This window comes from Pristiophorus japonicus, chromosome 14 (genome assembly GCF_044704955.1).
Source record: "Pristiophorus japonicus isolate sPriJap1 chromosome 14, sPriJap1.hap1, whole genome shotgun sequence".
NCBI lineage: Eukaryota > Metazoa > Chordata > Chondrichthyes > Pristiophoridae > Pristiophorus > Pristiophorus japonicus.
The window spans coordinates 105028014-105167825 of record NC_091990.1 but is presented as its reverse complement, the minus strand read 5'-3'; the positions used below and the strand labels follow the sequence as shown (position 1 = coordinate 105167825).

Here is a 139812-nt window from a genome sequence, read left to right as displayed (position 1 = left end):
TATGTATGTAACTAGGTAATACTTGTCACCAGAGGGTGCGACTGTTTGCGTCCTAATGGTCACCTGCACACACACTAAGCACTAAGGTCACACTATGTTTAGCTTACAGTACTCAGCCTCGTAGAGTTCTTCTGTACATAACAATTGGTGACGAGTAACAGAATATGAACCTTCATGCAACCATGGCTGCTGTTGGAATATTAGAGAGATTCGTAGAGGGTGATGATTGGGAAGCCTTCGTCAAGCGTCTCGACCAGTACTTCGTGGCCAACGAGCTGAAAGGAGACACTAACACGGTCAAGCGCAGGGCGGTTCTCCTCACCTCTGTGGGCCCAAAAAATAAGGCCTCATCAAGAATCTGCTCGCACCGACAAAACCAATGGAGAAGGATATACAGAGTTGTACATGCTGGTTCAGGACCACCTCAAGCCGAAGGAGAGTATCCTCAGGCCAGATATCGTTTTTACATGCACCATTGCTCCGGGGGCCAGGACGTGGCGGATTATGTCGCCGACCTGCGAAGCCTCTCAACATCGAAGTTCACTGGCAAGTACTGCGCATAAAAAGACGTTGTTAGCAGGCCGAACTGCATATGGCAGGGCCTATACATCTGCGGCTGCAAGACCTGTGATGACTCAGAGTCCACCATCGGGGGTGAATGTGAATTCATAAGCACCGTGTTGGCGCTGCGGGGGTAATCATCGGGCCCATCAATGTCGATTCAGGCACTACGTGTGCAAAGACTGTGCAACAATGGGGCACCTCCAGCGAATGTGCAAACGTGCTGCGACACACCGTGTGGCAGAGGATTATCGATTCGCTGCGGATCACACAGCACAGACAACTCAACCCGAGGAAGAAGTGTATGGGGTACATATCTTCAGCACCAAGAGCCCTCCTATAACACTGAAAGTCAAATTAAATGGAGTTCCAGTATCCATGGAGTTGGACACGGGGGCGAATCAGTCAATAATGAGCCAGAAGGCTTTCGAGAAACTGTGAGGCAATAAGGCACAAAGGCCCAAACTGAGCCCGATTAATGCAAAGCTGTGTACCTACACCAAAGAGCTCATACCAGTCAGTGCGGCAGTGAAGATATCGTATGATGGAGCTGTGCATGACTTATCATTGTGGATTGTTCCACGCAATGGCCCAACACTGTTCGGCAGAAACTGGCTAGAAAAGATTCGATGGAATTGGAACGACTTCAAAGCACTATCTTCAGTGGATGATGCCTCATGTGTTCAAGTGCTGAGCAAGTTTCCCTCGCTATTCGAACCAGGCATCGACAACTTCACAGGCGCCAAGGTACAGATCCATCTAGGCCCCAATGCACAGCCCGTCCATCACAAGGCTCAGGCGGTTCCGTACATGATGAGGGAGAAAGCCGAGATCGAACTGGACAGACTCCAACGCGAAGGAATCATATTGCCAGTCGAGTTCAATGAGTAGGCCAGTCTAATTGTTCCGGTGTTGAAAAGCGATGGCACGGTCAGAATCTGCGGCGACTACAAGGTAACGATTAACCAAGTCTCACTACAGGACCAGTACCTGTTGCCCAAGGCGGATGACCTGTTCGTAACGTTAGCAGGGGGGAAGTCGTTCACCAAGTTGGGTCTAACTTCCGCCTACATGACACAGGAGCTGGCTGAATCTTCGAAGAGACTGACGTCCATCAACACACACAAAGGACTGTTTATATACCACAGATGCCCTTTCGGGATTCGCTTGGCTGCAGCCATTTTCCAGAAAAACATGGAGAGTTTGCTGAAATCTGTTCTGTGCACCGTTGTGTTTCAAGACGATAGCCTGATCACTGGTCGTGACACTATCGAACACCTACTCAACTTGGAAGAGGTTCTAAGTCACCTAGACAGAGTGGGACTCAGGCTGAAATGCTCCAAATATGTTTTCCTGGTGCCAGAATTTTTGGGGCGAAAGATTGCAGCAGACGGCATCAGGCCCACGGACTCAAAGACAGAGGCCATCAAGAATGCACCCAGACCTCAGAATGTGACGGAGCTGCGTTCATTCCTGGGACTTAACTATTTTGGTAACTTTCTACCCGGGTTGAGCACATTGTTAGAGCCTTTGCACATGTTGCTATGTAAGGGTGACGACTGTGTTTGGGGCAAATCTCAAGACACAGCCTTTGAGAAGGCCAGGAACCTGCTATGTTCAAATAAGTTACTTGTACACTATAACCCATGCTAGCTTGTGACGCCTCATCGTATGGGGTCGGCTGTGTGTTACAGCAAGCCAATGTATTGGGCAACCTCCAACCGGTTTCATATACGTCTAGAAATCTGTCTAAGGCTGGGAGAGCCTATAGTATGGTCGAGAAAGAAGCATTAGCATGTGTATATGGGGTTAAGAAAATGCACCAATACCTATTTGGACTTCAGTTTCAGCTTGAAACTGACCACAAGTCGCTCATTTCGCTATTTTCAGAGAGCAAAGGTATAAACACCAATGCTTCGTCCCGCATCCAAAGATGGGTGCTAACATTATCCGCTTATGACTATGTTGTCCACCACAGACCAGGCAAGGAGAACTGTGCCGATGCTCTCAGCCAGCTACCATTACTCACCACCGGGGTTGAAATGGCGCAGCCTGCAGATTTGCTCCTGGTCATGGATCCTTTTGAGAGCGAGGGGTCACCCGTCACGGCTCGTCAGATCAGGACCTGGACCAGCCAGGATCCTGTGCTATCACTTGTAAAAAGTTGTGTCCTCAATGGGAGCTGGTCAGCTGTTCCCGGGGAAATACAAGATGAAATTAAGCCGTTTCACCAACGCAAAGCTGAAATGTCCATCCAGTCGGATTGTCTCTTATGGGGTAATCACGTGGTTTTGCCAAAAAAAGGCAAGGAAACGTTTATATGCGACCTACACAGTACCCACCCAGGCATTGTCATGATGAAGGCTATTGCCAGGTCACATGTTTGGTGGCCCGGCATTGACTCGGTCTTGGAGTCATGCGTACATCAGTGCAACACTTACTCGCAACTGAGCAATGCACCAAGGGAGGCTCCACTGAGTCTGTCGTCATGGCCTTCCAAACCGTGGTCCAGGATCCACATAGATTTTGCCGGCCCCGTTCTAGTAAAGATGTTTTTAGTAGCAGTGGACGCTTACTCCAAATGGATTGAATGCGTAATCATGTCATCCAGCACGTCCACAGCCACCATTGAAAGCCTCCAGGCCATGTTCGCCACCCATGGTTTGCCCGACGTCCTTGTCAGCGACAATGGGCCATGTTTCACCAGCTCGGAATTCAACGAGTTTATGACCCGCAATGGCATCAAGCATGTCAAGTTTGCTCCATTTAAACCTGCGTCTAATGGTCAAGCGGAGCGGGCAGTCCAAACTATCAAGCAGAGCATGAAACGCGTGATGGACAGCTCCCTGCAGACCCGCTTGTCTCACATTCTGCTCAGTTTCCGGAATCGACCCCACTCACTCACTGGGGTTCCCCTGGCAGAATTGTTAATGAAGAGAGCCCTCAAAGCCAGGCTCTCCCTAATCCATCCAGATCTCAATGATCACGTGGAAACCCGGCGACACCGGCAGAACATGTACCATAATCGTGCTGCTGTTTCACATGACATTGATGTTAACGACCCTGTGTTTGTCCTGAATTACGGTCATGGTCCCAAGTGGGCTGCTGGTACTGTTTTGGCCAAGAAAGAGAATAGGATGTTTATAATCAAACTGTTAAATGGCCAAACGTGCAGAAAGCATTTAGATCAGACCAAATTGCGATTTACTGACAACCAAGAACGACTTGAAGAGGATATCACCATCGACGATCCACCAAAACACACCCAACCAGCAATCGACCTCGCTGTCAATCACGAGGATGAACCCAGCGTTCCTGACAGTCCAGTCAGACCAGCCATGGTGCAGTGCAGCAATGGTCTGACCAACTCACACACGCCAGGGTTTGAACTTAGACAATCAACCAGGGAGCGAAGGGCTCCGGATCGTCTTAACTTGTAAATAACTTGTACCGAAGACTTTGTGGGGGAGAGTGATGTTATGTATGTAACTATGTAATACTTGCCACCAGAGGGCGCGACTGTTGGAGTCCTAATGGTCACCTGCACACATGTGCGGGGCCAGTATAAAAGGTTGGCTGCCATGTTGTTTAGGCACTCTGGAGTTGTAGTAAAGAAGACTAAGGTCACACTAAGTTTAGCTCACAGTACTCAGCCTCATGGAGTTCTTCTATACATAACACTAACATTGTCAGGGCTGTATTGTAATCCCCCGTTAATGTGCTGTATCATGTATAACATTGTGATACTGCTGTATAATTTAAAACCCAAGATAATTATAATCTTATTTCCCTTGCTTGTGATTCTGACGGATGAGCAGAGAATGTGCTCTGTCTGTGACAGGTGACGCAATGTGAAGGACGAGTGTTGTAACCTATTACTTTACCATATAATTGAAGGCTTCACAACGTTAGTTAAATACAGTGTCGCCAGCATTGCTCGGTGTCTGCCCATAACAACATGGTCCCATCAGCCCCACACCCCAGTAAGCCCAGTCCCAGGTTTAAACTGAGGTGGCTGCTCCCAGCCTGACTTGCAGTGGAACTGCCTGTGACTTGGTGGGGGGAGAGCGAGGCGGGTGGCGGGGGTAGAGAAATCAGTCCGAAGTGTTGCTGCTCCTCATCCTATCCCCTCGATTGAGGAGAGGGTGGGTTTGGGCTGGGTTTTAATAAATCCCCCTGATCAAACAGTTTGACCCTTGCAGTTTGGATTTACGACGTGCATTTATACAAGGCCTCTAATGGCCAAGGTGCTTCGCAGAAAATATTGACAGCAAGCCAAAGATGGAGAAATCAAGAGGGCAAACAAGTAGGTTTTAAGGAGGGTCTTGAAGGTGGAAAGAGAGGTAGAAAGGCAGTGAAGTTTAGGCAGGGAGTTTCAGAGCTTGGGGCCTAGGTAACAGAAGGCACGGCCATCAATGGTTGAGCGATTATAATCAGGGATGCTCAAGAGGCCAGAATTGGAGGAGTCAATGAAGAGCGGCAAGCACAGGGGTGATGAGTGAGCGGGACTTGTTGCGAGTTAGGACACGGGCAGCCGAGTTTTGAATGGGCTCAAGTTTATTGAGGGTGGAAGATGGGAATCTGGCCAGGTGAGCATTGGAATAGTCACATCTAGAGATATCAAAGGCCTGGATGAGGGTTTCAGCAGTAGATAAGCTGAGGCAGGAGCAATGTCGGGTGATGTTACGGAGGTGGAACTAGACGGTCTTAGTGATAGGTGGTCGAAGGCTCATCTCGGGGTTAAATAGGATGCCAAGGTTATGAACAGTCTGGTTCAACTCGTGGCCAGCAAGAGAGATGAAATTGGTGATCAAGAAATGGAGTTTACGTCAGAACATAAGAACATAAGAAATAGGAGCAGGAGTAGGCCATACGGCCCCTCGAGCCTGCTCCGCCATTCAATAAGATCATGGCTGATTTGATCATGGACTCAACTCCACTTCCCCGTCTGCTCCCCATAACCCCTTATTCTCTTATCGTTTAAGAAACTGTCTATTTCTGTCTTAAATTTATTCACTGTCCCAGATTCCACAGCTCTCTGAGGCAGCGAATTCCACAGATTTACAACCCTCTGAGAGAAGAAATTTCTCCTTGTCTCTGTTTTAAATAGGCGGCCCCTTATTCTAAGATCATGGCCTCTACTCATTTGAATTGAGAAGAATGAGAGGTGATCTTATCGAAACGTATAAGATTATGAGGGAGCCTGACAAGGTGGATGCAGAGGAGACATTTCCACTGATGGGAGAGACTAGCCTAGTGGAAACATCTTCTCTGCATCCACCCTCTCAAGCCCCCTCATAATCTTATACGTTTCGATAAGATCACCTCTCATTCTTCTCAATTCCAATGAGTAGAAGTCCAACCTACTCAACCTTTCTTCATCCCCAGAATCAAGCTAGTGAACCTTCTCTGAACTGCCTCCAAAGCAAGTATTCCAGGTGTGGCCTCACCAATACCTTATATAAATGTAGCAAAACTTCCGTGCTTTTATACTCCATCACCTTTGCAATAAAGGCCAAGATACCATTGGCCTTCCTGATCACTTGCTGTACCTGCATACTATCCTTTTGTGTTTCATGCACAAGTACCTTCCATTTTTGTATCATGAGCAAACTTGACTAAGTTACACTCAGTCCCTTCTTCCAAGTCGTTAATATTGATTGTAAATAGTTGGGGTCCCAGCACTCATCCCTGCGGCACCCCACTAGTTACTGATTGCCAACGCGAGAATGAACCATTTATCCCGACTCTCTGTTCTCTGTTAGTAAGCCAATCCTCTATCGATGCTAATATATTACCCCCAACCCCGTGAACTTTTATCTTGTGGTAATCTTTTATGTGGCACCTTGTCAAATGCCTTCTGGAAGTCCAAATACACCACATCCACTGGTTTCCCTTATCCACCCTGCTCGTTACATCCTCAAAGAATTCCAGCAAATTTGTCAAACATGACTTCTGTTATGTATGCAACACCTTGTAACCAGCATTCTACCGCTACCAGAAGGCGCATCTGTTGGAGTCCCAAGGGATCCCAGCATCCCTTGGGAGTACTGCATATAAGCAGGCCTCCCATGCTGTGCCAGCACTCTGGAGTCAGAATAAAGAGACTAAGGTCACACTTAGTCAAGTCTACAATACTCAGTCACATTGCTTTATTTGAGACATAACAACTTCCCCTTCATAAATCCATGCTGACTCTGCCTGACCGACGTTTGTTTTTCCAAATGTCCTGCTATTGCTTCTTTAATAATGGACTCCAGCATTTTCCCAACCACAGATGTTAGGCTAACTGGTCTATAGTTTCCTGCTTTTTGTCTGCCTCCTTTTTTTAAATAGGGGCGTTACATTTGCAGTCTAAAGTGGCAAGGTCAAAAGATAATGGCTTCAGTGTTCCCAATATTTAATTGGAGAAAATTGCAGCTCATCCAGTGGAGCCACTAGAGAAGCTGGGGTTCTCCTTAGAGCAAAGAAGGTTAACACTCCAGTGCAGTGCTGAGGGAGTGCTGTACTGTCGGAGGGTCAGTACTGAGGGAGTGCTGCACTGTCGGAGGATCAGTACTGAGGGAGTGCTGCACTGTCGGAGGGTCAGTACTGAAGGAGCGCTGCACTGTCGGAGGGTCAGTACTGAGGGAGCGCTGCACTGTCGGAGGGTCAGTACTGAGGAAGGGCTGCACTGTCGGAGGGTCAGTACTGAGGGAGTGCTGCACTGTCGGAGGGGCGGTACTGAGGGAGCGCTGCACTAGCAGAGGTGCCGTCTTTTGGGTGAGATGTTAAACCGGGGCCCTGTCTGCCCTCTCAGGGGGGTGTGAAAGGTCCTGTGACCATTATTTTGAAGAAGAGCAGGGGAGTTATCCCCGGTGTCCTGGCCAATATTTATCCCACAACCCATATTACGAAAAAGATTATCTGGTCATTATTATATTTCAGTTTGTGGGAAATTGGCTGCCGCATCTCCTACATTACAACAGTGACTAAACTTCAAAAGTACTTCATTGGCTGCAAAGCATTTTGAGACGTTCTGAGGTGGTGAAAGGCACTATATAAATGCAAGTTCTTTCTTCCTTGATCAGCTGGACTCAAGGATAACCGCAATGTAGTAATGTTTTATGACATGTGCTGTTGTGGATTTACCATGTAGCCCTCAGTCAGCACACCCAGGCCCGGATTGCTGGGCTGTGTGGGCATATCCAGGCTCCGCTCTCCGGAATGCGCAGTATTTGCTCTCACACCCGTTACCACATGGCAGTAACAGGCCGGGGCTCATGTCGAAGTGCCCCACATCAACTCGAGGCGGCGGGAGCCTTTAACCCGCTCGTACTGACCAGGGGCAAACACGTTCCATTCTACGCTAGATACGGAGTCGGACCACCACACTTCCATCAGACCTCTCCCTAGTCCTCGACGTGAATGTCTGTGTTACAGAAACTCAGTACTGTCCATCCAACAGTGCAGCGCTCCCTCAGTACAGTCCCTCTGACATGCAGCGCTTCCTCAGTACTATCCCTCTGACAATGCACCACTCCCTCAGTACTGCCCCTCCGACAGTGCAGCACACCCTCAGTACTGCCCCTCTTACAGTGCAGCACTCCGACAATACTGCCACTCCGACAGTGCAGCGCTCTCTCAGCACTGCCCCTCCAACAGTGCAGCGTTCTCTTAGTACTGCCCCTCCAACAGTGCAGCACTCCCTCAGCACTGCCCCTCCGACAGTGCAGCGCTCCGTCAGTACTGCCCCTCCAACAGTGCAGCACTCCCTCAGCACTGCCCCTCCGACAGTGCAGCGCTCCGTCAGTACTGCCCCTCCAATAGTGCAGCGCTCCCTCAGTACTGCCCCTCCAACAGTGCAGCATTCCCTCAGTACTGCCCCTCCGACAGTGCAACGCTCTCTCAGAACTGCCCCTTCAACAGTGCAGCGTTCTCTCAGTCCTGCCCGTCCGACTGTGCGGCGCTCCCTCAGTACTGCACAGCGAGTGTCAGCCTGAATTGTGTAAGTCTCTGGAGTGGGACTGGAACTCACGATCTTTTGACCCAGAGGTGAGAGAGTGCTACGGCTGATACCACTGCCCTTGGGGTGACATGAATCCCCATCTGGCGATCTGAAGTCTCCCTCTCCATTGTTTGATGTATAATAGCGGAGAGGAATGTTAAATTTGCTCGTACGCTGATACTCCCGGGATCAGCTCGGGCCTTTAAACTGTTTGACTGTATTAAGTGTTGGGTCTGCCCGCCTCTGTTCTGTTCGTGATAAACGTATTCCTCGCCAAGGCGACCAAAACTGGATCAGAATGTCACACAATGCAGGGCTGGCGGGATCTCTCACAGCCTCTCAGCCAACTGAAACTGGCCCAAATGATCCTTTGCATTATTTAAAGCAGCCTTTGAATGTTTGTGTCTGCAGCATTCAACCTGGAATTATATCCGGTTAATCCTGCCCCTCCGCCTCACCACATTCACAGGCATTCAATACAAATTTACATCCTCTGCCCCCGAGTGTCACAGGCACTCGCAGCAATACACTATTTATCCCTCAATCACAATCACTAATAACAGAATATCTGGTTAATATCACACTGCAGTGTGTGGGATTTTGTTGTGCGCAAATTGGCTGCCCCGTTTCCCACATTACAGCAGTAACTGCACTTCAAACTTAATTGGCTGTAAAGCGCTTTGGGACGTCCTGAAGGTGTTGTTAAAATGCAAGCTGGTTCTGACAGCACTTCAGGCAGGGCCGTGTTAAGGTGATCGCATCAGCAACTCTCCTTACAAATCGCACTCTGATGTGACGGCTAATCTGTTGGCATTCATCGGCGTTCCGGCCAGAAATGGAGTAAAGCACAGGAGAAACAGTGATTCACAAACAGAAGATCCCTGCAAAGGAAAAGGAGAAATTAGCGGGGCTGTGGGGAAAGAGCAGGGCGGGACTAATGGGATCTCCTTTTCACAGAGCCAACACAGGCACGATGAGCCGAATGGCCTCCTGGGCTATAAGATTCTGTGGTGCAAAGGCAATACATTGAAAAGAAGACTTTAACCAGTAGCTGCTCTCTGCCCTCTCCTTGACTGCGATTATATTTTCCACGATTGGAGTTACTCTAATCCTGACTGTGAACTACGGCCACACTGAAAAAAATATTTGCCTTTCTACTTTTCACCTTTCACCGCCTCAAGGCGTCCCAAAGTGTAGTCACTGTTGCAATCTGGGAAACACAGCAGACTATCTGCGCACAGCAAGCTCCCACAAAGAGCAATGGCCACATAATCTGTTTCACGAATGTTGATTGAGGGATAAATATTGGCCCCAGGACACCGGAGAACTCCCCTGCTCTTCATTGAATAATGCCATAGGATCTTCAACATCCAGCAATTTAACATCTCATCCAAAAGTCGGCACCTCTAACAATGCAGCCCTCCCTCAGTACTGCCCCCGACAATGCAGCCCTCCCTCAGTACTGCCCCTCTGACAATGCAGCCCTCCCTCAGTACTGCCCCTCTGACAGTTCCCTCAGTACTGCCCCTCTGACAGTGCAGCACTCATTCAGTACTGCCCCTCCAACAGTGCAGACCTCCCTCAGTACTGCCCCTCCGACAGTGCGGCGCTCCCTCCATACTGCCCCTCAGACAGTGCGGCGCTCCTTCAGTACTGCCCCTCCGACAGTACAATGCTTCCTCAATACTGTCCCTCCGACAGTGCAGCCCTCCCTCAGTACTGCCCCTCTGACAGTTCCCTCAGTACTGCCCCTCTGACAGTGCAGCACTCCTTCAGTACTGCCCCTCCAACAGTGCAGACCTCCCTCAGTACTGCCCCTCTGACAGTTCCCTCAGTACTGCCCCTCTGACAGTGCAGCACTCCTTCAGTACTGCCCCTCCAACAGTGCAGACCTCCCTCAGTACTGCCCCTCCGACAGTGCGGCGCTCCCTCCATACTGCCCCTCAGACAGTGCGGCGCTCCTTCAGTACTGCCCCTCCGACAGTACAATGCTTCCTCAATACTGTCCCTCCGACAGTGCAGCCTTCCCTCAGTACTGCCCCTCTGACAGTTCCCTCAGTACTGCCCCTCTGACAGTGCAGCACTCCTTCAGTACTGCCCCTCCAACAGTGCAGACCTCCCTCAGTACTGCCCCTCCGACAGTGCGGCGCTCCCTCCATACTGCCCCTCAGACAGTGCGGCGCTCCTTCAGTACTGCCCCTCCGACAGTACAATGCTTCCTCAATACTGCCCCTCCGACAGTGCAGCGCTCCCTCAGTACTGCCCCTCCGACAGTGCAGCGCTCCCTCAGCACTTACCCTCTGACAGCGCAGCGCTCCCTCAGTACTGCCCCTCCGACAGTGCGGCGCTCCCTCAGTACTGCCCCTCCGACAGTGCAGCGCTTCCTCAGTACTGCCCCTCTGACAGTGCAGCGCTCCCTCAGTACTGCCCCTCCGACAGTACAGCCCTCCCTCAGTACTGCCCTTCCGACAGTGTGGTGCACACTTAGTACTGCCCCTCCGACAGTGCGGCGCTCCCTCCATACTGCCCCTCCGACAGTGCAGCGCTCTTTCAGTACGGCCCCTCTGACAGTGCAGCCCACCCTCAGTACTGCCCCTCCAACCGTGCGGCTGTCCCTCAGTACTGCCCCTCCGACAGCGCAGCGCTCCTTCAGTACTGCCCCTCCGACAGTGCAGCATTCCCTCAGTACTGCCCCTCCGACAGTGCACCACTCCCTCAGTACTGCCCCTCCAACTGTGCGGCTCTCCCTCAGTACTGCCGCTCCGACAGTGCAGCACTACCTCAGTACTGCCCCTCCGACAGTGCAGCACTCCCTCAGTACTGCCCCTCCCACAGTGGCGACCCTCCCTCAGTACTGCCCCTCCGACAGTGCAGCGCTCCCTCAGTACTGCCGCTCCGACAGTGCAGCGCTCCCTCAGTACTGCCCCTCCGACAGTGCAGCCCTCCCTCAGTACTGCCCCTCCGACAGTGCGGCGCCCCCTCCATACTGCCCCTCCGACAGTGCAGCATTTCGTCAGTACTGACCCTCCGACAGTGCAGTTCTCTTTCAGCACTTCCCCTCTGACAGTGCAGCCCTCCCTCAGTATTGCACCTCTGACAGTGGAGCCCTCCCTCAGTACTGCACCTCCAACCGTGCAGCCCTCCCTCAGTACTGCCCCTCCGACAGCGCAGCGCTCCTTCAGTACTGCCCCTCCGACAGTGCAGCATTCCCTCAGTACTGCCCCTCCAACAGTGCAGACCTCACTCAGTACTGCCCCTCCGACAGAGCAGCCCTCCGTCGGTACTGCCACTCCGACAGTGCGCCGCTCCCTCAGTACTACCCCTCCGACAGTGCGGCTCCTTCAGTACTGCCCACCCGACAGTACAATGCTTCCTCAGTACTGATCCTCCGACAGTGCAGTCCTCTTTCAGTAGTTCCACTCTGACAGTGCAGCTCTCCCTCAGTACTGCCCCTCCGATAGTGCAGCCCTCCCTCGGTACTGCCCCTCCGACAGTGCAGCGCTCCCTCAGTACTGCAGCTCCGACAGTGCAGCGCTCCCTCAGTACTGCCCCTCCGACAGTGCAGCCCTCCCTCGGTACTGCCCCTCCGACAGTGCAGCGCACCCTCAATACTGCCCCTCTGACAGTGCAGCCCACCCTCACTACTGCCCCGCCGACAGTGCAGCCCTCCTTCAGTACTGCCCCTCCGACAGTGCAGCGCTCCCTCAGTACTGCCCCTCCGACAGTGCAGCGCTCCCTCAGCACTGCCCCTCTGACAGCGCAGCGCTCCCTCAGTACTGCCCCTCCGACAGTGCAGCGCTCCCTCAATACTGCCCCTCTGACAGTGCGGCGCTCCCTCAGTACTGCCCCTCCGACAGTGCAGCGCTTCCTCAGTACTGCCCCTCTGACAGTGCAGCGCTCCCTCAGTACTGCCCCTCCGACAGTACAGCCCTCCCTCAGTACTGCCCTTCCGACAGTGTGGTGCACACTTAGTACTGCCCCTCCGACAGTGCGGCACTCCCTCCATACTGCCCCTCCGACAGTGCAGCGCTCTTTCAGTACGGCCCCTCTGACAGTGCAGCCCACCCTCAGTACTGCCCCTCCAACCGTGCGGCTGTCCCTCAGTACTGCCCCTCCGACAGCGCAGCGCTCCTTCAGTACTGCCCCTCCGACAGTGCAGCATTCCCTCAGTACTGCCCCTCCGACAGTGCACCACTCCCTCAGTACTGCCCCTCCAACCGTGCGGCTCTCCCTCAGTACTGCCGCTCCGACAGTGCAGCGCTCGCTCAGTACTGCCCCTCTGACAGTTCCCTCAGTAGTGCCCCTCTGACAGTGCAGCCCTCCCTCAGTACTGCCCCTCCGACAGTGCAGCGCGCTCTCTGTACTGCCCCTTTGACAGTGCAGCACTCCCACAGTACTGCCCCTCCGACAGTGCAGCACTGCCTCAGTACCGCACCTCAGACAGTGCGGCGCTCCCTCGGTACTGCCCTTTTGACAGTGCAACGCTTCCTCGGTACTGCCCCTCCGACTGTACAATGCTTCCTCAATACTGCCCCTCCGATAGTGCAGCCCTCCCTCAGTACTGCCCCTCTGACAGTGCAGCGCTCCCTCAGTACGGCCCCTCCGACAGTGCAGCCCTCCCTCGGTACTGCCGCTCCAACAGTGCGCCGCTCCCTCAGTACTGCCCCTCCAACAGTGCAACCCTCCCTCAGTACTGCCCCTCCGACAGTGCGGCGCTCCCTCAGTACTGCTGCTCCCAAAGTGCGAGCCTCCCTCAGTACTGCCCCTCCGACAGTGCAGCATTCCCTCAGTACTGCCCCTCCGACAGTGCACCACTCCCTCAGTACTGCCCCTCCAACCGTGCGGCTCTCCCTCAGTACTGCCGCTCCGACAGTGCAGCGCTCGCTCAGTACTGCCCCTCTGACAGTTCCCTCAGTAGTGCCCCTCTGACAGTGCAGCCCTCCCTCAGTACTGCCCCTCCGACAGTGCAGCGCGCTCTCTGTACTGCCCCTTTGACAGTGCAGCACTCCCACAGTACTGCCCCTCCGACAGTGCAGCACTGCCTCAGTACCGCACCTCAGACAGTGCGGCGCTCCCTCGGTACTGCCCTTTTGACAGTGCAACGCTTCCTCGGTACTGCCCCTCCGACTGTACAATGCTTCCTCAATACTGCCCCTCCGATAGTGCAGCCCTCCCTCAGTACTGCCCCTCTGACAGTGCAGCGCTCCCTCAGTACGGCCCCTCCGACAGAGCAGCCCTCCCTCGGTACTGCCGCTCCAACAGTGCGCCGCTCCCTCAGTACTGCCCCTCCAACAGTGCAACCCTCCCTCAGTACTGCCCCTCCGACAGTGCGGCGTTCCCTCAGTACTGCTGCTCCCAAAGTGCGAGCCTCCCTCAGTACTGCCCCTCAGACAGTGCGGCGCTCCTTCAGTACTGCCCCTCCGACAGTACAATGCTTCCTCAATACTGTCCCTCCGACAGTGCAGCCTTCCCTCAGTACTGCCCCTCTGACAGTTCCCTCAGTACTGCCCCTCTGACAGTGCAGCACTCCTTCAGTACTGCCCCTCCAACAGTGCAGACCTCCCTCAGTACTGCCCCTCCGACAGTGCGGCGCTCCCTCCATACTGCCCCTCAGACAGTGCGGCGCTCCTTCAGTACTGCCCCTCCGACAGTACAATGCTTCCTCAATACTGCCCCTCCGACAGTGCAGCGCTCCCTCAGTACTGCCCCTCCGACAGTGCAGCGCTCCCTCAGCACTTACCCTCTGACAGCGCAGCGCTCCCTCAGTACTGCCCCTCCGACAGTGCGGCGCTCCCTCAGTACTGCCCCTCCGACAGTGCAGCGCTTCCTCAGTACTGCCCCTCTGACAGTGCAGCGCTCCCTCAGTACTGCCCCTCCGACAGTACAGCCCTCCCTCAGTACTGCCCTTCCGACAGTGTGGTGCACACTTAGTACTGCCCCTCCGACAGTGCGGCGCTCCCTCCATACTGCCCCTCCGACAGTGCAGCGCTCTTTCAGTACGGCCCCTCTGACAGTGCAGCCCACCCTCAGTACTGCCCCTCCAACCGTGCGGCTGTCCCTCAGTACTGCCCCTCCGACAGCGCAGCGCTCCTTCAGTACTGCCCCTCCGACAGTGCAGCATTCCCTCAGTACTGCCCCTCCGACAGTGCACCACTCCCTCAGTACTGCCCCTCCAACTGTGCGGCTCTCCCTCAGTACTGCCGCTCCGACAGTGCAGCACTACCTCAGTACTGCCCCTCCGACAGTGCAGCACTCCCTCAGTACTGCCCCTCCCACAGTGGCGACCCTCCCTCAGTACTGCCCCTCCGACAGTGCAGCGCTCCCTCAGTACTGCCGCTCCGACAGTGCAGCGCTCCCTCAGTACTGCCCCTCCGACAGTGCAGCCCTCCCTCAGTACTGCCCCTCCGACAGTGCGGCGCCCCCTCCATACTGCCCCTCCGACAGTGCAGCATTTCGTCAGTACTGACCCTCCGACAGTGCAGTTCTCTTTCAGCACTTCCCCTCTGACAGTGCAGCCCTCCCTCAGTATTGCACCTCTGACAGTGGAGCCCTCCCTCAGTACTGCACCTCCAACCGTGCAGCCCTCCCTCAGTACTGCCCCTCCGACAGCGCAGCGCTCCTTCAGTACTGCCCCTCCGACAGTGCAGCATTCCCTCAGTACTGCCCCTCCAACAGTGCAGACCTCACTCAGTACTGCCCCTCCGACAGAGCAGCCCTCCGTCGGTACTGCCACTCCGACAGTGCGCCGCTCCCTCAGTACTACCCCTCCGACAGTGCGGCTCCTTCAGTACTGCCCACCCGACAGTACAATGCTTCCTCAGTACTGATCCTCCGACAGTGCAGTCCTCTTTCAGTAGTTCCACTCTGACAGTGCAGCTCTCCCTCAGTACTGCCCCTCCGATAGTGCAGCCCTCCCTCGGTACTGCCCCTCCGACAGTGCAGCGCTCCCTCAGTACTGCAGCTCCGACAGTGCAGCGCTCCCTCAGTACTGCCCCTCCGACAGTGCAGCCCTCCCTCGGTACTGCCCCTCCGACAGTGCAGCGCACCCTCAATACTGCCCCTCTGACAGTGCAGCCCACCCTCACTACTGCCCCGCCGACAGTGCAGCCCTCCTTCAGTACTGCCCCTCCGACAGTGCAGCGCTCCCTCAGTACTGCCCCTCCGACAGTGCAGCGCTCCCTCAGCACTGCCCCTCTGACAGCGCAGCGCTCCCTCAGTACTGCCCCTCCGACAGTGCAGCGCTCCCTCAATACTGCCCCTCTGACAGTGCGGCGCTCCCTCAGTACTGCCCCTCCGACAGTGCAGCGCTTCCTCAGTACTGCCCCTCTGACAGTGCAGCGCTCCCTCAGTACTGCCCCTCCGACAGTACAGCCCTCCCTCAGTACTGCCCTTCCGACAGTGTGGTGCACACTTAGTACTGCCCCTCCGACAGTGCGGCACTCCCTCCATACTGCCCCTCCGACAGTGCAGCGCTCTTTCAGTACGGCCCCTCTGACAGTGCAGCCCACCCTCAGTACTGCCCCTCCAACCGTGCGGCTGTCCCTCAGTACTGCCCCTCCGACAGCGCAGCGCTCCTTCAGTACTGCCCCTCCGACAGTGCAGCATTCCCTCAGTACTGCCCCTCCGACAGTGCACCACTCCCTCAGTACTGCCCCTCCAACCGTGCGGCTCTCCCTCAGTACTGCCGCTCCGACAGTGCAGCGCTCGCTCAGTACTGCCCCTCTGACAGTTCCCTCAGTAGTGCCCCTCTGACAGTGCAGCCCTCCCTCAGTACTGCCCCTCCGACAGTGCAGCGCGCTCTCTGTACTGCCCCTTTGACAGTGCAGCACTCCCACAGTACTGCCCCTCCGACAGTGCAGCACTGCCTCAGTACCGCACCTCAGACAGTGCGGCGCTCCCTCGGTACTGCCCTTTTGACAGTGCAACGCTTCCTCGGTACTGCCCCTCCGACTGTACAATGCTTCCTCAATACTGCCCCTCCGATAGTGCAGCCCTCCCTCAGTACTGCCCCTCTGACAGTGCAGCGCTCCCTCAGTACGGCCCCTCCGACAGTGCAGCCCTCCCTCGGTACTGCCGCTCCAACAGTGCGCCGCTCCCTCAGTACTGCCCCTCCAACAGTGCAACCCTCCCTCAGTACTGCCCCTCCGACAGTGCGGCGCTCCCTCAGTACTGCTGCTCCCAAAGTGCGAGCCTCCCTCAGTACTGCCCCTCCGACAGTGCAGCATTCCCTCAGTACTGCCCCTCCGACAGTGCACCACTCCCTCAGTACTGCCCCTCCAACCGTGCGGCTCTCCCTCAGTACTGCCGCTCCGACAGTGCAGCGCTCGCTCAGTACTGCCCCTCTGACAGTTCCCTCAGTAGTGCCCCTCTGACAGTGCAGCCCTCCCTCAGTACTGCCCCTCCGACAGTGCAGCGCGCTCTCTGTACTGCCCCTTTGACAGTGCAGCACTCCCACAGTACTGCCCCTCCGACAGTGCAGCACTGCCTCAGTACCGCACCTCAGACAGTGCGGCGCTCCCTCGGTACTGCCCTTTTGACAGTGCAACGCTTCCTCGGTACTGCCCCTCCGACTGTACAATGCTTCCTCAATACTGCCCCTCCGATAGTGCAGCCCTCCCTCAGTACTGCCCCTCTGACAGTGCAGCGCTCCCTCAGTACGGCCCCTCCGACAGAGCAGCCCTCCCTCGGTACTGCCGCTCCAACAGTGCGCCGCTCCCTCAGTACTGCCCCTCCAACAGTGCAACCCTCCCTCAGTACTGCCCCTCCGACAGTGCGGCGTTCCCTCAGTACTGCTGCTCCCAAAGTGCGAGCCTCCCTCAGTACTGCCCCTCCGACAGTGCAGCACTCCCTCAGTACTGCCCCTCCGACAGTGCGCCGCTCCCTCAGTACTGCCCCTCCGACAGTGCAGCATTTCCTCAGTACTGCCCCTCCGACAGTGCAGCATTTCCTCAGTACTGCCCCTCCGACAGTGCAGCCCTTCCTCAGTACTGCCCCTCCGACAGCGCAGCGCTCCTTCAGTACTGCCCCTCCGACAGTGCAGCATTCCCTCAGTACTGCCCCTCTGACAGTACAGCCATCCCTCAGTACTGCCGCTCTGACAGTGCAGCGCTCCCTCAGTACTGCCCCTCCGAAAGTGCAGCCCTCCCTCGGTACTGCCACTCCAACAGTGCGCCGCTCCCTCAGTACTGCCCGTCCGACAGTGCGGCGCTCCCTCCATACTGCCCCTCCGACAGTGCGGCGCTCCTTCAGTACTGCCCCTCCGACAGTACAATGCTTCCTCAATGCTGCCCCTCCAACTGTGCAGCACTCCCTCAGTACTGCCCCTCCGACAGTGTGGTGTTCCCTCAGTACTGCCCCTCCCACAGTGCGACCCTACCTCAGTACTGTCCATCCGACAGTGCAGCGCTCCCTCAGTACTGCCCCTCCAACAGTGCAGCCCTCCCTGAGTACTGCCCCTCAAACAGTGCAGCCCTCCCTCATTACTGCCCCTCCGACAGTGCGCCGCTCCCTCAGTACTGCCCCTCCGACAGTGCAGCATTCCCTCAGTACTGCCCCTCCGACAGTGCACCACTCCCTCAGAACTTCCCCTCCAACCGTGCGGCTCTCCCTCAGTACTGCCCCTCTGACACTGCAGCGCTCGCTCAGTACTGCCCCTCTGACAGTTCCCTCAGTACTGCCTCTCTGACAGTGCAGCACTTCCACAGTACTGCCCCTCTGACAGTGCAGCACTGCCTCAGTACCGCACCTCAGACAGTGCGGCGCTCCCTCGGTACTGCACTTCCGACAGTGCAACGCTTCCTCGGTACTGCCCCTCTGACAGTGCACTTCTCCCTCAGTCCTGGCCTACCGACAGTGCGGCGCTCCCTCCATACTGCCTCTCCGACTGTGCAGCGCTCTTTCAGTACGGCACCTCTGACAGGCAGCCCACCCTCAGTACTGCCCCTCCAACCGTGCGGCTCTCCCTCAGTACTGCCCCTCCGACAGCGCAGCGCTCCTTCAGTACTGCCCCTCCGACAGTGCAGCATTCCCTCAGTACTGCCCCTCCGACAGTGCACCACTCCCTCAGTACTGCCCCTCTGACAGTTCCCTCAGTACTGCCCCTCTGACAGTGCAGCCCTCCCTCAGTACTGCCCCTCCGACAGTGCAGCGCGCTCTCTGTACTGCCCCTTTGACAGTGCAGCACTCCCACAGTACTGCCCCTCCGACAGTGCAGCACTGCCTCAGTACCGCACCTCAGACAGTGCGGCGCTCCCTCGGTACTGCCCTTCTGACAGTGCAACGCTTCCTCGGTACTGCCCCTCCGACTGTACAATGCTTCCTCAATACTGCCCCTCCGACAGTGCAGCCCTCCCTCAGTACTGCCCCTCTGATAGTGCAGCGCTCCCTCAGTACGGCCCCTCCGACAGTGCAGCACTCCCTCAGTACTGCCCCTCTGACAGTGCAGCCCTCCCTCAGTACTGACGCTCTGACAGTGCAGCGCTCCCTCAGGACTGCCCCTCCGACAGTGCAGCCCTTCCTCGGTACTGCTGCTCCAACAGTGCGCCGCTCCCTCAGTACTGCCCCTCCAACAGTGCAGCCCTCCCTCAGTACTGCCCCTCCGACAGTGCAGCACTCCCTCAGTACTGCCCCTCTGACAGTGCAGCCTTCCCTCAGTACTGCCGCTCTGACAGTGCAGCGCTCCCTCAGTACTGCCCCTCCGAAAGTGCAGCCCTCCCTCGGTACTGCCACTCCAACAGTGCGCCGCTCCCTCAGTACTGCCCCTCCAACAGTGCAACCCTCCCTCAGTACTGACCGTCCGACAGTGCGGCGCTCCTTCAGTACTGCCCCTCCGACAGTACAATGCTCCCTCAGTACTGCCCCTCCGAAAGTGCAGCCCTCCCTCGGTACTGCCACTCCAACAGTGCGCCGCTCCCTCAGTACTGCCCCTCCAACAGTGCAACCCTCCCTCAGTACTGCCCCTCCAACAGTGCAGCCCTCCCTGAGTACTGCCCCTCAAACAGTGCAGCCCTCCCTCAGTACTGCCCCTCCGACAGTGCGCCGCTCCCTCAGTACTGCCCCTCCGACAGTGCAGCATTTCCTCAGTACTGCCCCTCCGACAGTGCAGCGCTCCTTCAGGACTGCCGCTCCGACAGTCCAATGCTTGCTCAATACTGCCCCTCCGACAGTGCAGCACTCCCGCAGTATTGCCCCTCCGACAGTGTGGCGTTCCCTCAGTACTGCCCCTCCCACAGTGCGACCCTCCCTCAGTACTGCCCATCTGACAGTGCAGCGCTCCCTCAGTACTGAACCTCTGACAGTGCAGTGCTCCCTCAGTACTGCCGCTCCGACAGTGCAGCGCTCCCTCAGTACTGCCCCTCCGACAGTGCGGCGCTCCCTCCTTACTGCCCCTCCGACAGTACAGCGCTCTTTCAGGACTGCCCCTCTGACAGTGCAGCCCTCCCTCAGTACTGCCCCTCCGACAGTCCAATGCTTGCTCAATACTGCCCCTCCGACAGTGCGACGCTTCTTCAGTACTGCCCCTCCGACAGCACAATGCTTCCTGAGTACTGCCCCTCCAACAGTGCAGCATTTCCTCAGTACTGACCCTCCGACAGTGTAGCCTTCCCTCAGTACTGCCCCTGCGACAGTGCGGCGCTCCCTCCGTACTGCCCCTCCGACAGTGCAACACTCCCTCAGTACTGCACCTCTGACAGTGCAGCCCTCCCTCAGTACTAACCCTCCGACAGTGCACCACTCCCTCAGTACTGCCCCTCCAACCCTGCGGCTCTCCCTCAGTACTGCACCTTCGACAGTGCAGCACTCCCTCAATACTGCCCCTCTGACAGTGCAGCGTTCCCTCAGTACTGCCCCTCTGACAGTGCAGCCCTCCCTCAGTAGTGCCCGTCCGACAGTGCAGCGCTCTCTCTGTACTGCCCTTCCGACAGTGCAACACTTCCTCGGTACTGCCCCTCTGACAGTGCAGCGTTCCCTCAATACTGCCTCTCTGACAGTGCAACCCTCCCTCAGTACTGCCCCTCTGACAGTGCAGCTCTCCCTCAGTACTGCCGCTCCGACAGTGCGGCTCTCACTCCACACTGCCCCTCTGACAGTGCAGCCCTCCCTCGGTACTGCCACTCCAACAGTGCGCCGCTCCCTCAGTCCTGCCCCTCCAACAGTGCAGACCTCCCTCAGTACTGCCCCTCCGACAGAGCAGCCCTCCCTCAGTACTGCCCCTCCGACAGTGCGGCTCTCCCTCCATACTGCCTCACCGACAGTGCAGCTCTCCCTCAGTACTGCCCCTCCGACAGTGCAGCGCTCCCTCAGTACTGCCCCTCTGACAGTGCAGCTCTCCCGCAGTACTGCCGCTCCGACAGTGCGGCTCTCCCTCCACACTGCCCCTCCGACAGTGCAGCTCTCCCTCAGTACTGCCGCTCCGACAGAGCAGCCCTCCCTCAGTCCTGCCCCTCTGACAGTGCAGTGCTCCCTCAGTACTGCCCCTCCGACAGTGCGCCGCTCCCTCAGTCCTGCCCCTCCAACAGTGCAGACCTCCCTCAGTACTGCCCCTCCGACAGAGCAGGCCTCCCTCAGTACTGCCCCTCCGACAGTGCGGCTCTCCCTCCATACTGCCCCTCCGACAGTGCAGCTCTCCCTCAGTACTGCCGCTCCGACAGTGCAGCGCTCCCTCAGTACTGCCCCTCTGACAGTGCAGCCCTCACTCGGTACTGCCACTCCGACAGTGCAGCCCTCCCTCAGTACTGCCCCTCCGACAGTGCAGCTCTCCCTCAGTACTGCCCCTCCGACAGTGCAGCGCTCCCTCAGTACTGCCCCTCTGACAGTGCAGTGCTCCCTCAGTACTGCCGCTCCGACAGTGCAGCCCTCCCTCAGTACTGCCCCTCCGAGAGTGCGGCGCTCCCTCCATACTGCCCCTCCGACAGTGCAGCTCCTTCAGTACTGCCCCTCCGACAGTACAATGCTTCCTCAGTACTGCCCCTCCAACAGTGCAGCATTTCCTCAGTACTGACCCTCCGACAGTGCGACCCTCCCTCAGTACTGCAGCTCCGATAGTGCAGCCCACCCTCACTACTGCCGCTCCGACAGTGCAGTCCTCCTTCAGTACTGCCCCTCCGACAGTGCAGCGCTCCCTCAGTACTGCCCCTCTGACAGTGCAGCGCTCCCTCAGTACTGCCCCTCCGACAGTACAGCCCTCCCTCAGTACTGCCCTTCCGACAGTGTGGTGCACACTTAGTACTGCCCCTCCGACAGTGCGGCGCTCCCTCCATACTGCCCCTCCGACAGTGCAGCGCTCTTTCAGTACGGCCCCTCTGACAGTGCAGCCCACCCTCAGTACTGCCCCTCCAACCGTGCGGCTGTCCCTCAGTACTGCCCCTCCGACAGCGCAGCGCTCCTTCAGTACTGCCCCTCCGACAGTGCAGCATTCCCTCAGTACTGCCCCTCCGACAGTGCACCACTCCCTCAGTACTGCCCCTCCAACCGTGCGGCTCTCCCTCAGTACTGCCGCTCCGACAGTGCAGCGCTCGCTCAGTACTGCCCCTCTGACAGTTCCCTCAGTAGTGCCCCTCTGACAGTGCAGCCCTCCCTCAGTACTGCCCCTCCGACAGTGCAGTGCGCTCTCTGTACTGCCCCTTTGACAGTGCAGCACTCCCACAGTACTGCCCCTCCGACAGTGCAGCACTGCCTCAGTACCGCACCTCAGACAGTGCGGCGCTCCCTCGGTACTGCCCTTTTGACAGTGCAACGCTTCCTCGGTACTGCCCCTCCGACTGTACAATGCTTCCTCAATACTGCCCCTCCGATAGTGCAGCCCTCCCTCAGTACTGCCCCTCTGACAGTGCAGCGCTCCCTCAGTACGGCCCCTCCGACAGTGCAGCCCTCCCTCGGTACTGCCGCTCCAACAGTGCGCCGCTCCCTCAGTACTGCCCCTCCAACAGTGCAACCCTCCCTCAGTACTGCCCCTCCGACAGTGCGGCGCTCCCTCAGTACTGCTGCTCCCAAAGTGCGAGCCTCCCTCAGTACTGCCCCTCCGACAGTGCAGCACTCCCTCAGTACTGCCCCTCCGACAGTGCGCCGCTCCCTCAGTACTGCCCCTCCGACAGTGCAGCATTTCCTCAGTACTGCCTCTCCGACAGTGCAGCATTTCCTCAGTACTGCCCCTTCGACAGTGCAGCCCTTCCTCAGTACTGCCCCTCCGACAGCGCAGCGCTCCTTCAGTACTGCCCCTCCGACAGTGCAGCATTCCCTCAGTACTGCCCCTCTGACAGTACAGCCATCCCTCAGTACTGCCGCTCTGACAGTGCAGCGCTCCCTCAGTACTGCCCCTCCGAAAGTGCAGCCCTCCCTCGGTACTGCCACTCCAACAGTGCGCCGCTCCCTCAGTACTGCCCATCCGACAGTGCGGCGCTCCCTCCATACTGCCCCTCCGACAGTGCGGCGCTCCTTCAGTACTGCCCCTCCGACAGTACAATGCTTCCTCAATACTGCCCCTCCAACTGTGCAGCACTCCCTCAGTACAGCCCCTCCGACAGTACTGCCCCTCCGACAGTGCAGCGCTCCCTCCATACTGCCCCTCCGACAGTGCAGCGCTCTTTCAGTACGGCCCCTCTGACAGTGCAGCCCTCCCTAAGTACTGCCTCTCCAACCGTGCGGCTCTCCCTCAGTACTGCCTCTCCTACAGCGCAGCGCTCCTTCAGTACTGCCCCTCCGACAGTGCAGCATTCCCTCAGTACTGCCCCTCCGACAGTGCACCACTCCCTCAGAACTGCCCCTCCAACCGTGCGGCTCTCCCTCAGTACTGCCCCTCTGACACTGCAGCGCTCGCTCAGTACTGCCCCTCTGACAGTTCCCTCAGTACTGCCTCTCTGACAGTGCAGCACTCCCACAGTACTGCCCCTCTGACAGTGCAGCACTGCCTCAGTACCGCACCTCAGACAGTGCGGCGCTCCCTCGGTACTGCACTTCCGACAGTGCAACGCTTCCTCGGTACTGCCCCTCTGACAGTGCACTTCTCCCTCAGTCCTGGCCCTCCGACAGTGCGGCGCTCCCTCCATACTGCCTCTCCGACTGTGCAGCGCTCTTTCAGTACGGCACCTCTGACAGGCAGCCCACCCTCAGTACTGCCCCTCCAACCGTGCGGCTCTCCCTCAGTACTGCCCCTCCGACAGCGCAGCGCTCCTTCAGTACTGCCCCTCCGACAGTGCAGCATTCCCTCAGTACTGCCCCTCCGACAGTGCACCACTCCCTCAGTACTGCCCCTCTGACAGTTCCCTCAGTACTGCCCCTCTGACAGTGCAGCCCTCTCTCAGTACTGCCCCTCCGACAGTGCAGCGCGCTCTCTGTACTGCCCCTTTGACAGTGCAGCACTCCCACAGTACTGCCCCTCCGACAGTGCAGCACTGCCTCAGTACCGCACCTCAGACAGTGCGGCGCTCCCTCGGTACTGCCCTTCTGACAGTGCAACGCTTCCTCGGTACTGCCCCTCCGACTGTACAATGCTTCCTCAATACTGCCCCTCCGACAGTGCAGCCCTCCCTCAGTACTGCCCCTCTGATAGTGCAGCGCTCCCTCAGTACGGCCCCTCCGACAGTGCAGCACTCCCTCAGTACTGCCCCTCTGACAGTGCAGCCCTCCCTCAGTACTGACGCTCTGACAGTGCAGCGCTCCCTCAGGACTGCCCCTCTGACAGTGCAGCGCTCCCTCAGTACTGCCCCTCCGACAGTACAGCCCTCCCTCAGTACTGCCCTTCCGACAGTGTGGTGCACACTTAGTACTGCCCCTCCGACAGTGCGGCACTCCCTCCATACTGCCCCTCCGACAGTGCAGCGCTCTTTCAGTACGGCCCCTCTGACAGTGCAGCCCACCCTCAGTACTGCCCCTCCAACCGTGCGGCTGTCCCTCAGTACTGCCCCTCCGACAGCGCAGCGCTCCTTCAGTACTGCCCCTCCGACAGTGCAGCATTCCCTCAGTACTGCCCCTCCGACAGTGCACCACTCCCTCAGTACTGCCCCTCCAACCGTGCGGCTCTCCCTCAGTACTGCCGCTCCGACAGTGCAGCGCTCGCTCAGTAGTGCCCCTCTGACAGTTCCCTCAGTAGTGCCCCTCTGACAGTGCAGCCCTCCCTCAGTACTGCCCCTCCGACAGTGCAGCGCGCTCTCTGTACTGCCCCTTTGACAGTGCAGCACTCCCACAGTACTGCCCCTCCGACAGTGCAGCACTGCCTCAGTACCGCACCTCAGACAGTGCGGCGCTCCCTCGGTACTGCCCTTTTGACAGTGCAACGCTTCCTCGGTACTGCCCCTCCGACTGTACAATGCTTCCTCAATACTGCCCCTCCGACAGTGCAGCCCTCCCTCAGTACTGCCCCTCTGACAGTGCAGCGCTCCCTCAGTACGGCCCCTCCGACAGTGCAGCCCTCCCTCGGTACTGCCGCTCCAACAGTGCGCCGCTCCCTCAGTACTGCCCCTCCGACAGTGCGGCGCTCCCTCAGTACTGCTGCTCCCAAAGTGCGAGCCTCCCTCAGTACTGCCCCTCCGACAGTGCAGCACTCCCTCAGTACTGCCCCTCCGACAGTGCGCCGCTCCCTCAGTACTGCCCCTCCGACAGTGCAGCATTTCCTCAGTACTGCCCCTCCGACAGTGCAGCATTTCCTCAGTACTGCCCCTCCGACAGTGCAGCCCTTCCTCAGTACTGCCCCTCCGACAGCGCAGCGCTCCTTCAGTACTGCCCCTCCGACAGTGCAGCATTCCCTCAGTACTGCCCCTCTGACAGTACAGCCATCCCTCAGTACTGCCGCTCTGACAGTGCAGCGCTCCCTCAGTACTGCCCCTCCGAAAGTGCAGCCCTCCCTCGGTACTGCCACTCCAACAGTGCGCCGCTCCCTCAGTACTGCCCGTCCGACAGTGCGGCGCTCCCTCCATACTGCCCCTCCGACAGTGCGGCGCTCCTTCAGTACTGCCCCTCCGACAGTACAATGCTTCCTCAATGCTGCCCCTCCAACTGTGCAGCACTCCCTCAGTACTGCCCCTCCGACAGTGTGGTGTTCCCTCAGTACTGCCCCTCCCACAGTGCGACCCTACCTCAGTACTGTCCATCCGACAGTGCAGCGCTCCCTCAGTACTGCCCCTCCAACAGTGCAGCCCTCCCTGAGTACTGCCCCTCAAACAGTGCAGCCCTCCCTCATTACTGCCCCTCCGACAGTGCGCCGCTCCCTCAGTACTGCCCCTCCGACAGTGCAGCATTTCCTCAGTACTGCCCCTCCGACAGTGTAGCATGTCCTCAGTACTGCCCCTCCGACAGTGCAGCCCTTCCTCAGTACTGCCCCTCCGACAGTACAGCGCTCCCTCAGTACTGACCCTCCGACAGTGCGGCACTCCCTCAGTACTGCCCCTCCGACAGTACGGCGCTCCCTCAGTACTGCCCCTCTGACAGTGCAGCGCTCCCTTAGTACAGCCCCTCCGACAGTACTGCCCTTCCGACAGTGCAGCGCTCCCTCCATACTGCCCCTCCGACAGTGCAGCGCTCTTTCAGTACGGCCCCTCTGACAGTGCAGCCCTCCCTAAGTACTGCCTCTCCAACCGTGCGGCTCTCCCTCAGTACTGCCTCTCCTACAGCGCAGCGCTCCTTCAGTACTGCCCCTCCGACAGTGCAGCATTCCCTCAGTACTGCCCCTCCGACAGTGCACCACTCCCTCAGAACTGCCCCTCCAACCGTGCGGCTCTCCCTCAGTACTGCCCCTCTGACACTGCAGCGCTCGCTCAGTACTGCCCCTCTGACAGTTCCCTCAGTACTGCCTCTCTGACAGTGCAGCACTCCCACAGTACTGCCCCTCCGACAGTGCAGCACTGCCTCAGTACCGCACCTCAGACAGTGCGGCGCTCCCTCGGTACTGCACTTCCGACAGTGCAACGCTTCCTCGGTACTGCCCCTCTGACAGTGCACTTCTCCCTCAGTCCTGGCCTACCGACAGTGCGGCGCTCCCTCCATACTGCCTCTCCGACTGTGCAGCGCTCTTTCAGTACGGCACCTCTGACAGGCAGCCCACCCTCAGTACTGCCCCTCCAACCGTGCGGCTCTCCCTCAGTACTGCCCCTCCGACAGCGCAGCGCTCCTTCAGTACTGCCCCTCCGACAGTGCAGCATTCCCTCAGTACTGCCCCTCCGACAGTGCAGCCCTCCCTCAGTACTGCCCCTCCGACAGTGCAGCGCGCTCTCTGTACTGCCCCTTTGACAGTGCAGCACTCCCACAGTACTGCCCCTCCGACAGTGCAGCACTGCCTCAGTACCGCACCTCAGACAGTGCGGCGCTCCCTCGGTACTGCCCTTCTGACAGTGCAACGCTTCCTCGGTACTGCCCCTCCGACTGTACAATGCTTCCTCAATACTGCCCCTCCGACAGTGCAGCCCTCCCTCAGTACTGCCCCTCTGATAGTGCAGCGCTCCCTCAGTACGGCCCCTCCGACAGTGCAGCACTCCCTCAGTACTGCCCCTCTGACAGTGCAGCCCTCCCTCAGTACTGACGCTCTGACAGTGCAGCGCTCCCTCAGGACTGCCCCTCCGACAGTGCAGCACTTCCTCGGTACTGCTGCTCCAACAGTGCGCCGCTCCCTCAGTACTGCCCCTCCAACAGTGCAGCCCTCCCTCAGTACTGCCCCTCCGACAGTGCAGCACTCCCTCAGTACTGCCCCTCTGACAGTGCAGCCTTCCCTCAGTACTGCCGCTCTGACAGTGCAGCGCTCCCTCAGTACTGCCCCTCCGAAAGTGCAGCCCTCCCTCGGTACTGCCACTCCAACAGTGCGCCGCTCCCTCAGTACTGCCCCTCCAACAGTGCAACCCTCCCTCAGTACTGACCGTCCGACAGTGCGGCGCTCCTTCAGTACTGCCCCTCCGACAGTACAATGCTCCCTCAGTACTGCCCCTCCGAAAGTGCAGCCCTCCCTCGGTACTGCCACTCCAACAGTGCGCCGCTCCCTCAGTACTGCCCCTCCAACAGTGCAACCCTCCCTCAGTACTGCCCCTCCAACAGTGCAGCCCTCCCTGAGTACTGCCCCTCAAACAGTGCAGCCCTCCCTCAGTACTGCCCCTCCGACAGTGCGCCGCTCCCTCAGTACTGCCCCTCCGACAGTGCAGCATTTCCTCAGTACTGCCCCTCCGACAGTGCAGCGCTCCTTCAGGACTGCCGCTCCGACAGTCCAATGCTTGCTCAATACTGCCCCTCCGACAGTGCAGCACTCCCGCAGTATTGCCCCTCCGACAGTGTGGCGTTCCCTCAGTACTGCCCCTCCGACAGTGCAGCATTTCCTCAGTACTGCCCCTCCGACAGTGTAGCATGTCCTCAGTACTGCCCCTCCGACAGTGCAGCCCTTCCTCAGTACTGCCCCTCCGACAGTACAGCGCTCCCTCAGTACTGACCCTCCGACAGTGCGGCACTCCCTCAGTACTGCCCCTCCGACAGTACGGCGCTCCCTCAGTACTGCCCCTCTGACAGTGCAGCGCTCCCTTAGTACAGCCCCTCCGACAGTACTGCCCTTCCGACAGTGCAGCGCTCCCTCCATACTGCCCCTCCGACAGTGCAGCGCTCTTTCAGTACGGCCCCTCTGACAGTGCAGCCCTCCCTAAGTACTGCCTCTCCAACCGTGCGGCTCTCCCTCAGTACTGCCTCTCCTACAGCGCAGCGCTCCTTCAGTACTGCCCCTCCGACAGTGCAGCATTCCCTCAGTACTGCCCCTCCGACAGTGCACCACTCCCTCAGAACTGCCCCTCCAACCGTGCGGCTCTCCCTCAGTACTGCCCCTCTGACACTGCAGCGCTCGCTCAGTACTGCCCCTCTGACAGTTCCCTCAGTACTGCCTCTCTGACAGTGCAGCACTCCCACAGTACTGCCCCTCTGACAGTGCAGCACTGCCTCAGTACCGCACCTCAGACAGTGCGGCGCTCCCTCGGTACTGCACTTCCGACAGTGCAACGCTTCCTCGGTACTGCCCCTCTGACAGTGCACTTCTCCCTCAGTCCTGGCCTACCGACAGTGCGGCGCTCCCTCCATACTGCCTCTCCGACTGTGCAGCGCTCTTTCAGTACGGCACCTCTGACAGGCAGCCCACCCTCAGTACTGCCCCTCCAACCGTGCGGCTCTCCCTCAGTACTGCCCCTCCGACAGCGCAGCGCTCCTTCAGTACTGCCCCTCCGACAGTGCAGCATTCCCTCAGTACTGCCCCTCCGACAGTGCACCACTCCCTCAGTACTGCCCCTCTGACAGTTCCCTCAGTACTGCCCCTCTGACAGTGCAGCCCTCCCTCAGTACTGCCCCTCCGACAGTGCAGCGCGCTCTCTGTACTGCCCCTTTGACAGTGCAGCACTCCCACAGTACTGCCCCTCCGACAGTGCAGCACTGCCTCAGTACCGCACCTCAGACAGTGCGGCGCTCCCTCGGTACTGCCCTTCTGACAGTGCAACGCTTCCTCGGTACTGCCCCTCCGACTGTACAATGCTTCCTCAATACTGCCCCTCCGACAGTGCAGCCCTCCCTCAGTACTGCCCCTCTGATAGTGCAGCGCTCCCTCAGTACGGCCCCTCCGACAGTGCAGCACTCCCTCAGTACTGCCCCTCTGACAGTGCAGCCCTCCCTCAGTACTGACGCTCTGACAGTGCAGCGCTCCCTCAGGACTGCCCCTCCGACAGTGCAGCCCTTCCTCGGTACTGCTGCTCCAACAGTGCGCCGCTCCCTCAGTACTGCCCCTCCAACAGTGCAGCCCTCCCTCAGTACTGCCCCTCCGACAGTGCAGCACTCCCTCAGTACTGCCCCTCTGACAGTGCAGCCTTCCCTCAGTACTGCCGCTCTGACAGTGCAGCGCTCCCTCAGTACTGCCCCTCCGAAAGTGCAGCCCTCCCTCGGTACTGCCACTCCAACAGTGCGCCGCTCCCTCAGTACTGCCCCTCCAACAGTGCAACCCTCCCTCAGTACTGACCGTCCGACAGTGCGGCGCTCCTTCAGTACTGCCCCTCCGACAGTACAATGCTCCCTCAGTACTGCCCCTCCGAAAGTGCAGCCCTCCCTCGGTACTGCCACTCCAACAGTGCGCCGCTCCCTCAGTACTGCCCCTCCAACAGTGCAACCCTCCCTCAGTACTGCCCCTCCAACAGTGCAGCCCTCCCTGAGTACTGCCCCTCAAACAGTGCAGCCCTCCCTCAGTACTGCCCCTCCGACAGTGCGCCGCTCCCTCAGTACTGCCCCTCCGACAGTGCAGCATTTCCTCAGTACTGCCCCTCCGACAGTGCAGCGCTCCTTCAGGACTGCCGCTCCGACAGTCCAATGCTTGCTCAATACTGCCCCTCCGACAGTGCAGCACTCCCGCAGTATTGCCCCTCCGACAGTGTGGCGTTCCCTCAGTACTGCCCCTCCCACAGTGCGACCCTCCCTCAGTACTGCCCATCTGACAGTGCAGCGCTCCCTCAGTACTGAACCTCTGACAGTGCAGTGCTCCCTCAGTACTGCCGCTCCGACAGTGCAGCGCTCCCTCAGTACTGCCCCTCCGACAGTGCGGCGCTCCCTCCTTACTGCCCCTCCGACAGTACAGCGCTCTTTCAGGACTGCCCCTCTGACAGTGCAGCCCTCCCTCAGTACTGCCCCTCCGACAGTCCAATGCTTGCTCAATACTGCCCCTCCGACAGTGCGACGCTTCTTCAGTACTGCCCCTCCGACAGCACAATGCTTCCTGAGTACTGCCCCTCCAACAGTGCAGCATTTCCTCAGTACTGACCCTCCGACAGTGTAGCCTTCCCTCAGTACTGCCCCTGCGACAGTGCGGCGCTCCCTCCGTACTGCCCCTCCGACAGTGCAACACTCCCTCAGTACTGCACCTCTGACAGTGCAGCCCTCCCTCAGTACTAACCCTCCGACAGTGCACCACTCCCTCAGTACTGCCCCTCCAACCCTGCGGCTCTCCCTCAGTACTGCACCTTCGACAGTGCAGCACTCCCTCAATACTGCCCCTCTGACAGTGCAGCGTTCCCTCAGTACTGCCCCTCTGACAGTGCAGCCCTCCCTCAGTAGTGCCCGTCCGACAGTGCAGCGCTCTCTCTGTACTGCCCTTCCGACAGTGCAACACTTCCTCGGTACTGCCCCTCTGACAGTGCAGCGTTCCCTCAATACTGCCTCTCTGACAGTGCAACCCTCCCTCAGTACTGCCCCTCTGACAGTGCAGCTCTCCCTCAGTACTGCCGCTCCGACAGTGCGGCTCTCACTCCACACTGCCCCTCCGACAGTGCAGCTCTCCCTCAGTACTGCCGCTCCGACAGAGCAGCCCTCCCTCAGTACTGCCCCTCTGACAGTGCAGCCCTCCCTCGGTACTGCCACTCCAACAGTGCGCCGCTCCCTCAGTCCTGCCCCTCCAACAGTGCAGACCTCCCTCAGTACTGCCCCTCCGACAGAGCAGCTCTCCCTCAGTACTGCCCCTCCGACAGTGCGGCTCTCCCTCCATACTGCCTCACCGACAGTGCAGCTCTCCCTCAGTACTGCCCCTCCGACAGTGCAGCGCTCCCTCAGTACTGCCCCTCTGACAGTGCAGCTCTCCCGCAGTACTGCCGCTCCGACAGTGCGGCTCTCCCTCCACACTGCCCCTCCGACAGTGCAGCTCTCCCTCAGTACTGCCGCTCCGACAGAGCAGCCCTCCCTCAGTACTGCCCCTCTGACAGTGCAGCCCTCCCTCGGTACTGCCACTCCGACAGTGCGCCGCTCCCTCAGTCCTGCCCCTCCAACAGTGCAGACCTCCCTCAGTACTGCCCCTCCGACAGAGCAGGCCTCCCTCAGTACTGCCCCTCCGACAGTGCGGCTCTCCCTCCATACTGCCCCTCCGACAGTGCAGCTCTCCCTCAGTACTGCCGATCCGACAGTGCAGCGCTCCCTCAGTACTGCCCCTCTGACAGTGCAGCCCTCCCTCGGTACTGCCACTCCGACAGTGCGCCGCTCCCTCAGTCCTGCCCTCTGACAGTGCAGTGCTCCCTCAGTACTGCCCCTCCGACAGTGCAGCGCTCCCTCAGTACTGTCCCTCTGGCAGTGCAGCCCTCCCTCAGTACTGCCCCTCCGACAGTGCGGCTCTCCCTCCACACTGCCCCTCCGACAGTGCAGCTCTCCCTCAGTACTGCCCCTCCGACAGTGCAGCGCTCCCTCAGTACTGCCCCTCTGACAGTGCAGTGCTCCCTCAGTACTGCCGCTCCGACAGTGCAGCCCTCCCTCAGTACTGCCCCTCCGAGAGTGCGGCGCTCCCTCCATACTGCCCCTCCGACAGTGCAGCTCCTTCAGTACTGCCCCTCCGACAGTACAATGCTTCCTCAGTACTGCCCCTCCAACAGTGCAGCATTTCCTCAGTACTGACCCTCCGACAGTGCGACCCTCCCTCAGTACTGCAGCTCCGATAGTGCAGCCCACCCTCACTACTGCCGCTCCGACAGTGCAGTCCTCCTTCAGTACTGCCCCTCCGACAGTGCAGCGCTCCCTCAGTACTGCCCCTCTGACAGTGCAGCGCTCCCTCAGTACTGCCCCTCCGACAGTATAGCCCTCCCTCAGTACTGCCCTTCCGACAGTGTGGTGCACACTTAGTACTGCCCCTCCGACAGTGCGGCGCTCCCTCCATACTGCCCCTCCGACAGTGCAGCGCTCTTTCAGTACGGCCCCTCTGACAGTGCAGCCCACCCTCAGTACTGCCCCTCCAACCGTGCGGCTGTCCCTCAGTACTGCCCCTCCGACAGCGCAGCGCTCCTTCAGTACTGCCCCTCCGACAGTGCAGCATTCCCTCAGTACTGCCCCTCCGACAGTGCACCACTCCCTCAGTACTGCCCCTCCAACCGTGCGGCTCTCCCTCAGTACTGCCGCTCCGACAGTGCAGCGCTCGCTCAGTACTGCCCCTCTGACAGTTCCCTCAGTAGTGCCCCTCTGACAGTGCAGCCCTCCCTCAGTACTGCCCCTCCGACAGTGCAGTGCGCTCTCTGTACTGCCCCTTTGACAGTGCAGCACTCCCACAGTACTGCCCCTCCGACAGTGCAGCACTGCCTCAGTACCGCACCTCAGACAGTGCGGCGCTCCCTCGGTACTGCCCTTTTGACAGTGCAACGCTTCCTCGGTACTGCCCCTCCGACTGTACAATGCTTCCTCAATACTGCCCCTCCGATAGTGCAGCCCTCCCTCAGTACTGCCCCTCTGACAGTGCAGCGCTCCCTCAGTACGGCCCCTCCGACAGTGCAGCCCTCCCTCGGTACTGCCGCTCCAACAGTGCGCCGCTCCCTCAGTACTGCCCCTCCAACAGTGCAACCCTCCCTCAGTACTGCCCCTCCGACAGTGCAGCCCTCGCTCAGTACTGCCCCTCCGACAGTGCAGCCCTCCCTCAGTACTGCCCCTCTGACAGTGCAGCACTCCCTCAGTACTGCCCCTCCGACAGTGCAGCGCTCCCTTAGTACTGCCCCTCTGACAGTGCAGCGCTCCCTCAGTACTGCCTCTCCGACAGTGCAGCCCTCCCTCAGTACTGCCCCGCCAACAGTGCAGCCCTCCCTCAGTACTGCCCCTCTGACAGTGCAGCGCTCCCTCAGTAATGCCCCTCCGACAGTGCAGCGCTTCCTCAGTACTGCCCCTCCGACAGTGCGGCGCTCCCTCCATACTGCCCCTCCGACAGTGCAGCGCTCCCTCAGTACTGCCCCTCTGACAGTGCAGCACTCCCTCAATATTGCCCCTTCGACAGTGCGGCACTCCCTCAGTACTGCCCCTCCGACAGTGTGGCGCTCCCTCAGTACTGCGAATCCGACAGTGCGGCACTCCCTCAGTACTGCCCCTCTGACAGCGCAGCGCTCCCTCAGTACTGCCCCTCTGACAGTACTGCCCCTCCGACAGTGCAGCCCTCCATCAGTACTGCCCCTCCAACAGTGTGGTGCACCCTCAATACTGCCCCTCCGACAGTGTGGCGCTCCTTCAGTACTGCCACTCCGACAGTGCAGCGCTCTTTCAGCACTTCCCCTCTGACAGTGCAGCCCTCCCTCAGTACTGCCCCTCTGACTGTGCAGCCCTCCCTCAGTACTGCCCTTTCAACAGTGCAGCGCTCCCTCAGTACTGCCCCTCCGACAGTGCAGCGCTCCCTCCGTACTGCCCCTCCGACAGTGCAGCATTCCCTCAGTTCTGCCCCTCCAACAGTGCAGCACTCTCTCAGTACTGCCCCTCTGACAGTGCAGCCCTCCCTCAGTACTTACCCTCTGACAGTGGAGCCCTCGCTCAGTACTGCCCCTCCGACAGTGCAGCCCTCCCTCAGTACTGCCCCTCTGACAGTGCAGCGCTCCCTCAGTACTGCCCCTCTGACAGTGCAGCGCTCCCTCAGTACTGCCTCTCCGACAGTGCAGCCCTCCCTCAGTACTGCCCCTCCGACAGTGCAGCCCTCCCTCAGTACTGCCCCTCTGACAGTGGAGCCCTCCCTCTGTACTGCCCCTCCAACCGTGCGGCTCTCCCTCAGTACTGCCCCTTCGACAGCGCAGCGCTCCTTCAGTACTGCCCCTCTGATAGTGCAGCCCTCCCTCAATACTGCCCCTCTGACAGTGCAGCCCTCGCTCAGTACTGCCCCTCCGACAGTGCAGCCCTCCCTCAGTACTGCCCCTCTGACAGTGCAGCGCTCCCTCAGTACTGCCCTTCCGACAGTGCAACGCTTCCTCGGTACTGCCCCTGTGACAGTGCAGCGTTCCCTCAATACTGCCCCTCTGATAGTGCAGCCCTCCCTCAGCACTGCCCCTCTGACAATGCAGCATTCCCTTAGTACTGCCCTACCAACAGTGCGGTGCTCCCCCAGTACTGCCCCTCCGACAGTGCAACGCTTCCTCGGTACTGCCCCTCTGACAGTGCAGCCCTCCCTCAGTCCTTGCCCTCCGACAGTGTGGCGCTCCCTCAGTACTGCTGCTCCCAAAGTGCGAGAATCCCTCATTACTGCCCCTCCGACAGTGCGACCCTCCCTCAGTACTGCCCCTCCGACAGTGCAGCGCTCCCTCAGTACTGATCCTCTGACAGTGCAGTGCTCCCTCAGTTCTGCCGCTCCGACAGTGCAGCGCTCCCTCAGTACTGCCCCTCCGACAGTGCAGCCCTCCCTCAGTACTGCTCCTATGACAGTGCGGCGCTCCCTCCATACTGCCCCTCCGACTACAATGCTTCCTCAGTAATGCCCCTCCAACAGTGCAGCATTTCCTCAGTACTGACCCTCCGACAGTGCAGTCCTCTTTCAGTAGTTCGAATCTGACAGTGATACGCTCCCTCAGTACTGCCCCTGCGACAGTGCAGCCCTCCCTCAGTACTGCCCCTCCGACAGTGCGAAGCTCCCTCCAGACTGCCCCTCCGACAGTGCAACACTCCCTCAGTACTGCACCTCTGACAGTGCAGCCCTCACTCAGTACTGCCACTCCGACAGTGTGGCGCTCTCTCAGTACTGCCCCTCCCTCAGTACTGCCCCTCCGACAGTGCAGCGCTCCCTCAGTACTGCCGCTCCGACAGTGCAACGCTCCCTCAGTATTGCCCCTCCTACAGTGCAGTCCTCTTTCAGTAGTTCCACTCTGACAGTGATACGCTCCCTCAGTACTGCCCCTCCGACAGTGCAGCCCTCCCTCAGTACTGCCCCTCCGACAGTGCGACCTTCCCTCAGTACTGCCCCTCTGACAGTGCAGCGCTCCCTCAGTACTGACCCTCTGACAGTGCAGCACTCCCTCAGTACTGCCGCTCCGACAGTGCAACACTCCCTCAGTACTGCCCCTCCTACAGTGCAGCCCTCCCTCGGTACTGCCCCTCCGACAGTGCGCCGCTCCCTCAGTACTGCCCCTCCAACAGTGCAGCCCTCCCTCAGTACTGCCCCTCTGACAGTGCGGCGCTCCTTCAGTACTGCCCCTCCGACAGTACAATGTTTCCTCAGTACTGACCCTCCGACAGTGCTGCGCTCTTTCAGGACTGCCCCTCTGACATTGCAGCCCTCCCTCAGTCCTGGCCCTCCGACAGTACGGCACTCCCACAGTACTGCCACTCTGACAGTGCGGTGCTCCCTCCATACTGCCCCTCCGACAGTTCGGCGCTCCCTCAGTACTGCCCCTCCGACAGTGCAGAATTTCCTCAGTACTGCCCCTCCGACAGTGCAGCCCTACCTCAGTACTGCCTCTCCGACAGTGCAGCATTCCCTCAGTACTGCCCCTCTGACAGTGCAGCACTCTCTCAGTACTGCCCCTTCAACAGTGCAGCATTCTCTCAGTATTGCCCCTCCGACAGTTCGGCGCTCCTTCAGTACTGTCCCTCCGACAGTGCAGAATTTCCTCAGTACTGCCCCTCCGACAGTGCAGCGCTCGCTCAGTACTGCCCCTCCGACAGTGCAGCCCTATCTCAGTCCTGCCCCTCCGACAATGCAGCACTCCCTCAGTCCTGCCCGTCCGACTGTGCGGCGCTCCCTCAGTACTGCACAGCGAGTGTCAGCCTGAATTGTGTGAGTAAGTCTCTGGAGTGGGACTGGAACTCACGATCTTCTGACCCAGAGGTGAGAGAGTGCTACGGCTGATACCACTGCCCTTGGGGTGACATGAATCCCCATCTGGCGATCTGAAGTCTCCCTCTCCATTGTTTGATGTATAATAGCGGAGAGAAATGTTAAATTTGCTCTTACGCTGATACTCCCGGGATCAGCACGGGCCTTTAAATTGTTTGACTGTATTCAGTGTTGGGTCTGCCCGACTCTGTTCTGCTCATGATAAACGAGCCAAGGCGACCAAAACTGGATCAGAATGTCACACAATGCAGGACTGGCGGGATCTCTCACAGCCTCTCAGCCACCTGAAACTGGCCCAAGGGATCCTTTGCATTATTTAAAGCAGCCTTTGAATATTTGCGTCTGCAGCATTCAACCTGGAATTATATCCGGTTAATCCTGCCCCTCCGCCTCACCACATTCACAGGCATTCAATACAAATTTACATCCTCTGCCCCCGAGTGTCACAGGCACTCGCAGCAATACAATATTTATCCCTCAATCACCATCACTAATAACAGAATATCTGGTTAATATCACACTGCAGTGTGTGGGATTTTGTTGTGCGCAAATTGGCTGCCCCGTTTCCCACATTACAGCAGTGACTGCACTTCAAACTTAATTGGCTGTAAAGCGCTTTGGGACGTCCTGAAGGTGTTGTTAAAATGCAAGCTGGTTCTGACAGCACTTCAGGCAGGGCCGTGTTAAGGTGATCGCATCAGCAACTCTCCTTACAAATCGCACTCTGATGTGACGGCTAATCTGTTGGCATTCATCGGCGTTCCGGCCAGAAATGGAGTAAAGCACAGGAGAAACAAAGTGATTCACAAACAGAAGATCCCAGCAAAGGAAAAGGAGAAATTAGCGGGGCTGTGGGGAAAGAGCAGGGCGGGACTAATGGGATCTCCTTTTCACAGAGCCAACACAGGCACGATGAGCCGAATGGCCTCCTGGGCTATAAGATTCTGTGGTGCAAAGGCAATACATTGAAAAGAAGACTTTAACCAGTAGCTGCTCTCTGCCCTCTCCTTGACTGCGATTATATTTTCCACGATTGGAGTTACTCTAATCCTGACTGTGAATTACGGCCACACTGAAAAAAAGATTTGCCTTTCTACTTTTCACATTTCACCGCCTCAAGGCGTCCCAAAGTGTAGTCACTGTTGCAATCTGGGAAACACAGCAGACTATCTGCGCACAGCAAGCTCCCACAAAGAGCAATCTGATAATGGCCACATAATCTGTTTCATTAATGTTGATTGAGGGATAAATATTGGCCCCAGGACACCGGGGAGAACTCCCCTGCTCTTCATCGAATAGTGCCATAGGATCTTCAACATCCAGCGATTTAACATCTCATCCAAAAGGTGGCACCTCTAACAATGCAGCCCTCCCTCAGTACTGCCCCCGACAATGCAGCCCTCCCTCAGTACTGCCCCTCTGACAATGCAGCCCACCCTCAGTACTGCTCCTCCGACAATGCGGCGCTCCCTCCATACTGCCCCTCCAACAGTGCGGCGCTCCTTCAGTACTGCCCCTCCGACAGTGCAGCACTCCCTCAGTACTGCCCCTCCGACAGTGCAGCATTCCCTCAGTACTGCCCCTCCAACAGTGCAGCGCTCCCACAATACTGCCCCTCTGAAAGTGCAGCCCTCCCTCAGTACTGCCCCTCAGATAGTGCAGCGTTCCCTCAGTACTGCCCCTCTGACAGTGCAGCGCTCCCTCAGTACTGCCCCTCCGAAAGTGCGACGCTCCCTCCATACTGCCCCTCCAACAGTGCAGCCCTCCCTCAGTACTGCCCCTCCGACAGTACGGCGCTCCTTCAGTACTGCCCCTCCGACAGTACAATGCTTCCTCAGTACTACCCCTCCGACAGTGCAGCACTCCCTCAGTACTGCCCCCCCCCCCACCGACAGTGCGACGCTCCCTCAGTACTGCCCCTCCAACAGTGCAGCACTCCCTCTGTTCTGCCCCTCCTACAGTGCAGCCCTCCCTCAGTCCTGGCCCTCCGACAGTGCAGCCCTCCCTCAGTACTGCCCCTCCGACAGTGCGGCACGCCCTCCGTACTGCCCGTACAACAGTGCAACGCTTCCTCAGTACTGCCCCCCTGACAGTGCAGCACTCCCTCTGTACTGCCCCTCTGACAGTGCATCGCTCCCTCAATACTGCCCCTCCAACAGTGCAGCCCTCCCTCAGTCCTGGCCCTCCTACATTGCGGAGCACCCACAGTACTGCCACTCCGACAGTGCAGCGCTCCCTCCAAACTGCACCTCCGACAGTACGACGCTCCTTCAGTACTGCCCCTCCGACTGTACAATGCTTCCTCAATACTGCCTCTCCGACAGTGCAGAATTTCCTCAGTACTGCCTCTCCGACAGTGCAGCGCTCCGTCAGTACGGCCCCTCCGACAGTGCAGCCCTCCCTCAGTACTGCCCCTCCGACAGTGTGGTGCTCCCTCAGTACTGCCCCTCCCACAGTCCTGGCCCTCCGACAGTACAGCGCTCCCACAGTACTGTACTCCGACAGTGCGGCGCTCCCTCCATACTGCCCCTCCAACTGTACGGCGCTCCTTCAGTACTGCCCCTCCGACTGTACATCGCTTCCTCAATACTGCCACTCCGAGAGTGTAGAATTTCTCAGTACTGCCCCTCCGACAGTGCAGGCGCTCCCTCAGTACTGCCCCTCCCACAGTGCGGCGCTCCCTCAGTACTGCCCCTCTGACAGTACAGCATTCCCTCAGTACTGCCCCTCTGACAGTGCAGTGCTCCCTCAGTACTGCCCCTCCGACAGTGCAGCGCTCCCTCAGTACTGCCCCTCCAAACGTGCAGCCCTCCCTCAGTACTGCCCCTCCGACAGTGTGGCGCTCCTTCAGTACTGCCCCTCCCACAGTGCAGCCCTCCCTCGGTACTGCCCTTGCGACAATGCACCACTCCCTCAGTACTGCCCCTCGAACAATGCAGCCCTCCCTCAGCACTGCCCCTCCGACAGTGCGGCGCTTCTTCAGTACTGCCCCTCTGACAGTACAATGCTTCCTCAGTACTACCCCTCCGACAGTGCAGCATTCCCTCAGTACTGCCCCTCTGACAGTGCAGCATTCCCTCAGTGCTGGCCCTCCAACAGTGCAGCCCTCCCTCAGTACTGTCCCTCCAACAGTGTGGTGCTCCTTCAGTACTGCCCCTCCGACAGTACAACGTTTCCTCAGTGCTGCCCTTCGACATTGCAGCACTCCCTCAGTACTGCCCTCACGACAGTGCGGCGCTCCCTCGGTACTGCCCCTCCGACAGTACAATGCTTCCTCAGTACTACCCCTCCGACAGTGCAGCATTCCCTCAGTACTACCCCTCCAAAAGTGCAGCATTCCCTCAGTACTGCCCCTCCAACAGTGCAGCACTCCCTCTGTACTGCCCCTCCGAGCGTGCGGCTCTCCCTCAGTACTGCTCCTCCGACAGTGCGTCGCTCATTCAGTCCTGCCCCCCCGACAGTTCAGCACTCCCTCTGTACTGCCCCACCGACAGTGCAGCACTACCTCAGTACTGCCGCTCCGATAGTGCAGCACTGCCTCAGTACTGCACCTCAGACAGTGCGGCGCTCCCTTGGTACTGCCCCTCTGACAGTGCAACGCTTCCTCGGTACTGCCCCTCTGTCAGTGCAGCATTCCCTCAGTACTGTCCCTCCGACAGTGCGGCGCTCCTTCAGTACTGCCTCTCCGACAGTACAATGCTTCCTCAGTACTGCCCCTCCGACAGTGCAGCACTCTTTCAGGACTGCCCCTCTGACAGTGCAGCCCTCCCTCAGTCCTGGCCCTCCGACAGTACGGCACTCCGACAGTACTGCCACTCCGACAGTGCGGTGCTCCCTCCATACTGTCCATCCGACAGTTCGGTGCTCCTTCAGTACTGCCCCTCCAACAGTGCAGAATTTCCTCAGTACTGCCCCTCCGACAGTGCAGCGCTCCCTCAGTACTGCCGCTCCGACAGTGCAGCATTCCCTCAGTATTGCCCCTTCGACAGTGCAGCCCTACCTCAGTACTGCCCCTCCGACAGTGCAGCACTCCCTCAGTACTGCCTCTCCAACAGTGCAGCATTCCCTCAGTACTGCCCCTCCGACAGTGCAGCGCTCTCTCAGTACTGCCCCTTCAACAGTGCAGAATTTCCTCAGTCCTGCCCCTCCGACAATGCAGCACTCCCTCAGTACTGCCCGTCCGACTGTGCAGCGCTCCCTCAGTACTGCCCCTCCGATAGTGCAGCACTGCCTCAGTACTCCACCTCAGACAGTGCGGCGCTCCCTCGGTACTGCCCCTCTGGCAATGCAGCATTCCCTCAGTACTGGCCCTCCAACAGTGCAGCCCCCCCTCAGTCCTGGCCCTCCGACAGTGCGGCGCTCCCACAGTACTGCCACTCCGACAGTGCGGCGCTCCCTCCATACTGCACCTCCGACAGTACGGCGTTCCTTCAGTACTGCCCCTCCGACTGTACAACGCTTCCTCAATACTGCCCCTCCGACAGTTCAGAATTTGCTCAGTACTGCCCCTCCGACAGTGCAGCGCTCCCTCAATACTGCCCCTCCGACAGTGCAGCGCTCCCTCAGTACTGCCCCTCCGACAGTGGAGCCCTCCCTCAGTCCTGGCCCTCCGACAGTACGGGGCTCCCACAGTACTGCCACTTCGACAGTGCGGCGCTCCCTCCATACTGTCCCTCCGACAGTACGGCGCTCCTTCAGTACTGCCTCTCCGACTGTACAAAGCTTCCTCAATACTGCCCCTCCGACAGTGAAGAATTTCCTCAGTACTGCCCCTGCGACAGTGCAGCCCTCCCTCAGTACGGCCCATCTGACAGTGCAGCCCTCCCTCAGTACTGCCCCTCTGACTGTGCAGCCCTCCCTCAGTACAGCTCCTCCGACAGTGCAGCACTCCCTCAATACTGCCCCTCTGACAGTGCGGCCCTCCCTCAGTACTACCCCTCCGATAGTGCAGCACTCCCTCAGTACTGCCCCTCCGACAGTACTGCCCCTCCGACAGTGCGGCTCTCCCTCAGTACTGCCCCTCCAACAGTGCAGCCCTCCATCAGTACTGCTCCTCCGACAGTGCAGCCCTCCCTCAGTACTGCCCCTCCGACAGTGCGGCGCTCCCTCCATACTGCCCCTCTGACAGTGCGGCGCTCCTTCAGTACTGCCCCTCCGATAGTACGACGCTTCCTCAGTACTGCCGCTCCAACAGTGCAGCCCTCCATCAGTACTGCTCCTCCGACAGTGCATCCCTCCCTCAGTACTGCCCCTCCGACAGTGCGGCGCTCCCTCCATACTGCCCCTCTGACAGTGCGGCGCTCCTTCAGTACTGCCCCTCCGATAGTACAACGCTTCCTCAGTACTGCCCCTCCGACAGTGCAGCATTCCCTCAGTACTGCCCCTCCGACAGTGCAGCATTCCCTCAGTACTGCCCCTCCGACAGTGCGCCGCTCCTTCAGTACTGCCCCTCCGACAGTACAACACTTCCTCAGTACTGCCCGTCCGACAGTGCAGCATTCCCTCAGTACTGCCCCTTCGACAGTGCACCACTCCCTCAGTACTGCCCGTCCGACAGTGCAGCATTCCCTCAGTACTGCCCCTTCGACAGTGCAGCCCTACCTCAGTACTGCCCCTCCGACAGTGCAGCACTCCCTCAGTACTGCCTCTCCAACAGTGCAGCATTCCCTCAGTACTGCCCCTCCGACAGTGCAGCGCTCTCTCAGTACTGCCCCTTCAACAGTGCAGAATTTCCTCAGTACTGCCCCATTGACAGTGCAGCCCTACCTCAGTCCTGCCCCTCCGACAATGCAGCACTCCCTCAGTACTGCCCGTCTGACTGTGCAGCGCTCCCTCAGTACTGCCCCTCCGATAGTGCAGCACTGCCTCAGTACTCCACCTCAGACAGTGCGCCGCTCCCTCGGTACTGCCCCTCTGACAATGCAGCATTCCCTCAGTACTGGCCCTCCAACAGTGCAGCCCTCCCTCAGTCCTGGCCCTCCGACAGTGCGGCGCTCCCACAGTACTGCCACTCCGACAGTGCGGCGCTCCCTCCATACTGCACCTCCGACAGTACGGCGTTCCTTCAGTACTGCCCCTCCAACTGTACAACGCTTCCTCAATACTGCCCCTCCGACAGTGCAGAATTTGCTCAGTACTGCCCCTCCGACAGTGCAGCGCTCCCTCAATACTGCCCCTCCGACAGTGCAGCGCTCCCTCAGTACTGCCCCTCCGACAGTGGAGCCCTCCCTCAGTCCTGGCCCTCCGACAGTACGGCGCTCCCACAGTACTGCCACTTCGACAGTGCGGAGCTCCCTCCATACTGCCCCTCCGACAGTACGGCGCTCCTTCAGTACTGCCTCTCCGACTGTACAAAGCTTCCTCAATACTGCCCCTCCGACAGTGAAGAATTTCCTCAGTACTGCCCCTGTGACAGTGCAGTGCTCCCTCAGTACGGCCCCTCTGACAGTGCAGCCCTCCCTCAGTACTGCCCCTCTGACTGTGCAGCCCTCCCTCAGTACTGCTCCTCCGACAGTGCAGCGCTCCCTCAATACTGCCCCTCCGATATTGCAGCACTGCTTCAGTACTGCACCTCAGACAGTGCGGCGCTCCCTTGGTACTGCCCCTCTGACAGTGCAACGCTTCCTCGGTACTGCCCCTCTGACAGTGCAGCATTCCCTCAGTACTGCCCCTCCAACAGTGAAGCGCTCCCCCAGTGCTGCCCCTCCAACAGTGCAGCCCTCCCTCAGTACTGTCCCTCCGACAGTGCGGCGCTCCTTCAGTACTGCCCCTCCGACAGTTCAATGCTTCCTCAGTACTGCACCTCCGACAGTGCAGCACTCTTTCAGTACTGCCCCTCTGACAGTGCAGCCCTCCCTCAGTCCTGGCCCTCCGACAGTACGGCACTCCCACAGTACTGCCACTCCGACAGTGCGGTGCTCCCTCCATACTGCCCATCCGACAGTTCGGTGCTCCTTCAGTACTGCCCCTCCAATAGTGCAGAATTTCCTCAGTACTGCCCCTCCGACAGTGCAGCGCTCCCGCAGTACTGCCGCTCCGACAGTGCAGCATTCCCTCAGTATTGCCCCTTCGACAGTGCAGCCCTACCTCAGTACTGCCCCTCCGACAGTGCAGCATTCCCTCAGTACTGCCCCTTCAACAGTGCAGAATTTCCTCAGTACTGCCCCACTGACAGTGCAGCCCTACCTCAGTCCTGCCCCTCCGACAATGCAGCACTCCCTCAGTACTGCCCGTCCGACTGTGCAGCGCTCCCTCAGTACTGCCCCTCCGATAGTGCAGCACTGCCTCAGTACTCCACCTCAGACAGTGCGGCGCTCCCTCGGTACTGCCCCTCTGGCAATGCAGCATTCCCTCAGTACTGGCCCTCCAACAGTGCAGCCCTCCCTCAGTCCTGGCCCTCCGACAGTGCGGCGCTCCCACAGTACTGCCACTCCGACAGTGCGGCGCTCCCTCCATACTGCACCTCCGACAGTACGGCGTTCCTTCAGTACTGCCCCTCCGACTGTACAACGCTTCCTCAATACTGCCCCTCCGACAGTTCAGAATTTGCTCAGTACTGCCCCTCCGACAGTGCAGCGCTCCCTCAATACTGCCCCTCTGACAGTGCAGCGCTCCCTCAGTACTGCCCCTCCGACAGTGGAGCCCTCCCTCAGTCCTGGCCCTCCGACAGTACGGGGCTCCCACAGTACTGCCACTTCGACAGTGCGGCGCTCCCTCCATACTGGCCCTCCGACAGTACGGCGCTCCTTCAGTACTGCCTCTCCGACTGTACAAAGCTTCCTCAATACTGCCCCTCCGACAGTTAAGAATTTCCTCAGTACTGCCCCTGCGACAGTGCAGCCCTCCCTCAGTACGGCCCCTCTGACAGTGCAGCCCTCCCTCAGTACTGCCCCTCTGACTGTGCAGCCATCCCTCAGTACTGCTCCTCCGACAGTGCAGCACTCCCTCAATACTGCCCCTCTGACAGTGCGGCCCTCCCTCAGTACTACCCCTCCGATAGTGCAGCACTCCCTCAGTACTGCCCCTCCGACAGTACTGCCCCTCTGACAGTGCAGCCCTCCCTCAGTCCTGGCCCTCCGACAGTACGGCACTCCCACAGTACTGCCACTCCGACAGTGCGGTGCTCCCTCCATACTGCCCATCCGACAGTTCGGTGCTCCTTCAGTACTGCCCCTCCAATAGTGCAGAATTTCCTCAGTACTGCCCCTCCGACAGTGCAGCGCTCCCGCAGTACTGCCGCTCCGACAGTGCAGCATTCCCTCAGTATTGCCCCTTCGACAGTGCAGCCCTACCTCAGTACTGCCCCTCCGACAGTGCAGCATTCCCTCAGTACTGCCCCTTCAACAGTGCAGAATTTCCTCAGTACTGCCCCACTGACAGTGCAGCCCTACCTCAGTCCTGCCCCTCCGACAATGCAGCACTCCCTCAGTACTGCCCGTCCGACTGTGCAGCGCTCCCTCAGTACTGCCCCTCCGATAGTGCAGCACTGCCTCAGTACTCCACCTCAGACAGTGCGGCGCTCCCTCGGTACTGCCCCTCTGGCAATGCAGCATTCCCTCAGTACTGGCCCTCCAACAGTGCAGCCCCCCCTCAGTCCTGGCCCTCCGACAGTGCGGCGCTCCCACAGTACTGCCACTCCGACAGTGCGGCGCTCCCTCCATACTGCACCTCCGACAGTACGGCGTTCCTTCAGTACTGCCCCTCCGACTGTACAACGCTTCCTCAATACTGCCCCTCCGACAGTTCAGAATTTGCTCAGTACTGCCCCTCCGACAGTGCAGCGCTCCCTCAATACTGCCCCTCTGACAGTGCAGCGCTCCCTCAGTACTGCCCCTCCGACAGTGGAGCCCTCCCTCAGTCCTGGCCCTCCGACAGTACGGCGCTCCCACAGTACTGCCACTTCGACAGTGCGGCGCTCCCTCCATACTGGCCCTCCGACAGTACGGCGCTCCTTCAGTACTGCCTCTCCGACTGTACAAAGCTTCCTCAATACTGCCCCTCCGACAGTTAAGAATTTCCTCAGTACTGCCCCTGCGACAGTGCAGCCCTCCCTCAGTACGGCCCCTCTGACAGTGCAGCCCTCCCTCAGTACTGCCCCTCTGACTGTGCAGCCATCCCTCAGTACTGCTCCTCCGACAGTGCAGCACTCCCTCAATACTGCCCCTCTGACAGTGCGGCCCTCCCTCAGTACTACCCCTCCGATAGTGCAGCACTCCCTCAGTACTGCCCCTCCGACAGTACTGCCCCTCCGACAGTGCGGCTCTCCCTCAGTACTGCCCCTCCAACAGTGCAGCCCTCCATCAGTACTGCTCCTCCGACAGTGCAGCCCTCCCTCAGTACTGCCCCTCCAACAGTGCGGCGCTCCCTCCATACTGCCCCTCTGACAGTGCGGCGCTCCATCAGTACTGCTCCTCCGACAGTGCAGCCCTCCCTCAGTACTGCCCCTCCGACAGTGCGGCGCTCCCTCCATACTGCCCCTCTGACAGTGCGGCGCTCCTTCAGTACTGCCCCTCCGATAGTACAACGCTTCCTCAGTACTGCCCCTCCAACAGTGCAGCCCTCCATCAGTACTGCTCCTCCGACAGTGCAGCCCTCCCTCAGTACTGCCCCTCCGACAGTGCGGCGCTCCCTCCATACTGCCCCTCTGACAGTGCGGCGCTCCTTCAGTACTGCCCCTCCGATAGTACAACGCTTCCTCAGTACTGCCCCTCCGACAGTGCAGCATTCCCTCAGTACTGCCCCTTCGACAGTGCGGCTCTCCCTCAGTTCTGACCCTCCGACAGTGCGGCGCTCCCTCAGTACTGACCCTCCGACCATGCAGCACTCCCTCAGTACTTTCCCCACCCCTCCCCTTTCCCCCCTCCCCTTCTCGGTGAGCCGCCTTGTTGAACTGCTGCAGTTCGTGTGGTGAAGGTGCTCCCACAGTGCTGACTTTGTCGCAGCAGTTTGGTACAACTCAGTGTGTCGCTGAGCCATTCCAGAGGGCATTGCTGTGGGTTTGGAGTCACATGTCGGCCCAGACCGGGTAACGGCGGCAGATTTCCTTCGCTAAACGACATTAGAGAACCAGCTGGATGTTTACAACAATCCGAGAGTTTCATCGTCATTATTGATACTCGATTTTAATTCCAGATTTACTTAATTAAATGAATTTAAATTCCCCGGCTGCCGTGGTGGGATTTGAACTCTCGTCTCTGACGTATTCGTCCAGGTTTCTGGATTACTGATCCCGTGACATGCTCACTCTGCTCCCGTTCCCCTACCATTCCTTCCCAGGCCTTCAATAAAGCGGAACACCTCTTCTCGCTCCAAATTTAACTCCCTTTCCATCGTCAGCATTGTAAAATCTCGATGCTGTTCGAATGAAATCTTTAAAAAAATTGAACTGTTTCTTTTTTTACAATAAACATAGACTTTGATCTGACAGAAATTGTACAGAAAGTCTCCCATAGTCTCAAGAACAACAACAACTTGCATTTAAAGCGTGCCTTTAACGGAGTAAAACATCCCAAGGCGCTTCACAAGAAGCAGTTATTGAAAAATTTGACTCCGAGCCGCAGAAGGAGATATTGGGACAGGCGATAGTTTGGTCAATGAGGTGGGTTTTAAGGAGCATCTGAGAGGCGGAGAGAAAGGACGATGCAAAGCCGGCTGGGTCAGTGTGAGAAGCAGTGCGGGAGCAGCTCTGTGCCGGGGCCATAGTGCTTCTCCATCACTGGAACACCAACATCGCGTGGCTACCACTCAGCCTGTTCAGTGAAGGGGGAGGCGGGCGGTCTCCATTGGCTAACCTTCCCGGCTGAGAGCAGATAAAGTGTGTAACCATGACGACATGATGCAGCTCAGCACTCGAGGCTGGCGATTGCGGAGCTGCTCCCGCCAGGAGACGGTGGGAGTTGAAGGCGAGTGGGCCGGGCCTGGGTGTACGGTGCGAGCGCCGAGAGCGGGAGTGGGAGTGGAAGCCAGCGCTGCGACGGGGATGGAGTGACTACACACTGAGCCCGGGGACGGTAAGCAGCACTCGGTGCCCGCCCGCCTGTGTAACTGTTCCGGGGCAGTCCACCAGTTAATTGCATCAATTAAAGCAAGGGTCGCGGAGGAGGAGGAGGAGGGGGGGAATATTGATCTGCTGCCCCAGGGCCGCTCTGACTATCGGATATTTATATAATACAATGGAATAGCTCCGGCTGAGAGGATCAGGCACCTGTTGCAGTGCTGGCGAAGCTGACAGACTCCCCTCTCATTACTCTATAGTAGCACAAAAGCAGGCCTTCATTAACCCCTTCCACACAAAGCATTATTTCATTATTTCATCCCTTCCAGTGCCAAATTTATCTTCCAAATGTTCTCCCCTCCCCGCCCCTCTCACTGGGGTACGGGTCCCCCACACCCACTGACTCTCACTGGGGTACGGGTCCCCCACACCCACTGACTCTCACTGGGGTACGGGTCCCCCACACCCACTGACTCTCACTGGGGTACGGGTCCCACACACCCACTGACTCTCACTGGGGTACGGGTCCCACACACCCACTGACTCTCACTGGGGTACGGGTCCCACACACCCACTGACTCTCACTGGGGTACGGGTCCCACACACCCACTGACTCTCACTGGGGTACGGGTCCCACACTCTCAGTGGCACACTCCATCTGTCCTTTCTGGTGGTCGTAAAAAATCCCATGATGCTATTCTAAGAAGAGCAGGGGATTTCTCCCTGGGGCCAATATTTATCCCTCAATTAAATTCACTAAAACAGATTATCTGGACATTATCACATTTGTTGTGTGGGAGCTTGTTGTGAGCAAATTGGCTGCGTGTTTCTTCATTATAACAGTGACTGCACTCAAAAGTACTTCATGGGCTGTGATGCACTTTGGGACGTCCTGAGGTTGTGAAAGGCGCTATATAAATGCAAGTCCTTTCCTCATCTGAGGGAGTAGACGAGCACGGAATATAGAAAGCAGGAGAATATGTTGGAAAAGCCTCGCTTCCCGTAAGGGATAATACTTTCACTGTGATGTCCTGCAGCTTCTCCGATGAATGCGGCGTTCCGCGGCTGTCCCTGATTGTCCAGTAAATGCCCAGCCCCCCCTTTCGCTGTCTGGACATGATGTCTGTAATCGGCCGAAGGATCATTGAAGAGCAGCAGCACCCGTTCCCCGAGGCTGCAGGTTAAATCGAGTTCAACTTTTCCGGGACCATCCCGAGTGCTCAGCCTCGCACGCTCCAGGCTTGGAGTCCCGACTTCAGCAGCTTCTGAAAACATCCTTTTATAAGACAGAGTGATAATTTTTAATAAATCTCAGTGGAATTGCGATCGGCGGGGGTTTGTGCGGGGTCAGGGACGGTGCTTTGGGCATGAACCGTCCGGGACCCATCGCCCGGGTGTCTTGGAGAAATGGTTCATTGACGTGAGCCCTCGGGAATATCCACGGGTGGGGGCCCGACCCCCCACCCTTGCCCAAACTGGCTGCAGGGTCAGGAGTCAAAGTGCCCTCTGATTTATGTTTGGGTGCGTGGCCCCTTCCAGTCCCCACGCAGTGCGGACCCAACATTGTGAAGCGGAGAGCGGCTTGCGCGGGACCCCCAGACCCCGTGGATCCGCGCAGCTACATGGGAACATGTGCACTGTGGGGGCACCCCTGTGCACCACCCCCACCACCAAACCCCGGCCACACATCTTGGAAACATGCGCTGAACAGGTCCATGTTCACCCCCAGAAAGCAGCAGGTCCTGGGGCCTGGGACCCCTCCGCCGCAACTTCCCACGTCAGGGGGCTGTTTGAAAAGTTCCCCATAGTTGGGTGATCCCCTCCAACCCCATCCTCCCTCTCTCTTCCTCCACCCCCCACCATCCTTCTCCCTCACACTCTCCCCACCATCGCCCTCTCCCCACCATCGCCCTCCATCCTCCCCACCGGTCTGCATCCTCCCTCTTTCACCCCCCCCCCCCCCCCCCCCCCCCAACCATCCTTACGCCACTGGCCTTATTTTGGGCAGGACAGAGGTTCCCCCGATAAATGGAGCCTCTGCAAACTTCCGCCGGCTCCTGAGGTTATGAAAGATGCTATACAAATGCAAGTCTTCTAATTGTACCAATGAAGTACCTTTTTGAAGTGTAGTCACTGTTGTAATGTAGGAAACACAATAGCCAATTTGTGAACAGCAAGCTCCCAAAACAGCAATAAGATAATGACCAAATGATCTGTTTTTGTTATGTTGATTGAGGATAAATATTGGCCTCAGGACACCGGGGAGAACTCCCTTGCTCTTCTTCGAAATAGTGCTGTGGGATCTTTTATGTCCACGTGAGTGCAGACAAGGCCTCGGTAACATCTCATCCAGGCGCTCCCTCACTACTGCCCCTCCGACAGTGAGGCGTCCCTCAGTGGGCATGCCAGCCTGGATTTTGTGCTCAGGTCTCTGGAGTGGGGCTTGAACCCACAACCTTCTGACCCTGAGGCGTGAGTACCACCCATTGAGCTGGCCTGTGTAATGTGCTTTGGGGAATGCTTTTCCATGCTAAATGGCTCTATATAAATGCATCCTCTTTAAGGTTAATTGACAATCTGTTGTGATTTTGTGGGACCATTTCACTGCCTCTCCACCGAATCCCATGTGGGAACCCTTCAACTGACACACACGCACTGCTGCTCCGCCTGTTGGGCATTCCACTGCAAACAGCCTTGAGCAAAGTCGGTGGACACTGCAGCCACCACCAGTGCCCAGGGTCAGTGAGGAGCCTCTGCCAGGGTCAGTGAGGATGTGAGGAGGGTGAGCAGCCTCCCCCAGGGTCAGTGAGGAGGGGTGTGTGTGAGGAGGGGGTGAGCAGTTTGTCTCCAGGGTCAGTGAGGAGGGGGTGAGAGGGTGGGCTGTCTATTACAGCATCAGTAAGGGGGGGGGGGTGAACAATCTGTCCCAGGGTCAGTGAGGGGTTTGGAGGGGGGGGTTGAGTTGAGGAGCTGGTGAGCAGCCTCTCTCAGGGTCAGTGAGGGGGGGGGGGTGTGAGCAGCCTGCTCTAGGGTCAGTGAGGGGTGAGCAATCTGTCTCCAGGGTGAGGGGGGTGAGCAGCCTCCCCCAGGGTCAGAGGGGGGGGGGGTTAGCAGTCTGTCTCCAGGGTCAGGTGAGGAGGGGGTGAGGATGTGAGGAGGGGGTGAGGATGTGAGGAAGGGGTGAGCAGCCTCCCCCAGTGACCTCGGACACAATGCCGGCTCCTGAGTTGTGTGTGATGCAGGTTAGCAGCTTTGGGTTTCAAACAATGGCCCTCTCTGGATACACTCGGAGTTGATCAAAGTGAGCATTGTTTGTGCGGAAGATAAACAGCATCAGGTGTCAGAGGGGGAGGTTTGAGTCAGCACCCGCATTGCCCAACAATGAAACGCTGTGAAAAGTTCCAGGAGCAAATCTGATCCATTTGTGGCTGGTTTTTGAGGCATTGTTTAAGATTACACACAGGATCGATTCAATCCATTGTGTCCCGAGATGTGAGGGCAGTCGCTCTCATGGCTCTGAGATTGAAAGCAATCTGAGGGGAATGATCGTAAAATGGATTCCACGCTAGAAGTTAGCATAATAAATGGATTAGCACTAGAATTCTGCCCTCCTGAGCATCCCCGATTATAATCACTCCACCATTGGTGGCCGTGCCTTCAGCTGCCTGGGCCCCAAGCTCTGGAACTCTCTCCCTAAACCTCTCTTTCCTCTAAGACTCTCTTTAAAACCTGCTTGATCAAGCTTTTGCTCACCTGCCCTAATTTCTCCTTCTTTGGTTCGGAGTCACTTTTTGTTTGATAATCCTGTGAACAATGTTACCATGTTAAAGGTGTGGTGGGGGTCTGGAACTCACTGCCTGAAAGGGTGGTAGAGGCAAAAACACCACATTTACAAAGTACTTGGATGTGCACCTGAAGTGCTGTAACCTACAAGGCTACGGACCAAGAGCTGTAAAGTGGGATTAGGCTGGATAGCTCTTTGTCGGCAGGCGCAGACATGATGGGCCGAATGGCCTCCTTCCGTGCTGTGCATTTCTCTCAGTCTGTGGTGCAGATTGTTGGTGTTGGGAAAAGCGGGGTTGGAACTCGGAACAAAAAATTAACTGTGCAAATAGATGTTAACAAATATGATGTGATTGGGATTACGGAGACGTGGCTCCAGGATGATCAGGGCTGGGAACTCAACATCCAGGGGTATTCAACATTCAGGAAGGATAGAATAAAAGGAAAAGGAGGTGGGGTAGCATTGCTGGTTAAAGAGGAGATTAATGCAATAGTTAGGAAAGACATTAGCTTGGATGATGTGGAATCTATATGGGTAGAGCTGCAGAACACTAAAGGGCAAAAATCGTTAGTGGGAGTTGTGTACAGACCTCCAAACAGTAGTAGTGATGTTGGGGAGGGCATCAAACAGGAAATTAGGAGTGCATGCAATAAAGGTGCAGCAGTTATAATGGGTGACTTTAATATGCACATAGATTGGGCTAGCCAAACTGGAAGCAATACGGTGGAGGAGGATTTCCTGGAATGCATAAGGGATGGTTTTCTAGACCAATATGTCGAGGAACCAACTAGGGGGGAGGCCATCTTAGACTGGGTGTTGTGTAATGAGAGAGGATTAATTAGCAATCTCATTGTGCAAGGCCCCTTGGGGAAGAGTGACCATAATATGGTGGAATTCTGCATTAGGATGGAGAATGAAACAGTTAATTCAGAGACCATGGTCCAGACCTTCAAAGTTACCCTTCTTTAAGTTATGAGGCATGAATTGGCTAAGATAGATTGGCTAATGATACTTAAGGGGTTGACTGTGGATGGGCAATGGCAGACATTTAGAGAACGCATGGATGAATTACAACAATTGTACATTCCTGTCTGGCGTAAAAATAAAAAAGGGAAGGTGGCTCAACCGTGGCTATCAAGGGAAATCAGGGATAGTATTAAAGCCAAGGAAATGGCATACAAATTGGCCAGAAATAGCAGCGAACCTGGGGACTGGGAGAAATTTAGAACTCAGCAGAGGAGGACAAAGGGTTTGATTAGGGCAGGAAAAATGGAGTACGAGAAGAAGCTTGCAGGGAACATTAAGGCGGATTGCAAAAGTTTCTATAGGTATGTAAAGAGAAAAAGGTTAGTAAAGACAAACGTAGGTCCCCTGCAGTCAGAATCAGGGGAAGTCATAACGGGGAACAAAGAAATGGCAGACCAATTGAACAAGTACTTTGGTTCAGTATTCACTAAGGAGGACACAAACAACCTTCCGGATACAAAAGTGGTCAGAGGGTCTATTAAGGAGGAGGAACTGAGGGAAATCTTTATTAGTCGGGAAATTGTGTTGGGGAAATTGATGGGATTGAAGGCCGATAAATCCCCAGGGCCTGATGGACTGCATCCCAGAGTACTTAAGGAGGTGGCCTTGGAAATAGCGGATGCATTGACAGTCATTTTCCAACATTCCATTGACTCTGGATCAGTTCCTATCGAGTGGAGGGTAGCCAATGTAACCCCACTTTTTAAAAAAGGAGGGAGAGAGAAAGCAGGGAATTATAGACCGGTCAGCCTGACCTCAGTAGTGGGTAAAATGATGGAATCAATTATTAAGGATGTCATAGCAGCGCATTTGGAAAATGGTGACATGATAGGTCCAAGTCAGCATGGATTTGTGAAAGGGAGATCATGCTTGACAAATCTTCTGGAATTTTTTGAGGATGTTTCCAATAAAGTGGACAAAGGAGTACCAGTTGATGTGGTATATTTGGACTTTCAGAAGGCTTTCGACAAGGTCCCACACAGGAGATTAATGTGCAAAGTTAAAGCACATGGGATTGGGGGTAGTGTGCTGACGTGGATTGAGAACTGGTTGTCAGACAGGAAGCAAAGAGTAGGAGTAAATGGGTACTTTTCGGAATGGCAGGCAGTGACTAGTGGGGTACCGCAGGGTTCTGTGCTGGAGCCCCAGCTGTTTACATTGTACATTAATGATTTAGACGAGGGGATTAAATGTAGTATATCCAAATTTGCGGATGACACTAAGTTGGGTGGCAGTGTGAGCTGCGAGGAGGATGCTATGAGGCTACAGAGTGACTTGGATAGGTTAGGTGAGTGGGCAAATGCGTGGCAGATGAAGTATAATGTGGATAAATGTGAGGTTATCCACTTTGGTGGTAAAAACAGAGAGACAGACTATTATCTGAATGGTGACAGATTAGGAAAAGGGAAGGTGCAACGAGACCTGGGTGTCATGGTACATCAGTCATTGAAGGTTGGCATGCAGGTACAGCAGGCGGTTAAGAAAGCAAATGGCATGTTGGCCTTCATAGCGAGGGGATTTGAGTACAGGGGCAGGGAGGTGTTGCTACAGTTGTACAGGGCCTTGGTGAGGCCACACCTGGAGTATTGTGTACAGTTTTGGTCTCCTAACTTGAGGAAGGACATACTTGCTATTGAGGGAGTGCAGCGAAGATTCACCAGACTGATTCCCGGGATGGTGGGACTGACCTATCAAGAAAGACTGGATCAACTGGGCTTGTATTCACTGGAGTTCAGAAGAGTGAGAGGGGACCTCATAGAAACGTTTAAAATTCTGACGGGTTTGGACAGGTTGGATGCAGGAAGAATGTTCCCAATGTTGGGGAAGTCCAGAACCAGGGGTCACAGTCTAAGGATAAGGGGTAAGCCATTTAGGACCGAGATAAGGAGAAACTTCTTCACCCAGAGAGTGGTGAACCTGTGGAATTCTCTACCACAGGAAGTAGTTGAGGCCAATTCACTAAATATATTCAAAAGGGAGTTAGATGAAGTCCTTACTACTCGGGGGATCAAGGGGTATGGCGTGAAAGCAGGAAGTGGGTACTGAAGTTTCATGTTCAGCCATGAACTCATTGAATGGCGGTGCAGGCTAGAAGGGCTGAATGGCCTGCTCCTGCACCTATTTTCTATGTTTCTATGTTTCTATGCTAGCAACACCCCCCTGCCCGCTCACACGGACACCAGGGCTGTGTAAAGCCGCACTCGGAGGCAGGGCATTCCCCACCCCCGGCCGTCTGATCGTGTCTCCATGGTGAGGGGTCACGGAGAGATTGTGCGCTTGTCAATCGCACTCTGGGTGACTCTCTACGAGCTCGGCCTAATTTAATTCCTCGTCATTGGTGTTAAGGAGCAAAATAAAATGTTGCTGTTAAATGTGAGTCTGGATGTTGCTGTTCTCATTGTTCCAGCGGCTACCTACTGAAGCCCAGAGCAGGTGAATCACTGAAGCATTACCAGAATTAATCGTCGTTTCCCCTTTCAAAGTCACAAAATTAGTTTCGCATAACAAAAGCATTGTTGCTATTTTGGGGAGATGATCTCATGTGAAAGGACACCGGTCGATCAATGGGGGAAGGGCAGTGAGTTGCAGAAACTCCCGGAATCTTTAACCCTCTCACCATCACTCACACCATCTCACACTCACCATCTCACCCCCGATCACTTTCCACTTTACATTTTCTCCCCACCCTTAGCCCCGAGCTCTGATCAGTTTTATTGTCGCTATAACTGCACGATGTGCAATCAGCTGACTGATCTAGACCCTGGTTCGTAGCCTGGGGTGTGTCGGGCTCAGTTTCAGACGGGACATGAACCTTTCCAATATTTTCAATTTTTATCCACTGCAAATGAAGTGTGTCCACGCATTCCAGCTCGTGTGTGAAAGTACTTTGAAGAAACGGCCGTTAGATTTGCAGGCACGGTAAGTTTGTTAGACTCGGGAGCCCCAGAACTGCTCAGTGCTCAGTACAAGTGTTAATTCAATCACATGCAGCACGAATTTATGCAGGTCTGTTATCAGTGGGTTTTATTAGATTTTCGCAGCGAGAAGTAAATGTTACTGCTTGTCTGCTGACTTGGCTAATCTGTGGTTGATATGTTGTTTAATGAGTTGCTGCAATGTTTGTGTGCGGCTGTTGGGCTGCGGTCTGGAGCAGGCACTGAAGGGGCAGAACGAGTCTTGTCAAGGTTAGGCTCGAAAACGAAGATCACCAGCAAGGCTGTTGTGCCTAGTGAGATAAAGACTAACATTTATACCGCGCCTTTAAAGCGCTTTACAGCCAATTAACTACTTTTGGAATGTAGTAATGTGGGAAATGCGGCAGTCAATTCGCGCACAGCAAGCTCCCACAAACAGTAATGTGATAATGACCGGATAATCTGTTTTGTTATGTTGATTGAGGGATAAATATTGGCCCCAGGACACCGGGGAGAACTCCCTGCTCTTCTTCGAAATAGTGCCGTGGGATCTTTTACGTCCACCTGAGAGCAGACGCCTCGGTTTAACGTCTCATCCGAAAGACAGCATCTCTGACAGTGCAGCACTCCCTCAGTCCTGCCCCTCCAACAACACCCCCTCAGTACTGCACTGGAGTGTCAGCCTACAGTTTTGTGCTCAAGTCTCTGGAATGGGACTTGAACCCACAACCTTCTGACTCAGAGGCGAGAGTGCTACCCACTGAGCCATGGCTGACCGATATGTGCCAACATCGGCCGCTCCCAATGGACTGATCTCACGCAGCTCATAAAACATGATGGAACCACTTAAATCAGTCACCAAGGAGGCTGATAGAATCACATTGTACTGTCGGAGGCCATTCGGCCCATCGTGCCTGTGCCAGCTCTGAAAGAGCGATCCAATCAGTCCCACTCCCCCCTCCTCTTTCCCCACAGCCCTGCACATTTTCTCCCTTCAAGTATTTATCCAATTCCCATTTGAAAGTCACTATTGAATATGCTCCCACCGCCCTTTCAGGCAGCGTGTTCCAGATCATAACAACTCGCTGCGTAAACCAGCGAGAGATGGAAATGCTGAGCTATGACTAGCCCCGGCAGACTGTGTCCGTGCCACTCGGGACTCACGTGTCCGGGACCACCAGCTGTGGCACGGGTCTCTCAAGGCATAAAGCGGCTGTCGGGAAATGATTAAAACGAACGTCCTGGATCGACATGAACCCCTCACCATGCAGCGACCAGGATTGAGGCAAAGCAGATGGTGGGTGTGTGAGATCTTCCGACTGTGAAAAGATTTCCAGCAATCCAATCACCATCCAACCATATCAATTTACAGCACAGAAGGAGGCAGTTTGGTCCAGCATACCTATGCTGGCTCTCTGATAGAGTGATCCATTTAGTCCTATTCCACAGCACTTTCTCCATACACTTTAAAAATGTTCTTTTACAAATATATATCCACTTCACTTTTTAAAAACCTGTTTTTTCTGGACGGTCTTTATCAAACCTTGGCATAAAATAAAATTCTCCAAACCTCTCCCTTCATTCCTTTGCTAATGATTTTAAGCTTATACTATCTGGTGACTGATCACTGGAAACACTCCGTCCCCGTTTACCAGGTCAAACCCACAGTTTGCCGTTGTGCCTGGTGAGAATGATGGCGGCGGGGGGGGGGGGGGGGAGGAGTGGGGGGTGTCATTGATGAAGGAGCTGTAGTTTCTGCCCTGAGGAACTCTTGCAACAATGTCCTGGGGCTGAGATTATTGGCCTCCAACCACCACAACCATCTTCCTTTGCTTCTGGATGATGGGGTATGGGGCAGTATTGGTGTAGTATTGATGAGGTATAGTGAGATTTTTTTAAATTTTATTCGTTCATGGGATGTCAACGTCGCTGGCAAAGCCAGCATTTATTGCCCATCCCAAATTGCCCTGAGAAGATGGTGGTGAGCCACCTTCTGGAACCGCTGCAGTCCGTGTGGTGAAGGTGCTCCCACAGTGCTGTAAGGGAGGGAGTTCCAGGATTTTGACCCAGCGACAATGAAGGAACAGCCGATATATTTCCAAGTCAGGATGGTATGTGACTTGGAGGGGAACTTGCAGGTGATGGTGTTCCCATGTGCCTGCTGCCCTTGTCCTTCTAGGTGGTGGAGGTTATGGGTTTGGGAGGTGCTGCTGAAGAAGCCTTGGCAAGTCGCTACAGTGCATCTTGTAGATGGTGGTGGAGGGAGTGAATGTTTAAGGTGGTGGATGGGGTGCCGATCAAGCGGGCTGCTTTGTCCTGGATGGTGTTGAACTTCTTGAGTGTTGTTGGTGCTGCACTCATCCAGGCAAGTGGGGAGTATTCCATCACATTCCTGATTTGTGGATGGTAGATAGTGGAAAGGCTTTGGGGAGTCAGGAGGTGAGACACTCGCTGCAAAAGACCCAGCCTCTGACCTGCTCTTGTTGCCATAGTATTTATGTGGCTGGTCCAGTTAAGTTTCTGGTCAATGGTGGCCCCTATGAAGTTGATGGTGGGGGATTCAGCGATGATAATGCCGTTGAATGTCAAGGGGCGGTGGTTAGATGCTCGATTGTTGGAGATAGTCATTGCCTGGCACTTGTGTGACACAATTGTTACTTGCTTCTTATCAGCCCAAGCCTGAATGTCATCCAGGTCTTGATGCTTGCGGACATGGGCTGCTCCATTATCTGAGGAGTTGCAAATCATCAGCGAACATCCCCTCTTCTGACCTTATGATGGAGGGAAGGTCATTGATAAAGCAGCTGAAGATGGTTGGGCCTAGGACACTGCTCTGAGGAAGTCCTGCAGTGATGTCCTGGGGCTGTGATAATTGACCTCCAACCACCACAACCATCTTCCTTTGTGTTAGGTATGACTACAGACAATGAAGAGTTTTTCCCCGATTCCCAGTGACTTCAGTTTTACTAGGTCTCCTTAATGCCACACTCTGTCAAATGCTGCCTTGATGTCCAGGGCAGTCACTCTCACCTCACCTCTGTAATTCTCTCTTGTCCATGTTTGGACCAAGGCTGTAATGAGGTCTGGGGCCAAGTGGTCCTGGCGGAACCAAAACTGGGCATCGGTGAGCAGGTTATTGGTGAGTAAGTGCCGCTTGATATCACTGTTGCCTTCCATCACTTTGCTGATGATTGAGAGTAGACTGATGGGGCTGGATTGGATTTGTCCTGCTTTTTGTGGACAGGACATACCTGGGTGGTTTTCCACATTGTCGGGTAGATGCCAGTGTTGTAGCTGTACTGGAACAGCTTGACTAGAGGCACGGCTAGCTCTGGTGCACAAGTCTTCAGCACGACAGCCAAGATGTTGTCGGGGCCCATAGCCTTTGCTGTATCCAGTGCATTCAGCCATTTCTTGATATCATGTGGAGTGAATCGAATTGGCTGAAAACTGGCTTCTGTGATGGTGGGAACCTCAGGAGGAGGCTGATATGGATCATCCACTCGGCACTTCTGGCTGAAGGTCTTTTGCACTCCGCCATCATTGAGGATGGGGATATTCATGGAGCGACAACCTGCTGTTAGTTGTTTAATTGTCCACCACCATTCACAAATGGATGTGGCAGGACTGCAGATCTTTGATTTGATCCGTTGATTGTGGGATCGCTTAGCTCTGTCTATAGCATGCTGTTTCCGCGGGATATTGGTGGGGTATTGGTGATCACTGGCCCGTTACATGGGATATGTCTGGTACGAGATGATAAATGAAGACTATTGTAATGTCTGCAAGCTTGTAATGTTTGTAGTCCCACACTTTGGAAGTGGATGTATTGTGTACTGCAACTGCAGAGTTAATAATAAACAGAACCAGGCAGATTCCGGAGGCTTCCGAAAGAGCTGCCTGCCATGTTAGGAGCTCTGTGTGCTTGTGCTCTGTGAATATATCCCATTTGGCAATGAGATGGGATTTTTCGGATGAATTTAAAGCTTAAATTTTGTTGGGGAAGGATTCAGCCAGCCGACAGAGACTTTGGAAGTTTCTGTCTTTGGGGGGGGAAAAGCTACGAAATCCAAGGTAAAATACAGTGTGAACAGCTAGAGATTAAAATGGCAGGTATAATCAGACTTTTGGGGGACTATAGACACGACCGGGAACGTTTTAAAGCGTATGTGGATCGGTTAGAAATGTATTTCACTGCAAATAACATAATCGAATTTCCAGACAATGCAGTCCAGAACCGGGCTGTATTGGAACGTAAGAAAGCGCTCTTCTTATCGGAGGTGGGTCCAGCATTGTACAAAACCCTTGTAAATCTGCTTGTGTCTGACAAGCCAAAGGACACGACGCTTAAAGAAATTTTAATGAAGCTGGAGCGGCACTATAACCCCAAACCGTTAGGAATTGCTGAAAGCTATCGTTTTGGGATTCGGAATCAAAAGTCTGATGTATCAGTGATTACGTCGTAGCATTAAAAAAGCTATCTATGTAATTTTGGAAACTTTCAAAACCGAGCATTACGGGATCGTTTTGTTTGTGGGGTGAAAAATAATGTGATCAGAAGGAAGTTATTGATGACGGATGACTTGACTTTTGAGATTACTGTCAGACAGCGAGGTTGATGGGCATGGCCGAACAATATTCCCGAGAATTAAATAATAATTACGGTCGTCAGTCAACCGAGGTAAATCAGGTTCCAAGTAAAAGACGGTGGGGGCCCAAAGTCTCAGAAACTGGAAATTCTAAGAGCGTCGAAGTCGTGCTACAGGTGCCTGGGTCAACACATTGCTCAAAGTTGTCCATACGTGAAGGCAGAGTGTTTCTTCTGCAGGAAGACTGGGCATCTTGCGAAGGCATGCCGACTGAAGGGTAAACCAGCTTTCAAAGCTATGAGTCCAGCGTTCAAAGCTATGAGTAGAAATCCCAAGAGACTACATAGCATGGAAGAACAACAACAGGACGAGGAGATGTTAGAGTTACACATCAGGAGCACGAGGTTAATGGGCAGCGATTCGGAAAGCATCAAAATCCACATAGATGTTGCGGGATTCAAGATACCAATGGAAATTGACACGGGTGCATCCGTGAGTGTAGGCGCAGTACCTCGACAAATTGCGTGATTTCCAACTGGAGAAATCCAAGATACAGCTGCGAGACTACTCGGGAGAGAAAATTCCTGTGGTAGGTCGTATCACCGTACCGGTGAAATATAAAGATCAATTTCAGAACTTGCCTCTAATAGTAGTGAAAGAAGACAAGTCTGCCTTACTAGAAAGAAATTGGTTGAGCTCACTGAAGCTGGATTGGAGTAAGATTTTCTGTGTGGAAGCGAGATTTTCATCAACGGATGAGGTTATCAAGAAGTATCTGAAGGTGTTCTGCGAAACGGGCAGTCCAATCCAAGGCTTCAAGGCGAGTGTCAGGGTACAGAAGGACTGTAGATCGGTTTACTACAAGCCACGTCCCATACCATATGCACTCAAGGAGAAAGTTGAGCAAGTATTCAAAAGACTAGAGACAAAACATTATTTGTAAGATAGATCGATTGTAATTGGGCTACACCCATTGTTGTACCTAAGTCCGATAGTAAGGTAAGGTTGTGTGGTGATAAAGTAACCATAAACCAGTTTCTAGAGGGTAATGTCCCCAATACATTGCCAAATATAAAAGATTTGTTCACAACACTGACAGGTGGTCAGATCTTCTCAAAACTGGATCTTACGAATGCCTACTTACAGCTTGAACTAAATGAGGAGTCTAAGTCATGTTTGACTATAAATACTCATCTAGGCCTATATCAATTTAATAGGCTACCGTTTGGAGTGTCTTCCGCCCCTGCCATATTCCAAGGGGTGATGAACCAGATTTTGCAAGGTATTGAAGGGGTAGTATGTTATTTGGATGACATACTAATTTCAGCACCAAATAGTCAAATTCATAATAACATATTGAATGAAATGCTCAAACGGCTAGAGAAGCAGAGTACGACTGTCTGCTCGTAAGTGTGATTTATTTAAAAACTCAGTGGAGTACTTTGGGTACAGAGTAGACAAAGATGGTTTACATCCAAACATGGAAAAATTGGATGCAATTAGAAATGCAACCACTCCCAGGAATGTCACTGAACTTCATTCATTCTTGGATCTTTTGAACTATTATGGGAAGTACCTACCAAATTTGGCTACAGTATTACATCCACTGAATGAACTTTTGACAAAACGGGTCCATTGGAACTGGTCAAAAGAATGTGATACAGCATTCAAGGAGTGTAAAAGCAAATTGGTAGAGAGCACCATGTTAGTTCACTATGACTTATCTGAGGAAATTAAACTAGCATGTGATGCCTCTCCGTATGGAGTTGGGGCAGTGATCTCTCATGTATCACGTAGTGGGGAGGAGAGACCAATTGCTTTTGCTTCATGCACTCTCAGTGCCAGTGAGAGTAATTATGCGCAAATTGAAAGGGAAGCTTTGGCATTAATTTTTGGGGTCAAGAAGTTTCACAAATACTTGTATGGTCGTAAGTTTACCATCGTTACGGACCATAAGCCCCTAACAGCAATCGTCCATCCAAAGTCCCCAGTTCCAACATTAGCTGCAGCCCGAATGCAGAGATGGGCTTTGATTTTGTCAGCATATACATATGATATTGAATACAGATGGTCAGCTGATCACAGTAATGCTGATGCAATGTCTAGATTGCCTTCCCCATCACAAGTTACATCCGGTAGGGAAGAAGTGTTTTATTTTTCATACATTGATGAACTGCCAGTCACAGCTGAAGAGATTGGTAGAGCAACCAAACGTGACCCAGTGATGTCAAAGGTGTATGAGTATATTGCAAATGGATGGCCAACCCAGGTAACAGACAAAGATACACATCCATTCTTCATTCGTCGGAATGAATTATCAGTCGATAAAGATTGCGGGGTGCAAGAGTGGTTATACCAAATAAATTCAGGTCCAAATTATTAGGGGACCTCCATGAACAGCACCTGGGAATGTGCTTGACCAAGAGTTTTGCACGCAGTTATTTATGGTGGCCAGGTCTTGATAAAGATATAGAGTACATCGTGAGTCAGTGTACGACTTATCAATCGGTAAACAAGCAACCACCACCAGTACCGTTACAACCATGGAAATTGTCTCCCAGGGTGTGGCAAAGGCTACATATTGATTTTTGCTGAGTTAGAAGGACAACAATTGTTCATTGTGATAGCCATTCGAAGTGGGTTGAGGTGTTTCCAATGTGGAAAATAACAACAAGTAAAACATTGGACATTTTACGAAAATTATTTTCTCGCCTCCCTGAAGAGATTGTTTCAGATAATGGGCCAGAATTTCGTTCAGAAGAATTTGCACAATTCATGAGCAGAAATGGTGTGAAACATACCAAGGTTCCACTATACCATCCTGCTTCGAATGGTGCAGTAGACCGCACTGTACAAATCGTAAAACATGTCCTCATAAAACAAATGTTAGATCCAAATCCAAGGAAATGACAGTTGTCATTGGATTACAAATTGGCTAATTTTTTTGATTACATATCGAAATACTCCTCATACAACTACTGGTAGAACACCAGCAGAGTTGTTTCTCAAACGACAGCCACGAACCAGATTCTTGTTGTTAAAACCAAATTTGGCACAGTCCGTAGAAGAGACACAATTAAGACTGAAAGAGAATCATGATAGAGGTAGAGTAAAAGAGAGAAGTGTGAATTAAACCAGAAGGTGAGAGTGAAGAACCATCACCATAAATGGTTAAAGTGGTTACCAGGAAGAATGGTGAAGATATGTGATCCTCGCACATATTTGGTAAAGGTGTTTGATAATGGACAGGTTAGGTTTGTTCATATTGATATTTTACCTACAGACATGGAACGAGTTGAAGGTGGGAATAATTCAATTATTTCTGACTCATCAGATAGTTTTGATGCACCAGTAGCAAACCCTAAATCCAATGTACTGGAAATAATTCCAGGAGAGAATCAGAATGAAAGTCTGAGTCCGAGTCAGGAAAACAAAGAGCCTGAAGTTAGTGAGTTCAAATGAAAATCAAGGAAATTCTGTGGAGGAAAACGTTCCTCAGGATGAGCCTCGAATGAGTTTAGATTCGACACCATGTTTGGAAGGTTCTGTTCGAGAGCGAAGGTGTCCTCTTCGAAACAGAAAACAAGTGGTAAAGTTAAATTTGTAAATATGGAAAAAAATAAGTTTATATCCTGTGTTTTGTATAAACATGAAAGTTATGTATGATGTTTGTTATAATAACTTCTTTATTAAGGAGGGAGAAGCTTGTAATGTTTGTAGCTCCACACTGTGGATGTGGATGTGGACGTATTGTGTAGAGTTAATAATAAACAGAACCAGGCAGATTCCGGAGGCTTCCGGGAGAGCTGCCTGCCATGTTAGGAGCTCTGTGTGCTTGTGCTCTGTGAATATATCACAACTATCACATGACTCGGACTGACAGAGTTAAGTCCTATTAACCTGAATAATTTTCCCCACGGTTTGTTGGTATCACTTTGTGAAATGAGACACTAGGCACCAGCTGCTGAAGATGTTTAAATATTTATATTCTAGCTCTCTTTAAATTAGTGGGAGCGAGAGGCTGAGGGCCGACTGGTGAAAGACGTGATCTCGAACAACAACCTCTATTTATATAGTGCCTTTAGTGTAGTAAAACATTCAAAGAGGCTTCACAGGATTGTAAATCAAACTAAATTTTACACTGAGCCACATATGGAAATATTAGGACAGGTGCTTGGTCAAAGAGGTAGGTTTTAAGAAGCGCCTTAAAGGAGGAAAGAGGTGTAGAGAGACAGGTTTAGGGAGGGGAATCCCAGAGCTTGGAGCCCAGCCAACAGAAGCTACGGCAACCAATGGTGGAGCGATTTGTAATCAGGGCTGTGCAAGAGGGCTGAATTAGAGGAGCTGAGAGATCTGAGGGTTGTAGGGTTAGAAGCCATTCGAGATGGGGAGGGGTGAGGCCATGGAGGGATTTAAACATATAAGAACATAATTAGGAACAGGAGTAGGCCATCTAGCCCCTCGAGCCTGCTCCGCCATTCAACAAGACCATGGCTGATCTGGTCGTGGACTCAGCTCCACTTACCCGCCCTCTCCCCGTAACCCTTAATTCCCTTATTGCTTAAAAATCTATCTATCTTTGACTTGAAAACATTCAATGAGCCAGCCTCAACTGCTTCCTTGGGCAGAGAATTCCACAGATTCACAACCCTCTGGGAGAAGAAATTCTTTCTCAACTCGGTTTTAAATTGGCTCCTCCGTATTTTGAGGCTGTGCCCCCTAGTTCTAGTCTCTCCGACCAGTGGAAACAACCTCTCTGCCTCTATCTTGTCTATCCCTTTCATTATTTTAAATGTTTCTATAAGATCACCCCTCATCCTTCTGAACTCCAAGGAGTAAAGACCCAGTCTACTCAATCTATCATCATAAGGTAACCCCCTCATTTCTCGAATCAGCCAAGTGAATCGTCTCTGTACCCCTTCCAAAGCTAGTATATCCTTCCTTAAGTAAGATGACCAAAACTGCACGCAGTACTCCAGGTGCGGCCTTACCAATACCTTATACAGTTGCAGCAACACCTCCCTGCTTTTGTACTCCATCCCTTTCGCAATGAAGGCCAACATTCCACTTGCCTTCCTGATTACCTGCTGCACCTGCAAACTAACTTTTTGGGATTCATGCACAAGGACCCCCAGGTCCCTCTGCACCACAGCATGTTGTAATTTCTCCCCATTCAAATAATATTCCATTTTACTGTTTGTTTTTTTTTCCCAAGGTGGATGACCTCACACTTTCCGACATTGTATTCCATCTGCCAAACCTTAGCCCATTCGCTTAACCTATCCAAATCTCCTTGCAGCCTCTCTGAGTCCTCTACACAACCCGCTTTCCCACTAATCTTAGTGTCATCTGCAAATTTTGTTGCACTACACTCTGTCCCCTCTTCCAGGTCATCTATGTATATTGTAAACAGTTGTGGTCCCAGTACTGATCCCTGTGGCACACCACTAACCACTGATTTCCAACCGGAATAGGACCCATTTATCCCGACTTTCTGTTCGCCAGCCAATTCTCTATCCATGCTAATACATTTCCTCTGACTCCGCGTACCTTTATCTTCTGCAGTAACCTTTTGTGTGGCACCTTATCGAATGCCTTTTGGAAATCTAAATACACCACATCCATCGGTACACCTCTATCCACCATGCTCGTTATATCCTCAAAGAATTCCAGTAAGTTAGTTAAACATGATTTCCCTTTCATGAATCCATGCTGCGTCTGCTTGATTGCACTATTCCTATCCAGATGTCCCGCTATTTCTTCCTTAATAGTTTCAAGCATTTTCCCCACTACAGATGTTAAACTAACCGGCCTATAGTTACCTGCCTTTTGCCTGCCCCCTTTTTTAAACAGAGGCATTACATTAGCTGCTCTCCAATCCGCTGGTACCTCCCCAGATTCCAGAGAATTTTGGTAGATTATAACAAATGCATCTGCTATAACTTCCGCCATCTCTTTTAATACCCTGGGATGCATTTCATCAGGACCAGGGGACTTGTCTACCTTCAGTCCCATTAGTCTGTCCAGCACTACCGCCCTAGTGATAGTGATCATCTCAAGGTCCTCCCTTCCCACATCCCTATGACCAGCAATTTTTGGCATGGTTTTTGTGTCTTCCACTGTGAAGACGGAAGCAAAATAATTGTTTAAGGTCTCGGCCATTTCCACATTTCCCATTATTAAATCCCCCTTTTCATCTTCTAAGGGACCAACATTTACTTTAGTCACTCTTTTTTTTCCGTTTTATATATCTGTAAAAGCTTTTACTATCTGTTTTTATGTTTTGCGCAAGTTTACCTTCATAATCTATCTTCCCTTTCTTTTGCTTTTTTAGTCATTCTTTGCTTTTGCTTAAAATTTTCCCAATCCTCTAGTTTCCCACTAATCTTGGCCACCTTATACGCATTGGTCTTTGATTTGATACTTTCCTTTATTTCCTTGGTTATCCACGGCTGGTTATCTCTTCTCTTGCCGCCCTTCTTTTTCACTGGAATATATTTTTTGTTGCGCATTATGAAAGAGCTCCTTAAAAGTCCTCCACTGTTCCTCAATTGTGCCACCGTTTAGTCCTTGTTTCCAGTCTACTTTAGCCAACTCTGCCCTCATCCCACTGTAGTCCCCTTTGTTTAAGCATAGTACAGTCGTTTCTGACACAACTGCCTCATCCTCAATCTGTATTACAAATTCAACCATATTGTGATCACTCATTCCGAGAGGATCTTTTACGAGGAGATCGTTTATTTTTCCTGTCTCGTTACACAGGACCAGATCCAAAATGGCTTGCTCCCTTGTAGGCTCTGTTACATACTGTTCTAAGAAACAATCCCGTATGCATTCTATGAATTCCTCCTCCAGGCTACCCCCTGTGATTTGATTTGACCAATCGATATGTAGGTTAAAATCCCCCATAACTACTGCCATTCCTTTTTCACATGCCTCCATTATTGCCCTGTCCTCTGACAGTGCAGCGCTCCCACAGTACTACCCTGCCCCCCCCGCCCCGATAAGGATGAGAATTTTTAATTTGAGGCACAGCAGGACTGGGAGCCAATGCCATAAAGGACAGTGCAAAAAATCCCTCGATACTGCCCCTCTGACAGTGCAGCACTCCCTCAGTACTGTCCCCTGACAGTGCAGCGCTCCCACAGTACTGCCCTGCCCCCTCCCCCTGACAGTACGGCGTTCCCTCAGTACTGCTCCTGTAACCTAGACTTTGACCATTAAGGTGCATTCCAAGTTCAACCCAGCTGCTTCTTCACAGTAGAATGATACTTTGTGCATCACGGTGTCGCCGAGCTGGTGACACAGAGCAGCGTCTCCTCGCAGCTGACTCTGAGCAAAGCTAGCGGAGACCAGCCCACTATGGGGCTGAAATGTCGGCCCACCATCCCTGGGTTTGTAGCAACGTGAAGTGCTGCTGAGGAATGGGCAGGAGCTCTGTCGGCATAGAAACATAGAAATTTACAGCACAGAAGGAGGCCATTTCGGCCCATCGTGTCCGTGCCAGTCAACAAAGAGCCACACAGTCCTTGGTCAGCAGCCTTAAAGGTTACCTATGAACAATGACAGAAAGGCAAAGAGCAACCAATCCGCCTCACACAACTGCGATACCCCTTATACTTAAACATTCTACACTCCACCCCAACTGGAGCCATGTGATCTCCTGGGAGAGGCAAAACCCCAGGCCAATTTAGGGAGAAAAAATCTGGGAAAATTCATCTCCGACTCATCCAGGCAATCTAATCTAGTCCAGGAGATCACCCTGACTCTATTCTATTCCCTGCAGTACTTACCATTATATCTGCTCCGTCCAACAAACGGTCATCCTGTCTAATCCCAATTACCAGCTCTAGGTCCATAACCCTGCAGGTTACTGCACTTTAAGTGCCCATCCAACCATCTCTTAAAAGTGATGAGGGTTTCTGCATCCACCACTCTTCCAGGCAGCGAGTTCCTGATCCCCACAACACTCTGCTTAAAGAAACTCCCCCCTCAACCTTCCACCAACCACCTTTAAAACTATGTCCCCTCGAAATAGACCATTCCACCAATGGAAATAGACCTTTACTATCCTCAATATTTTGTACACCTCAATGAGGCCTCCTCTCAACCTCCTCTGTTCCAATGAGAACAAACTCAGCCTATCCAATCTGTACTCATAACTAGATTCTCCATTTCAGGCAGCATCCTAGTAAATCTCCTCTCCACCATCTCTAGTGCAATCATGTCTTCCTATAATAAGGCAACCAGAACTGCACGCAATACTCCAGCTGTGGCCTAACCCCAAAGTATTATACAATTTAAATATAACCTCCCTGCTCTTATATTCTATGCCTTAGCAATAAAGGCAAGCATTCCATATGCCTTCTTAACCAATTTATCCATCTGGCCTGCTACTTTCCGGGATCTGTGGACAAGCACTCCAAGGTCCCTCTGTTCATCTATACTTCTAAGTGGCCTTCCGTTTAATGTGTATACCCTTTCCTTATTGGTCCTCCCAAAGTGCATCAACTCACACTTCTCTGAATTAAATTCCATTTGCCACTGCTCTGCCCACCTGACCAGTAGATTGATATCCTCCTGCAGTCCATGACTTTCCTCTTCATTATCAACCACACAGCCAATTTTAGTGTCATCTGCAAATTTCTTAATCATACTCCCTATATTCAAATCTAAATCGTTGATATATACCACAAAAAGCAAGGGACCCAATACTGAGCCCTGTGGAACCCCACTGGAAACATCCTTCCAGTCACGAAAACATCCAGCAATCATTACCCTTTGCTTCTTACCTCCGAGCCAATTTTGGATCCAACTTGCCACTTTGCCCTGGATCCCATGGGCTTTAACCTTCACGTGGAACCTTATCAAAAGCTTTGCTAAAGTCCATATATACTACATTGTAAGCGCTACCCTCATCAACCCTCTTGGTTACCTCAAAAAATTCAATCAGGTTAGTCAGACACGATCTTCCCTTAACAAATCCGTGCTGACTGTCCCTAATTAATCTTTGTCTTTCCAAATGCAGATTTATCCAGATTTTCAGGATTTTTTCCAATAATTTTTGCACCACTGAGGTTAGGCTGATAAGCCTGTAATTACGCGGCCTATCCCTTTCTCCTTTCTTAAACAAGGGTACTACATTAGCAGTTCTCCAATCCTCTGGCACCATGCCCAGATCCAAAGAGGACTGGAAAATGATGGTCAAGGCCTCTGCTATTTCCTCTCTTCGCTCAACAGTCTGGGATGCTTTTCATCCGGGCCTGGAGACTTATCTTCTTTCAAAGCTGCTAAACCCCTTAATACTTCCCCCTCATTATATTTATTTCATCCAGGATATCACACTCTTCCTCGATCGCAGTACCTGCATTGCCCCGTCCTTTGTGAAAACAGATGCAAATTATTTAAGAACCCTGCCAACATCTTCCGCCTCTTGACTTTCTATATTCCTCTAAAGATCCTATAGTATTTAGCTGTTGATATATGACATAAGCGTCCCTTTTTTCTTAATACTCACCTGTAAGTCCCTAGTCATCCAGGGGGGCTCTAGAATGATTTTTCCCAGCCGTTTTCTTTAAGGGCACATGTTTGGACTGAGGCTTCCGAATCTCCTCCTTAAATGCCTCCCACTGTTTTACCCACAATTAGCTGTTTCCAGTCCACTATGGCCAAATCACTCCTTAACTTAGCAAAATTAGCTTTTCTCCAATTCGGAATTTTATTCTAGGCCTATTCTTGTCTTTATCCATAACCAACTTGAATCTGACTGAATTATGGTCACTGGCATCCAAGTGCTCTCCCACTAATACTCCTTCAATCTGCTCAGTTTCATTCCCCAAAACTAAATCCAAGACCGCCCCCTCTCGTGTTGGGCTTACTACATACTGACTAAAAAGGTTCTCTTGAGTTCATTTCAAGAATTCCACACCCTCTATACCCTTCACACTAAATTTGTCCCAATCAATATTAGGATAGTTAAAATCCCCTACTATTACTATGGTTTTTAGACTTCACAGCAATTTCCCTACATATTTGCTCCTCTATCTCCCTCCCACTGTTTGGGGGTGTATAATACACGCCCAGCAGTGTGATTGCCCCTTTGTTATTTTTCAATTGGCCTCATTTGATGATCCCTCTAACATATCCCTCCTCACTGCTGAAATAGTTTCTTTAATCAGTACTGCAACACCCCCTCCCCCTTTTACCCCCCCCTCTCTGTCTTGTCTAAAAATCCTGTAGCGAAGAATATTGATCTGCCAAACCTGCCCCTCTTTCAGCCATGTTTCTGTAATGGCTATAATGTCATATTCCTGTGCTCTTAGCTCATTCGCCTTATTCGCTATACTCCTCCTTGCATTAAAGTATATATCATTCAGCACAGGAAGATCTCCTTGCTTACTACACACTAAACCCTGTTTCCTCTGTCTTACAGATTCATTTTTTAGATTCTTGCTATCCAATTTCAGCTTACTTCCTTTCCTTTTTGAATTTGTTCTCAAGTTCCCATCTGCCTGTCAAGCTAGTTTAAACTCTCCCCAACTGCACTAGCAAAACTCTCCGTGAGGATATTGGTCCCAGCGCTGTTAAGGTGCAACCCGTCCAGTTTGTACAGGTCCCATCTCCCCCAGAAGCGGTCCCAATGCCTTGAGAATTTAAAGCCCTCCCCCACACCAACTTTCCAGCCACGTGTTCGTCCTCTCTATCCTTCTATTCTTATACTCATTAGCACATGGCACTGGTAGTAACCCAAAGATTACTACTTTTGAGGTACTACCCTTTAATTTTCTTCCTAGCTCCATGAATTCTTCCTGTAGGACCTCATCCCTTATTTTACCTATGTTGTTGGTCCGCTCTGTGATATCCTTGACCCTGGCACCAGGGAGGCACAAAACCATTCGGGAGTCACGTCTACGGCCGCAGAAACGCCTGTCTGTTCACCTAACTATAGAATCCCCTATCACTAGGGCTCTTTTGTTCTTCGTCCCTCCCCCCTGTGCAGCTGAGCCACCCGTGGTGCCTTGGAATTGCCTCTGGCTGCACTCCTCAGAGGCACCATCATCCTTACCGATACTCAGAAGTGAATATTGGTTTGAAAGCGAGATGGACTCACGGGGAGACTCCTGCACTACCTGCCTAGCACACTTACTAGGTCTGGTGGTCACCCACTTCCCCTCTACCTGCACGCCTTTAAGCTGTGGGGTGACCACCTCCTGATACGTGCTATCCACGTAGTTCTCAGCCTCGCGGATGCACTTTATTGACTCCACCCCCTGCTCCAGCTCCGAAACACGGAGCTCGAGCAGTTGAAGCTGGAGACACCTCCTGCACACATGGTTGTCTGGGCTGCGTGAAGCATCCAGGACTTCCTACATGCCACAGGATGTGCACTCCAGGGGACTGAGCTGCACTGCCATCCCTCTAGTTAACCTTATCTAGTTTAAAATCAACTTAAAAAGAAATAGAGAAAAGAGAGATACTTACTAACTCACCTCAGTGGCCTCCCGACCTCTCGGCCTCCGAACTCCCAACCTAAAAGAAATAGAGAAGTGTTATATATGCAGACTATAGACATACTCTGTGTAGTCACTGTATAGTTGCATAAGCTGGAGACTTTTCAATAAGGTTTATACTGTGTATATACATGCTGGCACCACTCGAGGGTGTAACTGGTGGAGACCGGGGTTTCCTGCCCTGGTGGTAAGGGTTGTATAAAAGGGGAGCCACCATGCGGCTGCCTCACTCTGGAGTTTGGAATAAAGGACCAAAGTCACTACAGTTTGAGTACAACACATTGCCTCATGGAGTCATTCATAGGTACATTACAGACATAATAAAAAGACCGCTACTTACCAACTCACCTCATCGACCTCCGAGGCCACCGAACTCCCAACTCGCCGACCTCGGGGGGAGGGGGGGAGGGGGCCTTACTGACACGTCGACCTCCCGACTGACCGACCTCCCGACTTGTCAGAATTGAAATCCTCACCGACCTCTCGGAACTCACGACTCAAAGGAAGGTGTTGAAGCAGTGGGATTAGTTTGCAATGTGCAGGGTGTGGTCGGGAGTGAGTTGTCATGCCTGGGGTTGAATTTATCTTTGAAAGTAGGAAATGTTTTTGCACCTTTCTGACCAGATGTGCTTTTTGCGATCAGAGCACTGCAGTGCACTGTGTAATATAATCCCAGCTAGCAATGCCTCGACATGTAGCCCAGGGCTCCACCGCACTGGAATTTATTACTGACAGCTACATGGCTGGACATAACTCAGGATAAGTCCAAACCTTCAGCAACAGAAGCCACAAGTTTGGAGGGAGGCTGGTTTATTCAAGGATAGTTTAGCTGTGGGACAGAGTTCCACACCCAGACTGTAATCATTACATAGATTCAACTAACCTGGGCAATAAACTTATTTTTAATTTAATAAACCTTTTCATATTTCTGTTAAAAATGGAAATACCAATGTGGGCGTTGCCTTCAGATCCATACTGTGAATTCCCTCTCTCAACTTCTCTACCTCCCTCTCCTCCTCAAAGCCCCTTCTCAAAATGTATCTCTTTGAGCAAGGCTTATCATTATCACATTGCTATTTGTGGGAGCTTGCTGTGCGCAACTTGGCTGCCATGTTTCCTATGTTACGACAGTGATTACACTTCAAAAGTTCTTCTTTGGCTGTAAAGTGCTTTGGAACATCCTGAGGTCATGACGGGCACTGTAGGAAGATGGTTGTGGTGGTTGGAGGTCAATTATCACAGCCCCAGGACATCGCTGCAGGAGTTCCTCAGGGCAGTGTCCTGGGCCCAACCATCTTCAGCTGCTTCATCAATGACCTTCCCTCCATCATAAGGTCAGAAGTGGAGATGTTCGCTGATGACTGCAGTGTTCAGTGCCATTTGCAACTCCTCAGATAATGGAGCAGTCCGTGCCGGCATGCAGCAAGACCTAGACATTCAGGCTTGGGCTGATAAGTGGCAAGTAACATTCGCGCCACACAAGCGCCGGGCAATGACTATCTCCAACAAGCAAGAATCTAACCACCTCCGCTTGACATTCAACGGCATTACCTTCGCTGAATCCCCCACCATCAACATCCTGGGGGTCACCATTGAACAGAAACTCAACTGGACCAACCACATAAATACTGTGGCAAAAAGAGTAGGTCAGAGGTGAGTGTCTCGCCTCCTGACTCCCAAAAGCCTTTCCACCATCTACAAGGCACAAGTCAGGAGTGTGATGGAATACTCTCCACTTGCCTGGATGAGTTGCAGCTCCAACAACACTCAAGAAGCTCGACACCATCCAGGACAAAGCAGCCCGCTTGATCGGCACCCTATCCACCACCTTAAACATTCACTCCCTCCACCACTGGCTGCAGTGTCTAACATCTACAAGATGCACTGCAGCAACTCACCAAGGCTTCTTCGACAGCACCTCCCAAACCCACGACCTAGAAGGACAAGGGCAGCAGGTGCATGGGAACACCACCACCTCCACATTCGCCTCCAAGTAACATACCATCCTGACTTGGAAATATATCGGCCGTTCCTTCATCGTCACTGAGTCAAAATCATGAAATTCCCTCCCTAACAGCACTGTGGGAGCACCTTCACCACACGGACTGCAGCGGTTCAAGAAGGTGGCTCACTGACACCTCCAAGGGCAATTAAGGATGGGCAATAAATGCCGGCCTTGCCAGCGACGCCCATGTCCCAGGAACCAATTAAAAAAAAAAAAAAAAATGCTAATTTTTTTAAAACTCCCCACCAACCTTTGACCAACGCCATGGGACCTTTAACATCCAGCTGATCAGATGGGGGCCTCGGGTTAATGTTTTGTCAAAGACGATAACTAGAGAATCTGCGGAATTTAGCCCACATCTTCCCGCCTGGGACTGATATACTTTAGGGTATATAGGACTAGGTTTTCAGCTTACTGACCCAGTACAAACCTAGTGTTGGGGATGGAGTGTCAGATATAGAAACTGCCCTAATTGTATTTCTATAGAAATTTAAATTTGCTGACCCAATTTACACCCAGGAGGCACGGTGAAAATCCACCTGATCTATCACATGATGACAATTAAAACTAGACAAGCAAAAAACACACCAGGGCTCAGAGGAAGAACCATTTGGAAATCATTATTCAGTGAAAATATGGGTGGTGCAGACTGAAGTGGGGGGGAGCAGCTACTCGGCAGCAATGGTTACACCCCACCCAACTCTCTTCCATTGACTTCAAATCGCCTGTTTTGCATTTCTGCCCGAAGACCACTTTCACCCCCGGGGAATCTGACAAGCCACTGGGAGCGCTGACATTCTCAATATAACAAGGAATTGATGGGTAAAGTTATTCCAAACACATCAACGTGCTCTCCGATCCCTCTCTCTCTCTCCCTCTCTCTCTCTCTCTCTCTCTCTCTCTTTCTCTCATTCCCACCTCCAATTGCTGGAGCAGCCTTGTTCCACTGTAACAATGTATGGGCATGTCGCTGGTGTACACAGCTCGTGCTGTTTAGTCACGGTTTCTGGATGACGCTGTTTCTGTGCGACACTCTATCTGTGTAGGACTGCCCCCCCGCCACCTGTCCCAAGACAGCCAGTGTGACCCCAGTAATGCTTGCTCCTCCAACCTTTGCACGATCCATCCTTGCCCACCGCCTCTTCCCCCTTTCCCCCCTTCCCCTATGCTCCTCTTCCTCATCTACTGCAGCCCCTCAGTGCCATTGTCCGTAGGTTGACGGGTGGGTGGGTCATGTTCCCCACATTGCTTAGCTCTGCCTCGCCACCACTCCCTGCGACCACCTCTGTCTGTCTGACAGTAAGTTGTGGATAAGCCAGACCACTTTCCAGCTAACCACCCTTGCCATGTAAACCCACTTCCCCTTCGCCACCGAGCCCAATCCCCTCCCTGGCAGCTCGTTCAGGCTGTGAGTCATCCCACATCCTATTGCCCCCTGGACCTGAACATCCAGCCCACCTCCACCGGTACTCCGATCCACGCATCCATCACCTCGAGCCTGGATTTCTCCTCCATCTTCCTTCATAACTTCCCAACCCTCCCTCCATAAACATTCACTTGTCCAAAACGCCACTGTCCATAGCCTTTCCCACACAAAGTCACACAAGCCCATTGTCCTTCCATCATTATTGAGCTACACTGACTCCCTGTCCCTCGCCAGTGTATCAAACCTAAGGTCCACGCCCACAGAGCACAGCCTTCCCCGCCCAACCTCTGCACCTTCAATCACACATGTACACACACGTGTACTGTCCAGCAGAGGTCAATCCATAGCACCAACCGTGGCAGATTTCCCCTCACTAGCCCTGGGGCATTGAGTCTGAGCGATTTATAATCTGGGATGCTCAACAGTGCACAGTTAGAGGAGCGCAGACATCTCGGGAGGTTGTGGGTTTTCATCATCATCGGCAGTCCCTCGGAATCAAGGTTGACTTGCTTCCACTCTAAAAGTGAGTTCTCAGGTGGCTGTACAGTCCAATACGGGAATTACAGTCTCTGTCACAGGTGAGACAGACAGTTATTGCAGGAAAGGGAGGGTGGGACTGGTTTACCGCACGCTCCTTCCGCTGCCTGTGTTTGTTTTCTGCATGCTCTCGCGACCAGACTCGAGGTGCTCAGCGCACTCCCGGATGCTCTTCCTCCACTTGGGGCGGTCTTTGCCCAGGGATTCCCAGGTGTCGGTGAGGATGTTGCACTTTATCGAAGGTTTTGAGGGTGTCCTTGAAACGTTTTCTCTGCCCACCTGGGGCTCACTTGCCGTTTAGGAATTCCGAGTAGAGCGCTTGTTTTGGGAGTCTTGTGTCAGGCATGCAGACAAAGTGGCCCGCCCAACGGAGCTGGTCGAACGTGGTCAGTGCTTCAATGCTGAGGATGTTGGTCTGGTGAATCTCTCCTCAGTAGTGATACCCGCCCTTCTATATGCCTCAGACGTGGACCATATACAGCAGACTTCTCAAAGCGCTGGAGAAGTACCACCAACGCTGCCTGCGCAAGATCCTGCAAATCCACTATGGGTTTTAAGGAGCGTGTTAAAGGAGGAGAGAATGGCAGAGAGGCGGAGAACAGTCTTGAAATTTTCTCCAATTAAGTATTGGGAAGACTGATGCCATTGCCTTTGGTCCCGGCCACAAACTCCATTCCCTAGCCACTGACTCCATCCCTCTTGCTGGCATCTGTCTGAGGCTGAACCAGACTGTTCACAACCTTGGTGTCATATTTGACCCTGAAATGAGTTTCAGACCACATATCCGCAGCATAACTAAGACCACCTATTTCCATCTCCAGAACATCGCCCGTTTCTGCCCTTGCCTCAGCTCATCCGCTGCTGAAATCCTCATCCATGCCTTTGAATGGTGACAGAAGGAAAAGGGGAGGTGCAACGAGATCTGGGTGTCATGGAACATCAGTCATTCAAGTTTGGCATGCAGGTGGTGAAGAAGGCAAATGACATGTTGGCCTTCATAGCTAGAGGATTTGAGTATAGGAGCAGGGAGGTCTTACTGCAGTTGTACAGAGCCTTGGTGAGGCCACACGTGGAATATTGTGTTCAGTTTTGGTCTCCTAATCTGAGGAAGGACATTCTTGCTATTGAGGGAGTACAGCAAAGGTTCACCAGATTGATTCCTGGGATTGCAGGACTGACTTATGAGGAGAGACTGGATCGACTGGGCTTGTATCCACTGGAATTTAGAAGAATGCGAGGGGATCTCATAGAAACATATAAAATGATGACGTGAGTGGACAGGTTAGAGGCAGGAAGAATGTTCCCGTTTCTGGGGAGTTCCAGAACCAGGGGTCACAGTCTAAGAATAAGGGGCCAGCCATTTAGGACCGAGATGAGGAGAAACTTCTTCACTCAGAGTGGTTAACCTATGGAATTTTCTACCGCAGAAAGTTGTTGATGCCAGTTCGTTAGATATATTCAAAAGGGAGTTAGATATGGCCCTTACGGCCAAAGGGATCAAGGGGTATGGAGAGAAAGCAGGAAAGGGATACTGAGGTTAAAAGATCAACCATGATCTTATTGAATGACGGTGCAGGCTTGAAGAGCCAAATGGCCTGCTCCTGCACCTAATTTCTATGTTTCTATATTTGTTACCTCTAGACTTGACTACTCCAACACACTACTGGCTGGCCTCCCACATTCTACCCTACATAAACTTGAGGTCATCCAAAAGTCGGCTGCCCATGTCCTAACTCGCACCAAGTCCCGCTCACCCATCACTTCCATGCTCGCTGACCTACATTGGCGTCTGGTTAAACAATGCCTCGATTTTAAAATTATCATCCTTATTTTCAAATCCCTCCATGGCCTTGCCCCTCCCTATCTCTGTAATCTCCGCCAGACCCACAACCTCACGACATCTCTGCGCTCCTCTAATTCTGCCCTCCTGAGCATCCCTGATTATAATCACTCAACCATTGGTGGTCGTGCCTTCAGCTGGAACTCCCTGCCTAAACCTCTCTGCCTCTCTTTCCTCCTTTTTAAGACTCTCCTTAAAACCTACCTCTTTGTCCAGGTTTTTCTTCTTGTGTGGCTCGGCGTCACAATTTGTTTGATGATCGCTCCTGTGAAGCGCCTTGGGATGTTTAACGATGTAAAAGGCACTATATAAATACAGTTTGTTATTGTTGTTGCGACTGCTCCGCTATTCTATTAGTTCATGGCTGATCTGCACCTCTACTCCATTTACCACCAGTGCCCCGTATCCCTCAATACCCTGACCCAACAAAAATATGTCAATCTCAGTCTTGAAAGCTCCAATTGACCCACAGCTTGTCCCGGATTCCCACTGCTCTTTGTGTGAAGAATTGTTTCCTGACATCACCCCTGAATGGCCTGGCTCTAATTTTAAGATCATGTTGTATTCCCACAGCAGAGGAGGTAGTTTCTCTATCGACCTAATCAAATCCTTTAATCATTTTAAACACATTTACCCACTCAGCTCGCTGGGGAGTTGTGAATGAAACTCTGCACAAGTGTTTGCCTCAGATCATCATTTCAGATTCTCACAGGCAGCAGCATTCCTGAGTGATGTGTTCACCTCCAGTCAATACCTTGGTGATCTGGTTTCACTAACAGGTTCCTGGCCCCATGTCGACACACTGATTCAGCCCGGTGCAATTCTCAGCTTCTCCTCCTCCCAGTGAAACCGGCCTGCCCCCACAGCAGGGAGAGTGGGGCCAGTGACAAACCGAGGTATTATAGTGAAGGGTGGGAACAGAGTGCGTCCCGTCCCCTCCCCTTCTTCCTACTCCTCATCCTCCCTCGACCCGCTTCACCCTCTCCCCTCCACCCACTTCATCCTCCCCCATCACTCCCGGCCCCCTTCACCCACATCCCCATCGCCCCCACTCACCCACCCTTCCCTCCAACCCACATCCCCTCCCCCCACACACTTCAATCGCCCAACCTCTCTCCCCTCCCCTCCCTCTCCCATCCACACCCCCCTCCCACTCCACCTCTTTCCCCCATCCCTCCTCCCTCGCCCACCCCCTCATATCTACACCCCTCCCTCTTCCCCCTCCCCCCACGTCCATCCACACTTTCCCCCATTGATGCAGTTAATGGCTTGATGTACACGGTGGGAGTGGGGGAGGGGCGAATGGAGCGGGAAATAGGGGATTGGGATTGGGGGAAGGGTGGGCAGAGGTTCGTGTGGAGCACAAACACCGGGATAGCCCGGTTGGGCCAAGTGGCCTGTTTTTGTGCAATAACGAGACGCTGCCAAAAAGAAAATCTGTTCTAAACCGGTGGGGTGGGGGGTGGGGAAGGGAATTCAGAAAATGAAGGCCTGTCATTGGGTACTCAAAGTGTAAAGTGTGCACCTGGTGAGAATGCTCACAGGTTTATGGAGCTGATGACTGCCTGCCTCTCTTCCACGGTTACATCCGGGCCAGGGTGTCCCTGGAGATGGAGCACGCAGTGTCCACCAGTACGCTCGCAGCATTCCGCGAGAGGTGGCCGCCTGCGGGACTAAAGTGCATCATCACCCCGGCAACCAAATTTTAATTTGATTTTATATGTTTTAAAGTTTAATTTGTTTTACTGCCGGGTTTTAGTGTTTCCCCCCCCCCCCCCACCCAGTCAGGGGGCACTTGTATAATTTGCCTGTCGGTGCCCTTTTAAAAAAAAAACACAAAAAAAAGGGCACTTGAAAAGTGTTGGAGTGTCTCCCGCCCCCCCCCCCCCCCTTTTAATAAGGGGGCACTTTGATTTACTGTTTGTTTTTGTTTCAGCACAAGAGTTGCGGAGCTGATGACTGCCTGCCTCTCTTTCGCAGTTACATCTGAGCCAGGGTGTCCCTGGAGATGGAGCACATGGTGTCCACCGGTACGCTCGCGGCCTTCTGCGAGAGGTGGGCGCCGGAGGGAGTGCATCATCACCCTGGCAACCAAATTTAAATTTGAACCATGTCCAAGGTTTAATTTATTTAAGTTTGTCGGTTTTAGTGCCCCCTCCCCACCCATTTTAGCCAGGGGACACTTGATTAAAGTGCTCAACTAAAATAGTTGTGGAGCTGATGACTGCTGGCAACCAAATTTTAATTTGATTTAAGTTACAGTCCAAAGTTTAATTTGTTTAATGGGACGGTTTAGTGCTCCCCTTTAATGGTTCATCAGTCATTGAAAGTTGGCATGCAGGTACAGCAGGTGGTGAAGAAGGCAAATGGTATGTTGGCCTTCATAGCTAGGGGATTTGAGTATAAAAGCAGAGAGATCTTACTGCAATTGTACAGGGCCTTGGTGAGGCCTCACCTGGAATATTGTGTTCAGTTTTGGTCTCCTAATCTGAGGAAGGACGTTCTTGCTATTGAGGGAGTGCAGTGAAGGTTTACCAGACTGATTCCTGGGATGGCGGGACTGATATATGAGGAGAAACTGGATTAACTGTGCCTTTATACACTGGAAACTTACAAGATTCTGACTGGACTGGACAGGTTAGTTGCGGGAAGAATGTTCCCGATGATGGGGAAGTCCAGAACCAGTGGACACAGTCTTAGGATAAGGGGTAGGCCATTTAGGACTGAGATGACGAGAAACTTCTTCACTCAGAGTTGTTAACCTGTGGAATTCCCTACCGCAGAGAGTTGTTGATGCCAGTTCATTGGATATATTCAAGAGGGAGTTAGATATGGCCCTTACGGCTAAAGGGATCATGGGTTATGGAGAGAAAGCAGGAAAGGGGTACTGAGGGAATGATCAGCCATTATCTTATTGAATGGTGGTGCAGGCTTGAATGGCCTACTCCAGCACCTATTTTCCATGTTTCTATCAGGGGGCACTTGCATTAATGTTATCAACTAATAGTTGTGGAGCTGATGCATTGTGAGTGACTTAGCCAGTCAGGTGATGTTCACAAGACTCAATAAAACCCTGGTCAGTTGGGTCTGGGTCATCCACGATGAGATCTGCAGTTGTGAGCCTAGTGGATGAACAGGTAATGTGTAGTGTGATTGATGAACCTTTATTAATTAACCAGCTGTTCTCAGTGGGTCGCACTCTCTCTCGTCTGATTCAGAAGATTGTGGGTTCAAATCCCATCCAGGGACTTGAGCACAAAATCCAGGCTGACACTCCCAGTGCAGTACTGAGGGAGTGCTACACTGACAGAGATGCCATCTTTCGGATGAGACGTTAAACTGAGGCCCCGTCTGCTCTCAGGTGGATGTAAAAGATCCCATGGCCATATTTTGAAGAAGAGCAGGGGAGTTATCCTTGGTGTCCTGGGGCCAGTATTTATCCCTCAACCAACATCACTAAACCAGATTATCTGGTCATTTTCACATTGCTGTTTGTGGGAGCATGCTGTGCAAATTGGCTGCTGTGTTTCCCACATTACAACAGTGACCACACTCCAAAAAGTACTTAATTGGCTGTAAAACGCTTTGAGGCGTCCAGTGGTCGTGATAGGCGCTATATAAATGCACGTCTTTCTTTTTTAATAGCATTACTGCAGGGTTCAGTGAGGTTGCTGAAAGCTGCCATTTCTGTTTGGGTCGGGTTTGTTCCCTGGCTCTCTGGCCCTCGCCTCGCCAAACACATTAACATTCAGGTGAGCCTGACTTCACCAGCAAGTCAAACTCGATCCGTCCTGCTCGCTGCACCTGAGCTAGCGTCGGCCCCAGAGAGGTTTATTTTTATCCGGAGCAGATTCTGCTCGTCTTATGTAGGAGTGACCGGGGGGGGGGGGGGGGCCTTTCTCTAATGTTTATCTTCTTTTCTTCTCTTTCCCCCTACCCACCCCCTCCAAAAAAAAGCAGTTGAAGCAGCAGCAGGAAGTTGCGGTGTGAACACACCTGGCCGACGGGCGGACGGAGCGGGTTGGTTGGTGCTGCAGGTGGGAGCGGCTGTTGGCATTGCAAACATTGCACCGAGTGTCCTCGCACTGTCAGTATCCAGAGCAGCAGCACGCCGAACAGGCAGCCCGGCCCCGCTGTGTGTGTGTGTGTGTGTGTGTGTGGATCACACTGTACCAGGAGCTCCAGCACTGATCATTTCTCCCGCAGGATTACAGCCAACTCTCACACCGGACCGTCAGTGTGAAGGGAGGAGGGGAGCGCTCGGTCTGCACTCCCAACTGCTGTGTGAGTGAGCCTTGAATCCACCGTGAGTCTCCACAAGTCTTTCTTCACAACTTGTCTTAGTTTGATGTGTGGAAAGGATAGCCGAGATGGGGTTTGGAGGTTTATTGGGCACAGGTTGGAATTCTCTGAGCAGGTTTCCAGTCCACCCCCCTCTTTCCCCCCCCCCCCCCCCCCCCCGCCGCCTCAAGTTAATTTACTTTGAAAACAATCTCACAGGAAACTTTGGGTTGTTTGTAAGCTGGAGCACCCCCCCAGGAGAGTCCCTTTCTCCCCACACTATCGAGAGAGGATTTTAGAGAGAGACTGAAGCAGGGGCCTCACTGCCAGCTCTGTTCCAGCTCCTTTTGTCCCTGAGGTTTTGTGACTGGTGGATCTCCCAGAGCCACGGCCCTTTCATGTGTTGGGCCCTGCCTCCTGCCATCAGTCAGCCCCAGGCAGCAAGTGGAAGTCTTTCGGTTTAAAGGCCCGTGTCTCAGTATGGGCAGGCTGGACTCGCTGTGGGCAGTAAATAATCCGCACTCACCCCATGGTCCTGTCCAGCTGCATTGTGTGTGTCGGTGAATTATCGCTTCAAGCACAGCCCGGTGTGACAGACATACTTAAACAGCACCTTTAAAATAGGACTAACCCCCCCCCCCCCCCCCAACCTTCGCCAACAACACACCAGGATCCTCTTTGCTTCTCCCCAAGAACGTGCCAGAGTCTTGCAGGTAAACACTGCAGAATAATCATGGAATCAGCAGCGTATTGATCAGGGCCCACGGGTAGATGGGGGCAACAGTCTCCTCCCTCGGCCCAAAGCACTTCACGGGCAGGAATCTAACCGAGCCCTGATGGGCAGGCCTTAGGGGGAGGTCATCAAAGGTCAGCTCAAAGAGTTAGGGTTCAGGAGGCTTCTCAACAGGCGAGACCGGAAGCACGGCACGGGGAGAGGCAAGGTCGCTCCTGACGACGCACCTGTCCCCTGACGTACACTCTCACGTTCGTTATTCTTCGTATCCGTCAAATTATCAACACACCTGGTTCTCCAGAATGTAAACAGGTTCTGTTTTCTAACAAGTCCCACTCCAGAGATTTGACCCCATTATCCAGGCTGTCACTGCCAGTGCAGTACTGAGTGAGCGCCACGCTGTCAGAGGTGCGGTACTGAGGGAGTGCTGCACTCAGAGGGGCTGTCTTTTGGATGAGCTGTTAAACGGAGGCCCCGTCTGCCCTCTCGGGTGGATGTAAAAGATCCCATGGTTCAATGTCAAAAAAGAGCAGGGGAGTTCACCCTCGTGTCCTGGGGCCAATATTTATCCCTGAACCAACATCACTAAAACAGATTATCTGGTCATTTATCACATTGCTGTTTGTGGGAGCTTGCTGTGTGCAAATTGGCTGCTGCGTTTCCTACATTACAGCAGTGACTACACTCCAAAAGTACTTTATTGGCCATTTTTGCACAGTAGGATCTGGATTGAGAAAGTCCAAACGGGATTAACGAACGTGGATTCGATTGCCCGCTTGCATTACCCCGAAGCTGCGATCGGGAGGTCTTGCCCGGATCGCTCACCGGCTGTGCCGCTGGAAATGATACCGCATGCCAAGAATAAGAACGGGTGGACACCTTGGTGCCTGCCTGTTTACATGTGGGATCTTGATGACATGGGAGGTGAATGGTCTCGTGGGAGTGTGTGTTTGGCATGGCGTACAGAAACGCCGCTTGGTGGGCTAATTAATGTGTCCGCTGATGTGAGCTGGGCTCCCTCGGTTACGGGCACAGCAATCCTGGGAGATCAGCCTTCCCTGCTGATGTCAGCTTCACTATAAATAGAATAAACAGCACAGAGCAAACATGGGGTGTTGCAGTGAATGGTGATTTTCTCCAGCTGGTGTTGACAGTCTCTCGGTAAATCAAGGTGTGTCCCTATCCCTACCCCTGCAGTCGTGACAGAGAATCACCAGCAACGGCTTTTCTTCTGGTTCCCGCATCGTTACCTCTGGTGACCCCCAAGGATCTATCCTTTGACCCCTCCTATTTCCCATCTACATGTTGCCGTTTGGTGACATCATCAGAAAATAGAGTGTCATTTTCCATATGTACACTGACAGCACCCAGCTCTGCCTCACTACCACTTCTCTCGACCTCTCCATAGTCTCTAAATTGTCAGACTGTTTGTCCGACATCCAGCTCTGGATGAGCAGAAATTTTCTCCAATTAAATATTGGGCAGACTGAAGCCATTGTTTTTGGTCCCCGCCACGAACTGCGTTCCCTAGCCACTGACTCCATCCCTCTCCCCAACATCTGTCTGAGGCCAAACCAGACCGTTCCCAACCTTGGTATCATATTTGACACTGAAATGAGCTTCTGGCCACATATCTGCAGCATAACTAAGACTGCCTATTTCCACCTCCATAACATCGCCCATCTCCGCCCTTGCCTGAGCTCATCTGCTGCTGAAACCCTCATTCATGCCTTTGTTACCTCCAGACTTGACTATTCCATCGCACACCTGGCTGGCCTCCCACATTCTATTCTACCCTACGTAAACTTGAGGGCATCCAAAACTCGGCTGCGCATGTCCCGCTCACCCATCACCCCTGTGCTTGCTGACCTACATTGGCTCCCAGTCCAGTAATGCCATGATTTTAAAATTCTCATTCTCGTGTTCAAATCCCTCCATGGCCTCGCCCCCTCCCTATCTCTGTAATCTTCTTCAGACTGCCCCCCCCCCCCCCCACTCCCTGCCGGAGGTATCAGTGCTCCTCTAATTCTGGCCTCTTGACCATCCCTGATTATAATTGCTCCACCATTGGTGGGCGGCCTTCAGCTGCCTGGGCCCCAAGTTCTGCAACTCCCTGCCTAAACCTCTCCGCCTCTCTTTCCTCCTTCAAGATGCTCCTTAAAACCTATCTCTTTGACCAAGCTTTTGGTCACCTGTCCCAATATCTCCTTATGTGGCTCGGTGTCCATTTAATGCTCCTGTGAAATGCTGTGGGACGTTTCTGTACAATACAGGCACTTTATCAGCACAGCGTATTGTTGCGGTTACTCACACAGAGCAGCAAAGTGACACATTTGGGCGCCAGTCTCTGGGGAGCTGATTGACTTCAGTTGGGAGAACAGGGCAGGGGCTACGATTGGCTCCAGTGGCTCTGGGCTCCGGAGGGGGTGAGTCGGCCACCTTCTTGTATGTGGAGAGTAACCTCAGAGAACCTGTTGGAAAATACACCGCTGAGGAGAGCATCGGTGGTGCCTCCCCCCACAGCCGGATAGCTTGCAAAGTCTGGCTGTCTAGGCTGACAGATGAGCAATACAGAATCAAAACAGATTACCTGGTCAATATCACATTTCCGTTTGTGGGAGCTTGCTGTGCACAAATTGGCTGCTGCGTTCCCTGCACTGTTGGAGGGGCAGTACTGAGGCAGTGCTGCACTGTTGGAGGGGCAGTGCTGATGGAGCACTGCATTGTCGGAGGGGCAGTACTGGGGGATGCTGCACTGTCGGAGTTGCCATCTTTCAGATGAGACCTTAAACTGAGGCCTGTCTACCCTCTCGGGTGGGTGTAAAAGATCCCACTGCTACTATTTGGAAGACGAGCAGGGGAGTTCTCCCCCCGTGTCTTGGGACCAATATTTATCCCTCAATGAACATTATTGAAACAGGTCCTTATCTCATTGCTGTTTGTGGGAGCTTGCTGTGCGCATATTGTCTGTTGCATTTCCTACATTACAACAATGACCACACTTCAAAAATACTTCATTGGCTGCAAAGTGCTTTGGGGCATGCTGAGGTGGTGAAAGATGCTGTCAAATTGCAGGTTATTTAAATCTTTAGTTGCAGTGAGGCTGGATGCGACACGCATGCCCCAAAGCACTTTGCAGCCGATGAAGTATTTTGAAGTGTGGGTTTGTGTTCGTCAATAGCTCGAGGCTCTTGCAGTGGGACCAAAACGTTCTGCATGTTCCCTAACCTCTCATCCTCCTGTGATCTTCTCCTCCCACAGTGCAAGTGAAGGCATCTCCTCCGAGTGTACGGTGGTGGTTAGAGGCATGTTGGCCGTTAAAGGCTTCTCTGTTACTCTGCCAGCTTTGTGGGTATCGGCACCATGTCTGCAACAATCCTTCTCTTGTTGGCGCTCGCACAAACCCAAGAACTGGGTGAGACCAGACCGGACCAGCAAAGACCAATCAGGCTTTCCCGATTCGAGGGTTTTAAACCCCCCGCTCCCCCCGGCCCAATCGCTGGTAACTGTAACCTGGGGCCGATTGGTAATTCCTCCCCAGCCTTCCTAAAGTTATTGAGCAAGGTCTTCGATGCAATGGTTACCCATCGATCGCTGAACTCGACTACCTTCCCCTCCCCCCCCCCCCCCCCCCCCCCCCCACCAGCTACATGTCAATGTCCTGGTGCGGAGAGGGGGTGCAGCAGGTCAGGTGGCCAAGGTGACCATCCACAGGTCCATCGGTTGGACGTGTGGCGTCACTCTGGCTCTCTGACTCTCCTCTGTGGCCCTGTCCGTGCCCGGGTGGCCCTGGGGACGGAGCACCTAGTGTCTCCTTATTGGCTTATTTAAAAAAGGCAATAACAATGGCCCGTCCCCTCTATTTACCACCACTCTCCTGAACTCTCCTTCCTTGCTGCCCCTCCGTAGCAAACCCTTCTCTCTGGCGTAGTGGGTAGCACACTCGCCTAAGTCAGAAGGTCGTGTGTTCAAGTCCCACTCCAGGGACTTGAGCACGCAAATCTAGACTGGCGCTCCCAGTGGGGCAGTGCTGAGGGAGTGCTGCACTGTCGGAGGGGCAGTACCGAGGGAGCACTGCGCTGTGAGGTGCCGTCTTTCAGATGAGACTTTAAACCGAGGCCCCCTCTGCTCTCTCAGGTGGATATAAAAGATCCCACGGCACTATTTTGAAGAAGAGCAGGAGAGTTATCCCCAGTGTCCTGACCAATATTTATCCCTCAATCAACGTAACAAAAACAGATTATCAGGTCAATTATCACACTGCTGTTTGTGGGAGCTTGCTGTGTGCAAATTGGCTGCCGCGTTTCCCACATTACAACAGTGACTACACTCCAAAAGTACTTCATTGACTGTAAAGCGCTTCGACACGTCCAGCGGTCGTGAAGGCGCTGTAGAAATCCAAGCCTGTCTTTCGTTCGGTCTTCAGGATGAGACCCCCTTACTGTGTTGGGATCAGGACTCAATACATCGTTTCCTATTCAAACCCTTTCTTTCCCAGTTCCTCCAATCTCCGGAATCCCTCCCCTCCCCCAATCTTCCTCCGAAGGCCATCAGGCTTTTAAAATCCAGGCTCGGCCTCACCTGGCCAAAACATCCTGATTCTCGTTGCCTTGCACGTGTCCCGCACTGGGGACCATGGTAGCTGTCTGAGAAACAGGGTCTGGCACAGCCTGGGAGCGTCATTGGCAAGGCCAGCATTTATTGCCCATCTCTAATTGCCCTTGAGAAGGTGGTGGTGAGCCGCTGCCTTGAACTGTTAGGGAGGGAGTTCCAGGATTTTGACCCAGCCATGATGAGGTTTTGCCGCTGGTGGGCTCGGGATGATTACCTTTATTTACGGTCAACTATATTCTGTTCGGGCTGAAAATATGGAGCAGGCACAGCTCTGTTGAATTTGGTAAACTGGTTCCAGGAACCTGATCAGACTTGTGTCTGGTGTTGTTGCCTGCCCCTCGCTGATGCTATATTCAAATCCTTTGTTTTTCTACTTGTGCGGCTCGTGTCAAATGTTTATTGCATAACATTCCTGTGAAGCGCCTTGGGACGTTTCACTACTTTAAAGGCGCTATATAAATACAAGTTGTTGAGAGAAGGCAGCACTTGCTGGGGCATTGTACCTGACTGGCGCCGGGGCAGTCTATCTCACTGCCACCTGTTTCACGCTGGGACTTGGCTTCATGTTCTGTGGCTCACCAGTCCAGTAACATCACCATTACACTAGCCTACCCTTGCACTGCTGAGAGGGAAAAGTGCAAATTTGGTTATAAGTGGCCCGGGCGGTTGCCAGGGTTACTGCAGTGAGCGATAGAGACTTTGCTCCTTCTCCCTGGAGGAGGGAGAACAGGCGGGATTGTACCAGAGCTCCATGTCCCTGACCACAAGCCAGTGACTGCCGCAGGGGAGTACGGGGCAGTGTCCGGCAAGGAGAGTCCGGACAGGAACATCGCTGCCTCCCGTCTCCCCCACCGTCGATGAGCAGAATGACCCGCCTCCTGTCTTCAGCTGGGGATTTACACCTCGCATTTATATAGTGCCGTAACCTAAAACATCCCAAGCCTCTTCACAGGAGCGATTATCAAACAAAATTTGACAGCGAGCCACATAAGGAGATATTAGGACAGGTGACCAAAAGCTTGGACGCAGGTAGGTTTTAAGGAACGTTTTGAGGAAGAGAGAGAGAGAGAGAGAGAGAGAGGCAGAGAGGTTTATGGAGCGAATTCCAGAGCTCGGAGCCCAGGCAGCTGAAGGTATGTGAGAATGTTCTGTCTGTGGCTGATAACAAAAAAATTATAGGCATGAGGTTAAAGCTCGTGATGTATTCCTGGAAAAATGTAATCCAGTTTCCAGGAGAAGGGGTGGCGTCGGCTCACACCGAGTGTTGTTACGACGGGTGTGACTCAGGCTGAGGTTATGAGCAGCAACGTAGGAGCCGTAAATCACCCCGCGGGAAGTGCCGATGACTCAGCCCAGGATCAGTCAACGTGTGACTGGTTAAAGATTAGCTACGCTGTGTGTGCTCAGTGATTCAGGCTGGCTTCATACTGCAGTCAATGAGCGAATTGCCCTTCTCCCCAACATTCACACACTATTTGCCCTCCTGATACACTGCCCACACCGAAGGGAGGGGGAGAGAGAAGGGATGGGAGAGGGGAGGAGAAGGGATGGGAGAGGGGAGGAGAAGGGATGGGAGAGGGGAGGAGAAGGTGGGCGGGGAGGGGGCGGCCCAGTGTCCCATGCAGGCACTGATTGGCTGCGAGAATCCGGTTGGCGGGGTGGGGGAGAGAGTCTGGGAGGTATAGCGGGTTGCAGGAAAGAAAGACTTGCATTTATATCATCATAATAATACGCAGTCCCTCGGAATCGAGGAAGACTTGCTTCCACTCTGAAAATGAGTTCTTAGGTGACTGAAGAGTCCAATACAAGAACCACAGTCCCGGTCACAGGTGGGACAGACAGCGCCTTTCACAACAACCAGACGTCTCAAAGCGCTTTACAGCCAATGAAGTACTTTTGAAGTATAGTCACTATTATGTAGGAGATGTGGCAGCCAATTTGCGCACAGCAAGCTCCCACACATAGCAATGTGATAATAACCAGATAATCGCTTTAGTGATGTTGGTTCAGTGATAAATATTGGCCCCAGGACACCGGGCATAACTCCCCTGCACTACTTCAAAATAGTGCCATGGGATCTTTTATGTTCACCTCAGAGAGCAGACTGGGCCGGTTCAACGGATCATCAGAAACATAGGCCATTTCGACCCATCGTGTCCGCGCCGGCCAACAAAGAGCCGCACGGCCCTTGATCAGCAGCCCTAAAGGTTACATATAAACCTATGAACAATGAAGGAAAGGCAAAGAACACCCAGCCCAACCAGTCCGCCTCACACAACTGCAACACCCCTTATACTGAAACATTCTATACTCCACCCCAACCGGAGCCATATGATCTCCTGGCAAAAACCAGATAAAAACCCAGGCCAATTTAGGGAGAAAAAATCTGGGGAAATTCCTCTCCAACCCATCCAGGCGATCGCCACTAGTCCAGGAGATCACCCTGGCCATATTCTATTCCCTGCAGTACTTGCCATTATATCTGCGCCGTCCAATAAAAGGTCATCCAGTCAAATACCAATTACCAGCTCCAGGTCCGTAACCCTGCAGGTTACGGCATTTCAAGTGCCCATCCAATCATCTCTTAAGTGGTGAGGGTTTCTGCATCCACCACTCTTCCAGGCAGCGAGTTCCTGATCCCCACAACCTACTGCGTAAAGAAGCCCCCCCTCCCCCCAAATCCCCTCTAAACCTTCCACCTACCACCTTTAAAACTATGCCCCCTCATAACCCCCTCCATCAATGGAAATAGACCCTTACTATCCACTATATCCAGGCCCCTCAATATTTTGTACACCTCAATGAAGTCTCCTCTCAACCTCCTCTGTTCCAATGAGAACAAACCCAGCCTATCCAATCTATCCTCATAACTAAAATTCTCCATTCCAGGTAGCATCCTAGTAAATCTCCTCTGCACCCTCTCTAGTGCAATCATGTCCTTCCTATAATATGGCGACCAGAACTGCACACAGTACTCCCAGCTGTGGCCTAACCAAAATATTATACAATTTAAGCATAATCTCCCTGCTCTTGTATTCTATGCCTTGGTCAATAAAGGCAAGCATTCCATATGACGCCTTAACCACCTTATCCACCTGGCCGCCTACTTTCAGGGATCTGTGGACAAGCACTCCAAGGTCCATTTGTTCATCTACACTATTAAATGACCTACCGCTTAACCCTTATTACCTCTCCCAAAGTGCATCACCTCACACTTCTCTGAATTGAATTCCATTTGCCACTGCTCTGCCCACCTGACCAGTAAATTGGTATCCTCCTGCAGCCCATGACTTTCCTCTTCATTATCAACCACACAGCCAATTTTAGTGTTGCCTGCAAACTTCTTAATCATACTCCCTATATTCAAATCTAAATTGTTGATATATACCACAAAAAACAAGGGTCTCCGTACTGAGTCCTGCGGAACCCCACTGGAAACATCCTTCCAGTCACAAAAACATCCATCAGTCATTACCCTTTGCTTCCTACCTCCAAGCCAATTTAGAATCCAACTTGCGACTTCGCCCTGGAGCCAATGGGCTTTAACCTTCATGACCAGTCTACCATGCGGGACCTTAGCAAAAGCCTCGCTAAAGTCCATATATACTACATTGTACGCACTACCCTCATCGACCTCAAAAAATTCAATCAGTTTAGTCAAACATGATCTTCCCTTAACAAATCCATGCTGACTGTCCCTAATTAATCCTTGCCTATCCCAATGCAGATTTATCCTGTCTTTCAGGATTTTTTCCAATAGTTTTCCCACAACTGAGGTTAGGCTGATAGGCCTGTAATTACTCTGCCCATCCTTTTTCCCTTCTTGAACAAGGCTACTACATTAGCAGTCCTCCGGCACCATGCCCATATCCAAAGATAACTGGAAAATGATGGTCAAGGCCTAAAGACGGCCCCTCCGACAGTGCGACGCTCCCTCGGTACTGCCCCTCCGACAGTGCGGCGCTCCCTCGGCACTGCACTGGGAGTGCGAGCCTAGATCTATGTGCTCCAGTCCAGGGACTTGAACCAACAACCTCTGACTGTGAGGTGAGTGCTGCCCGCTGAGTCAGGGCTGATACCATGCTCCCTTTCACTAACAGCTTCCTATTGTAACTGAGATCCATGAACCTCCTGCAGAAATTTTCCCAAGTGTGGAAACGCGCTCTCTCTGCCATTCAATCCTCAAAGTCCCAGGAAAAACCCCTGCGATAGTTAGTCAAAATGGAGTTTGGCATATTGCGCCAGTGTTATGCCGTGACCCTGATATTATCCGATACATAGTTCATCACCACGTTGGTTATAAAACTGTGACTGCTCCAACTGAGCATGAGCAATGCCAGTGGCGATGTCCTCACAGTTAGATCAATATCCCAGTAGTTTTCCTCGATACTGGGCACAGCCTGTTATCAGGCTGCATCATGTTTGCATGGAATTCTTTGAGAAGATTGGTGGAGTGGTTAAAGATTGTACAGCTCCCCCACCTTACCCAGCCTGCACACGGGAACAGCAAACTTCTGATTTTGAAGTAAGGAGCCTGTTGTAGGTTGGAGGGACCTTTACTCACCCCCTCACCTGTCGCGCTCCCTGTAACTCCGGCTACATTGCTGAGACTAAGTTCTCAGGAAACAATCAGAGAGGGTTCAAATACTTCCCAGTGCACAAGAAAGACCTGCATTTATATAGTGCCTTTCACATCCTTCGGACGTCCCAAAGTGCTGTTGTAATGTGGGCAATGCGGCAGACAATTTGCACACAGCAAGCTCCCACAAACCGCACAGTGATAATGACCGGATAATCTGTTTGTGATGTTGGTTGAGGGTTAGATATTGGCCTCAGGACACTGGGGATAACTCCCCTGCTCTTCTTCCAATAGCGCCGTGGGATCTTTTACGTCCACCTGAACGTCTCATCTGAAGACTGGCTGCACAAAACACACTTCTTTGGGAAAGGGAAATGTGGCAGCAGCCCCCATGGGCGAAATGCCTGCTGATTGTTTAGGAGGTGTAGTGCGCGCGGTGATGTGAAGCATGTATTCACCGGCCTTGAACAAAGCTGCTCAACCTGTCTGTGCATGGAATGCGCAGCATCCCCGGAATGCTGAGGGCTTTATCTCCATGGCGGGTTCCCACAGGCTGGGCGGCTTTTCCTGAATCCACTCTCTGCCGTCAATCAGCACCTTTCCTGTATTTAGAGGCAACTAAAACTAGTCTTAACTCCATCCTGATAGATATCACTTCTATTCTTTTTCCAGAATCATAACTGCTTTGAAATCCTGTGTGCTAATAAAGTTCAGAATATTGCGGATCTGAAAGATTCATACATTCACAAAACACAGGAGGAGGCCATTCGGCTCATCGAACCTGTGCCAGCTCTGTGAAAGAGCGATCCCCATAGCCCTGCACATTTTTCCCCATCATTTTCCAATCCTCTCCAGCTACAGGTGCGGTACCAGAGGACTGGAGGACTGCTAATTTTGCACCTTTGTTTAAAAAGGGAGAAAGGAATAGACCGAGTAATTACAGGCCAGTCAGCCTAACCCCCGTGGTGGGAAAATTATTGGGAAAAATCCTAAGGGACAGGATAAATCTTCATTTGGAACGACACAGATTAATCAAGGCCTGTCGGCATGGATTTGTTAAGGGAAGGTTGTGTCTGACTAACGATTGAATTTTTCGAGGAGGTAACCAGGAGGGTCGATGAGGCAGTGCGTATGATGTAGTGTATATGGACTTTAGCAAAGCTTTTGATAAGGTCCCACATGGCAGATTGGTCATGAAAGTGAAAGCCCATGGGATCTAGGGAAAAGTGTCAAGTTGGATCCAAAATTGGCTCAGAGGCAGGAAGCAAAGGGCAATGGTCGATGGGTGTTTTTGTGACTGGAAGGCTGTATCCAGTGGGGTTCCGCAGGGCTCAGTGCTGGGTTCCTTGCTTTTTGTGGTATATATCAATGACTTGGACTTGAATGTTGGGGGGTATGATTAAGAAGTTTGCAGATGATACTAAAATAGGCTGTGTGGTTGATAATGAAGAAGAAAGCTGCAAACTACAGGAAGATATCAATGTACTGGTCAGGTGGGCAGAATAGTAGCAAATGGAATTCAATCCGGTTAAGTGTGAGGTAATGTATTTGGAGAGGGCTAACAAAGCAAGGGAATACATATTAAATGGTACGACACTGAGACGTGTAGAGGGACAAAGGGACCTGGGAGTGCTTGTCCACCGATTCCTAAAGGTAGCAGGCCAGGTAGATAAAGTGGTTAAGAAGGCATATGGAATACTTGACTTCATTAGTCGAGGCATGGAATACAAGAGCAAGGAGGTTATGCTTGAACTGTATAAAACACTGGTTAGGCTGCAGCTGGAGTATTGTGTGCAGTTCTTGTCACCACATTACAGGAAAAATGTGATTACACTGGAATGGATGCAGAGGAGATTTACAAGAATGTTGCCTGGACTGGAGAATTCTGGCTATGAGGAAAGATTAGAGATGCTGGGTCTGGTTTCTCTGGAACAAAGGAGGCTGAGGGGAGACTTAAAGAACAGATAGCGAGTGGAGGAGATCCAGCAACTAACCGCCAATCACGACGTGCATGGATTCTTTAACGCAGGCAAGTCCACCTATGGCCCAAGCACTCAAGGACCTACCTCACTGAGGGCCAAGAGCAGAGAGGTGCTCATCAAGGACAGAGAGGCAGTCAGTGACTGCTGAAAGGAGCACTTGGAAGATCTCCTTATCCGAGACTCTGTCTTCGATGTGAGTGTACTCTACTCCATCCCACAGCATGCTACCCGCCACCATCTTGGCACAACTCCAGCCTAGCACGAGGTAGAAAAGGCCATCTGACAACTGAAGAACAACAAGGCCTCAGAAGCAGATGGAATCCCTGCCGAACCACTAAAGCATGGTGGAGAAGCATTATTGGCACGAATCCATGAACTCCTCTCTCTTATTTGGAAGGAGGAAAGCATACCGGGAGATCTCAGACGCTGTAATCATGACCATCTTCAAAAAAGGGGACAAGTCCGATTGTGGTAACAACAGAGGAGTTTCCCTGCTGTCGTCCATAGGGAAAGTCATTGTAAGAATCCTCCTCAATCGCCTTCTCCCAGTGGTTAAGAGCTCCTCCCAGAGTCGCAATGTGGATTCTGCCCACTAAGGGGCACAACGGACATGATATTCACCATGTGTCAAATTCAAGAAAAATGCAGCAGCCTCTTAACATGGCCTTCTTTGACCTCACAAAGGCCTTTGACTCTGTCAACCATCAGGGACTATAGAGCCTCCTCCTCAAATTTAGCTACCTTCAAGTTTGTCACCATCCTGCGCCTGCTTCACGATGACATGCAAGCTGTGATCCTGACCAATGGATCCACCACAGACTCAATACACGTGCAGACTGGGGTCAAGCAAGGCAGTGTCATCGCACCAATGCTCTTCTTGATCTTCCTCGCTGCAATGCTCCATCTCACCCTCAGCAAGCTCCCCGCTGGAGTGGAGCTAATCTACAGAACAAACAGGAAACTGTTCGATCCCCGTCGTCCTCCAGTCTAGATCCAAGGTCATCCCATCCTCTGTCATTGAATTACAATATGCAGACGACGTTTGCGTTTGTGCACACTCGGAGGCCGAACTCCAAACCATTGTCAACACCTTCACCAAAGCATATGAGAGTCTGGGCCTTACAATAAACATCCGTAAGACAAAGGTTCTCTACCAACCTGCCCCCGCCACGCAGTACTGCCCCCTGATTATCAAGATCCATGACGAGGCCTTTGACAACGTGAACCATTTCTATACCTCAGGAGCCTACTGTCAACAAGGGCAGACGTTGATGACTAAGCCCAACACCGCCTCCAGTGCAGCCTTAGATCACCTGAGGAGGAGAGTGTTTGAAGACCAGGACCTCAAACCCAGCACCATGCTCATGGTCTACAGAGCAGTAGTGATATCCGCCCTCCTATATGCTTCAGAGACATGGACTATGTACGGCAGGCACCTCAAAGCGCTGGAGAAGTACCACCAGCGTTGCCTACGCAAGATCTTACAAATCCATTGGCAGGATAGAGGCACCAACGTCAGTGTTCTCGCTCAGGCCAACATCCCCAGCATCGAAGCATTGACCATGTTTGGCGGGCCACATCATCTGCATGCCCGATTAGTAGACTACGAAAACTAGCACTCTACTCGGAGCGCTGACGGCAAGCAAGCCCCAGATGGGCAGGAGAAATGCTTTAAGGACACACACAAAAAGTGCAACATCCCCACCGACACCTGGGAATCCCTGGCCCAAGACCGCTCAAAGTGGAGGAGAAGCATCCGGAACGTGCCGAACACTTTGTCTTGGCTGGGAGCAAGCTGAAGCCAAGCGCAAACAATGGAAGGAGCGCACAGCAACCCAGGTGCCCCACCCATCCGTCCCTTCAACCACTGTCTGCCCCACCTGTGACAGAGACTGTAGGTCCCGCATTGGACTCATCAGTCACCTGAGAACTCATGTAGTGTGGAAACAAGTCATCCTCAACTCCGAGGGACTGCCCAAGAAGAAGGTATAAAATTATATGGGGCCTGGATATCGTGGATAGGAAGGACCTGTTTCCCTTGGCCGAGGGGGTCAACAACAATGAGGGGGCATAGATTTAAGATAATTGGGGGGAGGTATAGAGGAGATATGAGGGGAATTTTCTTCACCCAGAGGGTGGTGGGGGTCTGGAACTCACTGCCTGAAAGGGTGGTAGAGGGAGAAACCCTCACCACATTTAAAAAGTACTTGGATGTGCACTTGAAGTGCCATAACCTACAGGGCTACGGACCAAGAGCTAGAAAGTGGGATTAGGCTGGATAGCTCTTGGTCGGCCAGCGTGGACACGATGGGCCAAAATGGCCTCTTGTGCTGTAAATTTCTACGATTCTATGTAGTATTTATCCAATTCCCTTTTGAAAGTTGCTATTGAAACTGTTTCCATCGGCCTTTCAGTCAGCGCGTTCCAGATCACAACAACTTTCTGGGAGGAGGGAGACAGGGAACAGGGCAGTTGGGTCAAGGGGGTGGGGGTGGGGGGGGGGGACAGCGGGGCGGAGAGCTGAGGGAGGGGGCAGGGTACAGGGAACAGGGCAGTTGGGTCAAGGAGGTTGGAGAGGGGGGAGGGGACAGCAGTGTGGGGGGGGCAGTGGCGGTGAGGGGGACAGGGGACAGAAGAGTTGTGGCTGGGGGGGGGGGGTAGGCTGTGGCGGGGGCTGGGCTGAGGCAGGCCTGAAATGAACACAGTCGGATGGAGGAAGCAGTGCAGGATTCAATGAGCGGTAAAAGTCGCCCTTTTCCCCCCAACCAGTAGCTGTGCTGAGAGCTGACCCACAGGGTGAGGTAAAAGTCGGTAAACAAAGTAGGAAAGAACTGTGTGTTTATGGACTAGTTTACAGTGAGAGTTAATGATTGGCTATCGGTGAGGTGGGGTTAACAGGGTCACGCACATTTTGGTTGTGAAATTATTATCCGAACGGCTTGTGCTGACGAGCTGCCTGAGCCGAGCTAGAGTGTTTGATGTGACACATTCTCCATGTGTCAGGGTCATACGCTGCTCCGAGCAGGTCAGAGAACATTCCAGAGTGTTGAGATATAACGGGGAACAAAGTTACAAAGTGAAAGGGCACGGTATGAATCCTCCGATTAGCTCAATGACCCAACAACAACAGCTTGTATTTATCATCATCATGGGCATGATCGAGGAATCTAGGAAGACTTGCTTTCACTCCTGAAGTGAGTTCTTTGGTGGCTGAACAGTCCAATACGAGAGCCACAGACCCTGTCACAGGTGGGACAGATATTCGACGAGGGAAGGGGTGGGTGGGCCTGGTTTGCCGCTCGCTCCTTCTGCAGCCTGCGCTTGACCTCTTCACGCTCTTTGCGTTGAGATCCGAAGAGCTCAATGCCCTCCCGGATGCACTTTCTCCACTTGGGGCGGTCTTCGGCCAGAGTCTCCCAGGTGTCAGTGGTGATGTCGCCCTTTATCAGGGAGGTTTTGAGGATGTCCTTGTAACGTTTCCTCTGCCCACCTTTGGCTCTTTTGCCGTGAAGGAGCTCCGCATAGAGCATTTGCTTCGGGAATCTCGTGTCTGGCATGCGAACTATGTGGTCTGCCCAGCGAAGCTGATTGGGTGTGGTCAGTGCTTCAATGCTGGGGATGTTAGCCTGGATGAGGACACTGATGTTGGTGTGCTTGTCCTTCCAGAGGATTTGCAGAATCTTGCGGAGACATCGTTGGTGATAAATCTCCAGCGACTTGAGGTGTCTTCTGTACATCGTCCATGCCTCTGATCCATACAGGAGGGCGGGTATTGCTACAGCCCTATAGACCATGAGCTTGGTGGTAGATTTGAGGGCCTGGTCTTTGAACACTTTTTTCCTCCGGCGGCCAAAGGCTGCACTGGCACACTGGAGGCGGTGTTGAATCTCCGCATCAATGTCTGCTCTTGTTGACGAGGCTCCCTAGGTATGGGAATTTATATAGCGCCTTTAAAGTAGTGAAATGTCCCATATTAGGACAGGTGACAAAAAGGAGCATCTTGAAGGAGGAAAGAGAGGCGGAGAGGTTTAGGCAGTGAGTTCCAGAGCTTGGGGCCAGGCAGCTGAAGGCACGGCCACCAATGGTGGAACGATTATAACCAGGGATGCTCAAGAGGGCAGAATTAGAGGAGCGCAGACATCATGCGGGCGGGTGGGTGGGTGGGGGGGGCGTTGTGGGGTTGGAGGAGATACAGAGATAGGGAGGGGCGAGGCCATGGAGGGATTTGAACACCAGGATGAGAATTTTGAAATCGAGGCGTTGCTAATGTAGATCAGTGAGCACAGAGGTGATGGGTGAGCGGGACTTGGTGCGAGTTAGGATACGGGGCAGCCGAGTTTTGGATGATCTCTAGTTTACGTAGGGTCAAATGTGGGACGCCAGCCAGTAGTGCGTTGGAATAGTCAAGTCTGGAGGTAACAAAGGCTTCAGTAGCGGATGAGCTGAGGCAGGGGCGGAGACGGGCGATGTTACGGAGGTGGAAATAGTCGGTCTTAGTGATGGAGAGAATAGCACCTTTCGTGACCTCTGTACGACCCTGGAGACAGAATCCGGTTAATGTGTAACTATCTCTGCTAGTTGCGATATGGATTGAGCAACAATATTCGGCACCTTTGTTTAAAGACTGCGGCTGCTTTAAATGTGCAGATCTGCTGACATGGGCTGCCGTGAAGAATTTCGACTGCTCTCTTTCCCTTGCACACTCTCTCTCTCTCTCTCTCTCTCTCTCTCTCTCTCTCTCTCCTCACCCTGTCTCTTTTTGTTTTGTTCCCTCACTTCTTCCCTGTGACTCTGGGTAACACAATCGCCTCTGAATCACAAGGTCATGGGTTCAAGTCCCTCTCCGGAGACTTGAGCAGAAAAACCTGGGTTGACACTCCATTGCGGTACTGAGGGAGCGCTGCATTGTCGGAGGGACAGTACTTGAAGAGCAGGGGAGTCCTCCCCTGTGTCCTAGGCCAATATTTATCTCTCAATCAACATAACAAAAAAAAAGATTATCCAATTATTATCACACTGCTGTTTGTGGGAGCTTGCTGTGTACAAATTGGCTGCCGCGTTTCCCACATTACAACAGTAACTACACTCCAAAAGTACTTCATTGGCTGTAAAGCGCTTCGGGATGTCCAGTGGTTGTGAACAGTACTAGAGAAATGCAAGTCTTTTTGTTTCTCTCTCTCTCTAGCTATCTCTCCCTTTCCCTCTCCCTCACCGTCCTGTCTTCTCTTTTCTCCTTTTTTCTTTTTCTTTTCTTTCTTTCTATCCTCTCTCTCTCTCTCTCTCTCTCTCTCTCTCTCTCTCTTCTCTCTCTTCACTCCCCAGTCTCCCCATCCTTTGTTTCCCCTCCCCTGATTTGAGACATCTGGTGGTCGTGAAAGGCACTATATAAATCCAAGTCTGTCTTTCTTTCTTTCTCCCGCTCTCTCGCTCTCCTTCCCTCCTTCTCTCTCTCTCTCTTTCCTTCCCTCCTTCTCTCCCAGTGTCTCACGCCCCCACCCGCTCTCCCTCCTCTGTCCCAGTTTCGCGCACTCTGTCTGCTCCCTCTCTCGCTGTCCCTCTGGAGACGAAGTTTATTTATACATATGCAGAAAGTGCCAAGAGCGTGTTGCCATGACTGGTGCCCAATGGGAATGTTGGGGAGGGCCCCTGGAGCCTCGGTGTGTGGCAGGAGTAGGGAGCGATTGGCACCAACCTACCCGCTGGGTATTGTGACTGTGGTCAGGTGATACTGTCAGCAATAACAACCTGTTTGTCAGTCTGATGTTCTGGTACGCAGTCCGTCTGATCATTTGTATGTGTGGGTAGTAAAAGGAGAAAAAAAAAAGACATGCATTTCTATAGCGCATTTCACGACCAACAGGCATTCCAAGGCGCTTTACAGCCAATTAAGTACTTTTGAAGTGTAGTCACTGTTGTAATGTGGGAAACGCGGCAGCCAATTTGTGCACAGCAAGCTCCCACAAACAGCATCGTGATAATCGTCAGATGATCTGTTTGTGATGTTGTTTGAGGGATAAATATTGGCCCCAGGACACCGGGGAGAGCTCCCCTGCTCTTCAAAATGGAGAGCAGATGGGGCCTTGGTTTAACATCTTATCCAAAAGACTGCCCCTCCGACTGTGCAGCGCTCCCTTTGTACTGCCCCTCTGACTGTGCGGCGCTCCCTTTGTACTGCCCCTCCGACTGTGCGACGCTCCCTCAGTACTGCACTAAAATGTTAGTGTAGTTTACCTGCTCAAGTCTCTAGAGTGGGACTTGATGTTGGAGCTACTCACTAAGCCATGGCTGACACCAGCATCTTCCCCATGACTCGAGTCCCACAGTACACTTTCCTGGCCGGCCTTCCACTTTACAGTATCCGTAAACCTCGGCACAAAACTCAGCTGCTCCGTATCCCACCTCACACCAAGTCCCTCTCCCCCATCACCCCTATGCTCGCTGACCTACGCTGGCTGTTGATCTGGCAACACCTTGATTAAAAAAATTCTCATCCTTGTGTTCAAATCCCTCCATGGCCTCACCCCTCCGTTCTCTGTAATCACTTCCAGCCCACAAGGCTCTGAGATCTCTGCACTCCTTTAATTCTGGCCCCGTGAGCATCCCCGATTTCCATTGCTCCTCCATAGGTGGCCATGCCTTCAGTTGCTGAGGCCACAAGCTCTGGAACTCCCTCCCTAAACCTCTCCACCTTTCCTCCTTTTTTAAGATGCTCCTTAAAACCTACCTGTTTGATTGCTCAACCTAATATCTCCTTATGTGACTCGGTGAGAAATTTGTCTGATTTATGCTACTGTGAAGCGCCTTGGGATGTCTTATTATGACAAAGGCGCTGTATAAATGCAAGTTGTTGTTGAGTCTGGTGTCCCGGCACACACACGATGGGCCGAATAGCCTCCTTCTGTGCAGCAAACTCCCATGATTCTAGTCTTCTATGATTCAGTTGTATAGATGGGTAGAATGGACGAGGCAGTGCCAATGTCTCAGGACAACTCGGGATGGGCGATAACTGGCGTGTGCCCACATCATGCCAACAGCAGGAGCCCACTGAGGGCAGCCTCTGTGCTCGGGCAGCTTTGGGCAATGTCAGCAGCTGGAACTCTGGGCCGCGCTGGGAGGGAACACGCAGCGAGCGAGCTTCCCCTTTGTCCTTCGCTGCGCCGTGACTGCCTCCAGTCCTCCCGCCTGCCTGCAGCATCAATCAGTCGCCCATTGAAAGGTTGGCGGTCCCCACAACTCAGTGTGAGCAATCGGTGCTGAGAAGCTGGAGTAGTACGTCTGGCAGGGTTAGAGGAACTCTGTCTGTGTGACAGTGAAGTGGCAGTTATCGGAGCGATGGCATTTTAATGGAAGGGACTGCCCCAGATTTCACAGGCACTGAAGGAGCCCTTTGTATTGCCCTCGGCAAGCAGCCCTGTCCTGAAGCCAACTCACAATGCAGCTGAGCTGCTCCGGTTACACTGCAGGTGCAACAATGGCACAAGCATGTCAGTTTGGCTCAGTTGTTAGCACTCTATCTTCCCTCCGAGTCAGAGCATCGTTGGTTCAAGTTGGTCAAAGTGCTGCACTGTCGGAGGGGCCGCACTGTCGGAGGGGCAGCACTGAGGGAGCGCCGCACTGTCGAGTCAGCACTGAGGGAGCGCCGCACTGTCGGAGGGGCAGTACTGTCGGAGGGTCAGTACTGAGGAAGCGTTACGCTGTCAAAGAGGCTGCACTGTCGAAGGGGCAGTACTGAGGCTGTATTACGAGGCGTGTAGGCAGCTCCTTCGATGAACCATCCAGGACAGCGGCCACCTGGAGTCAGCGACCTTCAGCTGCAGGCATATGTAGGGATCGGGACAGACTTTCCCCAGCCACTGCTGATGGTGAATTCAGCCACTAGCTGGGCCCGACACCCACTTTCTGCCAGTTCTCCCGGAGTGTTCCCGGTTCTGGGTCTCTTGGGGGCCGGCCTGGGAATGCGAGCGACTCCATCCGCCCGCAGCTTGTTGCCATGATGCCAGATGTCTGTCGGGGTCGCCAACGTTGGTCGGGCGTATTCTTGGAGCTTTTGGCCCACAAAGCTGGCGTTGACAGGCGCACGTGCCGGACTCGCGTCCCGCAGGGCAATTTCCCCCGCCGGGCGTTAAGAGGTCGACGCGCACGGCGATGACTAACTGCCTGGCAACATCTCCGCAAAATCCCTGGTCATTTCCCGGCAGGTGGTAGTGCCCCCCTCCCCTGGGTGAAAATCTCCTCCGCCCCGTGAGCCCCCCCCCCGCCCCCCACAGGCTAAAATGGAGCTTTAAAAAGGAGAAATTTCGCCCCCTAACTTTTTAAAAAATTTCAGATTTATTTAATTAACTGAATTTAAATTCCCCAGCTGCCGTGGTGGGATTTGAACTCCTGTTTCCACGATCATTAGTTCCGGCTTCTGGATTACTGGCCCAGTATATTAACCACTGTGGTGCCCTACCCTAAAAACATGCAAACCCAATTCAGGCTGCCATGAGAATTAAATCTTGGGATATAAATGGCCACCTCCAGCTGCCACTGCCGCTGGGATCAGGAAGGGAAATATTGTCAGTCATGTACCTGTGTTGACAGGTGGAGCCTCCGCTCCCGCCGTACCCAGTGTGAGGCTGAGTGATGTTTAGCGTTACTCTCACTGCCCCCGGCACTGGGCTGGGTCACCAGCTCCCACACTCGCGCACTGAGAGTGATGAGGTCAGAGAGGCCCATGGAACCGTGCACCAGCAGGGAGTCAATCAGCGACAGGGAGACGGAGCATTTATTTGAAGAGGGGAATGTCAGTGTTTGATGTCAATGTTTGGTTGAAGCAAGATCTGTTTCCTCTGGGTTTCAGAGCAGCCTCCGCCCTGAGCGGGCCGTCCAATGCCAGTATCCAGCTGCACGGTGATGGAGCTAAAAGTGTGGGTGGATGGAGTGCAGCGCGTGGTGTGTGGAGTCACTGAGGAGACAACCTGTCAGGAGGTGGTGATCGCCCTCGCACAGGCCATAGGTGAGCAGCCGGGGCAGGGTGCAAAGAGATGGGATAGGAAGGGATGGAATGATTGGGATGGCAGATGGGTTGGGATGAGAAGAGGGTGGGGCGGGGTGGTGGGCGGCGAAGAGACAATGGCTCAAATCTCGTGCAATTACTAGATTGGGGAAGAGTGAGAGGGTCACAGGGTCAGACTGGGGATAGTGAGAGGGTCACCGGGTCGGACGGGGTAGTGAGGGGGTCAGACGGGTTGGACAGGGGTTAGTGAGGGGGTCAGACGGGTTGGATAGGGATTAGTGAGGGGGTCACATTGGATGACCACAGAGATCGCGTTGGGTTGTAGGGCTGGTGGAGGTTACAGAGATGGGGAGGGGTGTAGGGGCTGGAGGAGGTTAGAGATAGGGAGGGGTGTAGCGATGGAGGGGGTTACAGAGATGGGGAGGGGTGTAGGGCTGCTGGAGGTTAGAGATAGGGAGGGTGTGGGGCTAGAGGAGGTTACAGAGATAGGGAGGGGTGTAGCAATGGAGGGGGTTACAGAGATGGGGAGGGGTGTAGGGCTGCTGGAGGTTACAGAGATAGGGAGGGTGTAGGGCTAGAAGAGGTTACAGAGATAGGAAGGGTGTAGGGCTAGAGGAGGTTACAGAGATGGGGAGGGGTGTAGCGATGGAGGGGGTTATAGAGATGGGGAGGGATTTGGGGCTGGAGGGGTAAATGTTTGCTCTCTCACTATGGTAATGTAGAGAGATCCGTGCGGTTCGACAGGTCTGACCGGCTGCTATCGCCGGGATGGGGATATTAAACCTGCCTGAAGCGAGAGTCCAGTGACAGTGACCCCGTCCTTTACCCTGTTTTGACTCCTTGAAAATGTAAGTGGGTTTTCTGGCCGAGTGTCTGAGCTGGGGTCTGGATGTAACGATGCAGTGTAGCACACTCCTCAATCTCGCTGACTCGGCTCTTCTCCAATCGTTGCCAGTAAATGTCAGATTAATTGCCCATTGCGCTGTCACGTTAATGCTGGCTTGTGAATATTCTCGGCCATCAGCGGGATAGCTTTCTGCCAGTGCCAGCATTAAAACAAATCGCAGCAGGAAACTAGAATCAGAAGCCACGTGTCGCCCCCCCCCCCCCCAGTGTGTCAGCACCCCAGCATGGATTGCTGGTGGGAGCGGGGCTCCCCAATCTCACTCGGGGCTCACACGTGCAGTCAGGGAGTGAGAAACCGTCACGGTCCTGGTTTATAAAATTACGTTTCATTCTCGGGATGTGGGCGTCGCTCGCAAGGTCGGCATTGATTACCCATCCTTAATTGCCCTGAGAAAGTGGGGGTCTTGATCTTACGGAATGTCCTGCTGGGTCACTTCAGGGTCAACCTCGTAGGTGTAGGACTGCAATCATATGCAGGTCCAGACCGGCTATGGGCGGCGGGTTTCCTTCCCCAAGGGACATCAGTGAACCAGTTGGGTTTTTATGACACTTTTACTGAGACTGGCTTTTTATTTACAAATTAAACTGAATTCAAATTCTCAAACTGCCCTGGCCTGCTTTGAACTCCTGATCTCTGGATTATTAGCCAGTGACAGAACATAAGAAATAGGAGCAGGAGTCGGCCAACTGGCCCCTCGAGCCTGCTCCGCCATTTAATAAGATCATGGCTGATCTGATCATGGACTCCGTTCCACTTCCTCGCCTTCTCCCCATAACCCTTTATTCCCTTATCGCTCAAAAGTCTGTCTATCTCCGCCTTAAATATATTCAATGACCCAACCTCCACAGCTCTCTGGGGCAGAGAATTCCACAGATTTACCATCCTCTGAGAGGAAATTCCTCCTCATCTCAACTTTAAATGGGCGGCCCCTTATTCTGGGACTATGCCCCCTGGTTTCAGTTTCCCCTGTGAGTGGAAATATCCTCTCTGCATCCACCTTGTCGAGCCCCCTCATTATCTTATAAGTTTCAATAAGATCACCTATTAATCTTCAGGGGTGGAGTGTATATGTTGTGATATACAAGGTATGGCAATTGTGTGGGACTGGCTCGATGGGCCAGATGGTCTTTACCTGTCCGTCATTGCTCGTATGTTTGTAAAAGCCCTCATACTTTCGAACACCTGATTTAAATCTCCCCCATAACCTTCTCCACTCTAAGGAGAACAACCCCAGCTTCTCCAGTCTCTCCACATCTTTAATTGCTGAAAAGTCTAGGCTCAATCCTGCAGGGACCTCGGCAACACCACCCCCGGCCTCTGCCCCACCTCCTCTGGTTCCTCCCCCGCCAACCCCCTGCCCCCTTGTCCTTCAGCCCCTCTGCCCCCCCCCCAGCCCTGTCCTCCACCCCACCTCCTCTGTTCCACCTGCCGCCGCACACATACCATGTAGATTTGACATGTGACCCTTACTCCCGCTGCAGGTCAGACGGGCCGCTACGTGCTGATCCAGCGGCTGCGGGACAGCGAGCGCCAGCTACAGGCCCCCGAGAACCCGCTGCAGCTGCTGGCCAAGTGCGGGCAGTACGCCAACGACGTCCGCTTCCTGCTGCGGCGCACCGGCTCCAGCCACTCCGAGAGGCCGCTGTCCAGCCAGGGCGCCCAGACCCCGGGCCCTGCCCTGCTCCCCGCCCTGCTCCCCGCCCCGCCTGCCAGCCAGCTCCCCAGGCGGCGGGAGCCCAAGAAATCGCTGACCTTCACGGGCGGGTCGTTGGGCGCGCCCGATCTCAGCCTGCGCAACAAATGGCGAGGGAAGAGGCCGAGCGGGACAGAGGGGCCAGAGAGGGTGCCCCAGCCTCCGGCCAGCAAGGAGGACCTCTTCAAACTGATTCTAACCCAGCAGGAGAAGCTGCACTCCTTCTCGGCCCAGCAAGAGTCCTTCGACTGCGAGATTCGATCCTGGGAGCCCACTGGCGTGCCCGACTTCGAGCAGCGGCTGGTGCAGCTGGAGGAGGCGGTGCGGAGCAACGAGCAGGAGATGGAGGAGGAGCAGTTCTGGGAGCAGGAGCTGGGGCAGGAGAAGGAGCGGGAGCGCGAGCTGCAGCAGCACCTGGGCGAGCTGAAGCACAGCTTCCGCGACAACATGCAGCGGCTGCACGAGTGTGGCTGCAGGACCCAGCGCTTGGATGCCGAGCTCCTGCAGGAGGCCGATCGGGCCCAGAGGCTGAGGGCTGCCCACAGAGTCAGCCAGACACACACGAGGGAGGCCATCGCCCAGGTCAGGGCTGAGATCGAGGCAAAGACGCAGCAGAACCAACAGATACAGGCAGCCATCACTGACGTTGCGAGGACGTTGGAGGAGGCGAACGGGAGATTGCAGGTGAGACCAAGACATTGCTACATTTCTGAGCTCGTGGCAGGGTGGGGAACATAGAATGATACTGCACAGGAGGAGCCTTTCGGCCCATCGTGCCTGTGCCGGATCTTTGAAAGAGAATATCAGAATTAGGAGCAGGAGTCGGCCATTCGGCCCCTCGAGCCTGCTTCACCACTCAATAAGATCATGGCTGATCTTCGACCTCATCTCCTCTTTCCTGCACTATCCCCATATCCCTTGATTACCTTAATATTCAAACTGGATCGCTCTTTTGGATATTAATCAGCCCCACTCCCCCTGCTCTTTCCCCACAGCCCTGCACATTTTTCCCCTTCAAGTATTTATCCAATTCCCTTTTGAAAGTTACTGTTGAACCTGCTCCCACTGCCCTTTTGGTGCATTCCAGATCATAACAGCTCGTTGCGTAAGAAAATTATTCTCCTCCTCTCCCCCTTTGGTTCTTTTGGTGATTATCTTAAATCTGTGTCCTCGATAGACACGGCCCCCTGGGATTTCCCCGGCAGCGGGGAGGGCGTGTCTCCTGCCATAACTTCAAACAGAAAAAAGAAAGACTTTGATTTATATGGTGCCTTTCACGACCACCGAATGTCTCGATGCGCTTTACGTTTGAAGTGTAGTCACTGTTGTAATGTGGGAAATGCGGCAGCCAATTTGTGCACAGCAAGCTCCCACAAACAGCAATGTGATAATGACCAGATAATCTGTTTTAGTGATGTTGGTTGAGAGGTAAATATTGGTCCCAGGACACCGGGGATAACTCCCCTGCTCGTCTTCAAAATAATGCCATGGGATCTTTTACATCCACCTGAGAGAGAAGACAGGGCCTTGGTTAATATCTCATCTGAAAGTGCAGCACACCCTCAGTACTGACCCTCCGACAGTGCGGCACTCCCTCAGTATTGACCCATTGACAGACTTGACAAACTACTGAGGGAGCACTGCACTAACGCCAGAAACTTGAGCATACAAAATCTAGGCTGACACTTCAGTGCAGTGCTGAGGGAGCGCTGTACTGTCGGCGGGGCAGTACTGAGGAGCATCATCATAGCCAGTCCTTCGAACGAGGATGACTTGCTTCCACATGAGTTCACAGATGTTTCGATGAAGGACCCGATATTCCAGTCCTGAACTCCAGTTGAAGGGGTGGAAGATGCCTGTGCATGGATTTTTTTAAACATGTGGTGACCGTTGCACATCAGCCACCACACGGGCTTGACAGAACGAGGTCTTTATCCAGTGGCAGGGGTTAACCAGGACGACTGGACACCTGCTCTGCTACTGAGGGAGCGCTGCACTGTCGGAGGGACAGTACTCTCCGCTGCACTGTCGGAGGGGCAGTACTGAGGGAGCGCTGCACTGTCGGAGGGGCAGTACTGAGGGAGCGCTGCACTGTCGGAGGGGCAGTACTGAGGGAGCGCTGCACCGTCGGAGGGACAGTACTCTCCGCTGCACTGTCGGAGGGACAGTACTGAGGGAGCACCATCAGAAGGTCCATCTTTCAGATGAGATGTTAAACTGAGGCCCTGTCTTCTCTCTCAGGTGGACATAAATGATCGCTTGACACTATTTCGAACAGCAGTGCAGTTCTCCCTGGTGTCATGGCCAATATTTCATCATTATAGGCAGTCCCTCGAAATCAAGGCAGACTTGCTTCCACTCTATAAAAGTGAGTTCTCAAGTGACATAACAGTCCAATCCGGGAATTACAGTCTCTGTCACAGGTGGGACAGACAGTGGTTGAAGGAAAGGGTGGGTGGGGAGTCTGGTTTGCCACACGCTCCTTCCGCTGCCTGCACTTGGTTTCTCCATGCTCTCGTCGACGAGACACGAGGTGCTCAGCGCCCTCCCGGATGCTCTTCCTCCATTTTGGGCGGTCCTGGGCCAGGGATTCCCAGGTGCCGCTGGGGCTGTTGCACTTTATCAAGGAGGTTTTGAGGGTGTCCTTGAAATGTTTCCTCTGCCCACCTGAGGCTCGCTTGCCATGTAGGAGTTCCGAGTAGAGCGCTTGCTTACCGAGTCTCGCGTCTGAGGACATCAAATCCGGCACCAAGTTCTTGGTCAACAGGGCAGTAGTGATACCCGCCCTCCTATATGGCTCCGAGACATGGACCATGTAAAGCAGACATCTCAAAGCGATGTAGAAGTACCACCACTGCTGCCTCCGCAAGATCCTGCAAATCCACTGGGAGGATAGACACACCAACGTCAGTGTTCTCGCTCAGGCCAGCATCGAAGCACTGACCACACTCAACCAGCCTCGCTGGGTGGGCCACATCGTCCACATGCCCGACACGAGATTCCCTGAGCAAGTGCTCTACTCGGAACTCCGACCCGACTACTATTTATCCCTCAACCAACATCACTAAAACTGATTATCGGGTCATTATCACATTGCTATTTGTGGGAGTTTGCTGTGCGCAAATTGGCTGCCGCGTTTCCTACATTACAACATTGACTACACTTCAACAAAGGTAATAAGGCATCACTGACTAGGTGATATCAGGGAAAAATAGAAAAAAGTCAAAGCTAAAGGCACGATATCTGAATGCATTCGCAACAAAATAAATGAATTAATAATGGAGATAGAAATTAATAGTTTTGATCGAATACCCATTATGGAAATGTGGTTGCAAAGTTGCCAAGATTGGGAACTAAATATTCCAGGATACTTGACTTTTAGAAGTGATAGGCAAAATGGAAAACGAGGAGGGTAGCTCTGATAATAAAGGATGGGATAAAGACAGTAGAGAGAAAGAATCTTGGCTCGGAAAATCAAGAAGTAGAATCCGTTTGGGTGGAGCTAAGAAACAGCAAGAGGCAGAAAACATTGTCGGGAGTTGTTTATAGGCCCCCAAACAGTAGTGGTAATGTAGGGCACACTATAAATCGGGAAATTAGAGGCGCATGTAACAAGGGTAATACAGTAATCATGGGGGCTTTAATCTGCATATAGATTCGGTAAACCAGATTTTCAGTAATAGTGTTGAGGGTGAATTGATGGAATGTATACAAGACAGTTTTCTAGATCAGTTTGTTGAGGAACCAACTAGAGAACAGGCTATTTAAGATCTAGTATTATGCAATGAGAAAGGGTTCATTAATAAGCTTGTAGTTAAGGGGCCTTTGGGGAATATGATAGAATTTTATAAAGTTTAAAAGTGATTTGGTTAAATCTGAAATTAGGGTCTTAAATCTAAATAAAGCAAACTACATAGGTATGAGGGGTGAATTGTCTAAAAACACAAGAATATAAGAAATAGGAGCAGGAGTAGGCAATACGGCCCCTCGAGCCTGCTCTGCTATTCAATAAGATCATGGCTGATCTGATCATGGACTCTGGTCCACTTCCCTGCCTGCTTCCCATAACCCCTTATTCCCTTATCCGTTAACAAACTGTCTGCTCTCTGAATAAATTTATTCAATGTCCCAGCTTCCACAGCTCGCCGAGGCAGTGAATTCCACAGATTTACAACCCTCTGAGAAAAGAAATTCCTCCTTGGCTCAATTTTGAATGGGCGGCCCCTTATTCTAAGATCGTGCCCTCTAGTTGTAGTCTCCCCTATCAGTGGAAACATCCTCTCTGCATCCACCTTGTCAAGTCCCCTCATAATCTTGTAGGTTTCGATAAGGTCACCTCTCATTCTTCTGAATTCCAATGAGTAGAGGCCCAACCTACTCAACCTTTCCTCAAAGGTCAACCCCTCATCTCCGGAATCAACCTAGTGAACCTTCTCTGAACTGACTCCAAAGCAAGTATATCCTTTCATAAATATGGAAACCAAAATGGTACGCAGTATTCCAGGTGTGGCCTCATCAATACCCTGTATAACTGTAGCGAGACTTCCCTGCTTTTATACTCCATCCCCTTTACAATAAAGACCAATATTCCATTGGCCTTCCCGATCACTTGCTGTCCCTACATACTATCCTTTTGTGTTTCATGCACAAATACCACCACGTCCCGCTGTACTGCAGCATTTTGCAATTTTTCTCCATTTAAATAATAACTTGGTCTTTGATTTTTTTCTTTCTGCCGACGTGCATGACCTCACACTTTCCAACATTATACTCCATCTGCCAAATTTTTGCCTACTCACTTAGCCTGTCTATTTCCTTTTGCAGATTTTTTGTGTCCTCCTCACACATTGCTTTTCCTCCCATCTTTGTATCATCAGCAAACTTGGCTATGTTACACTCTGTCCTTTCTTCCAAGTCATTAATATAGATTGTAAATAGTTGGGGTCCCAGCACTGATCCCTGCGGCACCCCACTAGTTACTGATTGCCAAACCGAGAATGAACCATTCATCCTGACTGTTTTCTGTTAACCAGCCAATCCTCTATCCATGCTAATATATTATTCCCAACCCTGTGAACTTTTATCTTGTGCAGTAACCTTTTATGTGGCACCTTGTCAAATGCCTTCTGGAAGTCCAAATACACCACATCCACTGGTTCCCCTTTATCCACCCTGTTTGTTACATCCTCAAAGAATTCCAGCAAATTTGTCAAACATGACTTCCTCTTCATAAATCCATGCTGACTCTGCCTGACCGAATTATGCTTTTCCAAATGTCCTGCTACTGCTTCTTTAATAATGGACTCCAACATTTTCCAAACCACAGATGTTAGGCTAACTGGTCTATAGTTTCTGGCTTTCTGTCTGCCTCCTTTTTTAAATAGGGGTGTTACATTTGCAGTTTTACAATCTGCTGGGACCTCTCCAGAATCCAGGGAATTTTGGTAAATTATAATCAATGCATCCACTATCCTTGCCGCTACTTCTCTTAAGACTCTAGGATGCAAGCCATCAGTTCCAGGGCATTTATCTGCCATTAGTCCCATTATCTTATTGAGTACCACCTCCTTAGTGATTGTGATTGTGTTAAGTTCCTTCCCCCCCCCCCCCCCCACATAGCCCCTTGACTCTTCACTGTTGGGATATTGTTAGTTCCTCTACTGTAAAGACTGATACAAAATATTTGTTCTGAGTTTCTGCCATCTCCATGTTCCCCATTACTAATTCCCCGGTCTCATCCTCTAAAGGACCAACATTTACTTTAGCCACTCTTTTTTTTTTTTTCCTTTTTATATACCTGTAGAAACCTGTTTTTATATTTTGTGCTAGTTTACTTTCATAGTCTATCTTCCCTTTCTTAATCATTTTTTTAGTCATTCTTTGCTGGCTTTTAAAAGCTTCCCAATCTTCTGTTTTCCCACTAGTTTTGGCCACTTTGTATGACCCTGTTTTTAATTGGATACCATCCTTTATTTCTTTAGTTAGCCAAGAATGGCTATCTTTTCTTTTACACCATTTCCTTCTCACTGGAATATACTTTTCTTGAGAGTTGTGAAATATCTCCTTAAAAGTACACAACTGTTCATCAACCGTCCTACACTTGATTCTATTTTCCCAGTCCACTTTGGCCAACTCTGCCCTCATACCGTCATAGTCTCCTTTATTTGAGCTTAGTACGCTGGTTAGAGATCCAACTTTCTTGCCCTCCATCTGAATTTGAAATTCAACCATGCTATGGTCACTCATTCCAAGGGGATCCTTTACTAGGAGATTGTTTATTAATCCTGTCTCATTACACAGGACCAGATCTAAGATAGCCCACCCTCTGGTTAGTTCCGTTACATACTGCTCAAGGAACCCGTCCCTTATGCATTCTATGAACTCTTCCTCAAGGCTACCCTGACCAATTTGATTTGTCCAATCAATATGGAGGTTAAAATCACCCATGATTATTGCTGTTCCCTTTTCACAAGCTCCCACTATTTCTTGGTTTATGCTCCGCCCAACAGAGTTGCTACTGTTAGGGGGCCTATAGACTACGCCCACCAGTGACTTTTCCCCCTTATTATTCCTTATCTCCACCAAAACTGTTTCAACATCCTGATCATTTGAGCCAATATTATTTCTTACTATTGCAGTGATTCCATCCTTTAGCAACAGAGCTACCCCACCTCCTTTTCCTGTCTGTCTGTCCTTCCGAATTGGCAAGTACCCCTGAATGTTTAATTTCCAGTCTTGGTCACTTTACAACCACGTCTCTGTTAATGGCTACCAGATGATACCCATTTGTAACTATTTGTGCTGACAGCTCATCTAATTTGTTACGAATGCTGCATGCTTTCAGATAGTTTTTAAATGTGTTTCCTTACCATTTTCTCCTGCTATGGCCCCAGTTTCTGTCCCTTCCTGTCACACTCTGGTTTTCGTTTTCCCCCAATGCTACCCATCACCTTGTTCTTTGAGCTTTTGGGTTTCTGCTCACCTGAATCCCCCCCCCCAATTAGTTTAAAGCTCTCTCTGCAGCCCTAGTTATTCGGTTTGCCAGGACCCTAGCCCCAGCACGTTCCAAGTGGAGTCCGTTCTGACGGAACAGCTCCCTCTTAGCCCAGTACTGGTGCCAGTGCCCCAGGAACCAAAACCCATTTCTCCCACACCAGTCTTTGAGTCACGTGTTTAACTCGCTGATCTTATTTAACTTGTGTAAGTTTGCACGTGGCTTGGGCAGTAATCCAGAGATTATTATCTTTGTGGTTCTGCTTTTTAATTTGGCCCCCAGCTGCTCATAATCCCTTAGCAGAGCCGCCTTGTCTGTCCTATCTATGTTGTTGGCACCCTTGTGGACCCCGACAACTGGATCCACCCCCTCCCACTCCAAGTTCCTCTCCAGCCCCGAGGAGATGTCTTTAACCCTGGCACCAGGCAGGCAACACAGCCTTCGGGACTCGTGCTCATGGCTGCAGAGAACTGTATCTATCCCTCTACTGTCCCCTACTACTACAGTGTTTCTTTTTACTCCCCATGCTTGAATGGCCTCCTGTACCACGGTGCCGTGGTCAGTTTGCTCATCCTCCCTGCAGTCCCTGCTCTCGTCCAAACAGGGAGTAAGAGCCTCGAACCTGTTGGACAAGAGCAAGGGCCGAGGCTCCTCCATCACTAACTTCCTCCTGGATCCTCATACCTTCCTCAGTTGTAGTCACACTCTCCTGTCCTTGACTGCTAGCCAAATCTGAGTTCGTTAACCTAAGGGGTGTGACACGGTAGATTGGGAAACTACATTAAAGGTATGATGGTAGACAAGCAATGGCTAGCAATTAAAGAATTAATACATCATTTTCAACAAACATACATTCCTTTTTTAAGGCACAAATTCCCCACAGGAAAAGTGGTCCAAACATGGCTAACAAGTGAAATTAAAGATAGTATTAGATCAAAGGAATTTTGCCAAAAAGAGCAGTAAGCCTGAGGATTGGGAGGATTTTAAAATTCAGCAAACGAGGACCAATAAATTGATAAAGACAGGGTAAATAGAATATGAAAGTAAACTAGCAAGAGACATAAAAACAGATTATAAAAGATTAGCAAAAGTAAATGTGGGTCCCTTACAGGTTGAGACAGAAGAAATTGTAATGGGGAATAAGGAAATGGCAGAGAAATTAAACAAATACTTTGTGTCTGTCTTCACGGAAGAAGTCGCAAAAAAACCTCTTGGAAATAGTGGAGAACCAAGGGTCTAGCAACAATGAGGAACTGAAAGAAATTAGTATTAGTAAAATAATAGTACTGGAGAAATTAAAGGGACTGAAAGCTGATAAATCCCCTGGACCAGATGGCCTACATCCTAGGGTTTTGAAAGAGGTGGCTATAGAGATAATGGATGCATCGGTTGTCATCTTCCAAAATTCCATCGATTCTAGAATGGTTCCTATGGATTGGAAGGTAGCTAATGTAACCCCGCTATTTAAGAAAGGAGGGAGAGAAAAACGGGGAACTACAGAACAGTTGGGAAAATGCTAGAATCTATTAAGTACGTGGTAACAGGGCACTTATAAAGTCATAACATGATTAGGCAGAGTCAACATGGTTTTATGAAAGGAAAATTATGTTTGACAAATTTATTACAGTTTTTGGAGACTGTAACTAGCAGGGTAGATAAAGGGGAACCAGTGGATATAATATATTTGGATTTCCAAAAGGCATTCGATAAGGTGCCACATAAAAGATTATTACAGAAGAACCAAAGGCGGCATGAGAAAAAGCTTTTTTACGCAGCGTGTGGTTAGGATCTGGAACGAAATATTCCAGGATACTTAACTTTTAGAAGAGATAGGCAAAATGGAAAAAAGGAGGCGGGGTAGCCCTGATAATAAAGGATGGGATAAAGACAGTAGAGAGAAAGGATCTTAGCTCCGAAAATCAAGAAGTAGAATCAGTTTGGGTGGAGCTAAGAAACAACAAGGGCAGAAAACATTGGTGGGAGTTTATAGGCCCCCAAACAGCAGTTGTAATGTAGGGCACATTATATAATTTGATTTGTCCAATCAATGTTACAAGAGGATTTGAGTATAAGAGTAAAGACGTCTTACTGTAATTATATAGGGCCCTGATGAGACCGCACCTGGAGTACTGTGCACAGTTTTGGTCTCCTTACCTAAGGAAGGATATATTTGCCATTGAGGGAGTGCAACAAAGGTTCACCAGACTGATTCCTGGGATGGGGGGATTGTCCTATGAGGAGAGATTGAGTAGACTAGGCCTATATTCTCTAGAGTTTAGAAAAATGAGGTGATCTCATTGAAACATACAAAATTCTTACAGGGCTTGACAGGGTAGATATAGGGAGGATGTTTCCCCTGGCTAGGGAATCTAGAACCAGGGGGTCACAGTCTCAGAATATGGGGTCGGCCATTTAGGACTGAGATGAGGAGAAACTTCTTCACTCAGAGGGTGGTGAATGTTTGGAATTCTCTATCCCAGAGGGCTGTGGAGGCTCAATCTGAGTATATTCAAGACAGAGATCGATAGATGTTTGGACACTAAGGGAATCGAGGGATATGGGAATAGTGCAGGAAAGTGGAGTTGAGGTAGAAGATCAGCAATGATTTATTGAAGGCTCGAGGGGCCGAATGGCCTACTCCTGCTCCTAACTCTTATATTCTTATGTCAATGAAAGGCTCTCTTTAATTTCTGAACACAAATTCCCTCAGAACTGGTACAGATCTCTGGTGCCACCGTGTGGTGAACACAAGCTGTTGCTCCGTTTATCCATTGTTGCTTGAGGAATAAATATTGACCAGGACACTTTGATTTAGTGCCATGAGATTGTTTACGCCCACCTGAGAGAGTAGACGGGGCCTCGGTTTAACGTTTTATCCGAAAGAACTTAAACTGCCCTACCGACAGCGCGGCGCTCCCTCCATACTGCCCCTCCGACAGCATGGCACTCCCTTCGTACTGCCCCTCCGACAGTGCAGCGCTCCCTCAGTACTACCCCTCCGACAGTGTAGCGCTCCCTCAGTACTACTCCTCCGACAGTGTAGCACTCCCTCAGTACTGCACCGGGACTGTCGGCCTGGATTATGTGCTGGAGTGGGAGTGCTATGCACTGAGCCACGCCTGACACTAAGCAGTGTGAACAAGACTCCCCTTGCCCATCGCACACTTGGTGCTTACCCGCTGCATGCCCGTTGTGTTTGACCCTCACTAATTTCAGGTCGGGTTACTTTGCTTCATTTAGCGTTGGTTGGTGATTGAATGGTGTTTGCGTATCTTCTGTTTTTTGTTCTCGATTTCTGAATGAGACTCGTGTTTTCAGGCCAAAACACAAGAGCTGGAGGAGTTAAATAAAGAGCTGAGACAGTGTAACTTACAGCAGTTTATCCAGCAGACGGGGACTGGCGGGGCCCAGGCCAGAAGCGACGATGAGGCAACGGCCGAGGAAGCTCACCAACCACTGCCGTCTAGTCACTGGAACGGAGGTGAGCAATTAAACATCGCCACAGTAACCTCTTGCTCCCACACACAACCTGCCAACAGGGCCATCCAGCTCAGGGTGATCCAGTAACAGGAGAGGGGGCGTCAGGGGAGGGATCAGTGACCTGCATCCTGAGCGAAGGGTAGACAAGACCACCGCCCATAGGGGTCATTCGGCCCATCTTAATTCATCCAGTCAAAAAAAAATCTCCTCTCTGATTCTTCTGCTAATCCCCTTAAATTTGTGACTTCTGGTTCGCAACCCTCTGCCAATGGGAATAGTTTCTCTCTGTCTAGACCCCACATGATTTTGACCACCTCAATTAAATCTCCCCTTAAACTACTCTGCTCTAAGAACAACAACCCCAGCTTAAGAACATAAGAACATAAGAAATAGGAGCAGGAGTCGGCCACCTGGCCCCTCGAGCCTGCTCCACCATTCAATACGATCATGGCTGATCTGATCATAGACTCAGCTCCACTTCCCTGCCCGCTCCCTATAACCCTTTACTCCCTTATCGCTCAAAAATCTGTCTATCTCCACCTTAAATATATTCAAAGACCCGGCATCCACGGCTCTCTGGGGCAGAGAATTCCATAGATTTACAACCCTCAGAGAAGAAATTCCTCCTCATCTCAGTTTTAAATGGGCAGCCCCTTATTCTGAGACTATGTTCCCTAGCTTTAGTTTCCCCTATGAGAAGAAATATCCTCTCTGCATCCACCTTGACTAGCCCCCTCATTATCTTATATGTTTCAATAAGATCACCTCTCATTTTTCTGAACTCCAATGAGTATAGGCCCAACCTACTCAACCTATCTTCATAAGTCAACCCCTTCATCTCCGAAATCAACCGAGTGAACCTTCTCTGAACAGCCTCCAATGCAAGTATATCCTTAATATAGAGAGACCAAAACTGTATGCAGTGCTCCAGGTGTGGCCTCACCAATACCATGTACAGTTGTAGTAGGACTTATCTGCTTTAAACTCTATCCCCCTTACAATAAAGGCCAACATTCCATTTGCCTTACTGATTACTTGCTGTACCTGCATACTATTTGTGTTTCATGCACAAGGATCCCCAGGTATCTCTGTACTGCAGCACTTGCATTTTTTCTTCATTTAAATTATAATTTGCTTCTCTCTTTTTTTTCTGCCAAAATGGATAACCTCACATTTTCCCACATTATACTCCATCTGCCAAATTTTTGCCCAGTCACTTAGACTATCTATATCCCTTTGCAGACTTTTTGTGTCCTCCTCACAATTTGCTTTCCCACCCATCTTTGTATCATCAGCAAACTTGGCTACATTACACTCGGTCCCTTCATCCAAGTGATTAATATAGATTGTAAATAGTTGAGGCCCCAGCACCGATCCGTGCGGCACCCCACTAGTTACTGTTTACCAAGCCGAAAATTATCCATTTATCCCGACTCTCTGTTTTCTGTTAGTTAGCCAATACTCTAACTATGCTAATATATTATCCCAAAACCTGTGAACTTTTATCTTGTGCAGTAACCTTTGATGTGGCACCTTATCGAATGCTTTCCAGAAATCCAAATACACCACATCCACTAGTTTCCCCCTTATCCACCCTGCTTGTTACATCCTCAAAGAACTCCAGCAAATTTGTGAAACATGATTTCCCTTTCATAAAACCATAATGACTCTGCTTGATTGAACCAAGCTTTTCCAAATGTCCCACTACTGCTTCCTTAATAATCGACTCCAGCATTTTCCCAACTACTGATAATAGGCTAACTAGTCTATAGTTTCCTGCTTTTTATCTGCTTCCTTTTTTAAATAGGGGTGTTACATTTGCAGTTTTCCAATCCGCTGGAACTGCTCCAGAATCTAAGAAATTTTGGTAGATTACAACCAATACATCCACTCACTCAGCCACTTAAGACCCTAGGAGGTAAGCCATCAGGTCTATCCACGTAACTGAAGTCCCTCATCTGTGGAACCATTCTAATAAATCGTTTCTGCACCCTCTCCAAGCCCTTCACATCATTCCTAAAGTGCGGTGCCCAGAATTGGACACAATACTCCAATTGAGCCCGAACCAGTGTTTTATAAAGGTTCCTAGAAACATAGAAATTTACACGCAGAAGGAGGCCATTTCAGCCAATCGTGTCTGCGCTGGCCGACAAAGAGCCACACGGCCCTTCGTCAGCAGCGCTAAAGGTTACATACAAACCCATGAACAATGACGGAAAGGCAAAGAGCACCCAATCCGCCCCAAACCACTGCAACACCCCTTACACTAAAAACATCTACACTCCACCCTAACTGGAACCATGTGATCTCCTGGGAGAGGTAAAAACCCAGGCCAATTTAGGGAGAAAAAATCTGGGAAAATTCCTCTCCGACCTGTCCAGGAGATCACACTGGCAGTATTCTATTCTCTGCAGTACTTACCATTATATCTGCACCGACCAACAAAAGGTCTAATCCCAATTACCAGCTCTAGATCCATAACCCTGCAGGTTACGGCACTTTAAGTGCCCATCCAACAATCTCTTAAAGGTGGTGAGGGTTTCTGCATCCATCCTCTTCCAGGCAGCGAGATCCAGATCCCCACAACCCTCTGCATAAAGAAGCCCCCCACCCCCTCAAATCCCCTCTAAATCTTCCACCAACCGCCTTAAAACTATGCCCCCTCGTCATAGCCCCCTCCATCAATGGAAATAGACTCTTACTATTCACTATGTCCAGGCTCCTCAATACCTCGATGAGGTCTCCTCTCAACCTCCTCTGTTCCAATGAGAACAAACCCAGCCTATCCAATCTGTCCTTTTAACTAAGATTCTCCATTCCAGGCAGCATCCTAGTAAATCTTCTCTGCACCCTCTCTAGTGCAATCACATCCTTCCTATAATACAGCGACCAGAACAGCACACAGTACTCCAGCTGTGGCCTAACCAAAGAATTATACCATTTAAGCATAATCTCCCTGCTCTTATATTCTATGCCTTGGCCAATAAAGGCAAGCATTCTGTATGCCTTCTTAACCACCTTATCCACATGGCCTGCTACTTTCAGGGATCTGTGGACAAGCACTCCAAGGTCCCTTTATTCATCTACACTATTAAGTGGCCTGCCGCTTAATGTGTATACTGTTTCCTTATATGCCCTCCCAAAGTGCATCACCTCACACTTCTCTGAATTAAATTCCATTTATCACTGTTCTGTCCGCCTGACCAGTAGATTGATATCCTCCTGCAGCCCATGACTTTCCTCTTCATTATCAACCACACAGCCAATTTTAGTGTTGCCTGCAAACTTCTTAATCATACTCCCTATATTCAAATCTAAATCGTTGATATATACCACAAAAAGCAAGGGTCCCAGTACTGAGTCCTGCGGAACCCCACTGGAAACATCCTTCCAGTCACAAACATCCATCAATCATTACCCTTTACTTCCTACCTCCAAACCAATTTTGAATCCAACTTGCCACTTTGCCCTGGATCCCATGGGCTTTAACCTTCATGACCAGTCTACCATGCGGGACCTTAGCAAAAGCTTTGCTAAAGTCCATATATACTACATCGTACGTACTACCCTCATCGACCCTCTTGGTTACCTCCTCAAAAAATTCAATCAGGTTAGTCAAACACGATCTTCCCTTAACAAATCTGTGCCGACTGTCCCTGATTAATCCTTGCCTATCCAAATGCAGATTTATCCTGTCTTTCAGGATTTTTTCAATAATTTTCCCACCACTGCCGTTAGGCTGACAGGCCTGTAATTACTCGGCCTATCCCTTTTTCACTTCTTTAACAAGGGTAAACATTAGCAGTTCTTCAATCCTCCGGCACCATGCCCAGATCCAAAGAGGACTGGGAAATGATGGTCAAGGCCTCTGTTATTTCCTCTTTTACTTCGTTCAATAGCCTGGGATGCATTTCATCCGGGCCTGGGCACTTATCTACTTTCAAAGCTGCTAAACCCCTTAATACTTCCTCTCTCACTATATATTTATTTCATCCAGAATATCACACTCCTCCTCTATAGCAGTAGCATTATCTCTTTCCTTTGTGAAAACAGATGCAAAGTATTCATTAAGAACCCTACCAACATCTTCCGCCTCCACACAAAGATTACCCTCATGGTCTCTAATAGGCCCTACCCTTTCCTTAGTTATCCTCTGACTCTTAATATATCATCATAACATCCTTGCTTTTTTGTGTACACCTCTATTCATGAAGCCCAGGATCCCATAAGCTTTTTAAAGTCTTCTCAACCTGCCTTGCCACCTTCAAATATTTGTGTACCTATACCCCAGGCTTTAGGATTGTACCATTTAGTTTATATTGCCTCTCCTCATTCTTTCTACCAAAATGTATCACTTCGCATTTTTCTGCATTAAATTTCATTAGCCACATGCCCACCCATTCCACCAGCCTGCCTGCCCCCCCCCACCCCCCCGAAGTCTGTTACTATCCTCCTCACTGTTTACTACATTTCCAAGTTTTGTGTCATCTTTCGTGTGACGGTTACGCTGACTGACCGAAGCGAGTGTGAAACTTCAAACCCGTCTCCTTTTATTTATGTTTACAGATATTCACATTTCAGAAATGGAGTCCCCACCACGACCGACGGCCAAGCAGTTCCTGGGCAACCCGCGGAACCTGCAGAACGCCCTGGTGTCCAGCCTGAATCCGGGAGGTGTGTTTGTGTGATGTGCTGCGCGCCTCGTGCTAACGTTTGGCCGGCAGCCCGCTGACCAGCAGCGGCTGACGCCTCGGAGCGGCGATTTGCCCGAACCGAACTGCAGCTTCCCAGTTGGGCCGGGAGGTCTACCAGTCCCCGCTCTGTATACATCCATTGTCTGCTCGTGGTGCAGAGTCTGCAGGACCCACGGTAGCCGTGCCGACCTCCCACATGCTCGCTATTTGATGCTGTGCATCAGGCTCCCCATGACCTGCCAATGACATGGGTTACAGTCTCCTCCCGTCCCTGCCGCACTCTCTCTCCTCCAATCCTTGCTATCTCCCTGCAGAACGCAGGCAACGCACTTTTAGAAAACAATATCCTTCTATTCCTTCTCCATCATGTGTTTATCCAGCTTCCCCTTAAATGCATCAATACTATTTGCCTCAACAACTCTCACTTCTTGAATTCCCTGATGGATTTATTAGTGACTATCTTATATTTTTTAATTCCTTATATTTTTAGCCCGGGTATATTTCTGCCCTGCAATGGGCACAGACTGAGGCCACTGTGTCCTCACCTGCGAGAGAGCCTGAATTCACCCCCATTCTCCGGGGAATCGCAGGCCTCTTCCTCCCCTACCCTCCACCCGCACTCCCTGCCCCGCTCAAATCACCTCCGCCTCAGAAGCTTGGGAAGCCCCAATTTATGGAGCGAGACCCATCTGACCATTACTGCAAATCCAACAGGTTCTTGACTGAGGAGATCGTACATCAGTGAGCACTGCACAGTCAGTCGAAGGTCTCGCACACATCGGAGTAACTCGGCCCCTCTTGCTCTCTCTCCCCCTCCCCTTCTCTCTCTCGCTCCCCCTCTCCCTCTATGGCTCTCTGTGCATGCCAATGTTATGAAAGGGATAAGCTCAGCTTGCTGTGTGATGTGTGGAACACATTATAAGGAATGCCTTTGAGGAGCCTTTTCACTGAGCAGCAGGTTGCGAGTATAAAATGTGTTTCTCTTTAAATGAGGAGCTAAAGTAACTTTGATATCAATGTCGTGCCCCAGTAACTTATTCGCACAATTCTTTTGTTTCAGAATGTCATCAGTGGATAGTAGGTAGCTGACAAAAGAGGCGAGGGACTGTGGGGCGCGTAATCAGAAATCCCTTTGATATTGTCTCAGTCAACTCTGCCCAGTCTGCCCCGTACATTTGAGATAATCGTTAGCTTGGCACGCTGTATAAAGGACATGACCTCTGAAATGTTTGAAACTTATTAAAGTATTTTAAGTATATATTCAAAATAAATCACAACTGGAAATCGCTGCTTGTCTTTTCTTGGGTGTTTTTGTGAAGATTTTCAACAATTAAAGTGGGAAATGACAGAGAGAGACACAGACAGCAGGTCAGACACTGCACACAGACCAACAGCGAACATGCATTTCTGGTGCCTTTCAGGCGTGGCTCACTGAGTACCACACTCTCCTCTGAGCCAGGAGTCCCATCCCAGAGACTTGAGCACAAGAACCAGGCTGACACTCCCAGTGCAGTACTGAGGGAGGTGCCGCACTGTCGGAGGGGCAGTATTGAGGGAGTGCTGCACTGTTGGAGGTGCCGTCTTTCGGATAAGATGTTAAACCAAGGTCCCGTGTGCTCTCTCAGGTGGAAGTAAAAGATCCCACGGCACTATTTCGAAGATCAGGGGCATTCTCCCCGGTGTCCTGGCCAATAATTAACCCTCGCCCAACATAAAAACACATGATCTGGTCATTGTCACATTGCTGTGGTGCACGGAGCAGTCCCGTGCAATAAATTTTTAAGTCGGTTCACGGGCTCCCAGGCCGCCTGCAATTTCTGCGGTCTGGAAGAGTCCGTGTTCCACGTTTTTATTGAATGTACGAGGTTGCAGCCCCTGTTCCATTATTTAAAGGGGCTGCTCCTCAATTTCTGGCTGTACTTCAGTCCCACACTCCTGAGCTTTGGGCACTCTGTGCGGAGGGGAGCAGGTAGGTCTGAAGGCCTTCTTGTAGGACTGCTCCTGGGCACGGCCAAGGGTGCCATCAGCCAGTCCAGGCAGCGGGCGGTTGAGGGGGTCGTTCAGCCTGACTGCCTGCCCCTCTTCTGCGCTTACATCCGAGCCAGGGTGTCCTTAGAGATGGAGCACGTGGTGTCCACCGGTACGCTCACGGCCTTCCGAGAGAGGTGGGCACTGGAGGGACTGGAGTGCATTATTACTCCCGGCAACCAAATTTTAATTTGATTTTATATGTTTTAACGTTTAATTTGTTTTAATTGTAAAAAGTATGATTTTAGTGCCCAAAAAAAAAACACAAAAAGGGCCTTGAAAAATGTTTGGAGTGTCCCCCAGATCGGGGGGCAATTGATTTAATGTTTATTTTTGTCCCCAAAAAGAGTTGTCACATTGCTGTTTGTGGGAGCTTGCTGTGTGCAAATTGGCTGCTTCCTTTCCAACATTACAACAGTGACTATGCTCCAAAATTGGCTGTAAAGCACATTTAGATGTCGGGTGGTGGTGAAAGGCACGATATCAATGCAAGTCTTTCTTTGCTCCCTGTGCAGAACAGCATGAAGGTCTTCTGATTTAGCATCCGTTCCCCTCCTCCATGCATCTGGAGGCAGAGCTGGCTTACACTGCGGTCCCCACAACATCAGGGGAGCCAATGTAACTCAGCGAGCACCGGGGAGGTGGTTGAAAGGGCAGCAGGCTTTCGGATGAGCTGAAGTTTATTGAAGGTGCAAGCTGGGAGGCCAGCCAGGAGAGCGTTGGAATAGTCAAGTCTGGAAGAAACGAAGACATGGATGAGGATTTCAGCAGCGGATGAGCTGAGACAGGGGCAGAGATGGGTGATGTTACGGAGGTGGAAATAGACGGCCTTAGTTATGCTGCAGATATGTGGCCGGAAGCCCATTTCAGCCTCAGACAGAAGTTGGGGAGAGGGATAGAGTCAGTGGCGAGCGAATGCAGTTAGTGGCGAGGACCGAAAACAATGAGGGGCCTAGATAGAGTGGATAGGAAGGATCTATTTCCCTTAGCAGAGGGGTCAACAACCAGGGGGCATACGTTTAAAGTAATTGGGGGGAAATTTAGAGGGGATGTGAGGGGAAATTTCTTCACCCAGAGGGTGGTGGGGGTCTGGAACTCACTGCCTCAAAGGATGGTAGAGGCAGAAACCCTCACCACATTTAAAAAGTACTTGGATGTGCACATGAAGTGCCATAACCTACAGGACTACGGACCAAGAGCTGGAAAGTGGGATCAGGCTGGATAGTATAGTATTAGGCTGCCCTCGTATCAAGGATGACTTGCTTCCACACCAAAAAATGGATGAGTTCACAGATGTCTCAATGAAGGACCTGCTATTCCAGGCCCCGAACTACATCTTGAAGGGTGGAAGATGCCTGTGTGGGGATTTTTTTAACATGTGGTGGCCATTGCACACCAGCCACCACACAGGCTTGACAGAGCTAGGTCTTGATCCAGTGGCAAGGATTAACCAAGATGACTGGAGACCAGCTCTGCTGCACGGACCTAGAGCGCACACATATTGCAGTGTGGGCTGGCCCGTGCTGCCCTTGGGCCCGCGCCTCTTCTGGGCTCCGAACTCTCACCTCTCCTGGGCCCCGATCTCTCAGCTCCGACCTCACCGTTCCTCTGCTGCTTGCCGCCTCCTGCTTGGCTGCTCCGATGGATAGCTCTTTGTTGGCCGGTGCGGACACGATGGGCCGAAATGGTCTTCTTCCATGCTGTAACTTTCTAGGATTCTATGATTGGTGTAATTAATGCAGCCAATGATCTTTTTGCAATCCAGTGTGAAGGGAGTTTTATTTGTGTTATGGCTCCGCCTATCACACACTTTGAACAGTTTGGAGTGTGCTCACCCTTGGAGAATGTGATAAGGAGGCTGTGTTACTCACATCAGGTGATAAGCTTCAGACTGCGAGTCTGCAATGGCCCCAGTGGCCTGAGTCCGTGCCAGAACTCTGCTCATCCACTGACTTATTGCTGCCACTCACAGCAGCCCACCACCACTCAGCTGCTTGCGTTAGCTTCATGTGTTCGCAAATAAGAGTTACTGCTATTAAACTGTATGCTTTGAGGGGAAGGAGACGGGGGAGAGGGGGCGAGAGAGAGGGGGGGGGGAGAGGGAGAGGGGAGAGAGAGAGGGAGGGGAGAGGGGAGAGAGAGGGGAGGGAGACAAAAGGAGAGACGGAGAGGAGGGAGACAGAGAGAGAGGGATCAGGGAGGAGAGAGGGGGAAGGAGAGAGGGAGGGGAGAGAGGGGGAAGGAGAGAGGGAGGGTGAGATGGAGGGAGGGGAGAGAGGGAGGGAGTAAAGAGGAGAGGGAGGGAGGGAGGGAGGGAGGGATAGAGAGGGAAGAGGGAGGAGAGGAGGAAAGAAAGGGGGGAGAGAGGGAGGGATGGGGAGAGGGAGAGGAGGAGAGAGAGAGGGAGGGAGAAAGAGAGAGGAGAGCGAGCGAGAGTGTGCAGTTGGGGGTGAGGGTGGGGGAGAGAGCGATCCTGGGGAGAGAAAAAGAGGGACGGTCGAGAGATAGGGCAGGGAGGGAGAGAGGGAGAGGGAGATTGGGAAAGAAAAGTAATAGAGGGGAGAGAAAGAGAGAGAAACAGGTGAACAGACTCTGCACTGAGGGTCATTTAGAACCGAAAATGCTTCAAATGCTCAGCAAGTCTGTCAGGGTAAAGGAGAAAGTGGGATTAGCCTCTAAATTCAGACCGCGAGGGCCGGGACGAGGGGCTGGGCAGTCGGGTGGGAAAACAGTCTGTTACGCAATCTATTTAAAGAGTCTTCACGAACTACAGCAGCGACCTGAACCCAACACCCTCTCCCGATGAAAGCAGGGTCCCCGGGCGGCAGAGTGGAGGAGAGTTACAGACACATTATCTGCATAAAGTCGATGCACTGACAGCAGTGCCGTCTCTGGGGGTGACGGACGGGGAAACATCGAATCCTCTCCAACCTACCCGAGAATGGTGCCTCACTGAACGCAGCCGTCAGGATACCGAACTGCCCCGCTGGGAGACTAATCGATGGCCCGATGTCACTTTCCGTTCCCATCAGGCTCTCACCGGGTTGGTTGACTTACAATGGCGCCCCCTTTATTGCTACAACAACTTGTATTTATATAGCATCTTTAATGTAGTAAAACGTCCCAAAGCCACTTCACAGCAGCGTTAATCAGACAAAATTAGACACCGAGCTGCATAAGTAGAAATTAGCGCAGGTGACATTAAGCTTGGTCAAAGAGGTAGGTTTTAAGGAGCGTCTTAAGGAGTCAGAGGTAGAGAGGCGGAGAGGTTTACGGAGGGAGTTCCAGAGCTTGGGGCCCAGGCACAGAAGGCACGGCCACCAGTGGTTGAGCGATTATAATCAGGGATGTTCAGGAGGCCAGAGGAGCATAGACATCTGGCGGGGGGGGGGGGGGGGGGGGACGACGAGGTTACAGAGATAGGGAGGGGCGAGGCCATGGAGGGATTTGAACACATGGATAAGAATTTTGAAATCGAGGCATTGCTTAACCTGGAGCCAATGTAGGTCAGCGAGCACAGGGGTGATGGGTGAGTGGGACTTGGTGCGAGTTAGGACACAGGCAGCAGAGTTTTGGATCACCTCTAGTTTACGTAGGGTAGAATGTGGGAGGCCAGCCAGGCGTGTGTTGGAGTAATCAAGTCCAGAGGTAACAAAGCCACAGATGAGGGCTTCAGCAGCAGATGAGCTGAGGCTGGGGCGGAGATGGCCGATGTTCTGGAGGTGGATGTCGGCGGTCCTGGGGACGGAGCAGAGGTGAGGTATTACTGGGGTGTGGGAGAGTAACACTAACCTGCCTTTACCCTGTGCCGGGGCTACATCCAGTATTCGACATTTCTCACTACAATTTCTCACATTTGCCGTTTAGTGCGTGTTTGCTGAGTTAGACGGGATTCTAAATACTTCTTAAAAAATAAAATGTTGTGCTTGTGCTACAAGCAGCTGCTGGTAAAACAGCCTGCCCTGAGTCCGTGCCCCAGTTCACACGCCTGGAGCCCTCAAGCTTCACTTTCCATCGTATCTACGGGTTACCAGCCCACCTGGGCTGTCCAGGAATTGGAGATTAAAGGCGGGAACTCTGCTGGGAGCAAACCTGGGAGAAAAATCACAGCGATATTGAAGTATAATAGGCGATTTATGCACAATAAATGGGAGGACACTGAGAGGTGTAGAGGAACAAAGCGACCTTGGAGTGCATGTCCACAGATCCCTGAAGGTAGCAGGCCAGGTAGATAAGGCAGTTAAGGCGGCACACGGGATACTTGCCTTTATTAGCCGAGGCATAGCAGACAAGAGCAGGGAGGTTATGCTTCAACTGTATAAAACACTAGTCAGGCCACAGCTAGAGTACTGTGTGCAGTTCTGGTCAGCACATTACAGGAAAGATGTGCTTGCACTGGAAAGGGTGCAGAGGAAATTTACGAGGATGTTGCCAGGTCTGGAGAATTTTAGCTATGAGGAAAGATTGGATAGGCTGGTGTTATTTTCTTTGGAACAGAGGAGACTAAAGAGAAAACTTACTGAGGTGTATAAAATTATGAGGTGCCTAGATAGAGTGGATAGCAAGGGCCTATTTCTCTTAGCAGAGGGTTCAAGAACCAGGGGGCATAGATTTAAAGGAATTGGTAGGAGATTTAGAGGGGAGATAAGGGGGAAAAAGTTCACCTAGAATGTGGTGGGGGTCTGGAACTCACTGCCTGAAAGGGTGGTAGAGGCAGAAACCCTCACCACATTTTAAAAGTATTTGGATGTGCACTTGAAATGCCGTAACCTACAGGGCTGTGGACCAAGAGCTGGAAAGTGGGATTAGGCTGGATAGCTCTTGGTCGGCTGGCGCAGACACGATGAGCCGAATGGCCTCCTCCTGTGTTATAATTTTCTGTGATTCTATGATTAGTTACTGTTTTGGTTGAACACCTTCGTTCATTGGCTGTACAAGTATTGGAGTCAGGGGAATGGCTATTCGATCGGTTGGGGCGGTTGGAGGCGAGAGGTCACGTGGTGAAACCTCCGGCAATGCGTCCAATCAGATTTGGCGGCCCTTACCAGCCATTGAAGTCTAACTGAAAGCAAAGAGAGAAGTTGTGGGAAACACTCGACAGGTCAGACAGCCTCAGAGAGACAGAGATAACGGTTCAGGTCCAACACAGAGCACCCACAGCTTTCTAACCCAAACACTGGCAATTCCTGTCCCTCCACACAGATGCTGCCTCACCTGCTGACTGCTTCCAGTATTTTCTCTTATTGTTCCAGTTTTAAGAACATAAGAAATAGGAGCAGGAGTAGGCCATACGGCCTCTCGAGCCTGCTCCACCATTTAATACGATCATGGCTGATCCGAGCAGAAGGTTTTGTAAATTGCTGTTATCATTGGTGATAACACTAAATCACATTTCTAAACATCTTCATAGCTGGACGGAGATTAGGGGAAGGGAACATAGAGGGAAAAGAATGAAATTTGCATTTATATAGCGCCTTTCACCATCTCAGGGTGTCTCAAAGCGCTTTACAGCCAACAAAGTACTTTTGGAGTGTAGTCACTGTTGTGATGTTGGAAACGCAGCAGACAATTTGCGCACAGCAAGCTCCCACAAACAGTAATATGATAATGACCCAGATAATCTGTTTCAATGATGTTGGTTGAGGGATAAATATTGACTCCAGGACACCGGGGAGATCTCCCCTGCTCTTCTGCCAATGATGCCGCAGTATCTTTCACGTCCAGCTGAGTGGGCAGTCAGGGCTTCGGTTTCACGTCTTATCCAAAAGATGACACCGCCGGCAGTGCAGCACTCTCTCGGCACTGCGCTGGGAGCGTCAACTTGGATTATGAGAATCAGTGTCTGTGGAACTATGTCTGTGGAATTGTACCCCAGTGAGAGTCAGTATGTGTGGAACTGTACCCCAGTGAGAGTCAGTGTGTGTGGGACTGTACCCCAGTGAGAGTCAGTGTGTGTGGAACTGTACCCCAGTGAGAGTCAGTGTGCCCCAGTGAGAGTCAGTGTGTGCGGAACTGTACCCCAGTGAGAGTCAGTGTCTGTGGAACTGTACCCCAGTGAGAGTCAGTGTGCCCCAGTGAGAGTCAGTGTGTGCGGAACTGTACCCCAGTGAGAGTCAGTGTGTGTGGAACTGTACCCCAGTGAGAGTCAGTGTGTGTGGAACTGTACCCCAGTGAGAGTCAGTGTGTGTGGGACTGTACCCCAGTGAGAGTCAGTGTGTGTGGAACTGTACCCCAGTGAGAGTCAGTGTGTGTGGGACTGTACCCCAGTGAGAGTCAGTGTGTGTGGAACTGTACCCCAGTGAGAGTCAGTGTGCCCCAGTGAGAGTCAGTGTGTGCGGAACTGTACCCCAGTGAGAGTCAGTGTCTGTGGAACTGTACCCCAGTGAGAGTCAGTGTGCCCCAGTGAGAGTCAGTGTGTGCGGAACTGTACCCCAGTGAGAGTCAGTGTGTGTGGAACTGTACCCCAGTGAGAGTCAGTGTGTGTGGGACTGTACCCCAGTGAGAGTCAGTGTGTGTGGAACTGTACCCCAGTGAGAGTCAGTGTGCCCCAGTGAGAGTCAGTGTGTGTGGGACTGTACCCCAGTGAGAGTCAGTGTGTGTGGGACTGTACCCCAGTGAGAGTCAGTGTGTGTGGGACGTGTACCCCAGTGAGAGTCAGTGTGTGTGGAACTGTACCCCAGTGAGAGTCAGTGTGTGTGGAACTGTACCCCAGTGAGAGTCAGTGTGCCCCAGTGAGAGTCAGTGTGTGCGGAACTGTACCCCAGTGAGAGTCAGTGTCTGTGGGACTGTACCCCAGTGAGAGTCAGTGTATGTGGGACTGTACCCCAGTGAGAGTCAGTGTCTGTGGGAGTACCCCAGTGAGAGTCAGTGTCTGTGGAACTGAGAGATTCCACACAGAGAAGGAATTTGGGCAAGTTGCTGCTCGAGTCCCAGCGTGTGTTGTGTGTGCCGAGAGCGGAGCCTGGCTGTGTGTGCTTGTCATTGTGACTGGCCGAGATCCTCCCACAGATGAAGTTGCTGCTGTCCGGGAATGTGGAAGGGTATGATTTGAAAGTGCTGGTACATGCATTACACGTATCGCTGCTGGAAGGGTTGGGCTGTTGGCACCAAGCGTTGGTTTCTGAGCCTTGTGCTCCTGGAGAGAGCTTCCTGCCTCTGACGGTCCCAGCTCGGAACAGGGAGTGTCATTGGCAAACCTTGGCTCCCGGAAACCACGGGCAAGTCAGACAAACGTGAATGCTTCTGAATCTGCAGTACAAGCCCTTACTGTCTCAGTACAGCCAGTGTTCCTGGTGTGGTGGGTTTGGGATGTCACACAGTCCTGTCACGCCAGGTCCGCCAATACGTTCAATCCGTGCCGGCTTCCCTGTTCACAATGGTGGGCTCTATCACCCGCCCCCCGTCACACACACGCATAAAGCTTGCGATAAGTCCGCCAGAGGTCCCTGTCAGGGGTAGTGCGTAACTCCCTACTCAAAACAACTTCACAGCGCCTCCGTTAGCCCCACCCCGAAACCTAACCCTAACTCTTGGCGAGCGGGGCAACAGGGAAAACAAAGAAACAAAGGCGTCTCCTTTTCGGGGTCCTGCAAGTCCCGTGGGCTGGAGTTTGGGGACTAGCAGGACCCCAAAAAGGAGACGCCTTTTGTTTCTTTATGTTAGCATCTGGGGAGTGTAAACTTGTCCGGTTTATGGGGAAATTATCCGATCGCCCAAGGTGCTCACACCAAGCTCTTCCCAGTTTGGTTTGAAGGTGGGCGTCCTGTTTGTGCTGTGACCTTTCCTCGGTTCAATAAGCTGCTCATGGTGACCTGTGTTATGTATGTAAACATTGTAATTGTGTAAGACTTGCCACTAGAAGGCGCAACTGATGGAGGCCCAAGGGTTACCTGCATACCTCTTGCATGGGAGTATAAAAGGTTGTCTGCCATGCTGCTTAGGCACTCTGGAGTTGTATTAAAGAGACTAAAAGAGTCACGTTAGTTTTAGCTCACTGTACTCAGTCTTGTCGAGTTCTTCCATACCTAACAATTGCCGACGAGTAACAGATTACGAACTTTCACGTGGTCATAGCTGCCGTTGGTATTTTAGAGAGATTTGTAGAGGATGATGATTGGGAAGCCTTCGTTGAGCGTCTCAACCAGCACTTCGTGGCCAATGAGCTGGATGGGGACGATACAGCAATCAAGTGCAGGGTGATTCCCCTCACCATGTGTGGGTCCACAATATACGGCCTTATCAAGAATCTGTTAGCACCGGAGAAACCAACGGAGAAGACATATACAGAGTTGTGTACGCTGGTTCAGGAACACCTCAAGCCGAATGAGAGTGTCTTAATGGCCATGTATCGCTTCCACACGCACCACCACTCCAAGGGTTAGGACGGGGCGAGTTATGTTGCCGACCTGAGACGCCTTGCGGAAACTTGCGAATTTGCTGGATTTTGGGGGGAAATACTGTGGGACTTTGGCATTGGCCGCGAGGTCATTCTTCGCAAGCTGCTGTCCGCCGAATCCCTAGACCTGAGCAAGGTCATCATGATAGCTCAGGCATTCATATCCACGAGCGATAATACCAGACGGATATCTTTCCAGCATTGAAGCTCACGGGCAAGTACTGTGCATAAAATAGCGTCGCTAGCAGGCAGAACAGCATATGGCAGGACCTACACGTCTGCAGCTGCAAGACCTAGGATGACTCAGAGTCCGCCATTGGGCGTGAATGCAAATCCATTGGCACCATGTTGGCGCTGCGAGGGTAATCATCGAGCCCATCAATGTCGATTCAAGCACTATGTGTGCATAGGCTGTGAAACAATGGGGCACCTCCAGCAAATGTGCAAGAGTGCTGCGACTCACCAGTTGGCAGAGTCAGCAGAGGATGATCGATCCGGTGCGGATCACGCAGAACAAACAAGAGAGGCAACTCAACCCGAGGAAGAAGTGTATGGGGTACACACCTTCACCACCAAGAGCCCGCCTATTATGCTGAAAGTCAAATTGAACGGTATTCCTGTATCAGTGGAGTTCGACACGGGGGCGAGTCAGTCAATTATGAGCCAGAAGACTTTTGAGAAACTGTGGGGCAACAAGGCACAAAGGCCCAAACTGAGCCCGATTCAGACAAAGCTGCATAGCTACACCAAAGAGCTCATACCAGTCATTGGCAGTGCGGCAGTGACGGTACCGTACGATGGAGCTGTGCATGATTTATCACTGTGGATTGTACCAGGCAATGGCCCAACGCTATTCGGCAGAAGTTGGCTGGGAAGGATTCGATGGAACTGGGACAACATCAAAGCACTATCTTCAGTGAATGATGCCTCGTTTGCCAAAGTACTGAGCAAGTTTCCGTTGCTATTTGAACCAGGCATCGGCAACTTCACAGGCGCCAAGGTGCAGATCCATCTAATCCCCAATGCAAGGCCCGTTCATCACAAGGCTCGAGTGGTTTCATATATGATGAGGGAGAAAGTCAAGATCGAACTGGACAGACTTCAACCAGAAGGAATCATATCGCCAGTCGAGTTCAACGAGTGGGTCAGTTCGATTGTTCCGTTGTTGAAAAGTGATGGCACATTCAGAATCTGCGGAGACTACAAGGTAACGATCAACAGAGTCTCGTTACAGGACCAGTACACACTACCCAAGGCAGATGACCTGTTCACAACGTTAGCAGGGGTGAAGTCATTCACCAAGTTGGACCTAACCTCCGCCTACATGACACAGGAGCTGGCTGAACCTTCGAAAAGATTGACGTGCATCAACACGCACAAAGGAGACTGTTTATATATAACAGGTGCCCTTTTGGGATTCGCTCGGCTGCTGCCATCTTCCAGAGGAACATGGAGGGTCTGCTGAAATCGGTTCCGCACACCGTTGTGTTTCAAGACGACATCCTGATCACCGGTCGTGACACCACCGACCACCTGCACAACCTGGAAGAGGTTCTAAGTCGACTAGACAGAGTGGGACTCAGGCTGAACCACTCCAAGTGTGTTTTCCTGGCGACAGAGGTCGAATTTTGGGGGAGAAAGATTGCGGCAGACAGCATCAGACCCACGGACTCAAAATCAGAGGCCATCAAGAATGCACCCAGACCACAGAATGTGACAGAGCTGCGTTCGTTCCTGGGACTCCTCAACTATTTTGGTTACTTTCTACCCGGTTTAGCACTTTGCTGGAACTGTTGCACGTGTTGCCACGTAAGGGTGATGACTGGGTTTGGGGTAAATCTCAAGAGACAGCCTTTGAGAAGGCCAGAAACCTATTTTGTTCTAATAAGTTACTTGTACTGTATGACCCATGTAAATGCTTAATGCTAGCTTGTGATGCATCTTCGTACGGGGTCGGCTGTGTGTTACAGCAAACCAATGTATCGGGCAAACTTCAACCGGTTGCATACGCGTCTAGAAGTCTGTCTAAGGACAAAAGCGCCTACAGTATGGTCGAGAAAGAGGCATTAGCATGTGTATATGGGGTTAAGAAAATGCACCAGTACCTATTTGGACTTCGGTTTGAGCTTGAAACTGACCACAAATCGCTCATTTCACTGTTTTCAGAAAGCAAAGATATAAACATCAATGCTTCATCCCGCATCCAAAGATGGGCACTAACATTGTCCGCCTATGACTATGTTATCCACCACAGACCAGGCACGGAGAACTGTGCTAATGCCCTCAGTTGGCTACCATTGGCCACTACCGGGGTGGAAATGGTGCAGCCCATAGACTTGCTTCAGGTCATGGATGCTTTTGAGAGCGAGGGGTCCCCCCTCACTGCTCGCCAGATCAGGACATAGACCACCAGAATCCTGTGCTATCACTTGTAAAAAGTTGTGTCCTCAATGGGAGCTGGTCATCTGTTCCCGGGAAAATACAAGATGAAATTAAGCCGTTTCACCGGCGCAAAGATGAAATGTCCATCTAGTCAGATTGTCTCTTATGGAGTAATCGCGTAGTTTTGCCAAAAAAAAGACAGGGAAACGTTTGTACACAACCTACACAATATCTACCCAGGCATAGTCATGATGAAGGCTATAGCCAAGTCGCATGTTTGATGGCCCGGCATTGACTCAGACTTAGAGTCATGCGTACACCAATGCAACACATGCTCACAACTGAGCAATGCACCAAGGGAGGCTCCATTGAGTCTGTGATCATGGTCCTCCAAACCATGATCCAGGATCCACGTAGATTTTGCTGGTCCCTTTCTCGGCAAGATGTTTTTAGTTGTAGTGGACACTTACTCTAAATGGATTGAACGCATAATCATGTCATCCAGTACATCCACTGCCACCATTGAAAGCCTCTGGGCCATGTTCGCCACCCATGGTTTGCCCGACATTCTTGTCAGTGACAATGGACCGTGTTTCACCAGCTCGGAATTCAACGAGTTTATGACCCGCAATGGCATCAAGCATGTCAGGTCTGCCCCGTTTAAGCCTGCATCCAATGGTCAAGCGGAACGGGCAGTCTAAACAATCAAGCAGAGCTTGAAACGCATGACGGAAGGCTCCTTGCAGACCCGCTTATCTCGGGTTCTGCTCAGCTACCGGACGCGACCCCACTTGCTCACTGGGGTTCCCCCTGCAGAATTGTTAATGAAGAGAGCACTCAAAACCAGGCTCTCCCTGGTCCACCCGGATCTAAGTGATCATGTGGAAACCCAACGTCACCGGCAAAATATTTACCACGATCGCGCGGCTGTATCGCGCAACATTGATGTTAACGACCCTATGTTTGTCCTGAATTACGGTCATAGTCCTAAATGGGTTTCTGGCACTATCTTGGCCAAGGAAGGGAATAGAGTGTTTATAGTCAAACTATTGAATGGACAAACGTGTAAAAAGCATTTGGATCAGACCAAACTGCGGTTCACCGACAACTAGGAACAACCTGAAGAGGACATCACCACCATCGATCCACCAACACACACCCAAACAGCAATAGACCTCGCTGTCAATCAAGAGGATGAATCCACCATTCCCAACAGTCCTGTCAGACCAGCCACGCCACAGTGCAGCAATGGTCCGACCAACTCACCTATGCCAGAGTTTGAACTAGACGATCAACCAGGGAGCGTAGGGCCCGGATCGTCTCAACTTGTAAATAATTTGTACCAAAGACTTTGGGGGGGAGGGAGGGGGTGATGTTATGTATGTAAACATTGTAACTGTGTAAGACTTGCCACCAGAGGCCGCAACTATTGGAGGCCCAAGGGTCGCCTGCACATCTCGTGCAAGTGAGTATAAAAGATTGTCTGCCATGCTGCTTAGGCACTCTGGAGTTGTATTAAAGAGACTAAGGTCAGATCAGTTTTAGCTCACAGTACTCAGTCTTGTGGAGTTCTTCCATACCTAAGAACCTGAATACACAGCCGGAAACTGCACACAAAAACCTCATGGAACCCAGATCCTGAATCAGGGTTCCTATGTGTTTATAACTTGTAATGCGCTGCCTGAAAGGGCAGTGGAAACAGATTCCATAGTAAGTTTCCAGGTACCGAGATCATTAAAATGTCATGGTCAGGTACAGAAGATAATCACAAAGGTTCATGGAATGCTGGCCTTTATATCTAGTGTACTAGACCACAAGGGGGTAAAAGTTATGCTGCAGCTATACAAAGCCCTGGTTAGACCACACCTGGAGCACTGTGAGCAGTTCTGGGCACCACACCTTAGAAAGGATATATTGGCCTTGGAAGGAGTGCAGCGTGGGTTTACCAGAATGATACCTGGACTAAAAGGGTTAAGTTACAAGGAGAAATTACACAAATTAAGGTTTGTGTTCCCTAGAATTTAGAATGTTAAGGGGCATTCTGATCGAAGTTTTCAGGATATTGAGGGGAACAGATAGGGTAGATCAAGAGAAACTATTTCTGCTGGTTAGGGAGTCTAGGACCAGGGGGCACTGTGTAAAAATTAGAACCAGACCTTTCTCGAGTGAAATTAGGAAACACTTCTACACACAAAGGGTGGTAGAAGTTTGGAATTCCCGCAAACGGCAATTGATGCTAGATCAATTGTTAATTTTAAATCTGAGATTGATAGCTTTTTGTTAACCATAGGTATTAAGGGATATGGGCCAAAGGATATGGAGTTAGGTCGCAGATCAGCCATGAGCTCATTGAATGGCAGAACAGGCTCGAGGGCCTCCTCCTGTTGCTTTGTTCCTATAAAAGGAAATTGGATAAATACTTACATACAATTACATAGAAATTACAGCACAGAAACAGACCATTCGGCCCAATCAGTCCATGCTGGTGTTTATGCTCCACATGAGTCTCCTCCCATCCCTCTTCATCTCACTCCATCAGCATAACCTTCTATTCCTTTCTCCCTCGTGTTTATCCAGCTTCGCTTCAACCACTCCCTGTGGCAGCAAGTTCCACATTCTGACCACTATCTGGGTAAAGATGTTTCTCCTAAATTCTCTATTGCATTTTATTAGTGACTATCTTCTATTTATGACCATTAGTCCTGGTCTCGCCCACAAGTGGAAACATCTTCTCTGCGTCTACCCAATCAAAAGGGAAGAATATTTGCAGGGCTGTGGGGAAGGAGCAGGGGGAGTGGGATTAATTGGATTGCTCTTTCACAGAACCGGCACAGGTTCGATTGGCCAGATGGCCTCCTGTGCTGTAAGATTCTATGATTCCATGAGGTACATAAGGCAGAACTGACATCTTTACAATTCGAATTTTCAGAACTGAAATTAAATCCTTTTCCGAATTCAGCAAAATAAACCTTGTGCAGCTATTGTGCTCAAACTGCAATGGTGCGATCTAGGACTAACTGCAGCTCCCAAATGTGGTTTGTGAACCAATTTTGTCTCTCACTGCCCATTCCCCTTTGGTAAATAGCACACCTGCAATATAGTGAGTTTGTTTAATCATTCTCGGGATGTGGGTGTCGCTGGCAAGGCTGGCATTTATTGAACATCCCTAATTGCCCTTGAGAAGGTGGTGGTGAGCCGCCTCCTTTGTGAACCGCTGCAGTCTGTGTGGTGAAGGTGCTCCCACAATGCTGTTAGGGAGGGAGTTCCAGGATTTTGACCCAGCGATGATGAAGGAACGACCGATATATTTCCAAGTCAGGCTGGTGTGTGACTTGGAGGGGAACGTGGAGGTGGTGGTGTTCCCATGCGCCTGTTGCCCTTGTCCTTCTAGGTGGTAGACTTTGCAGGTTTGGGAGGTGCTGCCGAAGAAGCCTTGGCGGGTTGCTGCAGTGCATCTTGTAGATGGTGCACACTGCAGCCACGGTGCGCCGGTGGTAGAGGGAGTGGATCGGGCTGGACATGATGGTGGTCAGGGGAGGGAAGCGCGGGGCAGCAAGTTTCCTTGTGGGGTTCGAAGGTGGACTCCTTCTTCTCCTGGCTCACAACGAAACCATAAAAAATAAAAATCACTTACCTTCTCATTCCTATTAGAATCATAGAAATTTACAGCATGGAAGGAGGCCATTCGGCAAATCGTGTCTATCCCGGCCGACCAAGAGCTATCCAGCCTAATCCCACTTTCCAGTTCCTGGTCTGTAGCCCTGTAGGCTACAGCACTTCAAGTGCACATCCAAGTACTTTTTAAATGCTATGAGGGTTTCTGTCTCCACTACCCTTTCAGGCAGTGAGTTCCAGACCCCCATCACCCACAAGGTAAAAAAAGATCTCTTCAAATCCCCTCTAAACCTCCCCCCAATTACTTTAAATCTATGCCCCTTGGTTGTTGACCCCTCCGCTAAAGGAAATAAGTCCTTCTTATCCACTCTAGGCCCCTCGTAATTTTATACATCTCAATCAAGACTCCCTCAGCCTCCTCTGTTCCAAAGAAAACAACCCCAGCCTATTCAATCTTTCCTCACAGCTACTCTGGGCCTGTTGCTACGCTTGACACTCAGTGTTCCTGGCGAGGCCAGTATCAGCGGCAAGCATGTGGGACATAGCAACAATGGTGTCAGGGTCTGAAGGACATCATCGGAACCTGACTTTTGCATCTCAGCGAGATCCCGGTCTGCCTGGGTTCTGTCTGAGCAGGAGACCTGGGCCTGAATTTCCCGTCCCCTGAAACGATGAGGTGTTGATGCGCAGCTCGCAGGGATAGTTTTAACCCCGCGTTCGCCCCTTTCCCGTTGGGGGAGGGGGTTAAAGTCGGAGCACAGGTGGTTGACTCTTCATGCCGTGTGGGCAACTAGACATGGGCAATAAATACCGCATCACCAACGATGCCCACATCCCAGCAATAAATGAACAAAAAATCAGACACAAGACTTTCAGCGAGACAAGGAACAAAGTCTAAATATGGACATTTTCTTTGCGAGTTGCCGAGCAAGTTAAATAAGTTGCTGATAATTCGGGGACTTGAATAAAAATAGAAAGAATTTGAGCGGCATGTTTAATGCCTCCTTTATGAAATTTGCATTTAGAGGGGATATGGCACCATAGTGGACCAGAAATCCTGAGACCTGGACTAATGATCCAGAGGCATGAGTTCAAATCCCACCACAGCACCTGGGGAACTTAAATTCAGTTAATTAAATAAATCTGGAATAAAAAGCTAATGTCAGTGATGGTGACCCTGAATCTACCGGATTGTCGTAAAAACCCATCTGGTTCACTAATGTCCTTTAGGGAAGGAAATCTGCCGTCCTTACTGTATGCTCATAATAAAGAATGAAACTGAATACTGTGTACAATGAGCAAGTATGACCTTAGCACCTTTAATGCGACTCCAGAGTGCAGGTACCTCGTGGGTGGCCTGCTTATATACCGTGCTCCCAAGGGATGCTGGGATCCCTTGGGACTCCAACATGTGGTAGTGTAATACAGGTTACAAGGGATTAAATACATAACATCACTCCCCATGAAGTCAACAGTACACTTATTTACAAGGTGAGATGATCTGGAGCTTTTCACTCCCTTGTCGATCGTCTCGGTACAAATGCGGATGTGGGTGGGTTGGTCAGTTCTTCACTGGGCTGTTGGGCAGCCGGCCTTGCCGGGCTGCTGGGGACGGTGAGTTCGGCTTCGTGGTCAAACATGATGTCAGTTGCCACTTGTATGTGTGTTGGAGGGTCAAAGTTGGTGGTGTCTTCTTCGGGTTGTTCGTAGCTGTTGGTGAACCGCAATTTGATTTGGTCTAAATGTTTTCTGTACATTTGTCCATTGTCAATTTGACTTGAAACACACTATTTCCCTCTTTGGCTGTGACTGTGCCAATGAGCCATTTGGGACCATGTCCGTAATTGAGCACAAACACAGGATCATTGATCTCAATATCGCGTGACAAATTTGCGTGGTCATGGTACACACTTTGTTGATGCCGCTTGCCCTCCATGTGATCATGGAGATCAGGGTGAACAAGAGAGAGTCTTGTTTTTAGCCCCCTTTTCATGAGCAGCTCGGCTGGGGGATCCCCAGTGAGTGAGTGGGGTCTGGTGCGGTAGCTGAGCAGCACTCGGGACAGCCGGGTCTGCAGGGAGCCTTCCGACACACGTTTCAAGCTTTGCTTGATGGTCTGAACTGCCTGTTCTGCCTGGTCGTTGGATGCGGGCTTGAACGGGGCAGATGTAACATGTTTGATCCCATTGCGGGTCATGAATTCCTTGAATTCAGCACTGGTAAAGCATGGCCCATTGTTGCTGACTAGGACATCAGGCAAGCCGTGCGTGGCTTACAGACATTATTGCACATTCAATCCATTTTGAGTAAGCATCCATGACAACCAAAAACATTTTGCCTAGAAATGGACCTGCATAGTCCACGTGGATCCTTGACCACGACCACAAATTTAGCGGTGCCTCTCTCGGTGCGTTGCTCAGCTGAGAGCAAGTGTTGCACTGGCGCATGCATGACTCTAAATCTGAGTCGATGTCGGGCCACCACACACTGGATCTGGCTATGGCTTTCATCATTACAATGCCTGGGTGGGTGCTGTGCAGTTCACAAATGAATGTATCTCTGCCTTTCTAGGGCAAGACCACGCGATTGCCCCACAACAGACGGTCCACCTGCAGGGACATTTCGTCTATGCGCCTGTGGAACGGCTTAATCGCCTCCTGCATCTCTGCTGGGACACTGGACCAGCTCCCATGGAGGACACAGTTTTTTACCAGGGACAGTAAAGGATGCTGGCTGGTCCAGGTCCTGATCTGGCGGGCCGTAATGAGGGACTTTTCGTTCTCGAATGCCTCCATGACCATGAGCAAGTCCGCTGGCTGTGCCATTTCCACCCCGGTGGTGGGCAATGGCAGCCGACTGAGAGCATCTGCGCAGTTCTCTTTGCCCGGTCTGTGGCGGATTACATAGTTGTATGCCGACAGCATGAGCGCCCATCTTTGGATGCGGGCACAGGCATTGGTGTTAATCCCTTTGCTCTCAGAGAACAACGATATGAGCGGCTTGTGGTCAGTTTCAAGCTCAAACTTGAGGCCAAATAAGTGCTGGTGCATTTCCTTTACCCTGTAAACGCACGCCAGAGCCTCCTTTTCAATCATGCTGTAGGACCTTTCGGCCTTGGATAAACTCCTGAACGCATACGCGACCGGTTGCAAAATCCCAAATTCGTTAGCCTGTTGTAACACACACCCGACCCCGTATGATGACGCACCGCAAGCTAGCACTAATCTTTTACAAGGGTTATACAGGACAAGCAGTTTTTTTGAACACAACAGATTTCTGGCTTTCTTAAAGGCAGCCTCTTGTGAATTCCCAATCCCCTTGCGCAGTAACGCATGTAAGGGTTCTAGCAGTGTGCTTAACCCAGGTAGGAAATTACCGAAAAAGTTAAGGAGTCCCAGGAACGACTGCAGCTCCATCATGTTCTGTGGTCTCGGCGCGTTCTTGATGAACTCCGTCTTGGCGTCGGTGGGTCTGATGCCGTCTGCTGCGATTCTTCTTCCCAAGAACTCGACTTCCTGTGCCAGGAAAACACACTTCGAGCATTTCAACCTGAGCCCCACGCAATCCAACCGACTAAGAACCTCTTCCAGATTCTTCAAGTGCTCAATGGTGTCCCGACCTGTAACCAGTATGTCATCCTGGAAAACCACAGTGCAAGGAACCAACTTTAGCAGGCTCTCCATGTTCTGTTGGAAGATTGCGCCGGCCAATCGAATCCCGAACGGGCACCTGTTATAG

At 52.1% G+C, this 139812-nt stretch overlaps 1 protein-coding gene across 8 annotated transcripts; it reads left to right on the top strand.

Moving 5' to 3' along the window:
• Window positions 1-46754: 46754 nt before the first annotated feature.
• On the top strand, window positions 46755-120941 carry rassf7a (Ras association domain family member 7a). Of its 8 annotated transcripts, XM_070899436.1 has the most exons (7): window positions 46755-47083; window positions 80906-81005; window positions 101731-101886; window positions 104275-105170; window positions 114799-114961; window positions 119527-119634; window positions 120715-120941. In XM_070899436.1, the coding sequence occupies exons 3-7, from the start codon at window positions 101760-101762 to the stop codon at window positions 120741-120743; spliced, it is 1323 nt and encodes a 440-aa protein (XP_070755537.1). In that variant the 5' UTR covers window positions 46755-47083; window positions 80906-81005; window positions 101731-101759; the 3' UTR covers window positions 120744-120941. The 8 variants fall into 8 exon arrangements, with proteins under 8 accessions (XP_070755537.1, XP_070755542.1, XP_070755538.1 ...); XM_070899441.1 differs by lacking the exon at window positions 80906-81005 and having other exon boundaries at window positions 101736-101886; XM_070899437.1 differs by lacking the exon at window positions 80906-81005.
• Window positions 120942-139812: the final 18871 nt, after the last annotated feature.

Coding starts and splice junctions, on each gene's coding strand:
- rassf7a (XM_070899441.1), top strand. CDS start 101,760: ATGCCAGTATCCAGCTGCACGGTGATGGAGCTAAAAGTGTGGGTGGAT. Junction 101,887..104,274: donor CGCCCTCGCACAGGCCATAG/GTGAGCAGCCGG, acceptor CTCCCGCTGCAG/GTCAGACGGGCCGCTACGTG. Junction 114,962..119,526: donor GTCTAGTCACTGGAACGGAG/GTGAGCAATTAA, acceptor TTATGTTTACAG/ATATTCACATTTCAGAAATG.